General features: G+C 43.7%; 1 protein-coding gene and 1 long non-coding RNA gene across 7 annotated transcripts; one reads left to right on the top strand and one right to left on the bottom strand.

Moving 5' to 3' along the window:
* Positions 1-30,198: 30,198 nt before the first annotated feature.
* DCTD (dCMP deaminase) lies at positions 30,199-113,027 on the top strand. Of its 6 annotated transcripts, none has more exons than XM_058436915.1 (6): positions 30,199-30,215; positions 87,719-87,833; positions 88,237-88,372; positions 108,539-108,655; positions 110,008-110,104; positions 111,658-113,027. In XM_058436915.1, the coding sequence occupies exons 2-6, from the start codon at positions 87,726-87,728 to the stop codon at positions 111,734-111,736; spliced, it is 537 nt and encodes a 178-aa protein (XP_058292898.1). In that variant the 5' UTR covers positions 30,199-30,215; positions 87,719-87,725; the 3' UTR covers positions 111,737-113,027. The 6 variants fall into 6 exon arrangements, with proteins under 6 accessions (XP_058292898.1, XP_032004853.1, XP_032004855.1 ...); XM_032148962.2 differs by lacking the exon at positions 30,199-30,215 and adding an exon at positions 85,864-86,014; XM_032148964.2 differs by lacking the exon at positions 30,199-30,215 and adding an exon at positions 85,869-85,991.
* On the bottom strand, positions 110,072-111,747 carry LOC131383146 (uncharacterized). The gene is made up of 3 exons (XR_009212957.1): positions 111,615-111,747; positions 111,438-111,516; positions 110,072-110,216 (listed from the first exon to the last, which is right to left on the bottom strand). It is a non-coding gene; the product is annotated as an uncharacterized LOC131383146 (long non-coding RNA).
* Positions 113,028-144,179: the final 31,152 nt, after the last annotated feature.

The raw sequence follows: 144,179 nt of genomic DNA, 5'->3' as shown, positions 1-144,179 counted from the left end.
TCTTGGCACCTTTGTAAAAGAATTATTTGAACATAAATGTGCGGGTTTATTTCTGGGCTTTCTATTCAATTCCACTGGTCCATATTTCTGTCTTTATACCAATACTACACTGCTTTGATTATTGTAGCTTTGTATTAAGTTTTCAGATCAGGAAATGTGAGTCCTCCAGCTTTGTTCTTCTTTTTCAAGATTGTTTTGTCAGTTTGGGATCCCTTGAAATTTCATATGAATTTTAGGATGAGTTTTTCTATTTCTACAAAAAAATGGGATTTTGATAAAGATTGCATTGAGTCTGTAGATCGCTTTGGATAATGTTGCTATCTTAACAATATTAAATCTTTCAATTCATGAAAAAGGGATATGTTTCCGTTTACTTATGCCCTTAAAAATTTCTTTCATCAATATTTTGTAGTTTTCATTGTACAAATCTTTTACCATGTTGGTGAAGTTGATTCTCAAGTATTTCATTCTTTTTGATGCTATTGTAAATATAATTATTTTCATAATTTCCTTTTCAGATTGTTTATTGTCAGTGTATAAAAATGCAACTGATTTTTGCGTGTTGAAAAGTCAACATGCAAAAGACACGAAGGTGTCTTGCTACTTTGTTGAATTAATTGATTAGTTCAACTTTTTGTATGTGGAATCTTTAGAGTTTTCTACATATAAAATCATATCATCTGCAAAGATAATTTTACTTCTTTTCCAACTTGGATGCTTTTTATCTATTTTTCTTGAATGATTGCTCTGAGTAGAACTTCCAGTATTATGATGAATAGAAGTGGAGAAAGTAGACATCTATGCTTTGTTTCTAACCTTAAAGGAATAGCTTTTAATCTTTCACTATGAGTATGGTGTTCACTGTGGATTTTCATATGTAGCTTTTATTATTTGGAGGTACTTTTTCTCTATTCCAAGTTTGTAGAGTGTTTTTATCATTAAAGGGTGTTAAATTATGTCAAATACATGTTCTACATCAATTGAGATGATCATGTGTTTTTTGTTATTCATTCTGTTAATATGGTACACTACATTGATCATTTTTTTCCTCTGTCCCTTTTTTTTTAATTTTTAAATTTTATTTTAAGTTATGGGATGCATGTGCAGAACATACAGGTTTGTTACATAGGTAAATGTGTGCCATGGTGGTTTGCTGCACCTATCAACCCATCACCTAGGTGTTAAGCTCCGCATGCATTAGCTATTTATCCTGATGCTCTCCCTCCCCATGTGGCACTAAGAAGAATGTATATTCTGTTGTTTTGGGGTAGAGAGTTCTGTAGATATCTCTCAGGTCCACTTGATCCAGAGCTGAGTTCAAGTCCTGAATATCCTTGTTAATTTTCTGTCTCAATGATCTAATATTGACAGTGGGGTGTTAAAGTCTCCCCTTATTATTGCGTGGGAGTCTAAGTCTCTTTGTAGGTCTCTAAGAACTTGTTTTATGAATCTGGGTGCTCCTGTATTGGGTGCATATATATTTAGGATAGTAACTCTAATTGTTGAATTGTTCCTTTACCATTATATAATGTCCTTCTTCGTCTTTTTTAATATTTGTTGGTTTAAAGTCTGTTTTGTCAGAAACTAGAATTGCAGCCCCTGCTTTTTTCTGCTTTCCATTTGCTTGATAAGTTTTCCTCCATCCCTTTATTTTGAGCCTATGTGTGTATTTGCATTTGAGATAGGTCTCTTGAATACAGCACACTGATGGGTCTTGACTCTATCCAATTTGCCAGTCTGTGCCTTTTAATGGGACATTTAACCCATTTACATTTAAGGTTGATATTGTTATGTGTGAATTTGATCCTGTCATCATGATGCTGGTTGCTTATTTTGCACACTAGTTGATGCAGTTTCGTCATGGTGTCATTGATCTTTGTACTTCTGTGTGTGTGTGTGTGTGTGTGTGTTTTGCAGTTGCAAGATTTAATAGAATGAAAACAGAGTTTCCATACAAAGAGAGGGGACCCAAAGAGGGTAGCTGTTGACAGCTCAAATGCCTGTGTTTGTATCCCGATCATTGTCCCTCCTGCTGTGCTCTCAGGCTATAGATGATTGGCTATTTCTCTACCTCCTGTTTTTGCTTAATTAGCATTTTAGTGAGCTCTCTTTACTACCTGATTGGTCGGGTGTGAGCTAAGTTGCAAGCCCCATGTTTAAAGGTGGGTGCAGTCACCTTCCCAGCTAGGCTTAGGGATTCTTAGTTGGCCTAGGAAATCCAGCTAGTCCTGTCTCTCAGTACCCCCTCTCGACGGGAAAACCCAAGTGCTGTTGGAGAGGTTGGCTGATGACCGCTCTAACTGCTTCCTGCTAAGTTGGGGTGTAGTAGGGGTTGTGCAGTTGAGATTTCCTTGGGAGGGGTGCCTTCGATGTCAGTAATATTGGAGCAGGGGCCAGCAGGCCAGTCCAGGGGCCCACGGTAGATCTTAGTCATGGACTGCATCTGGGGCTCCATTTGAAGAATGATTTGTAGTTTTACAGCTTTGATTCTGGAAGAGACAAACTTAACAAAGAGGTTAAAGATACAGGGATTAAAATATATGGCCTGTAATGTAGGGGATTATTTCATTGGCACAATTCACAGGCCCTGACTATCTGCTTGATAGTTTTGAAAAGGCCTGGTCCAGTAAATAATAATTTGGCCATCTGATGGGTGCTATCAATGCCTAAGTGAAAGGTTTGGTGAAGGGTTTTAAGTAATTTCCATTGGTTAGCTGAAGGCAAAAGTATTTTTCCCTCTTCAGTGGCTAGCCATCCTGAGGGAGGAAACTATGTTCTTGTGAGGTTCCCCATTCTATTTCTCCTGCTGAGTACTGGGGCTTTGTTTCCAGGAGGGGATTACCCCATACTAGGGGTCCTTCTATAAGCATTTCTAATGGAGTGTCCTGCCTTGTGGCTCTTTTTGCTTTAATATCCACTTGGCGGTTCTCTTTTATTTCTCTTTCCTTTCTGATGACCCAAGCAGTGTAAGACTGCCACATCTTTAGGTTTCTGTACAGCCAATAATAATTTCCTAATGGCTTCCTGATGTTTGATAGGTGTTTCCTTGGAAGTTAGGAATTCCCTTTCTCTCCATATTGCCGCATGGGCATGGAGGACTAGGTAAGCATACTTAGAGTCTGTATTTATATTTACCCTTTTTCCTTCTCCTAATTCTATTGCCCTAGTGAGGGCTATTAGTTCTGCCAGCTGAGCACTAGTTCCTAGAGTGAGGGGATTACTTTCAAGTATTCCATAATCACTGACCACTGCATACCCTGCTTTTTGAAGTCCTTTTTCTACAAAGGAACTTCCATCAGTATACAAGTTGAGGTCAGGATCAGTCAAGGGAACCTCTAGAAGGTCCCCTAGAGCAGCATAGGTTTGAGCAATTGCTTGTTGACAGTTATGTTCTATCTTTTCTTCATTGTCTGGAAGAAATGTGGCTGGGTTAAGAGTTGCACAAGTGTGCAGTCGCAGCACTGGCCCTTCAAGTAATAGAGCCTGATATTTAAGTAAACAGTTGTCTGACAGCCACAAGTCTCCTTTAGCAGTGAGTATGCCATTCACATCATGAGATGTCCACACAATAAGATCCCTTCCCTGTATCATTTTAACTGCTTCAGATACTAAGACTGCTACTGCTGCCACTACCCATAAACAATGAGGCCAACCCTTTGCCACTACATCAATTTCCTTACTCAGGTATGCCACGGGTTGCAAGCTCATCCCTCAGACCTGTGTAAGGACTCCTACAGCTATTCCTGTTTTTCTGTGACATATAAAGAAAAGTCTTGCCTTGTTGGCAAGCTTAACACTGGGGCTTGGGTTAGGGCCTTCTTTAGAGCCTGGAAAGCCAATTGTGCTTCAGGTGTCCATCTTACTAAATGGGTATTGGCTTCCTGAGTTTCCTTAATTAGTGTATATAATGGCCTGGCTATTTCACCAAACCTGGGAATCCATATTCGGCAGAAGCCTGTTATGCCAAGGAACCCTCTTAGTTGCTTTAGGGTTTTGGGATGAGGATAAGCCAGTATAGGCTGGATACGCTCCTCACTGAGGGCCTTGGTGCCTTTGGATAATTTTAGCCCTAAGTATTTAACCTGCTGTGAGCAGAGCTGAGCCTTTGGTTTGGAAACCTTGTAGCCAGAGGTAAAGAGGAAAGTTAAGAGCGCTTGTGTGGCTTGATGGCACAAGGTTTCTCAACGGGTGACTAAAAGTAAATCATCCATGTACTGAAGGACAAGAGTGTCCGGGTATGAGAACTGGCTTAAGTCTTGGGCTAATGCCTGGCCAAATAGATGGAGGCTATCCCTGAACCCTTGGGGTAAAACAGTCCAGGTGAGTTGAGATGTTGGGTTTGAAGGATCTTCAAAGGCAAACAAGAATTGAGAGTCAGGATGTACAGGGATTCAGAAAAAGGCATCCTTAAGGTCCAGGACTGTAAACCACTCTGCTTCCTCTGGTATTTGGGAAAGCAGAGTGTAAGGGTTAGGTATAGCTGGGTATAGAGGGCCATGGCCTCATTGATAATCCTGAGATCTTGCACTAACCTCCACTGTCCGTTGGGTTTCTGTACTCCTAAAATTGGAGGATTGCAGGGGCTATTGCATGGTGTTACTAGGCCTTGGGCTTTTAGGTCCTTAACAATTTTTTTGAGTCCTTGTTTGGCCTCAGGTCTAAGGGGGTACTGCCTTTGGTAGGGAAAGGAGGTGGAATCCTTCAGTTTAACTTGAACAGGATGGGCATTCTTTGCTCCTCCATATTGTCCTTCTGTTGCCCAGACTTCAAGATTAATTTCTTCCTCAAGCCGGGGACAACAAATGGGTGTTCCTTCTCCTGTGTTCAGGTGTATAATGGCACATGCTTTTGCTACAATGTCTCTCCCTAACAAGGGAGTGGGGTTTTCAGGCATAATTAGAAAAGCATGTGAAAAGAGTAAAGTTCCCCAGTCACAACTTAGTGCTGGGAGAAGTATCTAGTGACTGGCTGTCCTAAGACCCCTTGGATAGTGACAGATCTGGAGGACAGTTGCCTGGGACAGGAGAGTAAGACTGAGAAGGCCGTGCCAGTGTCCAGCAGACAGTTAACTTCCTGGCCCTCAATGGTCAAGCATACCCGAGGCTCTGTGAGGGTGATGGCATGGGCTGGCGCTTGCCCTTGGCACCCTCAGTCCTGCTGCTGGATCATCTGACTTCTGACTCAGAGGACTTTCATCCCCTGGGGCAGTGGGCCTTCCAGTGATTCCCTTGACATAAGGGGCATGGACGAGGGGGTGGCTTATTTCTATTTGGACAATCTTTGTAAAAGTGTCCTTGTAGACTGCACTGGAAGCAAGCCCTATTAGGCATTCAATTTGCCCAGCTTTTTCAAACTTTTCCAGGGCCTCTAAAGTCCGCTTGCCTGAGGGCCATGACTAAAGCGGTGGCCTTTTTTTTTTTTTTATCCCGTTTGTCCCATTCCGCCTGCTCCTCCTGATGTCTGTTATAAAAAACCGAGGTTGCCAAGTTCAATAGGGTTTCTAGGTTTTGCTCCAGGCCTAAGGCAGACTTTTCAAGTTTCTTTCTAATGTCTGCAGCTGACTGAGCAATAAACTTATCCTTTAAGATTAGTTGGCCTTCAATAGAGTCAGGTGACAGGGAGGTATGCTTCCTCAATGCCTCCCTTAGTCTATCCAGAAAGGCGGTAGGATTTTCTTCCTTTCCCTGTGTCATAGTGGACATCACTGAATAATTCATAGGCTTCTTGCTAGTTTTCCTTAGTCCTTCTAGCACACAAATTAGCAAATATCTGTGGCACCAATCTCCATGTTCTGATTCTGTGTCCCAGTGAGGGTCTACACTGGGAACTGCCTGCTGGCCTGTGGGGAATCATTCTCTTTCCTCTGTTGACATCCTATCATTGACCTGACTGAGATACCAGAGATCACCAAACTCTCGGGCTGCAGTTATGGCGGCACTTCTCTCATTTGGGGTTAGTGTCTGATCTAGCAGTAACGTTATATCTCTTCATGTCAGATCAAAGGATTGTCCTAATCCTTGTAAAACATCAATATAGCCATCAGGGTTATCTGAGAATTTACCTAGGTCTATCTTAATTTGCTTCAAGTCTGAGAGAGAAAAAGATACCTGCACTCTGGCTGGGCCGAATTCTCCTCCTCCCACTGCTTGGAGGGGCATAATCGGGGAACATAGGCACTCTTCGGTTCATTGTTTACCCCTTTGTCTATCTCCTTTTGGACTGTTTGTGCTGAAGGGGGGTCCTTATTAGTTGGGGAAGGAGTTGGGGGGACGCTGGGGTAGGGAGGTAGACTCTGAGGGCTTCCTATAGGGCATAAATCACACTTTTTACATAATTGCGGGTTGTCTCTTAATGAAAAGAAAGTTCGTACATATGGCCCTTCACTCCATTTGCCTTCTCTTCTACAAAAGAGGTCTAGCTGTAAGATAGTGTTATAATATATACTTCCCTCTGGAGGCCAGCTTTCTCCCCCTTGAAGAGGATATCGTGGTCAGGCAGTACTGCAGAAGAATATAAGTAGTTTTTTTCTTAGCGTCTGAGGGTTAAACTGGTCCCAATTCCCTAGAATACATCTTAGGGGCATTTTTGCTTTGGGGGGAACATTTCCCATCTGAAAAAAGAACATAGGGATGCCAGCACCCCTAGTCATTTTCCGATGAGCATTAGTCCTAGAGCGTCCTCTAGGGTCCTAATGCTTATTCCTTTCCAGGGTGCGTAACCACCCATGGACCTCTGCTTATCGGATTAGTTACGCTCACCGATGTAGCAGTCCTGCATCCTTTTCCCGCCTTTCTTGGCCACAAAGAAAGGGGTCCAGGCTGCTGGATTCTAGTGGTCCTTTACCAGCATGCCCAACATTGCCATTGTGCTCAGGGGTGAATCCTGGAGCTGGGCTGGGTTCCTAATTATTTCATAACACTTAAGTGTTACGTTTTTGCAGTGGCTGGTACTGGTTTTTCCTTTCCATACTTAGTGCTTTCCTTCAGGAGCTCTTGCAAGGCAGGCCTGGTGGTGATGAATTCCCTCAGCATTTGCTTGTCTGAAAAGGGTTTTATTTCTCCTTCACTTATGAAGCTTAGTTTGACTGGATATGAAATTCTGGGTTGAAAATTCTTTTCTTTAAGAATGTTGAATATTGGTCCCCACTCTCTTCTGGCTTGTAGAATTTCTGGTGACAGGTCTGCTGTTGGTCTGATGAGCTTCCTTTTGTAGGTGACTTGGCCTTTCTCTCTGGCTGCCCTTACCATTTTTTCCTTCATTTCAACCTTGGAGAATCTGATGATTATTTGTCTTGGGGTTGATCTTCTCATGGAGTATCGTACCGGGGTTCTCTGTATTTCCTAAATTTGGTTGGCCTGTCTTGCTAGGTTGGGGAAGTTCTCCTGGATGATATCCTGAAGTGTGTTTTCCAGCTTGATTCCATTCTCCCTGTCTTTTTTCAGATACTCCAATCAGTCGTAGGTTTGGTCTTTTTACATAGTCCCATAGTTCTCAGAGGTTTTGTTTGTTCCTTTTCATTCTTTGTTCTCTAATCTTGTCTGCCTGCCTTATTTCAGCAAAATAGTCTGCAGGCTCTCATGTTCTTTCTTCTACTTGATCGATCCAACTATTAATACTTGTGTTTGCATCATGAGGTTCTCGTGCTGTGGTTTTCAGCTCTACCTGGTCATTTATGTTCCTCTATAAACTGGTTATTGTAGTTAGCAGCTCCTGTAAGCTTTTATCATGGTTCTTAGCTTCTTTGCATTGGGTTAGAACATGCTCATTTACCTCAGTGAAGTTTGTTATTACCCACCTTCCAAAGCCTACTTCTGTCAATTCATCCATCTCATCCTCCGTTGCAATCAGAGATCGCTGGAGAGGTGTTGCAATCATTTGGAGAAGAGGCACTCTGGCCTTTTGAGTTTTCAGCATTTTTCATTGATTCTTTCTCATCTTAATGAGTTTGTCTAGTTTCGATCTTTGAGGCTGCTGACCTTTGGATGAGGTTTTCGTGGGGACATTTTTGTTGATGCTGTTGTTGTTGCTTTCTGTTTGTTTTCCTTTCAATAGTCAGGTCCCTCTTCTATAGGGCTGCTGCAGTTTGCTGGGGGTTCACTTCAGGCCCTATTCTTCTGTGTCCCTCCTGCAGCCAAAGAGCCTGGAGAACAGCAAAGGCATGTGCCTGCTCCTTCCTCTGGGATCTCTGACCTTGAAGGGCACCAGCCTGATGCCAGTAGGACACTCCTGTATAAGGTGTCTAGTGACCCCTGTTGGGGGGGGTCTCACCCAGTTGAGGGGCATGGGATGCAGGACCCATTTAATGAAGCACTCTGACTGCCCCTTGGTGGATGGGGTGTGCTACACTGGGAGGAAACCACTCGTCTGGGCTGCCCAGATTCCTCAGAGCTAGCTGGGGGAAAGACTAAGTCTGCTGTGCATGTGCAGAAGAAAAGAAAGTACATTCTGTTGTTTTGGGGTCAAGAGTTCTGTAGATGTCCGTCCATTTGGTGAAATGTCAAGTTCCAGTCCTGAAAGTTTTTGTTAGTTTTCTGCCTTAATGATGTGTCTATTACTGTCAGTAGAGAGTTGAAGTGTCTAACTATTATTGTGTGGTTATCTAAGTCTCTTCACAGGTCCCTAAGAACTTGTTTTATGAATCTAGGTGCTCCTGTGTTGGGTGCATATATATTAAGGAGAGTTAACGCTTCTTTCTGAATTGAACCCTTTACCATTACATAATGCCCTTCCTTGTCTTTTTAAATCATTGTTGGTTTAAAGTAATATATAATCTCCTTCTCTATCTCTTGCAAATTTTTTAGATTTAAAGTCTATTCTATCTGATATTTATATAGACACTCCTGCTCTTTTTTGATTACTGTTTATATGGAATATCTTTTTTTCTTCCATCTTTTACTTTCAACCTATTCATGTCTTTGGATGTAATGTGAGTTTCTTATAGAGAGCATATAGTTGGCTTATGCATTTTTTATTCATTCTTCCAATCTCTGTCTTTTGATTGGAGAGTTTAATCCAGTTACACTTAATTACTGATAAGGAGGGACTTCTGTCATTTAGTTATTTGTTTTCTATATGCCTTATAGTTTGGGTTTTGTTTTGTTTTTTAGATAGGGTCTCACTCTATTACTCAGGCTGGAGTGCAGTGGTGTGATCTTGGCTCACTGCAGCCTTCATCTCCTAGGCTCAAACCTCCCACCTCAGCCCCCCAGGTAGCTGGGATTACAGGTGCAAACCACCAAGCCTGGCTAATTTTTGTATTTTTTGTAGAGACAGGGTTTCGTCATGTTGCCCAGACTCATCTTCAACTCGTGGGCTCAAGCTATCTGCCTGCCTCAGCCTCCCAAAGTGTTGGGATTACAGGCATGAGCCACCATGCCTGGCTAATATGTCTCATAGTTTTTTTGTCTCTCATTTCTTGCATTACTATCTTCTTCTGTGTTTAGTTGTTTGTTTGTTTGTTTTAAGATGGGGTCCTGCTCTGTCATCCAGGTTGGAGTGCTGTGTCATGATCTTGGTTCACTGCAGCCTTGACCTCCTGGGCTCAAGCAATCCTTCCACCTCAACCTCCTAAGTAACTGAGACCACAGGCATGCACCACCATGCCTGGATACTTTAAAAAAATTATTTGTAGAGGTATGTTCTTCCTGCATTGACCAGGCTGTTCTCAAACTCCTGTTCTCAAGCAATCCTTCCACTTGGCCTCCCAAAGTGCTGAGATTATAGGTGTGAGTCACCATGCTCAGCCAAGTTTATTTTTTTGTAGTGAAATATTTAAATTCCTTTCTCATTTTTGTATATAATCTATAGCGATTTTCTTTGTGGTTACCATGGGGATTACATTTCACATCCTAAAGTTATAACACTCTAATTTGAATTTATATCAGCTTAATTTCAGTAACATACAAAAACTACTCCTTTAACATTTCTGTCCCCATCCTATTTAATTGTGATGCCACAAACTACATCTTTATACATTGTGTACCCCAAAACATAAACTAGTAATTCTTTTAAATGCATTGGCCGGGCACAGTGGCTCATGCCTGTAATCCCAGCACTTTGGGAGGCCGAGGCGGGCGGATCACGAGGTCAGGAGATCGAGACCATCCTGGCTAACAAGGTGAAACCCCATCTCTACTAAAAATACAAAAAATTAGCCGGGCATGGTGGTGGGTGCCTGTAGTCCCAGCTACTCAGGAGGCTGAGATGGGAGAATGGCATGAACCCAGGAGGCGGAGCTTGCAGTGAGCCGTGATTGTGCCATTGCACTCCAGCCTGGGTGACAGAGTGAGACTCCGTCTCAAAAAAAAATGCATTATTTTCCTAAATTATAAAGAAAACAAAATGTGGAGTTATACAGCAAAGTTACAATAATACCAGCTGTTACACTATTAATTGTTTTATTAATATATGTATTTGTGTCTTAAATCATGTAGGAAATAAAAAGCAGAATTATAAACTGTTGTTATAATAACACTGGCTTTTAAAATTGCCCGTGTATTTATCCTTATTAAGATCTTTATTTCTTCTTATGGTTTTAAGTTGCTATATAGTGTCCTTTCATTTCACCTCATAGGACTTCCTAAGCATTTCTTCCAGGGAAGATCTAGGTAATAAACTCATTCAGCTCTTGTTCACTTGAGAACATCTTAATTTCTCCCTCTCTTTTGAAAGACAGTTTTGTTGTATGTAGGATTCTTGGTGGACAATTTTTTTTCTTTTAGTACTTTGAATATATTTGCCTATCGCCTTTTGGCCTTCAAAATTTCAGATGTTAAATCTGCTGATAATCTTACTGAGCATCCCTTTTATTTGATGTGTCACTTCTCCCTTGCTGCTTTCAGATTCTCTTTTCAAGACTTTGATTTACAGCTGACTTTTAAACAAAATGGGGGTTAGGGGTGCCAATCCCCTGTGCAGTCAAAAATCCATGCATAACTTTTGACTCTCCCAAAACGTAACTACTAATAACCTACAGTAACCCAGAAACCTTACCAATAACATAAATCGTTGATTAACAGATACTTTGTAGGTTATGTGTATTATATATTGTATTCTTACAACAAAGTAAGCTACAGAAAAGAAACTGTTATTAATTATAAGGAAGAGAAAATATATTTACCATTTATTAAGTTAAGGTGGGTCATCATAAAGGCCTTCATCCTTGTCATCTTCACACTGAGTAGGCTGAGAGGAGGAGAAAGTGGAAGAGTTGATCTTGCTGTCTCAGGGGTGGTGGAGGTGGAAGAGATGGAGGAAGTGAAAGGGGAGACAGGCACCTGTGATGTAACTTTTATTGAAAAAAATTTAATATATATAGGTGGATCCATGCAGTTCAAACTTGTGTTATTCAAGGGTCAGCTGTAATATGTTTTGGTGTGGGTCTCTTTGAATGTGTGTTACTCGGAGTTCATTGTGCCTCTTAAACGTTTAATTCATGGCTTTCATCAAATTTGGGAAGTTCTCTGCCATTATTTCTTCAGATATTCTCTTTGCCCCTTTCTCTCTCTCTTTTCCTTCTCTGATTCCCATAATGCATATATTGGTTCACTCAATGGTGTTCCCCAGGTCACTTCAGTTCTGTTTACTTTTCTCCAATTTTTTCCTTCTGCTTCGCAAACTCAATATTTTCCACTGTTCTATCTTCAAATTCACCGATTTTTTTTCCTGCCTAATTAAATGTGCCTTTGAATTCCTCTAGTGCAGGGGTGACCAATCTTTTGGCTTCCCTGGGTCACAGTGGAAGAAGAATTGTCTTGGGCCACACATAAAATACAGTAATACTAGTGATAGCTGATGAGCTAAAAAAATAATTTTTAAAAATCTCATAATGTTTTAAGAAAGTTTACAAATTTGTGTTAGGCTGCGTTCAAAGCCATCCTGGGCTGCATGAGGCCTGCAGGCTGTGGGTTGGACAAGCTCGTTCTAGTGAATTTTGCAGTTCAGTTATTGTACTTTTCAACTCCAGATTTTTTGGTTTCTTTTGGAGGTTTTCTACCTCTTTATTGATAATTTAAGTTTGTTCATATATGTTTTTCTTGACCTTCTTAACATCTTCCTTTAGTGCTTTGAACAGCTTTGAGATGGTTGTTTTAAAGCCTTCATATAACGTATCTGTTATCAGGTCTTTTAAAGGGACAGTTTCTCCTGATGTATCACTTTCCTCTGTGTGTGTCATACTTTTCCCATTTCTTTATTTGTCTTGTTATTTTTTATTGAAAACTACATATTTGAATATAATATTGTAATTCTGGAAATCAGATTTTCCCCTTGACCACGTTTGCTGGGTTTTTGTTACTGTTTTTGTTTTTTAAAGTGTTTTAAGCTGTCTCCATGCCAAAGATAAGCCTGAGGTAAAACTTAAGAGATTCTCAGGTCTCTCCTGAGCCTGTGCCTTTCCCTGGGCATGAATAGCCATTTTCTACAGTTTCCCATATACGCAGTTGCATTTGAATGTCCTAGTCTTTGATGTCTGGCTCCCAAAAGAAAACTGAAAAGCAAAATGAAGGGATAGGGGAGAATTTTGGCTCCTTAAATCCACTGGAAGTCACTTCAGCCAGAGGAGGGGTTTGCAGCAATGGAGGGCAGTGCAAAAACAATGCCTGTTACCTCTTTGTCTGCAGCTCCATGATCAGAAATAGCAATCAGTGATTAGAGCAATCAGTGATTAGAGCACAGATCCCTGATATTTGGAAGACAGGATGCTTTTTGTCTACCCTGGCTTCTATAAGCTGTGTGCAAGTTACTCTAGGAACACATGGGCAGTTGCCTGTCATAGTTCTGGAGGTGAAGGATGAGTAGCTACTACGGTGCTAAGAGCTGAAATTGGCCAAAATTAACATCAATTTACCATCCAAGGCCTCCCCTGGAAGTTTCAAGCCTTCAATAGACTCTAGAGTTCCAAAAGGGTTATATCAGACAGATACTATCAGGGCAATTGTTGTCTAGATGGGGAGCCAGATTCTTTGTGCTTCTTACTTTGCCATCTTCCCTTTCATTACTTTTTAAAGGTGAATAATATTCCACTGTATGTATTTTATATGTCACATTTTGTCTATCCATTCATCTGTGGATAGACATTTGTGTTGTTTCCATCTTTTTGCTGTTGTAAATAATGCTGCTATGAACCAATGGTGTATAAGTAGCTATTTGAGTCCCTGCTTTCAGTTATTTTGGGTACATACTCAGAAGTGTAATAGTTGGATCATATTGTAATTCTATGTTTAATTTTTTAAGGAACTGCCATATTCTCCCCACCCCCATTTTTGTACCTTAAACCTATATTGCTTTTTAATTGAGCATTACATTAAAATATTTTTTGAGAGTAAAGTGATTCTGTAGATTGAGTATTTAAAGTAGATTATACTTTTTACAGTGGCATTGACTGCCAAATCTAGTCTCTAAAAAATAGCTATCTGGATAGCCAGTTAGCAGGTGAGAGAAACCCAGTGAGCACTGTTTCTTGTGAGACAACCTATTTCAGTGAAATAATGTGAGTAGTCTTCAGTGTTAAACCATAGACAGTAAAAGAGTAGGTATCATTAACTTAGAGTGGCCACTCTCCAAGTGAAAAATGAAATTTGCAACCAAACAAGAAACCCTATGAATTCCTAATTCAGTTAATCAATACTTGATTTCTTGAGTCTTTGTAATAGTGGTAGTTCAAGGAGACAAGAGACCTGGATTCTCACCCTGATCTTTTATATATATATATAAAATATATTTTATGTATATATTTTATTATACTTTAAGTTCTAGGGTACTTTTAGGTGCTCTTACCACAAAAAAGGAACCTATATAAGATGATGGAATGTAGTAATCATTTCACTTGAAAGATTGTTTTACCAAGAACATAATTGTAGGTTGACAGATATTTTATTACAGCATGTCAAAAATATGGTTCCACTGTCTTTTGAGTTACATTGTTGATGCTGAGAAGTCATCAGTATAACTGCCATTCCTAACTAAGTAATTGATCTTTTCTCTCTGATTGCTTTTATTATATAGTCTTCTCTTTTTTTGTGGTGTTCTGCAGTTTGGATCTTCCTAGGTGTGCATTGTTTTAATTTATCCTCCTTGTCATCAGTTGGGTTGGTTGTATATGAGATTGATACATATATTCAACAATTTCTGGGAAATTCAGCTATTTGATATCATCTCTACCCTCTCTATCTTCTCCTTCTGGAGGTCTAGGCAGCTAAGTTGTACTTTCTCACACTAACCTCTGTCTCTTAATGCATTTTTCATATTTTTTAGCTATTGATCTCTTTGTGCTATATTCTGGTTATTTCTTTAAATCTATCTTCCAGATAATTAATTTTCTTTTCAGACATGTATTACCTTCTGTTTAACTTTCCGTTGAGTTTCTAGTTTCAGTGATTATATTTTATCTCTAAAAATTCTGCAGAGTTCTTTTCCAAAATAATCGATTATATGATCTAACATTTCTACCAGCAATGTTCAGTGCTCTGCATTCTCACCAACACTTGGTGTGGTCATATTTGTAACTTTAGCAATTTTAGTGGATATGTAACAATGCTTCATTGAGGCTTTAGTTTACATTTGCCTGATGACTAATGATATTGAGTATCTCTTTATGCAATTTATGGCTATTCCTATATCTTATCTTGTGAGTGTGTGACATTTTTGTCTACTTTTAAAAATTATTTAACCTTATTATTGAATTGTCGATGTCTTTATATATTTTGTATACAATTCTTGGTCAGATATATGTATTGTGAATATTTCTCCCAGTCTGTAGTTGTCTTTTCATTTTCTTAACTGTGTTTTTTTCTTTTCTTTTCTTTTTTCTTCTTCTTGTATTTTTTATTTTTACCAGAGCTTATATTTGATTAATTGTGTCTTTTAAAGTATGGAAATGTTTGTTCATAAAGTCCAACTTATCAACTTTTCTTTTGTGTTAAGTGCATTTCATGTTCTGTCTATAAAAGCTTTGCCTTTCCCAAGATTATGAAGGCTTTCTCCTGGAAAATTTATAATTTTAGCTTTTACAATTAGATATATAATTTATTTAAAGCTAGTTTTTGTGTATTGTGTGAAGTAAGGTTTAAAGTTTGTTTTGTTTTCCACATAGATAACTAGTTGTTCCAATATCATTTGTTAAAAGATTATCTTTTCTCCCATTTGATTACCTGGGCACTTTTGTCAAAGATTAGCTGATCTTTTTTACATGTGGGCTTATTTTTGGACTTTATGTCTATATATTGATACATGTCAATCCTTATATGGAAACTACACTGTCTTAATTACTGTAGCTTTATAGTAAACCTTGAGAGCAAATAGAGTAAGTCCTCCAAATTTGTTCTTTTTTTTTTTTTTCAAAATAGTTTTAACTCTTCTAGTTCTTTTCATTTCTCTCTATATTTTAGAACTAGCTTGGCAATTTATACAAAAAAAAAAGAGTTCTGGGATTTTGACTGGGACTGTGCTTATTCTATAGATCCATTTGGGGAGAATTAATACCTTAACATTATAAAATACATGAAAAAGATATATCTCTCTGTTTATCAAGATCTCTAATCTGTCACCCAGGCTGGAGTGCAGTAGTGTGATAGGTGGCTAGCCAATTATCCCAGCACCATTTATTGAAAAGGATGTCCTTTCTCCACTTTATATTCCGGTTTGCTTTGTTGACGATCAGTTGGCTGTATTTGGGTTTATTTCTGGGTTCTCTATTCTGTTCCATTGGTCTGTGTGCCTATTTTTATACCAGTACGATGCTGTTTTGGTGACTATGGCCTTATAGTATAGTTTGAAATCAGGTAGTGTGATGCTTCCAGATTTGTTCTTTTTGCTTAGTCTTGCTTTGGCTATGCGGGGTCTTTTTAAGTTCCATATGAATTTTAGAATTGTTCTTTATAATTCTATGAAGAATGATGGTGATATTTTGATGGGGATTGCTTTGAATTTGTGGATTGCTTTTGGCAGTATGGTCATTTTCACAATATTGATTCTTGCCCATCCATGAGCATGGGATGTATTTCCTTTTGTTTGTGTTATCTATGATTTCTTTCAGCAGTGTTTTGTAGTTTTCCTTGTAGAGGTCTTTCAACTCCTTGGTTAGGTATATGCCTAAGAATTTAATTTTTTGCAGCTATTGTAAAAGGGTTTGAGTTTGTGACTTGATTCTCCACTTGGTTGCTGTTGGTGTATAGAAGAGCTACTGATTTTTGTACCTTAATCTTTATCCAGAAACTTTGCTGAATTCTTTATCAGTTCTAGGAGCTTTCTGGAGGAGTTTTTAGGGTTTTCAAGGTAAATGATCATATCATCAGCTAACAGTGACAGTTTGACTTCCTCTTTACCGATTTGCATGCCCTTTATTTCTTTCTCTTGTCTGATTGCCCTGGTTAGGACTTTCAGTACTACATTGAAGAGGAGTGGTAAGAGTGAGCATCCTTGTCTTGTTTCACTTCTCAGAGGGAATGCTTTCAACTTTTCCCCATTCAGTATTATGTTGGCTGTGGGTTTGTCATAGATGGTTTTTATTACATTGAGGTATGTCCTTTGTATGCCGATTTTGCTGAGAGTTTTAATCATAAAGGAATGCTGGATTTTGTTGAACGCTTTTTCCGCATCTGTGGAGATGATCATGTGATTTTTGTTTTAAATTCTGTTTATGTGGTGTATCAAAAATTTATTGACTTGTGTATGTTAAACCATCCCTGTATCCTTGGTAGGAAACCCACTTGATCCTGGTGGATTATCTTTTTGATATGTTGTTGGATTTGATTAGATACTATTTTGTTAAGGACTTTAACATCTGTGTTCATCAGGGGTATCGGTCTGTAGTATTCTTTTTTGATTACATCCTTTCCTTGTTTTGGTTTTAGGGTGATGCTGGTTTCATGATTATGTCCTTTCCTCGTTTTGGTATTAGGGTGATGCTGGTTTCAGGGAGGGTTTCTCTACCTTGTGGAATAGTGGCAAAAGGATTGGTACCAATTCTTCTTTGAATGTCCAGTAGAATTATGCTGTGAATCCATCTGGTTCTGAACTTTTTCTTGTTGGTAATTTTTTAATTACCATTTCAAGCTCACTGCTTGTTATTGTTCTATTTGGGGTATCTAATTCTTCATGATTTAAGCTGAGAGGGTTGTATTTTTCCAGGAATTCATCCATCTCTTCTAGGTTTTCTAGTTTATGTGCATAAAGGTGCTCACAGTAACCTTGAATGCTCTTTTGTATTTCAGTGGTATCAGTTGTAAAATCTCCTATTTCATTTCTCAGTGAGGTTATTTGGATTTTCTCTTGTCTTTTCTTGGTTAATCTTGCTAATGGTCTATCAATTTTATTTATCTTTTCAAAGAACCAGCTTTTTGTTTCATTTATCTTTTGTATTTTGTTGTTGTTGTTGTTGTTGTTGTTGTTGTTTCAATTTCATTCAGTTCTGCTCTGATCTTGGTTATTTTCTTTCTTCTGCTAGGTTTGGGTTTGGTTTGTTCTTGTTTCTCTAGTTACTTGAGGCGTGACCTTAGAGTGTCAGTTTGTGCTCTTTCAGTCTTTTTGATGTAGGCATTTAGGACTACGAACTTTCCTCTTAGCACCACCTTTGCTGTATCCCAGAGATTTTGATAGCTTGTATCATTATTGTTGTTCAGTTTGAAGAATTTTTTAAATTTCCATATTGATTTTGTTTTTGACCCAATATTCATTCAGGAGCAGGTTTTTAAATTTCCATATATTTGCATGGTTTTGTAGGTTCCTTTTGGAGTTGATTTCCAGTTTTATTCCACTGTGGTCTGAGAGAGTGTTTAATATAATTGCAATTTTCTTAAATTTATTTAGGCTCATTTTGTGGCCTATCATATGGTCTATCTTGGAGAAAGTTCCATGTGCTGTTGAATAGAATGTGTATTCTGCGGTTATTGGATGAAATGTTCTGTATATATCTGTTAAGTCCATTTGTTCCAAGGTAAAATTTAAATCCATTGTTTCTTTGTTGACTTTCTGTCTTGATGACCTGTCTAGTGCTGTCAGTGGCATATTGAAGTCCCCCACTATTATTGTGTTGCTGTCTATCTCATTTCTTAGGTCTATTAGTAATTGTTTTATAAATTTGGGAGTGTTAGTGTTAGGTGCATATATGTTTAGGATTGTGATATTTTCCTGTTGGACAAGGCCTTTTACCATTATATAATGTCCCTCTTTGTCTCTTTTAACTGCTGTTGCTTTAAAGTTTGTTTTGTTTGATATAAGCATAGCTACCCCTACTCACTTTTGGTGTCCATTTGCATGAAATGCCTTTTTCCACCCCTTTACTTTATGTGAGTCCTTATGTGTTAGGTGAGTCTCATGAAGGCAGCAGATAGTTGGTTGGTGAGTTCTTATCCATTCTTCAGTTCTGTATCTTTTCTTTTTTTTTTTTTTTTTTTTGAGATGGAGTCTTGTTCTGTCACCCAGGATGGAATGCAGTGGCACAATTTCAGCTCACTGTAACTTTTGCCTCCTTGGTTCAAGCGATTCTTCTGCCTCAGCCTCCTGAGTAGCTGGAATTACAGGCATGTGTCACCATGCCTGGCTAATTATTGTATTTTTAGTAAAAACAGAGTTTTGCCATGTTGGCCTGGCCGATCTCAAACTCCTGACTTCAGGTGATCCGCCTGCCTTGTCCTCCCAAAGTGCTAGGATTACAGGCACAAGCCACTGTGCCCGGCTGGTTCTGTATCTTTTAAGTGGAGCATTTAGGCCATTTATATTCAATGTTAGTATTGAGATGTAAGGTACCATTTGATTCATCATGCAATTTGTTGCCTGTGTACCTTGGTTTTTTTGTTTTTCATTTTTGCTTTTTAAATTGTATTTTTGTTTTATAGGTTCTGTGTGGTTTATGCTTTAAAGAGGTTCTGTTTTGATGTGTTTCCAGGATTTGTTTAAAGATTTAGAGCTCCTTTTAGCAATTCGTATAGTGGTGGCTTGGTAGTGGTGAATTCTCTCAGCATTTGTTTGTCTGAAAAAGACTGTATCTTTCCTTCATATATGATGCTTAACTTCACTGGATCCAAAATTCTTGAGTAATAATTGTTTTGTTTGAGGAGGCTGAAGATAGGGCCCCAAAGACTTCCAGCTTGTAGGGTTTCTGCTGAGAAGTCTGCTGTTAATCTGAAAGGTTTTCCTTTATAGGTTACCTGGTGCTTTTGTCTCACAGCTCTAAAGATTCTTTCCTTCGTCTTAACTTTAGATATCCTGATGACAACGTGCCTAGGCAATGATCTTTTTGCAATGAATTTCCCAGGTGTTCTTTGTGCTTCTTGTATTTGGATGTCTAGGTCTCTAGTAAGACCAGGGAAGTTTCCCTCAATTATTCCCCCAAATATGTTTTCCAAACTTTTAGATTTCTCTTCTTCCTCAGGAACACCAATTATTCTTAGGTTTGGTTGTTTAATATAATCCCAGACTTCTTGGAGGATTTGCTCATATTTTCCTATTCTTTTTTCTTTGTCTTTGTTGGATTGGGTTAATTCAAAGACCTTGTCTTCAAGCTCTGAATTTCTTTCTTCTACTTGTTCAATTCTATTGCTGAGACTTTTCAGAGCATTTTGCATTTCTATAAGTGTGTCCAATGTTTCCTGAAGTTTTGATTGTTTTTTCTTTATGCTGTCTATTTCCTTGAGTATTTCTCCCTTCACTTATTGCATCATTTTTTGGATTTTCTTGCTTTGCCTTTCTCTGGTGCCTCCCCGATTAGCTGAATAACTAACCTCCTGAATTCTTTTTCAGGTAAATCAGGGATTTCTTCTTGGTTTGGATCCATTGCTGGTGAACTAGTGTGATTTTTTGGGGGGGGTATTAAAGAGCCTTGTTTTGTCATATTACCAGAGTTGGTCTTCTGGTTCCTTCTCATTTGGGTAGGCTCTGTCAGAGGGAAGGTCTAGGGCTGAAGGCTGTTGTTCAGATTCTTTTGTCCCACAGGGATTTTCCTTGATGTAGTACTCCCCGGCTTTTCCTATGGATGTGGCTTCCTGTGAGCCAAGCTGTAGTGATTATCTCTCTTCTGGGTCTAGCCACCCAGCAAGAGAGTCCTGTGATGTGAATAATCTATGAATCTCTCAGCTGTGAATACCAGCACCTGTTCTGGTGGAGGTTGTAGGAGGGTGAAATGGACTGTGTGAGGTTTCTTAACTTTGGTGGTTTAATGCTTTATTTTTGTGCTGGTTGGCCTCCTGCCAGGAGGTGGCGCTTTCCAGAGAGCATCAGCTGTGGTAGTATGGTGAGAAGCCGGTGGTGGGTGGGGCCCTAGAACTCCCAAGAGTCTATGCCCAGTATATGCCCTTTGTCTTCAGCTACCAGGGTGGGTAGGGAAGGCCCATCAGGTGGGGCCAGGGCTAGGTGGGTCTGAGCTCAGACTCTCACTGGGTGGGTCTTGCTGTAGCTGCTGTGGGGGTTGGGGGTGAGGTTCCCAGGTGATCCCAGGTCAATGGAGTTGTGTACCTAGGAGGATTATGGCTGCCTCTACTGAGTCATGCAGGATGTTAGGGAAGTGGAGGAAAGCTGGCAGTCACAGGCCTCACCCAGCTCCCATGTAATCTGAAGGGCCAGTCTCACTTCCACTATGCCCCCCTAACAGCCCCGAGTCTGTTTCTAGGTAGTGGGCGAGCAGGGCTGGAGAACTTGCCCCAGGTTACCTGCCTCCCAGCTGCGAAAGAAAAGGGCTTTGGTTCTTCCCCTGCCTTTGGAGTCTGCACACCGGATTTGCACCCTCCCCTGAGTTCTGGCCAGGGGGCTTCTCACCCAGTTCAAATTGTTACAAAGTGGTCGGGCGCGGTGGCTCACGCTTGTAATCCCAGCACTTTGGGAGGCCGAGGCGGGCAGATCACGAGGTCAGGAGATCGAGACCATCCTGACTAACATGGTGAAACCCTGTCTCTACTAAAAATACAAAAAAATTAGCTGGGCGTAGTGGTGCACGCCTGTAGTCCCAGCTACTCAGGAGGCTGAGGCAGGAAAATGGCCTGAACCCGGGAGGCGGAGCTTGCAGTGAGCACAGATCGTGCTGCTGCACTCCAGCCTGGGCGACTGAGCGAGACTCCGTCTCAAAAAAAAAAAAAAAAATTGTTACAAAGTTCAGCTGGAGACTTCCTTCTCCCTGTGGCATTTTCCCCCGTGCCTCTGGCCGCCATCCCGAAGGATCCCTGTGGTGCCAGGCAGGAATGGCCTGCTTGAGGACCCAGCGAGCTCCCAGGACCTTTCCCGCTGCTTCCTCTATCCCTGTATTTTGCTCAGCTCTGAATTGACTCAGCTCCAGGTAAGGTCAGAAACTTCTCCTGTGAACTAGACCTTCGTTTCCCCAATGGGGGTGTGTGTTTGGGGTGGAGGGTCTCCCTTTCTCACTTTCGCAGTTTGGGCACTCACAGTATTTGGGGCGCCTCCCGGTCCTGCAGGAGCAGCCTGCTTCCTTCAGAGGGTGTGTGGGTCCTCTCAGGATTGCTGGCTTGTTCTTGCAGTCATTCTGGAGCTAAAATTGATGATGCGAGTCTCCGCACGCTGCTCTGTCTGTCCGAGTTGGAGCTGCAATCTAGTCCTGCCTGCCATCCGCCATGATGATCTCTTTCTGACCAGGGGCATATTTAATGTCTTATTTCTATTAACGTTCTATTCATGATGATATATATTCTCTAAGATGATAAAAGCTTTCACTTTCTCTACAGCTATCCTCTCTTCTTCTTGAGCTCTCACCAGAATCACTATAACGTCTGTATTTCTACTAAAGTCTTTTCATGGCAAATTAGGCTTTTTCTAGCATGCACCTCAAAGTTCATTTAGCCTCTCCCATTATCCATTTCCAAAGTCACTTCCACATTTTTAGGTGTTTGTTGCAGTGGCACTCCATCTCTTGGTACTGAAATATGTATTATCATTATTATTATTATCAGCTTGGGCTGTCGTAACAGAACACCACAGACTGGATGGTTTAAATAACAGAAATTTATTTTCTCACAGTTCTGGAGAGTAGAAGTTCAAGAGCAAGGTGCCAGAAAATGTAATTTCTGGTGAGGGCTCTCTTGGCTTGCAGGGTGCTGCCTTCTCCTGTGTCCTTCTAGGGCCTTTCTTCTATGCATGTGTGGAGAAAGAGAGAGAGCTTTGGCGTTTCTTCCTCTTCTTGTAAGGACACTAGTGCTAATGGTTTAGGGCCTCAATCTTTTTTTTTTTTTTTGAGACAGTGTCTGGCTCTGTCACCCAGGCTGGAGTGCTATGGTGCGATCTCGGCTCACTGCAACCTCCGCCTTTGGGTTCAAGAGATTCTCCCGCCTCAGCCTCCCGAGTAGCTGGGATTACAGGCATGCATCACCATGCCTGGCTAATTTTTGTTTAGGGCCTCAATCTTATCACCTAATTTAATTATTTCCGTAAAGGCTCTATCTCCAAATACAATGGCACTGGGGATGAGGGCTTTCACGTCTGGATTTTGGGAGGACACAATTTGGCTCAAACAGTTTTCTGTCCTTTTCCATTTTTATTTTTGGCAATTTAACTATAGGTTTATCAACTTTGCTGATATTTTCAAAGAACTAGCTTTGGGATTTATTAATTTTCTCTATTGGATGTCAATTTCTATTTCATCAATTTATACTCTTATCTTTATTATTCCCTTTCCTCTACTTACTTTCATTTAATTTGCCTTCCACGGTGGTTCCCCCCGCCGCCATCCACAATTTTATTTTCCACAGTTTCAGTTACCCATGGTCAACTGTGGTCTAAAAATATTAAAGGGGAAATTCCAGAAGTGAACAATTCATGTGTTTTAAATTGTGTGCCATTCTGAGTCGCATGATGGAACCTCCTACTGTCCTGCTCTGTCCTGCCCGGGATGTGAATCATCCCTTTATTCAGTATATCTCAGCTTTATGTGCTGCCTGCCTGTTAGTCACTTGGTAGCTGTCTCAGTTGTCAGATTGGCAGATCACAGGAAGATGGATGAGTGTAGTACAATGACGTATTTTGAGAAAGAGAGAGAGACCACATTCACATAACTTGTATGACAGTACATTCCTATAATTGTTCTATTTTATTATTAGTTATTGCTGTTAATCTCTGACTGTGCCTAATTTATAAATTAAACTTTCTCATAGGTTTATATGTATAGGTAAAAACATCGTATGCATAGGATTTGGTATTATCCATGGTTTCAGGCATCTACTGCGGAAGGTGGGGGGATCATAAAATGTATCCCTTGTGGAGAAGAGGGGGCCACTATATTTCTAGCTTCTTATTGACTGATTTTTCTCCTGGTTTTCAGCCACTGTTTTCTGCTCTTGCATGTCTAGCAATTTTTTCTTGGATGCTGAAAGTTTTGAATAGTATGTTGTTCATGTCTTGGTTTTGCTAAATTTCTTTAAGATGTGTTGACATTTATTTTGGCATGGAAGTTAAGAAACTCACAGTTCATCTTCACCTTTTTGGGCTTCTCTCAGGCTTTTGCTGGGGTACATCAAAAATAGTCCTTGCTCTAGGCCTAGTTTAGCTCCGGATCTAAAGCATCATCTTACTAATGCCCTAAATGTTAGTGAGGTTTTTCCGCACTGGTTGGCATGGGGTTTTTGTTTTTTGTTTTTTGTTTTGAGACAATCTTGCTCTGTCGCCCAGGCTGGGGTGCAGTGGTGTAATGCAATCTTGCCTCATGCAACCTTTGCCTCGGGGCTCAAGCAATCCTCCCTGCTTAGCCTCCCAAGTAGCTGGGACTACACATGCATGCCACCACACCTGGCTAAGTTTTATATTTTCAGTAGAGATGGGATTTCACCATGTTGCCCAGACTGGTCTTGAACTCCTGGGCTCAAGTGATCCACAAATCTTGGCCTCCAAAAGCGCTGGGATTATAGGTATGAGCCACTGTGACTGGCTGGCATGTTTTGATTATCTCCCAGCCCAATGTGAGCTCTGAGAATTGTTTGGCTTACAGCTTCCCAGGAGACCCTTGCCAGGCCCATCCATGGACATATTAATATTCAGTAACAGACTCAAGGGAATCCCTCTGTTGATTTCTGTATCTCTTTATCTATACAGATCCTACCCCTCAGTATTCTGCCTGGCAAATTCCTGCTACTTGAGGCCCCCTTATCTCACTTAATGAAATCCCCATATATTGCTTGGATTCTCTCTCCCTGCAGCACAGTCCAAAAAATACCTCCAAGCAGAGAGCTGAGGTGGGCCTTACCCTGTTTTTCCCCTTTTTATCACATATCAAAGTCCTGTGAGCTCTCTTGTCCAGTGTCTAAGTCTGATAGAAAATTTGAATTTGATATGAAGTGTTTTATACCTTTGTTCAGTTTTCCAATTGTTGACAGTAGGAGGGCAAGGCCAGCACTGGTTACTCCAATAGAGTTAAAAATGGCAGCGTTGCAATAGCCTTTTAACTCATATCTCTGATTCTATCCTTGTAACTCTCCAATCTATTTTTTCACATACCTTCCAGAGTAATCTTTTGAAAACAGAAGTCAGATTGTGCCACTCTTTTGTTGAAGATTCTCAGCTGGTTTCCCACCTCTCTCAGAGTAAAGCCCTAAATGCCTGCCCTTGTCTAAGACTCGCCATTACTTGGCTCCAGGTTCCCTTCTTCATTCATTGCCATCTTCATTGCCTCCCTCCTTCCCCCGATTCATGCTGCGTCGGCCATTTTGATTTCCTTCTTGTTCCTTGAACACCCTAGCACATGCCTGCCTTCGAGCCTTTGCACTTCCTCTCCCCAGTGCTTGGGTCTCTGCCTGAATCTGCCTGACTCACCTGCTCTTCTTCAGCTCTCTACTCAGACGTCAACGCATCATAGAGTCTTCTCTGACCAGTCCATTGTAAACCACCTCAGCCCCTGCGCTTGATGTTCTATTCCCTCCCCTGCTTTATTTTTCTTCATAGCATTTCCAACCACCCAGGATATTACGTATTTGTTTACTCTGTTGTCTCCCCCAGCTAGAATACAAGTTCTGTGTGAGCAAGGACTTTTTCGTTCACTGCTATATCCTGAGTGACTAGAAAAGAGTGCCTAGCTCAGCACATATTTTCTGAGTAGTGCTTAAGTGAGCCAGGAGCAATAATAGAAATTCTATTTTCAACTCAGATCCTGAATCTGAGGTGACTAAACTCCCACAACGGGATTTCAACTGCCTTCCTATCACTGTAGCTTGCAGAGTAAAGCTGATTATTTCAAAGTGATCATTGGCAGAAGGAACGATTTGGCGGGGAGGGAGGAAGTAAGGGAAGGAAAGAGAGAGGAAGAGAGAAAGAGTAAGAGAGAGAGAGAGACAGACAGACAGACTGAGTTGCCAAGCCAAATAAACAGAAAACCCATTCCAGGATTTTCAGTGTGGAGGAACTAGAAGTTGATGATAGGACTTGACAGAGTCTCTTCAAAGTTGTACATATTGATGCTCAAATTAATAATACATGTACAATCTTCTTCTTTTTTTTTTTTTTAGACAGAGTCTTGCTCTGTCACCCAGGCTGGAGAGCAGTGGCGTGATCTCGGCTCACTGCAACCTCTGCCTCCCAGGTTCAAGAGATTCTACTACCTCAGCCTCCTGAGCAGCTGGGACCACCATGCCTGGCTAATTTTTTGTATTTTTCAGTAGAGACGGGATTTCACGGTGTTAGCCAGGATGGTCTCGATCTCCTGACCTCTCGATCCACCCGCCTCGGCCTCCGAAAGTGCTAGGATTACAGGTAAGAGCCACCTGCGCCCAGCCACAATCTTCTTTTTTTTAAGATGGGGTGCCTTGCTCTGTTGCTCAGGCTGGAGTGCAGTGGCACGCTCATACTTTACTGCAGCCTTGAACTCCTGGGCTCAAGTGATCCTCCTGCCTCAGCCTCCCAAAGTGCTGAGATTATAGGCATGAAACACCAAGCCCAGCCTCCAAGTTCTTACTACAAAGTCAGGGTAGGTTGTCTTATCAATTCTTTTCATAAACCTCATTAGGTGCCATGGTACAGAGCTCCTGTAGGATAAAGACCCCTTGCCTGAGAAGCTCCTGCCTGAGCATCCCCCTTAAGATTGCTATGTTCCAAGTGGAAAAGCTGGGAGCAGAATCAGCTAGAAAATTGTTCAGACTCGGCTTGTCTGGTGTTGGTCGGGAAGTGCTACATATTTACTTTGTTTTTAGTTTTCTCTTTTCAGGGTTAATTATTAATTTAATAATGGGTTTCTGGTGGGACTACTACCAGTAATGAAAAACATTTTTATAGTTCATGCATTTTCATGAACTTGCCTTTCACATATTCTGTTTCAGACCAGATCTAGGTCTTACAAGCACATTTTTTAGTGTTGATAGACTTCATAAAAATTGTTTCCTTTACAATTTTTTTCTGTCTTTAAAATAAAACCCAATAAAATGATGACACATGACTTTGCCAGTTATTCTCCACTTATTGTGAAAATTAGATTGCATTTGGTCTTTAGCCAGAATATATGTAAAATATGTTCTGTGATGAAATAGCATTTATTTTATTGTATTTATAGATCTTGGTTAGAGAAAAAAACTGGATGTATTGAGTGTTATACAGAAGAAAAATTATTAAATTATTACTTGCCAGGGTTCTTCTTTCCTACCTTTTCTGGAGGAAAATTTTCAATTCAGAATTTCTCTTATGGTCCTCAGAAGCTAGTAACTTATTGACTACAGAAAAGGCTTGTTTTAAACTTATATGCGGGAGAAATATCACCTCTTAAAAAGCCTCTAGTGTGATACATAATATACAACTTATGCAATAGCTGTAGGTAGATATAACACTAATTATAGAGATGCACAGAAATATATTTTGGGGCTTCTCCACACATCTTCAGAGATTTTTCTTCTGAGGCCCATTCCCAGGGCTTTTTGTTTAGACTAAAGGAAAGATGACTATGTGGCCTTCACTGACAGTCCTTGTGATTTATGAGTTTCAGTCTAAAGTTTAGTCTAAAAAGAAAATGTGCCTTATTCTCACCCGAGCATTTGAAAAGCCTCTGTGGCATTAAATATTTATAAGTTTTTGGAGATTGCAGAAATGTATTTGTAGATTATTGCGTGAAACATGTAAACTGAGGATTTGGTTTTACCTTCATAACTTTGACATAGTTGGTGCTACAGATATTTGATGGAATTCTACTGCCCATGATAATGAAATCATGATTCAAGGTTACAGTTTGTTTAGGGCACACAGGAAGAGGCAAGATGAATCTATGTTGTGCTTTTTTGATTTGCAGCCATAAAGTTCTGCCGTGAAACTATAAGATCAGACATTCGTTTATGTAAAAACGTGTGTCTAGCAGGAGCTAATCTCTTTCTAATGTACCTTATTCCACAGAAGATTAACATTAGGAAATACAGTTGCATGTGGCTTTATATTGGATTCTGACTATCTAAGCCATTTTTGTTCATAAACAAATAAAAAGGATTTTAAGACTTTAATGTAATTTCAGCAATCCTGGAAACTTTCTAGTAATAAGAATACATATTCAAAAGCACCCACCCTTCTTGCCAACGCTCAGATAGTTTAAAAATCGTCTTCCATGAGAATCCTATAGTGTTTCAAAATGCATCTAAGCGTATGCCAAATGCTAGTGTGAAAAGCGAAGGTACTTCCACTTCTTTCTCTCTTTTTCTCTCTCTCTTTCTTTCCCTCCCTCCCTTCCTCCCTTCCTTCCTTATTTCCTTCCTTCCTTCCTTTCTCTCTTTCTTTCTCTCTCTCTTGTTCTCTCTTTTCTTTCCTTCCCTCCCTCCCTCCTTCCTTCCTTTTTTCCCTGCCTCCCTCCGTTCCTTTTTTCCTTCCCTTTTTCCTTCCTTCATTCCTTTTTTCCTTCATTCCTTCCTTCCTTCATTTTTCCCTCCCTCCCTTCCTTTTTTCCTTCCCTTTTTCCTTCCTTCCTTCCCTTCTTCTTTCCTTCCTTCGTTCTTTCCTTCCTTCCTTCCTTCCTTCATTCCTTCCTTCCCTCCTTCTTTCCTTCTCTCCCTTCCCTTCCTCCCTCCCTACCTCCCCACTCCTTCCCTCCTTCCTTCCTTCCTTCCTTCCTTCCTTCCTTCCTTCCTTCCTTCCTTCCTTCAGGGGGATACAAAGTCTCACTCTGTCCTCAGGCTAGAGTGCAGTGGCACAACCATGGCTCACTGCAGTCTCGAACTCCTGGGCTCATGCTATCCTCCCACCTCAGCCTCCAGAGCAGCTGGGACTACAGGTACGTGCCACCATGCCTGGCTAATTTGTTTTTGTTTTTTTTTGAGACGGAGTCTGGCTCTGTTGCCCAGGCTGGAATGCAGTGGCGTGATCTCGGCTCACTGCAATCTCTGCCTCCTGGGTTCACGCCATTCTCCTGCCTCAGCCTCTCCGAGTAGCCAGGACTACAGGCGCCCGCCATCACGCCCTGCTAATTTTTTGTATTTTTAGTAGAGACGGGGTTTCACCGTTAGCCAGGATGGTCTCGATCTCCTGACCTCCTGACCCACCCGCCTCGGCCTCCCAAAGCGCTGGGATTACAGGCGTGAGCTGCCGCGCCCAGCCTGCCTGGCTAATTTTTTAAAAATTTATTGTTTATAGAGATGGGAGCTGGTTCTGTTGCCCAGACTAGTCTCAAATCCCTGGGCTCAAGCAATTCTCCTGCATCAGCCTCCCAAAGTGCTGGGATTACATATCTGAGCCACCACATTGGACCACTTCCACTTTTTTATGATAGAAGAAGGAGCATGAGGTCTTCTTGTCAATGGAGACTTGTCAAGAAGCCCTCCTGGTGCCACGGGAATTAGCTCAGTTAGCCTGTGCACATGGACTCAGTCTGCTTGCGGACATGCGGGATTAAATAAATATAACAGTAAAAGAAATACTGAGGTCTAGAATCAATATTTACTCATGGTATATTTGCTTGGGAAACTGATTTTAGCCTGTTGTCACAGTAAGAGTGGCAGTGCCCAGCACTCACTTCTATGGGAGACCAGACATAGGCTTGCCAAGATGAAGAAGGAGCCATCCCCTAGAAGGCATGTGTGGCAGGAGCGACGTTGAAGATTAAGTGTAGGAGCATGGCTGGGTGCCAGCTAGGAGGTCCTTTTCCTTGTCAGGTAGCAGCTGCAAATCCTCCTGGCTTCTGAGGTAAATATTCCTGCAAATTGATGAATATCAGGAGCCACAGCTTCAGAGGAAGGATTTATCTCTCTGAAGATGCACTGGAGGAGGGAATGCGGGGAGAACACAGAAGAGCAGCTCTCTTCCTTTGTGAGTCTAAAGATGACTCTGTTAGGACTGCACTTCCTGCTATAGTGCAGGACACAAAAATGTGGTGAGGCCAACAAGAAAGCAGTCTAATTTGCATTCGAGTCTGAGTTCAGAGCTTGTTTTCTGGGTTGGCAGGTGACTCTCCTCCACACGTCATTCAGCAACTCAAGCTGACAGGAATGATGGAAAGACAAGTCCACGGTTAGAGATTTTCTCTTAGGCAAGTGATATGGTTTTGCTGTGTTCCCATCCAAATCTCATCTTGAATTCCCATGTGTCGTGGGAGGGACTTGGTGAGAGGTAATTAAATCATGAAGGCAGGTCTTCCCATTGCCTTTCTCGTAATAGTGAGTAAGTCTCAGGAGATCTGATGGTTTTAAAAACAGGAGTCTCCCTGCACAAACTCTCTTCTCTTGTCTGCTGCCATGTGAGACATGCCTTTCACCTTCAGCCATGATTGTGAGGCCTCCTCAGCCACTTGGAACTATGAGTCCAATTAAACCTCTTTTTCTTCCCAGTCTCGGGTATGTCTTTATCAGCAGTGTGAAAATGGACTAATACAGCAAGAGAGGAGGAAATTTTACACATTATTAATATTATTTTGAGATAGGGTCTTGCTCTGTTGCCCAGGCTGGAATACAATGGCATGATCTCAGCTCACTGCAACCTTGACCTCCCAGACTCAAGTGATCCTCCCACCTCAGCCTCCTGAGTAGCTGGGACCACAGACATATGCCACCATGCCTGGCTAATTTTTATTTTTTTGTAGAGACAGGGTTTTGCCATGTTGGCCAGGCTGGTCTCAAACTCCTGGGCTCAAGTGATCCTCCCACCTCGACCTCCCAAAGAGCTGGGATTACAAGCATGAACCACCATGCCTGACCTACTCATTATTTTTTATCTCATTTCTTTTGCAAGAGTGTTGTCATTTGGGCACACCCAAATAAATGGAGTCATTCACTGAAGAGGGCTGAAAAATGCCATCATCACTTGGACAGTCTTTTGAGAAAGTCTGGACTACATCTTGGGTAAGTGTTTAGAAGGGTTTCATGTACTGCTGGCTCTGAAACAGTGAAGGGCCTGAGATGTTATCTTCCTTGTACAGTCACACAGACACACACATACACAAGACACCCACACAAGCAGAAACACTAGGCCTCTGGATCAGAGAAAATAAACACTTATTTATTTAGAGAACTTCTTAGTGCCAGTTCTTAGGAGATACATTCTAAAGTATTTTTAGACAAAAACGTCGTGATGTCTGCAATAAATATTTTGGCAACAGCTTTATAAGATACAATTCACCCATTTAAATTATACATTTCACATTCATTTAAATTCTACATTTTAAATTATACATTTTCATTCATTTAAATTATTTACTTTTTTTGCATGTTTACAGAATCATGCAATCAAGACAATGAATTGTAGAACATTTTCATCACCTCCAAAATAAACTTTATACCCTTTAACTATCACCTCTCAATCCTTACAGACCCCTCTAGCCCTAGGTAGCCATGAATTACTTTCAGTCTCTAGAGACATTCATATGCTAGACATTTTATATGAATGGAATCATACAATATGTCGTCTTTTATGACTGGCTTCTTTTACTTAGCATAATGTTTTCAAGGTCATCTACATTGTAGCATGTATCATTATGCCATTCCTTCTCACTGATAAGTCATATTCCATTGTATAGATATACTACATTTTGTTTCTTCATTCATCGATTGATGGACAGTTGGATTATTTTCACTTTTTGACTATGATGAATAATGCTGCTATTAACATTCTTGTTTGTGTTTATGAATGGTCATATGTTTTTATTTTTCCTAGGGGTAGAATTGCAGTTGAGTGTTTCTATCATGAAAGGTTGTTGGATTTTGTCAAATGCTCTTTCTGCATCTATTGAGTAATTGTGTGGTCTTTGCCCTTCATTCTATTGATTAAGTGTATTACATCAATTGATTTTTGAATGTTAAACTAACCTTGCATTCCTAAGACAAAACTCATTTAGTCATGGCGTATAACCCTTTTATATGTTGCTGAGTTCAGTTTGCTAATATTTTGTTGAGGATTTTTACATTTATATTCACAAGAGATGTTGGTCTGTAGTTTCATTTTCATGTGAAATTTTGTCTGGTTTGGTATCTGACCTCATAGAATGATTTAGGAAGTTTTCCCTACTTTTCTGTTCTTTTGGAAGAGTTTGGGAAGAATTGCTGTTAATTATTCCTTGAGTGTTTGGTAGAATTCACCAGTGAAGCACCTGGGCCTGAGCTTTTCTTTGTGGGAAGTTTTTAAAAAGTTTTATTACTAATTCAATCTTTTTACTTATTATACATGCCATTTGAATTCTTCTTGAGTCAATTTTACCAGAAATTTATCTATTTCATCTAAGTTATCTAACTTATTGAGATACAGTTGTTCATAGTATTCCCTTATAATTATTTTTATTTCTTTAAGGTTGGCAGTAATGTCCCCTCTTTCATTTCTGATTTTAGTAATTTGAGTCTTCTCTCTGTTTCCTGATTAATCTAGCTAAAGGCTTGTCAATTTTTTTGGTCTTTTCAGAGAACCAGCATTTGATTTTATTGATTTTCACTGTTTGTCTATTCTTCATTTCATTAATTTCCACTTGAATCTTCATGATTCCCTTCTTTCTGTTTGGTTTATGTTTGGGATGCTCTTCTTTTCCCAGTGTCTTAAGGTGGAAGGTTAAATTATTGACTTGAGATCTTTCTACTTTTTATACAGGCATTTACAACTATAAAGTTTCCTCTAAGTACAGTTTTAACTGTATCCATAAATTTTGATATGTTGTGTCTTCATTTCCATTCATCCCAAAGTGTTTCAAAATTGCCCTTGTGTTATGGGTTAAATTGTGTACCCCCTACGCCAAATGCCTATGTTGAAGTCTTAAGTCCCTGTATTCCTTATTAGGAAATAGGATCATTGCAGATGTAATTAGTTAAAATAAGGTCACAATGGAGTAGGGCGGGCCAGGCCTCCAATATGACTAGTGTGCTTATAACATGGAGAATTTTGGGCAGACGTGAATACAGGGAAAACGGTGATTGGAGTTATTTAGCCATAAGTCAAAAAACTACCAGAAGCTGGGCAAGAGACAGTCTTGGACAGTCTTTTGAGAAAGTCTGCACTATATCTTGGATCAATGTACAGAAGGGTTCTATGTACTATTGGCTCTGAAACAGTGAAGGGTCTGAGATGTTACCCTACTTGCACAGTCACAAAAACACAGGCGCACACACACACACACACACACGCACACATGCAGAAACACTAGACCTCTGGATCAGAGGAAATGCCTATTTATTTACTTACAGAACTTCTTAGTAGCAGTTCTTAGAAGGTACATTCTAAAGTATTTAGGTTAAAAATATCATGATGTCTGCAATACATTTTTTGTAATAGCTTTATAAGATGCAGTTCACCCATTTAAACTGGAATAGATCCTTCCTTAGCATCTTTAGAGGGAGAATGGCCTGGCTAACACCTTGATCTTGAACTTCCAGACTCCGGAACTGTGAGATAATAAGTTTTTTAACTACTCAGTTTGTAGCACTTTGTTATGACAGCTCTGACAAACTAATACATTCTCTGATTTTTCTTCAACACATTCATTTTTATATAGGAGTGTGTTGTTTAAGTCCATGTATTTGTGAGTTTCCCAAATTTCTCTCTGTCATTGTTTTCTAACTTGACTACATTTTAGTCTGACAACATACTCTTTTAATAGTTCTATTCATTTTAAATTTACTGAGGCTTGTTTTATAACCTAGCGTATGGTCTATTCTGGAGAATGAGAAGAATGTGTATTCTGCAGTTGTTGGTTGTAGTCTATAGATGAGCATTGATCTAGTTGGTTTATATTGTTGTTCAAGTAATCTATCTCCTTGTTTACCTTGTGCTTAGTTCTTTTTCTTTTCCTTTTTTTTTTTTTTTTTTTTTTTTTGAGATGGAGTTTCACCTTGTTGCCCAGGATGGAGTGCAATGGTGGCTCACTGCAACCTCTGCCTCCTGGGTTCAAGCGATTCTCCTGCCTCAGCTTCCTGAGTAGCTGGGATTACAGGTGTACACCACCATGCCCAGCTAATTTTTGTATTATTAGATGTAGAGACGTGATTTCACCATGCTGGCCAGGCTGGTCTTGAACCCCTGACCTCAGGTGATCCACCCACCTTGGCCTCCCAAAGTGCTGGGATTACAGGTGTGAGCCACCATGCCCAGCCTACCTTCTGCCTGCTTCTGTCCATTATTGAAAGTGGGGCATTGAAGACTCCAAATAGTATTATTCAATTGTCAATTTCTTCCTGTCTTAGTTCAAGCTGCTATAACAAAGTATTATAGACTGGATGACTTATAAACAACAGAAATTTATTTCTTACAGTTATGGAGGTTGGAAATAGAGATCAGGGACCAGCAGGTCAAGCTCTGGATAGGGGCCTTTCCAGACTGCAGACAGCTAACTTCTTGTTGTTTTCCTCAATGGCAGGAAAAGAGCAAACTAGCTCTCTGAATTGTCTTTTACTAGGGCTCAAATCCCATACATGAGGGTTCCACTCTCATTACCTAAGTTAGGGCCCAAAGGCCCCAGCTCCTAATACCATCACATTTTGGGATTTGGAGTTTCAGCATATGAGTTATGGGGGACACAAGCATTCAGTCCATAACAGCCTTCATTTCTGTCGGTTTTTGCTTTATGTATTTTGGGGCTCTCTTATTAGGTATATATGTTTGTAATTATTATATCTTCCTGATGGATTGACATTTTTATTATTGCAAAATGTTCCTCTTTATCTCTAATAGCATTTTCTGTTTTAAAGTCTATTTTGTCTGATATTAGTTCAGCCACTCCAGCTTTTTTATGGTTGCTCTTTAAATGGTTTTCTGTCTTTTACATATTTTTCTATTTGCGTATTTTCCCTATCTCTTTTAGTTTCAGTGTATTTGTATCTTTGAGTCTAAAGTGTGTTTCTTATAGACAACATATATTTGGATCTTTTAAAAAAAGTTTAGCCCAACAATTTCTGATTTTTGATTAGGTTGTTTAATTCATTTATATGTAATATTATTGATATCATTGGGTTTGTCTGCCATTTTACTTTTTGTTTTCTGTGTCTCATATCTTTTTTGTTCTTTATTTTCTTTATCCCTCCTTTACTGCTTTATTTTACAGTAAGCAAACATTTGCTTGTGTTATGATTTAATTCCTTTAATGACTTTTTTCACTATGTTTTTTAAGTTATTTTCTTAGTGATTGGTCTAGGCCTTCTGATATATTGGTTAACTAGTCAGAGTTACTTCAGATTCTACATGAGACTTACAGTAACTTAATTTCAATTAGATATATAAATGTCACTTCTGTATAGCTCCATTCTCTTTCCCACCCTTCTGTGCTATTATTGTTATACATATTGCATCTATAAATGTTACAAACCCAACAATACATTGCTATAATTATGTAATTATAACATTTAATTATATGTATTTAATTTTTTTGTTTTTATTTTAAATTTTATGTATTTTAAAGATGCTGAGAGAAGAAAGCAAGTATATATTCATAGCATCTGTTATATTAATCTACCAATTTACCATTTCTAGTTCTCTTCATTTGTTCTTGTGGATTTGAATGACCTGTCTGGTGTCAATTCTTGACTCCAATATTCCCACTCACATCTTCAGTGCTGTTGTTGGCAAATACAGAGACTCCTTAACTTATAATGGAGTTGTGTCCCAATAAACCCATTGTAAGTTGAAAATGAATTTTATACAATTAACCTACCAGACATCAAAGCCTGAAACATGTTCAGAACACCTACATTAGCCTATAGTTGGGCAAAATCATCCAACACAAAGCCTATTTTATAATAAACTGTTGAATAACTTATGTAATCTGTTAAATACTATACTGAAAGTGAAAAACAGAATGGTTACATAGGTGCCATCATAAAGTTGAAATATTGTGGCCAGCCCTGGTTGTTCACACCTGTAATCCCAGCACTTTGGGAGGCTGAGGTGGGTGCAGAAAAGCATTTGGTCAAGATCCATTATATGATTTTTAAAAATTTTAGCAAATTAGGAATTGAAATGAATCTCCTTGATTTGAGAAAGGGTATTTTAAAAATTGAAACAAACACCACGTTTAATGGCACAACATTAAGAGCTTTCCCTGTGAGACTGGGAAACAGACAAAAATGCCTATTATCACCTTTCCTATTCAACAGTGTTCTGTAGGTCTTAGCCAATGCAACAAGGGAAGATGAAAAAAATAGAAATACACAATTCGGAAAGGAAAATATGAAACTGTCATTATTTGCAGACAATGTGAGTTTTATATGTAGAATATCTACAAGAACGTACAGATATACTGTTAGAATTAATAAGTACATTCATTAATATTGGATCCAAGGTTAATTAAAAAATAAATTGTATTTTATATATCCCAAACCAATAAAACTAATTTATAAGTTATAATTTATAATATCATCAAAAAGGAAATATCTGGAAATATATCTAAAATGTTCAAGACATGCAAAAATCTATTGAAAATATTATGTCACTAAATTAAATTATTAATAATTAAACACAAATAAAAAACTAAATTAAAGGAAAACTAGACCTATAGATTTACTGTTTATTGATGTATTTTTTATAGATTATAAGACTCAATATTGTAAAATGTTAATTCTCCCCCAACTAACATAGATTCTAAACAATTTGAATTAAAAGCCCCACAATTTTCATTGCAATTTACAAGCTGACTCTAAAATGAATGTGGACATGCAAAAGACCAAAAATAGCCAAACCCAAGAATGAGAGGAAATTATTCTACCCTATAGAAAGACCTATAACGATACAGTAATTTTTAAAATTACAGTAATTGCACTAAGTGTGGGATTGGTACAAATGGATAAATAGACCAGTGGAATATAATAGAGAGTCTGGAAACAGAGCAACACATATACGGACACTTGAATTTTATAAATGCAGAGACCTGGTGGAAAAACAGTCATTTCAATAACGGGTGCTAAATTTATTGGTTATCTACTTTAAGAATAAAAGAAAACTTCACTCTTACTTTACGCTATACACAGAAATCAATTCTAGGTGGACTGTGCAATGTGAAAAGTAAAATGATAAAGCTTTTAGAAAATAACATAGGAGCATTTCTTCATGACCTGTGCGTAAGAAAATTTTTTTGGACAGAAAAGGCAATAACATTAAGTCAAAAGATTGATAAATTGGACAACCTAATAATAATTTCTGTTCATCAAAATATCTCATTGAGGGAGTTTTTAAAGCTAAAGAAAGGGAAAATATGTGGAATGCATATTACTAATGAAGAAATGGTTTCCAGAATTTACATAGAATTCCTGCAAATCAAAAAGGAAAAGGTAACACACTAGAAAAGTGGGCACAATTTTCTATTAGGCTATTCACAAAAGAAGATATTTAAGGGGCCAAAAATGTAGGAAAAGATATTCAACCTTATTAGTTTTCAGGGAAATGCAAATTAAACCACAATGGGATACAACCCACTGAAATGGCCAAACTTAAAAAGGCTGATGCTACCAAGGAATAGGAAGAGACATGAGCAACTATAATTCCCAAAAATGCCTGGTGGTAATGTAAATTGGTGCAACTTCTTTGTAAGACTGGCATTATCTATTAAAATTGAATATATGTATGTACTCTGTAACCAAACAATTGCACTCCTAGCTATGGAACCAACAGCAGCGCATACCCACGTGTGTCAAAAGACACGAACAATAATGTTCTTATAACATTAGTCAGCCAAAACTAGAAACAACCAAATCCTATCAAATATAGAATGGATACATAAATTGTGAGTGTGTTCACCTGGTTGTAATTCATCAAGCTGAACACCTTATGATTTTCTATATAGTGCACATTGCTATACTTCATGTGTACTTCATATGCTATACTTCAATTAAGTGGGGTGTTGCTTTTTTTTTAAACCCAGTCTGGGGAACTGAGCAGAGTTTCAGCTGAAAGACACAAATCAGTATCATTTCAGGTCAAGTGATCAAAGCCTCTACCAATTTCACTGCATGGAAACTTAAAAAAAAGTAAGACTTTTTTTTTTTTAAGAAGGAAACAAACTCTTTTAAAGTCTGACCCTGTATACTGAAAGCTATGAAATGATGACAAATGATGAGGTAGATCTTTGTCTATGCTCTAACATTCGGACATGATATATGATGATACTTCAATGATATTATCAGTGATAACTGGGAAATATCTCAGATGAGGTTTCTGACCTTCCTTACTCATTTCTTGAACTCTTGGTTACTTTTCATATTTGCAAATTACTGCTAAGCACATACTAGCATTAAGTACATCAGCATTCCTCAGAACAAATGTTGGAGTGAATACAAAACCTGTCCTCTTACCTAGAACATATGGTTTTAACAACAACAGTGATAATTTTTCATGTACCAGAGATGAACAGTTTGGCTTGTGTCTTTTTAATGAATTCAATCTGTTCTTAGTCCCAGGCTTGTAGTCTGCCTCTTTCTTTCTGAATGGCTCTCAAAAATGAAATGACAATCTGTAGATGTTTCCCTTTACCACCAAGGGTACTAATGTTTTGGAAGACATGGGAACAGATGAAAGTATTTGGTTCTGGGAATGGAAATTACAGATAGATAGATAGAATCCCATTACAATGAGCTTCATGGGCATTTTCTATTGAACAATTAGCCCTTGCCTAAGTGGAAAGGCTTTCCACCACATTCTGAAGGGAGCAAGGCAAAGTGGGATTTTATTTATTCCAGAAAAAAAATTTCATATTTCCAGCCTCTTTAAGTTTCAGATAGGTGTTTTCCTTTTCCAGACAAGACGCTTTTTCACATCTAAGGCTAAGGCTGTATGTGTGCGTGTGTGTGTGTGAGACAGAGAGAGAGAGAGAGAGAGGGAGAGAGAGAGTGCGTGTCTGTGTCTGTGTCTACACAATATGTATTCCTGAACCTGGGCCTGGAGTATAAATGTGAATATAAATTAGATATTTATTAGGGATTCTTGTTTACTTCATTACTTTGTTTAACAAAATGTTTTAAAAGTCCAATTAATTTAATCTAATGTTTAATATAGGAGAAGCTGCATGCCATAAGATTGCGTGACAAAGTGCTATAAATGATTTGAAGCAAGATTTTGTAAACACATGCACAATAAAAATCGCCAGGTGTCTCTTATTTTGTAGATGTTGTCATTAGTCAAAAGTAAGCAACATGCAAGTAAAAATACAAAAAAAGACATGTTATAAAATAGTCCAAAATATTGATGGCACACCTCCTTTTGTTGGATGCTCTCAGACCTTTCAGAATAAAACATACCGAAATACCACCAGTTATTCTGTGTTCCTCTGTTTACAAAGATTCTGGGCTTGGCCAAGCTTTGCTCAAGAGCCTTTTCCTAGGCCCATCTGTGCACTTCCTTGTAAAATCCAGTTTTAGAAAAAGAACCCTTCTAAGTAAAGTTAGCCAGAACCTCCCACCCTCCGTATCTGATCATCCTTGATATCTGATTGGGTTTCTCATCCTCCATCAGCCCCCAGATGATGTCTGATTGCCCTGGCTTGTCTTCTGCAAGAATCCTATTAGGTCAGGTTAGCCAGAATCCCCCTTACCCTGACATTTCCTCTTAGTAATTTTCTATCCACTGACCACCCCCCATCATTCCTTGGCTATAAGTTCACTTGCCCATGCTATGTTCAGAGTCGAGGCCAATTTCTCCCCACCATAGCAAGACTCCATTGTAGCGGTCCCAAGACGATCACAATGGTCCTGAATAAAGCCTGCCTTATGGCACTTTAAGAGGCATCATTGGTTAATTTTTCTTTAACACTATCACTAATTTTACTTAGTCCTTACAAGGCAATATACTACTACTCAGATACCCAAAGAACACATGATTTATTTTCTATCATTGATATAATCTTGTTCTCAAACTTCCAGTCTATGTGTGTAGGATGCTTGTGGGAGGAGGAGAAATGGCTTGCCAAGTAAAGCTCTCTCTTCTGGCTTGAATACTCTAGTCCAGGTAAATGTTCAGATGTTCCAAGGTTTTCCCCTTTTGCTTCTCCTCCCTAAGATAGTGTTTGGATATAGATGCTTAGTGAGGGCCGTCCTAGGGTGGTGAGGAGATGGGGGCTTCAGGTCCCCAAGCCCAGCTGCTTGTGCTGCCTTCTGGATGATTGCTGGCCTCATTGTTGATGTCTCTAGTTACCTGCTTCCTGTGCACAGATGGCACTCACTGGTGACACTTGTGGCTCATGAATTTGTGGTCTATTATTTTGGCTGACCAGGGCCAATGGACACCCCTCCCTTTCAGTCCTATCAGCTCTGGCTGGCATTACTGGCTGCTATGGCTCTTAATTGTGTCCTCTGGAAGGGAGGAAAAGAATTTTCTCTCTACCCTTTGTAGTTCTGAACTATAGTGCTTAGTTCATAATTCCTATAACAAAAGACAGATTAGCAAGATAAAAATGAACAGAGGTTTATTAACATGTGTACCTCATGTATACAGGGGGAAAAAAACAGAGAAATAAGTGAATCTCTAGACTGGCTCTCCGAGAAGGAGTCTAAACTTCAGACTTAAATGCTGTCCCTTGTGTGAAACAAAGAGATGGCCAAGAAAATCTCCTTAAACAAAGGCAAGGCTTGTTATGCAGATTTCAGGTGATGCCTTCACCACTGCTCAAGAGTCTCTGGAGATTTAACCATCCTTTCCTTCCTGGTGCAGAGAGGGAGCATCCCACCAAGTGTAGAGAGATCCTTTATAGATGTAAATTACTTTTACAGAAGGACAACTTTTCAGAGCTGACTTTATGTCTGCAGTTTCTCAAAATAACCAGCTCAAAATAATCAATGTGTCAAAGAGGTGTATTTTGGGGTGGCATATTCTGGTCTCCTCTAGTCATATTTTGGGGTAGTGGGTCCTGAGCATCATCATTCCATCTGCTCGCTTTCTTCCTTTTCTTTCTCTCTTTCTTCCCCCATCACCCCCTCCTTCCCTTCTTTCTCCTCATCCACTCATACTTATTGGGTACCCAGTATAAGCACACACTCTACTAGGCACAGGGAATCCATAAATAACCCTGAGGACTGAACTCTGACCTTTTTTCTCTTGTCCAAATTCCTATCTAAGGGGCCTGAGGAGTTAAGCCCTATAAACCATAAAATCTCATTAGTTTTTTTTCTTAAAAAGAACTTTTTTTCTATGGAAAAATCTGTATTTCAAATTCATTTTTACTATTAAATACAGAAATCTATCTTTCCGAATGAGGTTGCTTAGGTTCCAAATTATCCTAAAACCCAGCACCCAACTGATGTATTGAAAACTCCAGGCTTGGACGTGTGTGGTGGCTCACGCCTGTAATCTCAGCATATTTGGAGGCCAAGGTGAGTGGATCACTTGAGGCCAGGAGTCTGAGACCAACCTGGCCTCCATCTCTACTAAAAATACAAAAACCAGCCAGGTGTGGGGGACACATGACTGTAGTCCCAGCTAAATGGATTTTAAAAAGTTAACCTGGTATAATGTGGCTTACTTTCCAACCTAATTCTGGTATGCATCACATGACAGGAGCAGACCTCCTTATCTTAACTCAGGCATTCCTTTCTACTGACTTCAAGTCTTTAGGCAAAACTTAAATCTCTCAACCAGTTGTCAACAAAAGAATCCCTAAAACCCACCTACGGCTTGTAAGCCCCCACTTCGAGATGTCTCGCCTTTTTGGACTAAACCAATGTATCCCTTTTGTGTATCGATTTATGATCTTGTCTGCAATTCCTGTCTCCCAGAAATGTATAAAACCAAACTGTAACCTCACCACCTGGGCACATTTTCTCAGGAACTCTTGGAATTGTGTAGCCCCGGGCCGTGATCACTACTAATGGCTCAGAATAAACCTCTTAAAATATTTTGATAAAATTTGGTTTTTCCATCAGCCAAAACTAAGATGCCTGCTCCTTGGAGCTTACATTTTAATGATGGGAATCAGATAATGAGCAACAAGCAGAAATAAACAGATAGTATGTTAGAAGGCGATGAGTGCTATGAAAAAGAAAAAAAAATTGAAGCAGAGTAAGTGATATCGGGTGCCAAGATGCAGGGATGGGGCAGGAATAGTGTTCCATGAAGTAACTGGGACAGGCAGGAGCAGCCAGGTTTTGTGGGACCCAAAGCTTATACAATTTGAAGGGCCCTCCTCCTTAAAAAACACAAACTTGGGGCTGGGCGTGGTGGCTCACGCCTGTAATCCCAGCACTTTGGGAGGCCGAGGTGGGTGGATCACGAGGTCAGGAGATCAAGACCATCCTGGCTAACATGGTGAAACCCCATCTTTACTAAAAATACAAAAAATTAGCCAGGCATGGTGGCGGGCACCTGTGGTCCCAGCTACTCAGGAGGCTGAGGCAGGAGAATGGCATGAACCCGGGAGGAGGAGCTTGCAGTGAGCCGAGATCGCGCCACTGCACTCCAGCCTGGGCAACAGAGCAAGACTTCGTCTCAAAAAAAAAAAAAAAACAACACAAACTTAGAACACAAAATTAGTCCCTAAAGTTAATACTTGACAATAGGTGAAAGATTTATACCAGCTGAAGGGAAATCAGAGTTTTGAATATGTATTTAGAATTAGAAAAGATTGCAAGTAATTTCTGTAACAATGGCGTTACAGGTCCCTATGTTCTGATTAGGCAATTTCCCAGGAATGCTGACATAGAAATGCTTTCTAATCATAAACTGGCCTCACCTCTCCATGCTGTACAACTACCAGCAACTTCTAGCACACACAGGGACTGTGGGAATTATGTACCCCAAAACTGAAGCTTCACTAGCTTCCCAGATCAATGTGCCTTTGCAGCTGTGTCTCACTGAGAAGGGGTATTTGTCCAGGAGAGAGTTAGCCAAGCATGTAGATACCAGGAAGAAAAGTATCACAGAAAGAGGAAGCACATTCCACACATCCCATCCGGAGCCTCCATCTGTGCCATAGGGGCTGCTCCGTTCACAGGCACTTTAGCAAGTGTTGGGGTGGCAAGGGGAGAGGCTGGCTAGCATCAGTTGGCTGTGCCATACTCTCTGCCTCCTTGCTGAATGCCTGTTCTGCCATGCAATGCAAAGATCTTCACGTTTTGTGTCCTCTTCCCCAGGTCTATCTGTATGTATGTCTCTCCCCTAGACTTCCTGGTTCCCATTTTTCAAACTTGTTCTTTCCATGCCCTTAACAAACCAGCAAAAACCATTCTGAGAGTCCACGACCCAAAAGCTTGTGCCTAAGAGTCCATGCGTACGCTGACCTTGAACCATGTTCTTCTCGATACAAAGGTATCACTAGGTGCTGTGTCCAGTGCTTGGCCCAGTGGGAGGACTTTTTCCTCATCACCATCTTTCAGGGCCACCTTCGGGTAGATCTGTCAAGTAGCAGCAGCCTATTTTTAGCTGGGATCAACATACTCCACTGACCCATCTTTGAGCTAGGCCATTTTTTCTCTCTGTCCTCTGGCCATCAGTGTGAGACGAGGGAGGGATGCTGGTGCACATATTCTTTTCTTAGAGCTCTCATAAAAAGTGCCACAAACTGGATGGCTTAAAATAATAGAAATTTATTATCTCACAGTTCTAGAGGCTGAAAGTCTGAAATTAAGGTGTCAGCAGGGCCAAAGTCCCTCCAAAGGCTCTAGAAGAGAATGCTGTGCTTCCTCTAGTTTCTGGGGGCTTCATGTGTCTTGTGGCAGCATAACTCCCATTTCTGCCTCCTTCCCTACATGGCCTTTCTCTTCTTCTTCTTCTTTTTTTTTTATTTTTGAGACAGGGTCTTGCTCTGTCACCCATGCTGGAGTGCAGTGGCACGATCTTGGCTCACTGCAACCTCCGCCTTCCGGGTTCAAGCAATTCTTGTGCCTCAGCCTCCCGAGTAGCTGGGATTACAGGCCTGCACCACCACGCCTGGCTAACGTTTGTACTTTTAGTAGAGATGGGGTTTCTCTATGTTGGCCAGGCTGGCCTTGAATTCCTGGCCTCAAGTGATCCACCCACCTCGGCCTCCCAAAGTGCTGGGATTACAGGTGTAAGCCACTGTGCCCGGCCCCCACATGGCCTCCTTGTAAGGACACCATTCATTGGATTTAGGGCCACCCTAATCTAGTATGACCCAATCTTAACTAATTATATCTGCAAAGACCCTATTTCCAAATAAAGTCACAGTCGGAGGTGGATGTAGACATGAATTTGGAGGGATGCTGTTCAGTATAGCGCAGGAGAGTTAGGTAGCACTGGGCCTAGGTGGCTGGGTTTGACAGCTCACTTGTGGTCTCTGTACTGGCTCAAAACTGATCTCAAACACACTGCTCCCATCATACAGTGGAATCCTGCTGGAATCACCAACCATGTGTCTGGTGGTTTGCCGGCTCCTAAGAGGCAGTTCTGGTGTCAGCATCACTTGATGTCCCGTGTGAGACACTCAGTTTTCACCAGGGTCAGGGTCCTCTAACATGAAAGGTGCTGCTTTTCAAATGGTGTATACGTTCATCTAGCAGATGACACGGCCTTGCTTCAGGATTCTAGGGTTCTGTGCTATATCGCTTCTACAGGGAATTTCCAGAGACTTCATGTAACATCTTTATCTACTGTAGATACTTCCAGAACCAAGAGATCTTCCAGGACATGAGGCCCAAGCAGCAGGCCTGTTTGCCCCCTAGACTGAATCTGCTTCAGAGCCCTCTCTTGTTCTGGACCCCAGCCAAAACCAGCAGCACTGAGCCAGCCAATAAGTTGGTCATAGAGATGATCCCAAGCATGGAATATGCTGCTTCCCAAACCAAAGAGGCTTACTCAATATTGCACTTTTTTCTGCATGGGCTGAGAAATAAGGCGAGAGAACTTGTTTTTTACCTTGGAGAGGATATTACAACACGCGCTAGACGACTGGACTCCTAATAACTGCAGCATTGTGTGAGGCACCTGAATCTTTCTAGTCTCTCTGTCGTCCCCTGGAGCAGGTGTGTCCTACCAGGGCATCTAGGATATTTATCACTTCCAGCTTATCAGGTCTGATGAACACAATGTCATCAATAAAGTAGACCAGTGGGCTGTTCTATGTAACAGCAGAACTCTTCTGACTGTATTTTCAGAACTAACATAGCCCCGAGACAAGGCCATAAATGTGCACTGTTGTCCATCTCAAGTGATTGCAGTCTGCTTCTGATCCTACTTCCTGATGAGTGTGAGAAAAGAACACATTTGCAAAGACTGTGAAGGTCTGTTCTAGAGAAGACACTTCTGGATTAACAACTTCCATTGGGGCTATCACCTAATTATGTTTGTAGAAGTCTACTGTCATCTGTCATGAGCCATCTGGTTTTTACAGGGGCTAGACTGGTAATAAAATGGGGACGTAGGCCAGGCGTGGTGGCTCATGCCTGTAATCCCAACACTTTGGGAGGGGGAGGTAGGTGGATCACTTGAGCCCAGGAGTTCAAGACCAGCCTAGGCACCATGGCAAAACCCTGTCTCTACCAAGAAACAATACAAAAATTAGCTGGGCATGGGGGTGCGCACCTGTGGTCCCAGCTACTCAGGAGGTGGAGGTGGGAAGATCGCTTGAGCCCGGGAGGTCAAAGTTGCAGTGAGCAAAGATTGTGCTGCTGCACTCCAGCCCGGGCAACAGAGCTAGACCTTGTCTCAAAAAAAAAAATGGGGATGTAATGAAGACCACCACCCTTGTATCCTTTAAAGTCTCCGAAGATTGTCTTAATCTCTGCCATTCCACCTAATATTTTGTGCTATTGTTTCTGATTGGCCACCGCCAGCTATAAGTAGGATACTACTCCTCTTACTTCACAAGTCACAGAGTCAAGTGGGGATATTGCCAGTGGCTCAGTGTGCCTGCCCAGGTCATGGATTCTGGAACCAGGATGATGACTACCAAATGAGTGTGGGGGAGCCCCACTGTAAGATGGGCCTAGGCTAGAACCCCAGTTTTTCACCTTGTCTACATATGGTCCTATTAATGAGGGGGCATGATGACATTGGCATTGTTCGCTCAGCTGACCTCTACTTTTTCATCGGCCATTCTTTTTTTTTTTTTTTTTTTTTGAGGCAGAGTCTTGCTCTGTCACCCAGGCTGGAGTGCAGTGGCGCGATCTTGGCTCACAACAACCTCTGCCTCCCGGGTTCAAAAGATTCTCCTGCCTCAGCCTCCCGAGTAGCTGGGATTACAGGTGGCCGCCACTATATTCAGATAATTTTTTTGTATTTTTACTAGAGACAGGGTTTCACCATGTTGGTCAGGCTGGTCTCAAACTCCTGACATCAGGTGATCCACCCACCTTGGCCTCCCAAAGTGCTGGGATTACAGGTGTGAGCCACCACTCTGGGACTTCATCATCCATTCTCGATGCCTTTGATTGCATATGTCAAGAAATACCCTATTGGTTACACACGCACCCAGCTCCTAGGAATGCCATTGTGTATTAGCCCTATACTTAGGCCCCTGTGGGTAAGGGCAGTAGTATCATACACGGCCCTCAAAATCCTCTGTGCTCTGCCTAGTTGTATTACTGCATTCTCTCACTGCTATAAAGAACTACCTGAGACTGGGTAATTTATACAGAAAAGAGGTTTAATGGCTTTACAGGAAGCATGGTGCTGGCATGTGCTTGGCCTCTAGGGAAGCCTCGAGAAGCTTACAATCATGACAGAGGGTAAAGAAGGAGCAGGCACATCACATGGAAAGCAGGAGCAATAGAGGGAGAGAGTGGCAGGGGAGGTGCCACATACTTTTAAATGACCACATCTCACAAGAGCTCACTATCATGAAGACAGCACCATGAAGGATCTGCCCCCATGATCCAAACACCTCCCACCAGGCCTCACCTCCAGCATTCGGGATTACAGTTCAACTTGAGATTTGGTTGGGGAGAAATATCCAAACTATATCATAGGCTTATTCATATCGTATGTCTATTTCTTCTTTTGTGAGTTTTGGCATATCATGTTGATATGGACAGGAGACAGGGAAATAAATACTGGGTAGAAGAGGGCAGTTCCCCAGCAAAGGCCCTACCCCCAAGCCTGGAAACCTATGGCCCTAAATGGGAACAGGCGTTCCTTTTTTTGTACCCAAAATTTGCTTTTTGGCCCACCATGCCCACCTGTCCTGTACCCATATAAACCCCAAACCCAGGCTCCACTAGCAGATGAGCAGATGAGCAGACAAACAGAAGAGCAGAGGAGTGGAAGAGTGGCACAGCAGAGGAGAGAAGAGAAGGAACGTCTGAATTTTGAGAGGAAGTCAGCTGGGGATGGTCGGAGAGATTGACTATGGGACAGCCAAACTCCAGGGGAAAATCATCTTCCTGCTCCATCCTCTTTCCAGCTCCCCATCCACCCTGCTGAGAGCCATCTCCATCACCCAATACAATCCCCACATTCACTATCCTTCAAGTCCATGTGCGACCTGATTATTCCTGGATGCTGGACAAGAACCCAGGTACCAACAGGGCACTGAGCCAGTCAACACTTAAGCTGTCTGTGAATGGTAGAGCTAAAAGAGCACTGTATTATGCCCACTGGGCATGAGAATTGAAGACAGTCACCGCTAGATGCTACTGTGGGGCCAGAGCCCAAAAGCGTTTGCCCCAGTTCCTGCACCTGTCCATCTGTGTGCTCCCCCTCCCATAAGGGGTTTGAGTGCACATGCTGGCCAAACAGACAAGCCACAACCCTGTCACATGTCCTGTGAGGGAGGTCAGAGAACTCTTCCATTTCAGTATCTTTCAGGGAAATGGTCCATTTAATCTAAGTTATCAACTTTGTGAGCATAGAGTATTACCATAGGTAATAAAGAATGGTATTTCTTTATTACCATTTTAGTGTCCATGGATCTATAGTGATGTCCCCTCTTTTATTTTCAGTATTAGTAATTTGTGGCCTCTCTTGTTTTTGTTTAGCCTGTTTAGAAGCTTATCAATTTTATTAATCTTTTTAAAGAACAAGTTTGGTTTTGATTTTCTATATTGATTTTGTGTTTCCAATTTCATTGATTTCTGCTCTAATTTTTGTCACTTTATTATGCTTACTGTGGATTAAATTTGCTCTTCTTTTTCTTGTTTTCTAAGGCCAATGTTTAGATTATGATTTTAGATGTTTCTTTTTATCATTGTATGTGTTCAATGCTATACATTTTCCTCTAGGTACTACTTTGGCTATATTCCACAAATTTTGATAAGTTGTGTTTTCATTTTCATTTAGTTCAAAATATTTTAAAATTTCCCTTGAGATTTCTTTTTTGATCCATGTGTTAAAGTATGTTGCTAATTCTCTGAGTTTTGAAATTTTTCCAGCTATGTGTTTTTTTTTTTTTTCTTTTTGAGACAGGGTCTCACTCTGTCGCCCATGCTGAAGTACAGTGACAAAATCACAGCTCCTTGCAGCCTCAACATCCCAGGCTTAAGCGATTCTCCCACCTCAGGCTCCTGCATAGCAGCTGGGACTATAGGAGCCTGCCACCACACCCAGCTAATTTTTTTTTTTTTTTTTTGTAGAGATGGGGGTCTCGTGATGTTGCTCACGTTGGTCTCTAATTCCTGGGCTCAAGTGATCCTCCCACCTCAGCCTCCCAAAGTGCTGGGATTACACGCATGAGCCATGACATCTGGCCCCCAGCTATGTTTCTGCTATTGATTTCTTTCTCTTTTTTTTGAGATGGAGTCTCGCTGTGTCGCCAGGCTGGAGTGCAGTGGCGTGATCTCGGCTCACTGCAACCTCCGCCCTCTAGAGTTCAAGTGATTCTCCTGCCTCAGCCTCCTGAGTAGCTGAGACTACAGGTGTATACCATCATACCCGGCTAATTTTTGTATTTTTAGTAGAGACAGGGTTTTGCCATGTTGGCCAGGCTGGTCTTGAGCTCCTGACCTCAAGTGATCTGCCCACCTCAGCCTCCCAAAGTGCTGGGATTATAGGCATGAGCCACTGCACCCAGAAGCTATTGATTTGTAATTTAATTCCATCGTGATCTGAGAGCAGACATATGATTTCTATTCTTTTACATTTGTTAAGGTGTATTTAATGGCCCAGAATGTAGTGTATCTTGTTGAATTATCTATATCAGCTTCAGAAGAATGTATGTTCTGCTGCTGTTGAATGAAGTAGTCTACAGACATCAGTTATATCAAATTGATTGATGATGTTGAGTTCGATTATGTCTTTACTGATTTCTGCCTATTGTATCTGTTCATTTCTGATAGAGGAGTGTTGAAGTCCCCCACTGTAGTAGTGGATTTATTTGTTTCTCCTTGCAGTCCTATCATTTACTGGAAGCTCTGAGCCTCCAACGATTTGTCAATTGTAGCTTAGGTTTTTCTACCCCAGCACTGATTCCTGTGGAGGTTTCTGCTCAGGTGAGTTACGACTCTGTACCTGCTTGTTTGCCTGTCCAATTTTGGAGGCAGTGGTTTGCCTTGTGACCTCACTTTTCTTACAGATCTAAGAAGAGTTGCTGATTTTTCATTTTGTTCAGTTTTTTACTTGTTAGGATGAAATGGCACTTCCAAACATTTTACGTGCCAGAATGGAAGCTGGAAGCCTGACTGCTATTTCTTATCTAATATTCATTACTTATTTTATTTTTATTTTATGTATATTTTTTGAAACGGAGTCTTGCTCTGTCACCCAGGCTGGAGTGCAGTGGCATGATCTTGGCTCACTGCAACCTCAGTCTCCGGGGTTCAAGCAATTCTCCCTGCCTCCACCTCCCAAGTAGCTGGGATTACAGGCACCCACCACCACGCTCAGCTAATTTTTTGTATTTTTTAGTAGAGACGGGGTTTCACCATGTTGGCCAGGCTGGTCTCGAACTCCTGACCTCAGGTGATCCGCCCACCTCAGCCTCCCAAAGTGCTGGGATTACAGGTGTGAGCCACCATGCTCAGCCCATTACTTATTTAGTGGATACAAAAACTAGAAGGACTTTCTTATTTGTTGTTTTAACATAAAATACATATGATTTATATATAAGAAACATAAGATTTCTAATAAGAAACATAAGATTTCTAAGGACTTTTATAAGTTTGGGTACAATCCTTGCTTCACAATTCTGTTTTTTCCTGTAAAATTTTAAGTAATTCAACTGTGTGTCTCCTACTATGGGAATTTTCAGGATCTCAAGCCTCATGTTCAAACAGATAATACTGTAGCTTCTACATTATATATGTGGGTCTGTATGTCAGTGGCAATCATAGTGCAGTTTGAGTCCCCTAATGTATATTCCTGTTTTTTTCCCCAACCAACTTAGCTCAGAATTTCCACACATTCTTTTATTTTTTCACTTTTAATATTTTAAGTTCTTCTTTTACATCATCTCTTATAACTATGGCTTTCTATTTCCCACTGTCGTCACCCTAGTTGATATTTAGATTCTTGCAAAAGCCTCCTACCTGGCTGGGAATTGAACAATGAGAACACTTGGACACAGGAAGGGGAACATCACACACCGGGGCCTGTCATGGGGTGGGGGGAGGAGGGAGGGATAGCATTAGGAGATATACCTAATGTAAATGACGAGTTAATGGGTGCAGCACACCAACATGGCACATGTATACATATGTAACAAACCTGCATGTTGTGCACATGTACCCTAGAACTTAAAGTATAATAAAAAAAAATTTTAAAAAAAGGACAAAGAAACATCAAATGTAAAAGAATAAAGTGTTAGACAAATGGTAAAAAAAAAAAAAAAAAAAAGCCTACCTGGCATGTCTAATTTGAATATCTGCTCTTTCCAAGTTAACCTCTATATTGCTCTTAGATTGTTTTTTCTAAAATTCCCCTTTCGCAATGTCATTACCCTGGCCAAAATTTTCGGTGATGTGCAATGATCTCTAGTAGCAATCTCAAAACTTACTTGATTGTGTATATATCAATAAAAATATTTTGAGCATGTGCCCTAATCTATATGTTTTTAAAAATAAATTATACATATATACTCCTGTCTATCCATATTTTTAATATTAGTTAAGCTTAACTTTAAAAATAAAACTAATTATAAGTGAGAGTTATAATATTTTTTTCTTCATCCCAAAAGATCACGTAGTGTGATTCATTTTGGGTAATGGTGTATAGGCAGAATTTTTTTTAAATTTATTTATTTATTAAATTTTACTTTAAATTCTGGGATACATGTGCCGAATGTGCAGGTTTGTTACATAGATATACACGTGCCATGGTGATTTGCTGCACCGATAAACCCGTCATTTAGGTTTTAAGCCTCGCATGCATTAGGTATTTGTCCCAATGCTCTCCCTCCCCATGCTGCCCACCCCCTGAAGGCCCTGGTGTGTGATGCTCCCCTCCCTGTGTCCACGTGTTCTCATTGTTCAGCTCCCACTTATAAGTGAGAACATGCAGTGTTTGGTTTTCTGTTCCTGTGTTAGTTTTCTGAGAATTATGGCTTCCAGCCTCATCCATGTCCCTGCAAAGGACATGAACTCATTCTTTTTATGGCTGCAGAATGCTTTTTTTTTTTTTTTTTTAAGACGGAGTCTCTGTTTGTCGCCAGGCTGGAGTGCAGTGGCGTGATCTCAGCTCATTGCAACCTCCGCCGCCCAGGTTCAAGCAATTCTTCTTCCTCAGCCTCCCAAGTAGCTGGGACTACAGGCGGACACTACCACGCCCAGCTAATTTTTGTATTTTTAGTAGAGACGGGGTTTCACAATGTTGGCCAGGATGGTCTCAATCTCCTGACCTCGTGATCTGCCCGCCTCAGCCTCCCAAAGAGCTGGGATCACAGGCGTGAGCCACAGTGCCCAGCTAGAACACTTTTTTTTCTTTTTATTATTATTATTATTATTATACTTTAAGTTTTAGGGTACATGTGCACAATATGCAGGTTTGTTACATATGTATCCATGTGCCATGTTGGTGTGCTGCACCCATTAACTCGTCATTTAGCATTAGGTATACTTCCTAATGCTGTCCCTCCCCCCTCCCCCCACTCCACAACAGTCCCTGGAGTGTGATGTTCCCCTTCCTGTGTCCATGTGTTCTCATTGTTCAATTCCCACCTATGAGTGAGAACATGCGATGTTTGGTTTTTTGTCCTTGCGATAGTTTACTGAGAATGATAGTTTCCAGTTTCATCCATGTCCCTACAAAGGACGTGAACTCATCATTTTTTATGGCTGCATAGTATTCCACGGTGTATATGTGCCACATTTTCTTAATCCAGCCTATCGTTGTTGGACATTTGGGTTGGTTCCAAGTCTTTGCTATTGTGAATAGTGCCGCAATAAACATACGTGTGCATGTGTCCTTATAGAGAAGTGTCTGTTCATGTCCTTTGCCCACTTTTTGATGGGGTTGTTTTTTTCTTGTAAATTTGTTTGAGTTCATTGTAGATGCTGGATATTAGCCCTTTGTCAGATGAGTAGGTTGCAAAAATTTTCTCCCATTCTGTAGGTTGCCTGTTCACTCTGATGGCTTATTTTCACAGGTGTGGGACAAAGGACAGAACTCAAAGTCCCTCCGCTCACCTGAGACAAATGCATAGCTGATTGCTTCCTCTCCCCTATTGTTTACAGAAAAACGCAGATTCACCAAGCCAGACTAAGGCATAAGTAACTATTCCTCTACTCCTGTCTCACATGTAAATTGTACATACAGTAAAAGGGTGATCAAAGACTCAAAAGAAGGCAACCATTTGTCTCTTATCTACCTACAACCTGGAAGCCATCTCTGCAGACCATTTTAAAACGTCTTTTTTTTCTTCTGTGGCAATTAATCTTTGCTAAAATTGGTGCTGAGAAAAATGAATGTTTGATTATGGATCTCATCACCAATGCTAAACTTTGATATTAATGATTATAGCTTTTTGTTGTTGTTGTTTTGTTTTGTTTTTTGCTTTTTGTTGAGATGGAGTTTCGCTCTTGTTGCCCAGGCTAGAGTGCAATGGCACGATCTCGGCTCACTGCAACCTCCACCTCCTGGGTTCAAGAGATTCTCTTTCCTCAGCCTCCCGAGTTGCTGGGATTACAGGTGCCCACCACCAGGCCCGGCTAATTTAAAATTTTTTTTTTTTTTTTTCGAGACAGAGTCTTGCTCTGTCACCCAGGCTGGAGTGCAGTGGCGCAATCTCGGCTCACTGCAGGCTCTGCCCTCCGGGGTTCATGCCATTCTCCTGCCTCAGCCTCCTGCGTAGCTGGGACTACAGGTGCCCACCACCTCACCCAGCTAATTTTTTGTATTTTTAGTAGAGATAGGGTTTCACCATGTTAGCCAGGATGGTCTCGATCTCCTGACCTCGTGATCCACCCACCTCCGCCTCCCAAAGTTCTGGGATTACAGGCGTGAGCCACCACGCCCAGCCAAAAATATTTTTAGTAGAGAGGGAGTTTCACCACATTGGCCAGGCTGGTTTCGAACTCCTGACCTCAACTGATCTGCCCGCCTCAGCCTCCCAAAGTGCCAGGATTACAGACGTGAACAACCGTGCTCAAATGATATTAATGATCATACTTGAATGACCCATTTCACTGAAAGTCTTCTTCAATATACACTTTTAGTATCTATTTCCATTTAGTACATTGTTTTTAGCGCATATTATATGCTATGCTATGTGAATACAGAGATAAAGGCAGTTTCTACACTTAATAAATTCACAATCCAGTGAAGGACACGGGCAAGAAGATAAGTTAATATCATTACGTTATATTGTCTGATAGATGTATAAGCAGAATAGTAGGTCAGCACATAGAGGGATACCTAATCAGCATATCCTAATACTAACAGAGTAAGAACAGTCTTCCCAGATGAGATGATGGTTGAGCTGACTCTTTCAAGGACAGTAGGCACTAGCTAGACAAGCCAGTGGAAGAAGGGCATTCCAGAGAAAGAACGCAGTGTGTACAAAGCCAGACAGCTGTGAGGCAGTAGAGCAAGAATTGGAGGTTAAATGCCATTCATTAAAGGGGAGGGATTGAAGGATTTTGAGTAGTGACATGACAGTATTTGCATATTTAAAAAATCATTCTGAAAATAATTTAAGGAGTAGATTCACAACCTCCAAAAGACGGAAATAATTTTGGAATATTACTAGAAATGTTGACTCATCAACCAAGTCATTGAAAGTGAAGATGGGAAAAGGAAAAAAAATTAAAAGGTTGCGTGCAGTGCCTCATGCCTGTAATCTCAGCACTTTGGGAGGCTGAGGCAGGAGGGTCACTTGAGGACAGGAATTCAAGACAGCCTGGGCAACATAGTGAGATCCCACATCTACAAAAACAATTTTTTAATATTAGCTGGGCAAGGTGCCTCACAACTATCATCCCAGCTACTCAGGAGGCTGAGGCTGGAGAATTTTTGCTTGAGCCCAGGAGTTTGAGGCAGCAGTGAGCCATGAATGTGCCACTGTGCCCCAGCCTGGGCAATAGAGCAAGATCCTGTCTCTTTAAAAAAAAAAAAAAAAAACAGGTTATAGTATCCATAAGGCTTGAGCAGTTAACTTTAGGGCAAGGGATAGAGAGAAGTCTCAGGTAATCCCAGAGTTTTGGTTGGGAAAAGGATATCACCTGCTGATCAAGGGAATACAGAAGGAGGGACATTTGGGAATACAGAAGGAGGGACATTTGGGAATACAGAAGGAGGGACATTTGGGAACACAGAAGGAGGGACATTTGGGAACACAGAAGGAGGGACATTTGGGAATACAGAAAGACGGACAAGGGAATACGGAAGGAGGGACAAGGGAATACAGAAGGAGGGACATTGGGGAATACAGAAGGAGGGACATTGGGAAATACAGAAGGAGGGACATTTGGGAATACAGAAGGAGGAACATTTGGGAATACAGAAGGAGGGACTTTGGGGAATACAGAAGGAGGGACTTTGGGGAATACAGAAGGAGGGACATTGGGGAATACAGAAGGAGGGACTTTGGGGAATACAGAAGGAGGGACTTTGGGGAATACAGAAGGAGGGACATTGGGGAATACAGAAGGAGGGACATTGGGGAATGCAGAAGGAGGACAGTGTGAGTGTTGGGCATGTTGTGCTTGAGGTCCCTATGGGGCATGGGTAGAGATGTCCAGCGGGAAAATCCATACTTGATTTTGAAGTTCTCTTGGCTCAAAGTGGACATGCTGAAGTCATCACTGGCAGCTGAAGCTGTGATAGGATCCCAGAGAGACTGTTTAGAGAGAGGATAGGGCCAGGAAAAATATTTCAGCAGCGATTGGAGGAAGAGGAACCATCAAGGATAATGAAGTGGAGTAGCCACAGAGGCCAGAAGAAAACTAGGGAGCAGGTGTATCATGGAAGCCAGCGAAAGAAGAGTTTCAAGAAGGAAATAGACTCAACAGTGAATAAGAAGGCTGAGGAAGTTTGTACCTTAGTCACTCCTGTTGTCATTTTTGACCAATTTAAATTGTATTTATATTCTATTTATGTTACCTATTAAATTCAAAAATATGTATTTAATACATTACATAAAATATAGCCATATTGTATAGATATTACAGCTAACAATTATGGCCTTATCAAGGTACATCTCTCGTCTTGTATTCTTATGGTAATGCCAGAGGCATTCTTTCCAGTTGTGTTTGAAGCAAAGCCTGGAACCACATAAAGAAACTATTCCTGCAATTCCCCAGTATAAAAATGAAATTTTATTCGATAGAAATGAATTCTAATATACGACTGAGTGGGTCCTTTTGAGAGATACTTTATAATGCCATAATAAAACTACTTTGTACTCACAAGTTCAGCCGTTCAGGTTTTTATATTTGTCATAATGTCAGAAATTACCCTGAGGTGTCCAGAGAGTAGCAATACTTTGAATATGATGGAAACATATTCAGAGTTCTCAGCACTGCCACATAAACATTGAACCTAAATAATTGAATGAGAAAAATACATTTTAAAAGATTTATTCCATGAAAGAAGATCATGTACTCAGAGTTCTCCAGAGAGACAGAACCAATAGGATATATAGATAGATAGACAGACAAGAAGGCATTTATTAGGGGAATTGGCTCATGTGATTACGGAGGCTGAGAAGTCCCACGACAGACTGTCTACAAGCTGGAGACCCTGGGATGTCAGTAGCCCAGCTCTGAACCAGGAAGCTGATGGTGTAACTCTCAGTCTGAAGTTGAAGGCCTGAGAACAGGGAGTTGGTAGGGGAGGTTGCTGGTATAAGTCCTGGAGTCCAAAGACTGGAGAGCCTGGAGTTGTTCAAAGATAGGGGAAGAGTATCCCAGCTCCAGCAGATGGATCAACATATGTGTCTTTTCTCTGTTGTTATTCTCTATGGACCCTCAACGGGTTGGATGGTGCCTGCTCACACTGAGGGGGGGTCTTCCCCACCTGGTCCACTCAGACTCACATGCTAGTCTCCTCCGGAAACACTGTCACAGACACACCCAGAAATCATGCTTTACTGGCTCTCTGGGCATCCCTTAATCCAGTCAGTTTATACCTAACATTAACCATCACACAGCATTTTATAATACTCTCAAAAAGAACGCTGAATCTCACCGTGGGGTACTGGTCTTTTAGGACTAAAAGACAAGTTAGTTGAAATTCAGAAATGTGCTTGTTTGGTGTGGCATGCATGCATGTGTGTGCCTGGTCGTGTGTGTGTGTGTGTGTGTGTGTGCACGTGCGTGTGCCTGTTGGTTTTAAGGGATGTCTGCCCAATGACGTATCTAGAGTCTAGAGTGCCCAGAGAGATTTAAACATCTACCCAAAGAGATTTAAATTTTAGGAGGACGGTCTATTCAGTTCCCTTCTGGTTTCTAAAGGGGAGACAGTCGTATATCTCTTATATCTACACACGCAAACAAGATGTGAATGGAACAAAAATCAACCAATATGTTTTCTGTTAGAAAATAAATATAGGCTTCATATCTGTGAAAAGGTATTGTTTGTCATAAACCAACATCCACATGAAATGTAATATTCTCAAAACTTATTATTTTGAAAAATTCCAAAAGTACAGAAAAGTTGAAAGAGTAATGCATATACCTTTCATCTAGAATCACTAATTAGTAATATTTGGCCATATTTGTCTGTTCAGTGTATATGTGGTTACATGTGTGTATGTACTGTTTTCTTTGAACCATTTGAAAATAAACTGTAGCTATCAGGATACGTCTCTCCTAAGTACTCTGTAATCCTAAGAACAAGAACATCTCCATATCCACAGTACCATTAGCAAACCTAATAAATTTAAAACTGGTCTGCTCATATTCAGTTTTTCCCAGTTGTTCCCTTAATATCCAGGATCTAACCAACAGCCACATTGTGCATTTAGTTATCATATCTTTTTAGTCTTTTTGCATCTAGAACAATCTCTTACCCATTTTTTTGTGTTTTTGCTGTTTATGACATTGATATTTTAAAGAATCAGACCAGTTGTCTTGCAGAACATCCCACAATCTGAATTTGTGTGTTATTAGTTCCCTAGGCTGCTGTAACAACGTAGCACAGACTGCCTGGTTTAAAACAACAGTAAGATATTGTCTCACAGCTCTGGTGGCTCTAAGTCCAAAATCAAGGTGTTGGCAGGGCCACGCGCCCTCCAAATGCTGCAAGAGATAACCATTTCCATGCTTCCTCCAGCCCCCACTGGCTCCTGGCACCCTTGACTATGGGCAGCATAACTCTTCTCTGCCTCGGTCTTCACACCACTTTCTTAAAAGAACACCATTCATTGGATTTAGGGCCCACCCTACACTAGTGTGACCTGATCTCAACTACGTCTGCAAAGACCCTGTTTCCGTATAGGGTCACATTCTGAGATGCTGTGGGTTAGGACTTCAACATGGAGAGATTTTGGGCAGACACCAGACACAATTTGCTGAAGAACAGTGTGTTTCCTCGTGGTTTTGTTTGTTTGTTTGTTTGTTTGTTTTGAGACGGCGTCTTGCCCTGTCACTCAGGCTGAAGTGCAGTGGCGTGATCTCAGCTCACTGCAACCTCTGCCTCCCAGGTTCAAGCGATTCTTGTGTCTCAGCCTCCAAAGTAGCTGGGATTACAGGTGCCCACCACCACGCCCGGCTAACTTTTGTATTTTTAGAAGAGATGGGGTTCACCATTTGGCCAGGCTGGTCTCGAACTCCTGACCTCAGGTGATCCACCCGCCTCGGCCTCCCAAAGTGCTGGGAGTACAGGCATGAGCCACCATGCCTGGCCCCTCATGGTTGATTGAACTTGAGGATTTTCATGAAGAATATTTTGTAGGTGGTGCTGTGTACTTCCCATTACCTCAATTTGTCTGATTATTGGTGACGCTAAATTTGTTCACATAGTTAAGGTGGTGTCTGCCAGATTTCACCAGTTATCAATAGGTAATCTATGCGGGTGGGAACACGACTGAGCTGAAGATTCAAGCTCAAGTCACGATGCGGAAGCTGACCTAGAAACACTGGTAGGAGGTGGGAAAGGGACATAGGGAAGCACGGCCAGTGAGGGCTGGGGCGTCGAGCTGACCGTCACAGGGTGCTGCAGCTCAGTCCTGCTGGGACCACTGGGTCAGTGTAGACTGGAACGAGGACGCCCTGGCTCTGGCTGTGGACCACTGGAGTGGAACTTCTACCCTCCCCTGCCAGCAGACAGAGCTGGTTCTTGACCAGGGGAAGCCTTCAGAGCTTTGGGCTTGTGTGCTTCACAACGTCAGGGCTGAGGGCCATGGCCAGGCCGTTGGCAGCATCTGCTACAGTGACCTTGTAAGCTTCATTTGTGGCTGAATAGTACTCCATTGTGTATATGCACTAATATACATTTTCCTATCCATTCACCTGTTGACAGACACTTAGGTGGCTTCCAAATCCTGGCTATTGTGGATACTGCGGCAGTAAACACGGGAGTGCAGATATCTCTGGGCATGATGATTTCAATTTCTATGGATATGTACCCATATGTGAAATTGCTGGATCACGTGGTCATTCTATTTTTTGTTTTTTGAGAAACCAAATTGCTAAGAGAGTAAATTTCTAGTGTCTCACCACCAAAAAATAATAATAATAATGTCAGGTGATGGATATGTTAATTAGCTTGGTTTAATCATTTCACATTGTATACATGCATCAAAACATCACAGTGTACCCCGTAAATGTACATAGTATCTGTCAATTAAAAATGAAACACTGAGCCAGGCGCAGTGCCTCACACCTGTAATCCCAGCACTTTGGGAGGCTGAGGTGGGAGGATCACGAGGTCAGGAGTTCGAGACCAGCCTGGCCAACATAGTGAAACCCTGTCTCTACTAAAAATACAAAAATTAGCCCAGCGTGGTGGCGCACACCTGTAATCCCAGCTACTTGGAAGGCTAAAGCCGAAGAATCACTTAAACCTGGGAGGCAGAGCTTGCAGTGAGCCGAGATTGTGCCACTCTACTCCAGCCTGGGAGACAGAACAAGACTCCTTCTAAAAAAAAAAGAAACACACACACACACAATGAAACCCAGTCTCTACTAAAAATACAAAAAATTAGCTGGGCGTGGTAGCAGGCGCCTGTAATCCCAGCTACTCTGGAGGCTGAGGTGGGAGAATCTTGAATCCAGGAGGCAGAGGTTGCAGTGAGCCGAGATGGTGCCACTGCACTCCAGCCTGGGCACCAGAGTGAGACACCGTCTCACACACACACAAAAATAATAATAATAAATTAATTAATTAACTAAATTAATTTTAAAATGTTAAAAACACCTTAATTTACGAGCAAGTTATAGACCTCAGCTACTTTAACCATGCTTTCAGGAGTTTTGTCTGTATAATACCCTGCTTTGTCAATTGCAGCTCATTTTGGTTCCATATTTTTGTGATTTTGGGAACTGGAGTTAATAAGGGGTCCAATCCTCACATCCTACGGATTCTGCGTTGTCAATTACGTACGAGGGAACAAGGACGTGAAATGAAATTCCTGAGAATCCGAGAAGGAACGTTGAGGGCGAGGGCACGGTGCCCACAGCGGGCCTGGAGTGTGGCCTTGCCCTCCGCCCAGGTCGGCTGCAAATCTCTGCTGCCCCCTGGAGTCCACGCTGAGCACAACCCTCAGTGTCCTTGAAGTCTGAGTCCTGTCATGGACCGAGTTGTGTCTCCTTCCGCCAAAATTCACATGTTGAAGCCCTAACTTCCAATGGAACTGTATTTGGGGATAGGGCCTTTAAAGAGATAATTAAGGTAGAAGAAGGTCTTATGGTTAGGACTTAATCTAATATGACTGGTTTCCTTAAAAGAAGAAATTAAGACAAACAACAGAGACCTGGTCAGGACAGGGAGGAAAGGCAGCCGTCTGTCTGCAAGGCAAGCAGAGAGACCCCAGGAGAAACCAACCCTGCCAACACCTTGATCTTGGACTTCCAGCCTCCAGAACTGTGAGAAAATACGTCTGTTGTTGAAGCCACCGGTCTGTAGTATTTTGTTATGGTAACCCCAGCAAACCACTACAGGGCTGCTTTGAGCTCTTTCATTCTCTATTCTCTTTTTCTCATCTGTCTCTATATCACACTCTTTGAACTTTAAGAGAGAGATACTTTACCTCCTGCCTCTAAATCTCTCTTGCTGCCTGGGAGGTAATTTACTTCTAAACAGATCCAATTTTTCTTTGTCTTTCCAGTCTTTAAGAAAAGGGGGCAGGATTTAAATAATAAGTAGATCTTAAGTAACATTCTTTTCTTTACCTTGCATTATTTTCATACTCACCCTTTCCAAAGACTAGGTTCCTTTCTGGCTTGAGCTATGCAGCTGGCTCTCAGGTCAGCCTGCAGGACAGGAGGGCAGGAGGTGGGTGTGTTTGTAGCAGAAAGAACATGCTGTCACTGTGACTTCACTACAAACATTAGTCTTAAACAGTGCTTCTCAAATAGTCTGGGAGGGAGGACCTGAGATTTCCCCATGATCTGTACCAAATCTATATTTTTTGTCAAATAAGATCAAGTGGATTTCTAGAAAAAAAATGAAGACATACAAAATACAGGTCCCAGGTTTTTATTATTAGATTCAGTAGACAGAGAATTACCCTGTCCGATTGCTTTAATTGTTTCTAAACAGTTACTTTCAATTTCTGTACTTTTCACACACACTCAACATGCAGTGCAAAGACAGACGCTGGTCTATAGAGCACGCTTTCAAGACAGCTGCCCAAAGGATGGTGCCAGTGATTTCCGTGCTTTCTCATTGGCTTTTATAATCTCACTCAGAGTCAGCTGAGCTGTGTGTCTGGAAGAACTTCTCCCAGACTTTCTCTCTCTTTTTTCTGCCCCTCTGCCTTCCGGTTGGGGTTCATCCCACTGAACTTTCCTTCATGGTCAAGGCCGGGGAGAAGGTGGTTATTCCTGAGGGGACTTGGGGAGACCTGCAGTGTTCTAGAAGAGCAAGCTCAAGTTTCTCGGCTCCTCTGAGTGGAGCGGCTGGAAGACGGAGCGCTCTCTTGCTCTGTGACAGCCTCTGCCATATTTGACTCTTTTTTTTTTTTTTTTTTTTTGAGATGAAATTTTGCTCTTGTTGCCCAGGCTGGAGTGAAATGGCTCGATCTCGGCTCACCACAACCTCCGCCTCCTGGATTCAAACGATTCTCCTGCCTCAGTCTCCTGAGAGCTAGGATTACAGGCATGCACCACCACACCCTGCTAATTTTTTGCATTTTTAGTAGAGATGGGGTTTCTCCATGTTAGCCAGGCTGGTCTCGAACTCCTGACCTCAGGTCATCTGCCTGCCTCAGCCTCCCAAAGTGCTGGGATTACAGGCGTGAGCCACTGCACCTGGCCATATTTGACTCTTGATCACTCTCACTTTCCTGCAAGCTCTCCTTTGTCTCCCCCTTGATAGCAGTCTGTCCACGGGCAGCCAGCCTGGCAATATGTGAGAGGAAGCTGCAGTAACAGCTTTCTGGGTCCAGGAACTTCTCCACCGTCTGTTATGGTAAGTGGGAGCAGAGTGATGGGCAAAAATTCCGGGAATGGAATCATCTGGAACTCCTGAGGAAGTATGGAGCCAAGAGCTACATCGTTCACTGGAATAAACCTTCCCCAGGGAACTTATTGTCACATAGTGTGTTTAGTTCATTGTTCAATAATAAACAGAAGGTTGCAAGACAATAATCTTTAGGCTGGCATAGTAAGAGTGTGAATGGCTAAAGCCAGGCAGAATGGACCCTACTCAATTTCCCATCGCTACCTGGACAACAATCCTGCCCTGCCTCTCATCTATCTCATGACCAATACATACCATTTGGCACCTAATAAGGTCAGTTTTGTGAGGCTGGATTCCCCTGGAACTATTCCAACTGGTTTAGAATGAGCATAAGAGATCACCATGCCACCATTTTTTTTTTCCCATGCAAGTGCAGCCTACCTCAACAAGAAAACATCCTATCCAACCAGGGCACCTGGTTTCTAGAAGAGGTGGATGCATGTGCCACTTCTGTTTTCTTGGATGACCAAGAAGCACGGTACTCCCGGAGCAAAAGGGATCCTTTTGGATGACCAAGAAGCATGGCACTCCCGGAGCAAAAGGGATCCTTTTGTATGGTCAGGCTGTAACAGATGCGGGTGAGTCTGGTATGGGCCTAAGGAAGTAACTCTGACACTAGTTGATCCCAAAGAAATATTGTTCCATTATTTATCCTAACTCTTAACCTTGCCTAGAATATGCTGAAATGTTGAAAGATGGAAGCTTCGGTGTTATGAAGCCATGGGAAATGAACTGAGGGAAACTTGACTTTACTGATTTTTAGAAAGGGATAACTTAGAAGCAAGTATCTTGAGAAGGGATGGGATGCAGAGAACACATGGAGAGACTGGCCTTTGATAGAAAAGGAACTTGTTTTCTCAGTTGCTAAAGGAAAGAAAAAAAATCAACAATGTCAAGTGCAGATGAGTTTCTGAATCTGACAGTGGGAAGGTGAGGGCGGATCTGATGGCCCCTATTTTCTCAGCCAAGTATCAGGTAAAGTGGATGGAGGATGTGAGGAGGCCACTAGGAAGGGTAGAGAGTTTGAGAAGAGAGAAGAAATTGTCTTCTTGGAGCCAGGGGCAGTTATCTTACCAGCAAAAATGCACTGGGTTGCTGGGTTACAATGAAAGCCCATTTGGGGTGCAGGAGGATGAATTTTAAAGTGAAGCCAATTTGCTTAGTTGTATGAATCTGGCCAAAGTTCACCTGCTGGGTGCAGCTGAGGAGTGAGCACCTGGGTCTCTTTAGGCAAGCTTGATGCAGGGAGAGGGGGCGAGGTGGTTCTAATGACGGGCCATGGGGTCTAATCTGGAGAAAAAATGTGAAGGAAGGAAAGGGCTGACGGAGATCAAGAAATCGAGAATTTTATGGCATAATTAAAGGCGAAATATGGTAGAAGTACTTGATCAAGCGACGTAGAAGATAAGAGGTCACGGCTGGTATATGTAGTGTTCTGGAAGTGATGCAAGTTTGAGCGAGGCATGAGAATCATGCAGACTATGGCAGTCATGGAGCAGAGGAAGATGTATTCATTGGCCCTGGGAAGCCCAGGAACTGATTGGCAGGGCGTTGGGTGGGTCATCCAAGTAGATACTGAAGATGTCACAAAAGGTGATGAAGGACACCTGAGGGACAGAGGTCGGGTCCGGTTGGGGATATGTTGGTACTGACAGATGCTGTGAGTCTCAACGGAGAGAGGTGGGAGGTGATGGTCTGGAGTGGCAATAGTCACCTCCCCAAATAAGCTTTGGGACAGCCTGGTTTCAGTGAAGGTTAGGACATTGACCCAGCCTGCAGGAAGAGGCTGAAGCTGGAGGGCATGGCTTGCTGTCACTTCTGGAGCAGGGATTCCGGGGGGCATAGTGCATGATACACAGGTAATATGTTTGTTTTATATTATTAATAATGTTTTCATTGACCGAAAAAGAAATAAGTGCCCGTCAAAGAAAAATTGGGAAGTACAGGTAAGTATGGAGAAGACAATAAAAATCATCCATACTCTGACTCTTGGTGACGACAACTTTTAAATGTTTTGTGTTTTTCCTTCCAGTCTTGCCCCTACATATCTGCACACGTTGCCCAAATTACCCATGTGTGTAATGGGGTAAGCTAAGATGCAGTATAGATTAGAGATGGAGTACAGAGGCTCTGGAGTCAAATCGACATAAGTTCAAATCCTGGCTTTGTGATTTATTAGTCGTGTGAACTTAGCCAAGCTTCTTAAATCTCTGACTCAGTTGTTTATAAAATAGAGATAATAAGATAATTCGTTGTGTCATCAGTTAATATGTGGATGAAATGAGATGATGTATATATAGCAACTTACCACAGAATCTGGTACACAGTAAGTTCTCAACACATTTCTCTCTTTAACTTTTTTAAATGAACATTTCCCATATTATTAATAATTCTTAAAGTCCAGGATTCTTCCTATTTACTGAGTATCCATTGTATTGATGTACACTGTGTCTATCCCTTTTTGATGACAGCATAATACAGAAGTCCAGGCAGCCTCCAGAGTCAAAATGCCTGGGTTTGACTCCTGGCTTCGCCACTTACCCTGTGACTTTGCTGAGTTACTTAACTTCTATAATTTCAATTTTCTGATCTGTGAAATGGGGATAACTATATCCCTAGTGAGTTTTTGTGAGAATTACCTGATGTAACACATGCGAAGTGCTCAGTAAATCTTAGTGATGATGATGATGATGATGACGTTTGTGAATATTTACAGTGTTTCTGACATATGCCAGTTTGCATCACTGGTTTTTATAACTAAAAGTGTAAAGTTTACCAGAAAAAGAGGGGCTCTGGTTGACAAATAGACAAAATCTACTTCAAGATTCTAAAAGGTGCAAGTAAAATAAAACTTGTGTAATAACAATTAATATTTTTTTCTTTTCTTTTCTTTTCTTTTCTTTTTTTTTTTTAGTAAAACTGTTGAATCAAGAACAAGGCAAACCACTTCAGGAGGCCATGGAATTTGATTATAAAGTAATGAGACAGACTCCACAGTAACCAGCCGTATAATTTTAGAGTCACACCTAGAATGTTTCCTCTCTGCTAGAAATAGGGGGCTTTGGTGAGCCTGATTATGTCACTGATGTCAGCTGATGATGAATACATGTACACATAAATCTATGAATATTCCCTTTGGCTCCAAGCTTTCATACTAGTGATATGACCGAGCATATGTCAACTGGTTTTCTTGTGAACCCTAAACTCATTGTTTTCCCCAGATATAACCTTCTATTTGGTGACTCAAGCACTAATGAATTCAATACAATGTCTGTTATTGTCAGAGAAAATTCCTGGTACATTTTTAGTTATTATCTCAGCTGATGATACAGGTCTGAATTCAAAAATGGAATCCAAATTCTTTTGAAGCTGCACTTTGGGAGGCCGAGGCAGGTGGATCACCTGAGGTCAGGAGTTTGAGACCAGCCTGGCCAACATGGCGAAACCCCGTCTCTACTAAAATACAAAAATTAGCTGGGCATGGTGGCGGGTGCCTGTAATCCCAGCTACTCGGGAGGCTGAGGCAGGAGAATCGCTTGAACCTGGGAGGCGGAGGTTGCAGTGAGCCGAGATCGCGCCACTGCACTCCAGCCTGGGCAACAGAGAGAGACTCCGTCTCAAAACAAAAACAAAAACAAAAATTCTTTTGAAGCTGTGTGAGATCTATCTGTTCACTTTATCTCCTGCTTTGTGCATGAAACAATGAACATTGGTTATATTAATATAATACTTTCCCACATAAAAGAAAAATCACTCTTTTTTCAAACAAAATTTGTATATTAAAATTAAAGACCTGGGAGTATCAAAAATATTGGACGCTAGAACCTGGCCAAGAGCAATACAACAAAGATATTTAAAACTGCTGCCTGCTAAATGGGGAGGCGGGGAGGCTACGCTCCTTTCTCGCCCTTCCTTTGACAGATCTTTTGACGGAATCATCAGTGGAAAGGATTTCTGCTGCGTCTACATGAAGTGAGGAATTGGATTAGATTTTTCGCATCCTGTAGACCATGGTGTATAATAATCTAGAGTAATGAAAACATCATTTGTAATGATAGATTACAAGATGACCCTGTAATAGCTAAATTGAGATCAATTACCTCAACTCCAATAAGAGTACGTTTCCGGGTGGGAGGAGAGGAAAACAGGAGCAGAGTGTAACCGTGAGGAGAGCAGCTGTTGGTCATGGGGATGGAGCCTCAGAGGTCCAGGGCCCCAGGACCAACCTCACAGGCGGGTGACTGCCCAACTCTCCTTCATAGAAGAATCCTTTGGAGAGCGGAAATGCCCTCAGGACAACAGTTACTGCAGTTAGTACGTTTTGTTAACTCTCAGATCTATTTTTTTTTTATTTGTGAGTTTCTTTTTGCCCTTTTTTAAAATTTCAGTTCCATATTTTCTAATTTTACCTATTTCTTCTTTGGCTACTACTTGAGGCAGCCTTTACTCGCTTTGAACGTGGACTATGGACAACACCCGGCAGCTGTATTTGTCTTGTATATAAATGTTTCACAAATGTTCTGCCCCCATAATCCATGCGAGGCCTGAACCAGGCTATGTAGTGGGTGCCCAATAAACATGCATATGCTTCTCAGTGTACAGGACTTTCACCTCTTCTCTGAGCCTCTCTACAGTCTTGTGAAGAAGGCAGGGCAAGGCTGGGCATGGTGGCTCACACCTGTAATCTCAGCATTTCGGGAGGCAGAGGCAGGTGGATCATCTAAGGTCGGGAGTTCAAAACCAGCCTGGCCAACGTGGCGAAAACCCGTCTCTACTAAAAATATACAAATTAGCTGGGTTTGGTGGTGCACACCTGTCATCCCAGCTACTCGAGAGGCTGAGACAGGAGAATCGCTTGAACCTGGGAGGCGGAGGTTGCAGTGAGCCGAGATTGTTCACTGTACTCCAGCCTGGGCAACAGAGCGAGACTCCATCTAAAAAAAAAAGAAAAAAGAAAGAAAAAGAAAGCAGGGCAAGCATTAATGCCGTTTCCCAAGAGGAGAAAATGGCGCAGATATGAAGAAGCGAAACAAGTTCCCATCATTGTTAGGAGTAGAACTAGAATGTGACCCTTGTGACTTCCCTTTGCAGCTTCTCCTTGTTCTAAGGGAACCAACAGAGATCAGCAGGTACAGTAGTTGGAGCACACCATGCTTTCCCAGAAACCTCCAGGTCTTACTGGCTTCTGCTGAAAACAGTCACACCAAGAATAGGCTTTGAGTCCCCACAGCAGAGGTCCCTAACTGTGAGTTTCTAAATTCCTAGGATGTTGTTTATGGATGGGTGACACGTGACCCTCCAAAATCATGTGCCAACTGCGTGTGTGTGCATAATTCCAGGGACACTCCAGAGCTACCAGCAGATTCTCAAAAGGTCCCTCAAATGCTAAGAGCTATCACCTAGGTCAATCTTACACCTAAAGCTCCTGAGGCTTCTTCTAGTCTTTGCTCCAGGAAGAGATGCCGATGATGAGTGAAATTCCAGTATTTCAACTGCATGAGATGATTCTCTACACTGGAACTTTATTAGAATAAACACATGAGAAATTCCTAGTCTGTAGGAATGTGGAGGCCGTGCTTGGTGTCATCGGGGTATGCAGGAGTTACTTTGGGTAATGGATGAATCAGCTCTGAAAGAAAGAAGCTCAGTTCAGTCACTATCAGTGAGCCTCAAGTTTTGGCTTATGTAAGAAGCTCCTGGAGAGCTTGAGAAAGCTTCAGATTCCCAGGCCTCATCCCAGACCTACTGACTTGAAACCTCTGAGGATGGAAACTTGTCATCTGTATTTTAAATGACACCCTTGGGTAATCCCGCCAGTTGTCCACACTAGGAGAAAAAGTGCTGTAAAGGGTGCTATTTTTTCATGTCAGGAACATCTCTTCTTACATACCAAGAAGTTGAATTTTTTTTTTTTTTTTTGAGACGGAGTCTTGCTCTGTCGCCCAGGCTGAAGTGCAGTGGGCGATCTCGGCTCACTGCAACCTCTGCTTTTTGGGTTCAAGTGATTCTCGTGCCTCAGCCTCCCGAGTAGCTGGGACTACAGGCACGTGCCATCAAGCCTGGCTAATTTTTGTATTTTTAGTAGAGATGGGGTTTCACCATGTTGGCCAGGGTGGTCTCAAACTCCTGACCTTTGGTGATCTGCCCACTTCAGCCTCCCAAAGTGCTGGGATTACAGACATGAGCCACTGTGCCCGGCAGAAGTTTGAGGAATTTAAGAAATTATTATGAATTTAAGTAAAAACCACACAAGGGCATATGCACAGCATAAACAAATAGAGCAATGAATTATCACAAGAAAATACACGTGGGTAATCATCACCCATGTCAACAAACAGAACACAGCACACCCACTGCCACCACCTCACTCACTTCCCGATGGAGATTCCCTCCATTCTCTCTAGAAGTGCCCCTTGTTTTACCCATTTTTAAATTTTTAATAAATTGAGTCATACACTATTATTTTGTATTTGGTGGCAACAGGTTCTAGAAGCCACACCAGTTATTTTAACAGAGATAATTTAATACAATGAATTCCTAACTGGGTATTACAGAACAGAGAGAAAGAGACACTGAAGTATGGAGGTAGCAATGTCAGGGTGCAATTACCACCTCTAGGACTAGGGAGACAAAGGGAAGAAGTTGGAACTATTAAAATTGAGAAGAGCAAGAGGAGGGATGCTGTGGAGCCAGAGCCCAGACCTCCAAGGGGATGCAATGATGCTTTTTGTGTGTGTGATGGAGGAAAAACTGGAAAACAACCCATGCTCCAGGAAGGAGCCAGTCAGGCCTTCCTCACAGCCTTGAGGTCTCCCTCTGGTGCCCCCTATTGGTAGAACCTAGCAGAGAGACAGCTAGAAAAGCAGAAATGTGCTTTGCAGAGTCCTGGTCTCAGCATTGTCAAGCAGAGAATAAAAGGATGGGCTTGAAGCAGAAAGACAACAGTTAAATACCTGGCACAGTGTCCCTAGCTCAATGTGATCTTTGTGAGATTCGTCCATGTGACACGTACCAGTAGTTCACTTATTTTTATTGCTAAATAGTATTCTGTTGTATTAATACACCATAATTTATCACTTTATTGTTGATGAACATTTGGGTTGTTTCAGTTTCTTGACTATGATGAACAATAATAGAAAGATGTTTCTTGGTGCACATGTGTGCACGCTTCTGTGGGCCTATGTCTAGAAATGGAGGATGGGTCGCAGAGGATGCGTATATTAAACTTCACTAGATCAGGCCAGCTGTCCAAAGAGATTCTGCCAATGTGTACTCCCATCAGGAGTGTAGTAGACTTGTCAGCTCCTACTCATTCACATCAGCTCTTGATGTCATCAGTCTTAAATTCTAGCCATTCTAGCCAATCTGATAAGGATAGTGATATGTGATTGTAGTTTCAGTTTTCTTTTCCTGATGACTAATGACTCTGAGCACATTTCAAACACGTTTATCAGCCATTTTGTGCCCTCTTTTGTAAAGTGTCTGCTCAAGTTATCTTGCAAACTTTTCTGTAGGACTGTTTCTTACTGATTTGTAGGAATTCTTTATATATACTGAAGATGTCTTTTATCATTTCCATAAGATGCTCTTTCTTTGCTATAACTTAACTTTCCCATTCTCTCAATGAAAAAGAAAACTTCTTTTTTTTTTTTTTTTTTTTTTGTAGACGGAGTCCTGCTCTGTCGCCCAGGCTGGAGTGCAGTGGCACGATCTCGGCTCACTGCAACCTCTGCCTCTGGATTCAAATGATTCTCCTGCCTCAGCCTCCCCAAGTAGCAGGGACTACAGGCACACACCATGCCCAGCTAATTTTTGTATTTTTAGTAGAGATTGGGTTTTGCCATGTTGGCCAGGCTGGTCTCTAACTCCTGACCTCAGGTGATCCACCCACCTTGGCCTCCCAAAGTGCTGGGATTACAGGCGTGACCCACCACGCCTGGCCACAAAAGTTCTTAACTGTAGTCAAATCCAATGTATCATTTTTTCCTTAAGCGCTAACTTACATTAGTATTCTTTGTGTCTTATTTTAAAAACTCTTTTCCAAAGACAAGGTCATAAAAGTATTTTCTTAAATTTTCTTCTAGATCTGCACCATCCAATGCAGTAGCCACTGATTATATATGGCTGTTTAAATTTAAAGTGAAGCAAATTGAACTAAATTAAAAATGCAGTTTTTCAGTCACACTCGCCGCATTTCAAATGCTTTGTAGCCATATTGACTAGTGGCTCATGTATTAGACAGTGTAGAATTATAGAACACTTGTACCATCACAGAAAGTTCTATGAGACAGCACTGATCTAGAAATGTTATTGTTTACTTTTCATATTTGGGCCTGCAATCCAGCTGGAATTAATTTTCATGTGCGTGTTTAGTGGTAGGCAAGTTTTAATTTTTTCCATATGAATCTCCAATAAATCCAGCATTATTTCTTCTTTTCCCTCTGCTCTGCAGTGCTAACTCAGTAATTTATCAAGTCTCCATTTGTAAGTGGGCCTGTTTAGAGGTTCTCTATTCTGTCCCATTAGTCCATTTCTCTACCCTTGTGCCAAGAAGTACCAGATGGTCCTAATTACCATACCTTTAAGATGCATCTTACTATCTGGGAAAACAACTTTCCCCAACTTGTTCTTCTTCAGCTATGTCTTGGCTATTCGTGGACTTCTACACTTCTACATATATTTTTATTGTGTTTAAAAATTTTTTTAACTATTTGAGAGTAAGTTGCCCCATCACCCCTGAATACTTCAGTATATTTCTATAAACAAGGATATCCTCTTATATAACCAATGGCCAATCAGAGTCACGAAATTAACATGAATACATGACCACCATCTAGTCTTTAGATCTCATTCAACTCTTCTCAGTGGTCCCAAGGGTTCAATCTAGGATCACACATTGTGTGTAGTGCTATCTCTTTAGTCTCTGTCAATCTAGAACAGTTCCTCAGACTTTTCTTAAATATAATGTCCTTAACACTTTATGAAGATTACAGGCAGTTACTTTGTAGAATGTCCCTCAGTCTGGGTTTGTTGTTGTATGATCATTATTAGATTCAGGTTGTACGTCTTTGGTAGAAATATCACAGAGGTGACGCTGTGTTCATGCACCTTCTCTAGTGGCACAGGCTTTTGATCTGTGCTATTATCAGTCATACTAACTGTGGACACTTGATTAAGGTGGTGCCTGCCAGCTTCCCCATGGTAAAGATACAGTGGAGAATATTCCCACTTTGGAGTAAGTATTCTTGAAGATGGTATAATGAGATTCCCAGAATACCCTCTAGTTCTATACATTTTCAGTGTGTTCATTTTTTTCCTTTTATTTTTAGTTGGCATGTAGTTAATGCACATATTTATAGAATGGATAAAGAGTGATATTTTGGCCAGGCGCAGAGGCTCATGCCTGTAATCCCAGCACTTTGGGAGGCGAAGGTGGGTCCATCACCTGAGATCAGGAGTTCAAGGCCAGCCTGGCCAACATGGTGAAACCCCGTCTCTACTAAAAATACAAAATTAACCGAGCATGGTGGCGGGTGCCTGTAATCCCAGCTACTCTGGAGGCAGGAGAATTGCTTGAACCCGGGAAGCAGAGGTTGTAGTGAGCTGAGGTCATGCCATTGCACTCCAGCCAGGGAGACAAGAGCGAAACTCTATCTCAAAAGAAAAAAAGGATATTTTAATACATGTGTACAATACATAATATTCATTAATTAATTTATATATCAGTTTTAGGACTGATCACTTCTTATTTTAGTCAATGGACTGTAATTTGTTACTATTGTTATTTCTTCTGATGCTCAAATTGTCCCAGATTTGGTTGAATATAGAAAGAAATGTGGACGTAACTGTGGGTGCTGTATGTCTGCATGTGCACGTATTGTCAAGTTCTGTTGTCTGGGAGCTTTTGGGAGTAGGGACACTCCAATAGCAGCAAGCACCAAATTCCCGGCTCTGGTGGTCCCAATTTCTATGTCTGTGTCTGCTTGTCTGTGGATGTATATTGCAAACAATGAGCTCACATCCCTATTTTTCATGGCAATTCCATACCAGGGGGCTTGTTCTAATTTCCCCTTTACATATTTGTAAATCTCTTCTCTGACAGTGAGAAACCCGGCTCCCTTATTCTTTATTAATTAATTAGGTTAGATTAATCCTGCAGTAAATAGTAAGTCTCCTGCTGTCACTGTCAGCCCTCCTCCTCCTCCTTGCGCTTGTATTCCTTACTTCACTTGGGCACAGGGCTGGGCACCCCCTACGCCACCCGAACATCCTCCTCACCTCTTAGGCTGACAGCAATGCCAGGTCCCCACCTCCAGGAGCAGAGGCTGTCCTGGCCCGCAGTGGAGACAGGACAACCCCCGGACGTCTTCCTCCCCTGCCGCGGATCCTCCCCGGCTGCGCCAGGCTTCCTGCTGCATGGCCGCACCCCTCATCCCGCCTGGGCTTCGGCAGCCTGTGCCAAGCCCCCCAGGGCGGAGGCCTCCTCACCTCGTGCTGGGTGCTTGCCCACGAGGGTGCCCTCTTCCTCCCGTGCGCTCCGCGTCCTGCGCGATGGGCACACCCACCTCTCCCGCTCAGGCCCCCGTACCTGCGCTGGGACCGCCTGCTCCGCAAAGGCAGAGGCCCTCCTGCGCCAGCCTGGGCTGTGACCCTCCCGAGTGGCCCTCCCCTCACTCCTGCTGACACGCCGCTCTAGGCCCCCGCCCCTGCTCTGAGCCTCCCGCCCTGGGGGTGCCGCCTCACTCTGCTGGAGCTCCACAGTCCTGTCCATGCAACCCTGCTCATGCCACCCTCCATTGCTTTGGGGCTAAATTATGCAGAAACTAAGGAAGGAAAGGGGAAGAGAAAAAGGAAGAGTAAGAAAACGAAGAGCAATCAGTTTGTTCAAGTCCATAAAAACCCTGTTGGGATTTAGACTGGGATTGCACTGACTTTGAAATTCAACTGGGGAAGAGCTGACATGTTTACATCACTGAATCTTCCTCTCAGCCCAGAAACATGCCACAAATTCCCTCATTTATTTAGGCCTTCTTTAATTTTCTCAGTAATGCTTTTTAGTTTTTGGCATAGAGGTCTTGCACATCTTGTCTTAGATTTATTTTCCTAGGCAATTGATATACTTCTTGTTTATTTTATAGAATATCTTTATGTATTTTTTTGCTATTTATTACAGGCATCTAGAAAATTCAAATGATTTTTATGGATTGCCGGCAACATTGCTAAACTCATTAATGCTAATAATTTATCCATAGATTATGTTGATATTTTTACATACATAATCATTTCATTTTGAAAAGTTTTTAGCATTAGAATTTCTTAATTAAGTATTCAAATATGGAATGATACTCTTAAAGAATATCAGAATTGGGGGGGTCTTTAGAAAATACCTTGATTCATGGAGAAAATTCATGTGTATGTGCAAATACAGGAAACATTTTTTGCAGATAATTTGCAGGCAGGGGAGACTCGATCTCCTGAAGCTTCCCAGAAGGCATGGTCTCAGCTCGAGGGACCCATGACCCCAGGTTAACAATCTCTGCCAGCTACTTCTTTTGAGAGGTGAGGAAACCAAGGCTCATGAGGGAAGTGATAGAATCCATTGTCCCCAAATAATTGTGTGCACGAGTTAAAGGCCCAGGACACAGACTTAGGAGAACTCCTTTGTATAGCAATTCACCCAACAACTCAGTTTTACCTCTTCTTCTTCTTCTTTTTTTGATCATCCTAGTTTGTCCTATAACTCTTCTTTCCCTCATGTTTCACTCTCATATTTGAGTCATTATCTATGCTAGCTTCTTGTCCTGTAATTTATAAACTTCTCTTTTTTTGAGACGGGGTCTCACTCCGTCACCCAGGCTGGAGTGCGGTGGTGTGATGACGGCTCACTGTAGCCTCAACCTTCCAGGCTCAGGTGATCTTCCCACTTCAGCCTCTCAGGTAGCTGGGATTACAGGCGCACACCACCACTCCTGGCTAATTTTTCTATCTTTTATAGAGACAGGGTTTTTCCATGTTGTTCAGGCTGATCTTGAACTCCTGGGCTCAAGCAGGCTGCCGCCGCAGCCTCCTAAAGTGCTGTGTTTTTTTGTTTTGTTTTCTTTTGTTTTGAGGCAGGGTCTTGTTCTGTCACCCAGGTTGGAATGCAGAGACCCCATCATAGCTATCTACAGCCTTGAGCTCCTGGATCAAGTGATCCTCCACATTAGCCTCTTGAGTAACTGGGAGCACAGGCATGCACCTTCGCGCCCAGCGAGTTTTTCTTTTATCTTATTTTATTTTGTTGAGATAGCATCTCACTACGTTGCCCAGGCTGGTCTAGAACTCCAGGCCTCAAGGGATCCTCCTGCCTCAGCCTCTTGAGTAGCTGGGATTACAAGTGTAAGCCACCACACCTGCCACTTCCTATGCTTATTAGCATATCTCTGTAACACAGTCCTCAAGGCAACAGTAACTATGCTTAGGGCTTTGGTGGAACCATCCCTTTCCCCCTCAGTATGCCCCCGCTTGGTGGGGAACCATTCATTCATCACCTTTTGATGTGTTCTAAAGATCTGTTCTTGTTCAGTGCCCAGAGACTGCTGTCACTCCTGCTATGACAGGCACGAGGTAGCGACAGTGGGAAGCACAGGGTGGGGGAGCATCTGAGCTGGGGTCTCCACGCAGGTGTCTTGGCAGCACCTCAAACACCATCCTCCCCAAACAGAACTCTGGATTTCCTATTGGCTATCACCTTCATGCCCCGGCCAGTTTTTCATGTCTCAGAAAATGCCATCTCCACCCCACCCAGCTGCTCAAGCCTGGACTCTGGGAGTCGCTCGTAATTCCTCACTCTTCCAATTTCTGTACCTGATTTTTTCATTTTACCTACTAAAATGCACCCATTGATCTCCTTCTCCACTGCCACCTAGTCCAAACCGTCACCTAGTCCAAACCATCACACCTATCTTGTGGGATTCTGTAACAGCCCCTCACCAGTCCCTTCCACTCTGTCCTCCCTCCAGCAGCTAAGCTGCCTTTCACAAATGTGCATCAGATCATGCCACTCTGGTGTTTAAATGCCTGTGGCAGGTCTGTCCCACATTCAGAATAGCTCACTCTCATTGCCATGGTCTGAGCACTGCCCCCTCCAACTCCACGCTGTTTCTCCCCTTCTCACCCTCGGTTTCTGCCATGCTGGGTACCACTGTTTTGCTCCTGATACCAATAAAGCTCTCTGCACCCTTCGCGTCTTTACAAGGTGTTCCCTGGATAGATGGGAACTCTTCATTCTATTTCACGGCTCTTCTAACAAGCCATGAAAATGCATTAATTTGTTTTCTTGGCAACTATATCTGTCTCTACTCCCACCCACACGAATCTCCTTTAGGGCAGAGACCCTGTCTGTTTTTCTTCATCAGTGTATACCAAGGAATATTAGATGTTTAGCATGTATTTTTAGAGTGTGTAGTGGAATTATATTGTGGAATATTAATGTATATCTTTTTCCTGCAGTCTGTAGCACCCCTCTATCCCCCACACAAATATGCACCTTTGAAAAAATTCACACTGCCCTTTCCTAGTGAAACCTGGCTCTCAACAATCCAGACTGTCAGGGAGAGGCTGCTGGGGATGCAGACAGAAAGAAAAGTAGCTTTTAAGCTTTAAGAATCAAGATCCTGGCTTCAATGATAGATATGGAAGAATTCTCAAGCGTAAACTGACATTCTCTTCTACCAAAAAAAAAAAAAAAAAAAAAAAGGATAGGGGTGGACCAGGAACTTTATGTTGAGGGTAGAGTTGAGAGCTGGAGGGTCAGTGAGTGAGCTGGGCGTGGTGATTAAGTTTCCCACCCCTTCTACAATTCTGCACATAAAAGGGATCTGTGCTTTCTTCCTGGTGTGGTGCAGAAATGAGGGAGACCCCCCAGGACATAGCCAGTGTGGTGGAGCGGGGCAGCAGTGGGGTACACAGGGCTGCCTCCTGCAGCCGGGCAGAGAAGGCCAGAGGAGACAGTGGCCAGTGGGGTGTGGAAGTGGCAGCCAGGCCCAAAGGGACCTCTAGTTGGAATGAGGAAGACAGAGCCCCTGGAGGCCAAGGGGACTTTCCAGCTCAGTGGAGGCCGCGGAGACTGATGCCCACAATGGGAGACAAGCAGGGGCCTGTATCTGTGTGGGCAGATTCCAACCCAGGATGAAACTCCTTCCCTCCAAGGCTACAACATTACCCTCCAACCTACAAGTCAGAAGGGCATTTCCTTCCTTAGCAGAAGGAGGAAGGAGAGAAATGCTGAACTGACTGATCTCAAACCTGAAGTGTCCACATTTTCTTTCTTTTTTTTTTTTTTAACTTATAAAGAACAGAAATTTCTTTTCTGACAGTTCTAGAGACTGGGAAGTCCATGAATAGGTTTGGTGTCTGGTGAGGGCTGCTCTGCAATTTCGAGATGGTGCTTTGATGCTGCATATTTCAGAGGTGAGGAACGCCGTGTTCTCACAGCACAGCAGGGAGAAAGCCAAGGGACAAACTCCCTCCATCAAGCCCTTTTACAGGGGCAATGAACCCCATTAGTGAGGGCTCCATCCTCCTGACCAAGTCTATGTTTCTTATGCTAAATAGCCTAAGAGCTCATTGTAGAAATTGATCTAAATTCTAGAAAAGGCGGGTGTGGTGGCTCATGCCTGTGGTCCCAGCACTTTGGGAGGCCAAGGTGGGTGCATCGCTGGAGCCTAGGAGTTTAAGACTAGTCTGGGCAAAATGGTGAAACCTGTCTGTACTTAAAAAAAATACAAAAAATTAGCTGGGGATTGGGGACCTGGTCCTAGAAGCAATTCTTATTATATATATTTCCCTATTGCTGAATGTGATTGGATATATGCCTGCGAGCTTTTAAATTTGTGTTTCCATGAATTTCTCATGGATTTCCTAAATGATAGCAAGCCTTGTGAACTTGGGACCTGTGCCTTCCATCTGATTCGGAAATCTTTATAAAGTCCTAAATAGTAGTCTTCCTGGCACCGGTGTACATATTCCTTAGTGCCAGATTGGTTTCCCCTAGTGCTGTTTTCTGTCTGTCTTTGTCTTTGCTTGGCTCTTCCTAGAGAAGTACACATTAAATTTTCTTTTTCTAAAAAAAAAAAAAAAAAGTGCATTACTGTAGGGTGGATAGCAGGAGGAGGTCTGATGTCCACTGATGATTCCCAGTTCAACCTGGGCCACAGTCAGCTGTTTGGACTACTGAGACCACCACGTACTGACTTGCAAACTGGGATTCTGCTTCCTCATCACAGGACTCGGCAAACTTGGCAACTAGCTGTTGCCTTGGCTGGCACAGGCCACTGTGTTTGCACGGCCTCCCTGTCCATGTTTGCATGGCCCTTGAGCGAAGGATGGTTTTTACATTGTTAAATGATTGAAATGAAACCAAGAAAAGAACAATATTTTGAGGCATGTGAAAATTAGACGAAATTCACATTTCAGAGTCCATAAATAAAGTTTTATTGGCTATATCCACTCTCATTTGTTTATGTCCTTGACAGCTCTTTACAACAGCAGAATTGAGTAGATGCACAGACACTGCAGAGACGCAGAGACCGTGTGACCCTCGAAGCCTAAAATCATTACTCTCTGGCCCTTTACATGTAACGTTTGTAAACCGCTGCCTTATCTGGGGGCCAAAAACAAAGAGATCATGATTTCTACACCAGAAGGTTTTTGTGAGGATTGAATGACTACTAGTGATAAAATAAGAGACCATACCTGGAATGTGTGGGTGCTTCAGAAATGATTTCCTCCCACCAAGCTTAGCAGCTGGCCCTTATCACTTTCCCTAAACAGTTCCCTTTACAGCCAAGATGGCTTTGGGGCACAGCACAGAGCTTCTGCATGTCACACAGATGGACAGGATAAATGTACCTCACTGTCTACTCAGAAATACCCTTCATGAATGAAACTCCTAGAAATCTGCAAGGATGAATTTAAACCTAAATGCTTCCCCGTGAACTTGATAAACCTCTAATATCCAGTCTAGAAACCACACAGCTCAGTTTAATCATTTATAAGTGTTTTTTGTTTGTTTGTTTGTTTGTTTTTTGAGACGGAGTCTCGCTCTGTCCCCCAGGCTGGAGGGCAGTGGCGCGATCTCGGCTCACTGCAAGCTCCGCCTTCCGGGTTCATGCCATTCTCCTGCCTCAGCCTCCCGAGGCAGGCGCCCGCCACCACGCCCGGCTAATTTTTTGTATTTTTAGTAGAAACGGGGTTTCACCGTGTTAGCCAGGATGGTCTCGATCTCCTGAACTCGTGATCCACCCGCCTCGGCCTCCCAAAGTGCTGGGATTACAGGCGTGAGCCACCGCGCCTGGCCTATAAGTGTCTTATGGGTAGCAGCACAATAGTTGGGAAAGGCAAGTTGCTCATAAACTGTTCCCCCAGATCCAGGAGATGTAGATTGCAGTGGAAAGCGACTCTACCTTGCTTTCCAAGATTAATCTTTAAAAAAAAAAAAAAATTAAACTTTTTAGAGATAGGGTCTCGCTGTGTTGCCCAGGCTGGTCTCAAACTCCTGGGCTCAAGCTGTCCTCCCACTTCGGCCTCTGGAATAGCTGGGATTACAGGCTCGGCAACAGCCCTTTAATTCTAAATCCTCTCCCCAAGTGAGTCCCCTGCTTCAGATAATTTTATGTTCACATGGCCACTAGAGAGCACTTGGAGACTAACAAACTTTGCTCTGTGCGCCCAGGCCTCTGGTGCACCCTGGTCTCCTGAGGTGGAGGGGCTGTGTTCCGCTGCTGCGCCATCCAGCTACCAGCGGCGGCCTCCAAATGCCTGTCAAGGCTGATGGACGCATTTTGTGAAGCTTAGTGACCTGTGGTAGTGATAATGAAGTATTCTGAAGCTCAGATAACATTTTATTCTGTCACTATGGTTTTCTGCCTTTAGTGACATCACCTAATTTGTACTGCTTTGCCGCGTGTTTCTCAGGCAAGCATTTCAGCCACGGTCCCAGTTTCCTTATTGCCCCTACTCCCTCCTGTCAGATTGAATTTCTCTCAAAGAGAAAATATTGCTTGATATTGATTCCAGTGCACAAGATAATTTCAGGTTCTCACTCTATAGTTCATCCAGGGCCCTGTTTAAAATCTTGAAGAGGTTTTCCAAGGCTAAGAGGCACAGTTCAAAAGAACAGTTCTTAAATGTGTTTAAAAGACCCTTGGCTACATTTTCTGATGTTTCATCAGCAGCTTGTGCTGATACACTTTCCATTGTTATTACAACTGAACCATATCATAGGGAGTTGTACCAGCAGGACCATCAAGTTTTCTAAAAAGCTATAAAGCTTTCATGTTTTCTGGCCTATTTCTTACTGTGCTAAGAATGTTTAGCTTCTGCCGAGCCAAATGTGTACCTCCAAAGGCAGACGCAGTGAAAAACTCTTCAAGTATCTCAGTGACTGCTGCAATATCTGTATATACAGCAGGAGGATGATTCTGTTTGGACGGAGGAAGGGGCAGTTCTCTGTGGTGTGCCCTGTGAATGAACCACACCACCCTTCGGCGAGGCCCATCAGCACCGGGGTCTAGCTACAGATTTAGAAGGAGAATCCACGTTCCTGACCACTGCTTATGAGCACTCCCCAGAGCCATTCCATTCTGGTATCATTGTTTGCATCAAGGAGAAATCAAAGGCATCTGTTCTAGCCCTGACTCCTCAACAGGTGGAGGCATTTATAAGGAGAGGTTTTCAGGGCATTTCTTTGATGTTTTCACAAATCCTAAATAATTTCTCCCTCTTTTGAATGACACTTGACTTTCAAGTAAAGAATATGTCTGCATGTGAAATGTCTGTTCTGTCTAATAATAACCTGCTTAATGTGCCACTGAAGTCTCTAATCGAATTTGCCACCATTTTTATCAAATGAAGTTCTTTTCCTCTGTCCTGGCGCCTGGCTCCTAGAAGCTGGTTAGAACAGTGTCAGACTGTTACAAACAAAACGGATGGCTTCCTAAGGAAATTACACTCTAAAATGTAAACTCACTATCTCACTCTTTGCCGACACATGTCGTTTGTACTTTGCCATGAGAATAGCGAGGAAGTGAACAGGCTATTAACCAAGACTTTCAAGAAATATACTTCTCTAGGTTTCACAGGGAGCCATGAATACGAAAACTTAACGGAGCGGAAGGCAAGATAAGGAGTTTCCATGGGGGCATGTGCATTATTGAGTAGATATGGTTAGTTTTCAGCAGCAGACTTAGTTTTTAGCTATCAGTCACTAACCCAGACCAAGCCACCTTCTCCAGTCCTGGAGGGTGTACCACATGCTCTTGTTTCTTTACTTCATGTGATGCCTTACTGTGTGTGGGTAATATGATAGTCAAACTTTATCTGAAAGGCAATGTTATCCCTGGAATTTCAACATGGGTCGAATAGTACAAAGCAGAAAGATTATCTACATGTGCATGTATGCATGTTTCTTTGACTGAAATTCCATGGTTCTTGGGGGCTACAATTTTGTTAAGGACATAGGAACATTTAATATTTAGTGAATGCAAAGAAATGGCACTGACTCTGCCTTGTCTGGGCTTTGTTCCAGAAACCAATACAGATGGAGTCTTCTCCCTAGATAGTGCAGGGCTACGGTTAGGGCAACCTCTCATACTTAAGGCTGCAATGCTAGTAATTCTGCCTGAGCTCTCGCTCCATGTGCAGGCTCCCATTCCTTGCAGCGTGTATATCTCGCACTCCTTCCAAAACAGAAACTGGGGCATAAACACAACTGAATATTGTGCTAAGTGGAAGTAATAATAAAGGGAACAGGAATACCCCTGCCTTTATAACCTACTTCCTAGGTGGGAAGAAAGGGCTTTTTCAGGTAGAAGACACACACACACACACACACACACACACACACACACACACACAATCATATTCTGCTTTGGGACAGCTCTCTTTTATTGTTGTCTTACATCGCCACTTAACCACTGAATGTTGGGTAACCTGTTATGTAGTTTGATCTTCTCTCTGGCAAAGAGAGGGCGAAGACTGACTCGGCTTTCTTTATGCCCCTCGAAGGCTTGGCAGAGTGCCTTCCACAGAGAGGCTCAATAAACATTTGTGTTTTGATTCATGGACTGCAAAGCTGGACATGAGCAGTGTGGCATGAGGAAATCTCACCAGAGCAGCTGTGTGAATGGGAGCGAGCCAAGTCATCTTTCTGGGCCACTATTTCCTCATCTGTAAAAAGAAGGGGCTGGACTCAATGATTGCTAAGGTCACTTCCCAGCTCTGTAAATTCCATGCTTTTAAAAAAATGCTCGGATACTGAAAGAAGAACATCTTGTTGGGTTTGCAGACGAAAGAGCCCGGGGTGTATTTATGTTTGACCTCCTACCACATTCTGACTTTCCAATGAATCCGGGTTTACTCTTCACTGAAATGGCTCAGCTCCAGGAGCCCTTGGTGTGATTCTAACACTGTGTAGATATCGATTTTTCTTGCAGGTTAGTGGTTACTGTAACCACCACACTATTAAATCTCTCTCGTCCTCTTAGGGATGATTTCACGAGGGCCGTTCCACTCCCTTTGGTTGATATTTAACTCAATCCAGGGCTAATTTGAAGATAGCATTACTAGGATCAAAGTATCTTAAAATGCTTCATGGCTGAGAGCTCCCTACCTTGTATCATTTCAAGTTGTCTATCAAACACCGCAGCAGACAAAGGTTCGTCAGAAATGGGGCCTTTGGAGAACTCTGGCCTTGGTACTGCCGTGTTGCTCTCCGTCAGCTCCTGAATCAAAGCTTTGAATTGCTTACTGTGAACAGTGTCAACAGTCATTCACATAGGATAGGCTTCCTGCCTTATTTTGTTTGCTCCTGACTGTAGAAGATGACTTTTTTCCTCATGGCATTAACAGCAGATTTTTGTTGTGGTGGGATCACAGGTGTTATCCTCAACATATACATACATGGTGTGCCACAATACTAAAATATTAATTTGATTCTCGCCTTCTCCTTTTAGAAGTTTACACCCAATGAGCTTTCCAGTTAGCTGAGGGAAGGCGCAACACATCAGGCAGGTTATGATGGCCATTAACTACAATTACACAGGGACTTTCATTTACAATGGTTCTTAGGCATTCACCTTGCTACACCAGTTAAAATACACACTGCAAAATGAGTGGTGACTCTGACGTCAGTAAAGAATTCTATATCCAGAACCGTAATGCCTTGTTGATTACCCTTTAGGAGGTGCCTTGGTGACCCCAGAGTAGAGGGTGTAATTTAATGAAATCATTAACATTTCTATAAAGCCAACAATCGGATACATTCTCTTCAGGTTAGGCACTTTCACAGAACTAGCGTAAGTGACTGTTCCACATGAAGCATTATCTTTTCTTGTACAACACTGAAAGCTTACATGCTGCTTAACAAATGTGAATTTTAAAAAGTAAGAATGATTGGCACTTGGTAACTTACACAGAAATAGAAAGTGGTACGAGAAAATTGCCCATTTCTTTTAGATTTACATTTTATATGTTTTTTTTTCTTTTAAGAAGCAATAAGACATGTAATTTCCATCCACTTCAACCAGTTATGTATGAAAGAGGCTACAAGTTCAGCTCTGTAGAAGCAAAGCAAGTCATGGGGAGAGGCATCACACCAGCAAAGAGGAGACAGCCTTCCCCTCCGCCTTCAGCTCTGCTGTACGAGAGATGGCCATTTTCAGGCCAAGCCCCAAATCCTAGGACTGAGATCCATGCCTCCTTAAAATGATACTGTTCACTCTTGGTTCCCTGACCCACCAGCCCCAATGTCTCACTTATCAAATGTCTCTCCAGGTCTATGAACCGCAAGGAGAAAAAGGAGGCGGATAGGGAAGTAGAACCAGAGTTCACAGATAAAGACTTCTCTCTGTGAGTTAGATGCTCCAAACAATTTGGCATAGAACAATGATTTTCTATTAGCTCATTTATTTAGTCAACAAATATTTATTAATATAAAACAGCAAAACACCCAGCTTCGTGCATATGCCATGTTAACATTTCCTTACTGATCTTCATTGAAAAAAAAATTTTTTTTTTTTTTTAGATGGGGTCTCCCTCTGTCACTGAAGCTGGAGTGCAGTGGTGCAGTCATAGCTCACTATAGCCTCAACCTTCTAGGCTCAAGCAATCTTCCCTCCTCAGCCTCCTGAGCAACTGGGACTACAGGCATGCACCACCATGCTTGGCTAATTTAAAACTTTTTTTTTTTTTTTTTTGTAGAGACTGGGTCTTGCATAGCCCAGGCTGGTCTCAAATTCCTGGGCTCAAGCAATCCTCCCACCTTGGCCTCCACTTTTCTGGGATTACAGGAGTGAGTTCATTACAACGAACCCGGCCCTTCATTATAATTTTGAAGATGTATAATGACAAAGTAATTGGTGGCTTCAATTCATAACAGAAATGCTATTTAGGGATCCTGATTTTTTTTCTGATAGGAATGCTCTGACATGTCAATTTGCAGTCTGTATGCCCTTCATGGAACACAAACAACTGACCTCATGCTCTAACATACCTACGAAAATGTATATACAGGTTGAATATCCCTTCTCCAAAATGCTTAGGACCAGAAGTGTTTCAGGTTTCGGATTTTTTCAGATTTGGGAATATCTGCATATATATAATGAGGTGTCTTGGGGATAGGACCCAAATCTAAACACAATATATATTTATGTTTAATATATACCTTATATACATAGCCTAGAAGTAGTTTGACAGAATATTTTTAATAATTTTGTGCACCTATCACATGAGGTCAGGTGTGAGTTTCCTACTTGTGGGAGTGTCAGCAGTCAAAAAGTTTCAGATCTTAGAGCATTTTGGATTTTGAATTTTCAGGTTAGGGATGCTCAACCTGCACTGTATTGATAAGACCACATGTTTATTTTTTTCTAGAATTTTCATTGTGACTTTTTTGTGGTTTAGCAGACTTACAGTCATCCCTTACTTAAGATTTAAAGAGTTCTCTCTAGTTTGCATTTTAGCATGGAAACATAATTATTCCTCTGAAAACCAGTCAAAGTGGCACTCTGCCTCTAAGTGCAGTTGTTATGAAAAGAAGTTTTTGGTCCTGACTGACAACCACCAAATTAAGAACAACAGGCAGTTTATAACAACATTTACTATGTTCACTGGGCCAGCAATGAGGTTCATTTTCTTCTGTATTTATCTGGGGAGAGGGGAATGTGAGGGCAAGAACTGGCTTATAGTATCCATTATGGTATTTGCAGCCCTTAGCACATAGTAGGGAATTAATAAAAAATGAATATTGTTGATTTTACAGGGACTCCAAGAATGGAAGTAGCTTCTCAAGGTTACTCGGGTTGTAAGAAGTAGGAGTAGGGTTCAAAGTCTGGTCTGACTCCAAGGCCTGTGCTCTTTCTCTCATGACAAACTTGATGGACAGATTGGCCACCTTCCTGACTCCTTGCCTCTGTTTCCCCAGTTACAGGTCACATCCTTACCTTGGCAGGCAGAGGAGGTGGAAGGAGGGGCAGGTAGTATCTCGGTATGGCAGACATTTACAAATGCCATCAACCCCTCTTCTGAGGCAGCCCTGAAAGAATCTTACCTTGACTTCTGTTTTTAATCGGGATCCCCATAAACATAAGGGCCAAGACAGTAGTCCTTAGGAATGTGCTGATTGTGTTCAACCTATGTGAGGCCCTCAAGGAAGGCCAATCTAGATAGGGCTGAACACACACCTAACCTCTGTATCTGTAGTAGTGGAGAAAGATCCTCAATTATAAGCCCAAATACAAGGTATTAGCAAGAGAGATTTAACACCTACAGTCATACTTGGAGTTACAAGGTGTTAATGAGAAAGACATACCAGGGAATATATTTTTACCCCCGTTGGCCGCGTGGCTTCACTATTGGTGTAGAATATTTGAAACCTCAAGTTGTGAAACTCTGAACCAGGAGGGTTTCCTGTGTTATGAATGATGTCATCTTTAAGATGAGGGACTTTCGGTGAAATGCAGGAACATTCAGGGTGATGTGTTTTCAGCAAGCAGGAGCTTGAATTTATGGCAGAGGGGAGTGTGTGAGTTGACCAAAATGGAGAATGATGAGAAGTAACTAAATTATGTATGGCAGTCTTCACCGAGCAGAGGAAGGAAGCAAGCTTAATGATGTTGTGGTTGAAGGACCAGCAGCAATTGGTGATGTATGAGTTGTAGGTTGGTAAGAAGAGAAACGGATCTATGAAGACCCAAAGACTATAGATGAGTGTGACAAAGACCAAGCAGTGGATTTGGGAGGAGGAGGGAAACCAGGGGCTTGGATATATGACACACTTTAGCGGCAACAAGACAGCCACGTAAAGTCAGCTTGACATTAAAAATCATCACCTTAATCTATGTGGCTCTTTCAAGCCTGAGTCTTATCAAGGCAAAAAAAAAAAAAAAATCTATAACGATGAAGTATTTCTCCCTTTTGCTTTCCCGGCATCCACCAAGAGCAGTACATAATTTAATTATTGAATCTACAAGCTGGACCATGAGATGAAGAATGATGTGTCTGCTGTAGTGAGAAATTAGATAGAACCAACTGTTTACTCTCATCATTCTTCCTCTGTTAGGCTAAATTAATATAGTTAACAAGCTTTTGTTTGGAATAGCAGTTCGAATCTGGGATGTGCAGATCAGAACTGATGATTATTACAGTAGCTGTTATTTATGGAGTGCTGACAGTACCCTCAAGTCCCATGAGTGAAACGGAAAGGGGTTCTTCTGTCATTCTCTGTGCTAGAACCACAGTAAGGGGCTAGACGTCTGCACAGGGTAACCAAGTTCATGAAAACCAGATTTAGTTGCTTGGGGCATACGACTCCAGAAATGTCACTGACGGTCTTTCCTATTGCCCTGTTTTTCTCATCTTTGAAACAACTGCAACAAAATGTCCACAATATAAGCGGGCAAGCATTACCAGGAGGTAACATGTAGTTGGGGTGCATGTGCGGTGATACTGGAGCAAGGCGCGGCAGGCTTTACCAAACACCTGAGGCCCTTCCGCACAATTTGAGCAGAAACTGCAAGCCTGTCCCTGTCAGGCACAGCCAAATGCAAATCTAGCTTCGAGGCACAGCGCCCCCGCCGGACCCAGTTCCCTGCCCCATCCAGTGTGTGAAACTATGACCCAGCCATCGGCCAAGGTCCCCACGGGGACGCTGCGACACAGCGGGCTCACTCCAGAGACCCAAACCAGGTCTCCCCACCTCCCACCCCGCCAGTTCCACGGCACTAGATTCTTGGGGTCGTCTTTTAATCACAATCTCTATAGCCGTGTCTCTAAGCAGTTGATGGAACACGGATGGTGGGGAAAACCTCACCACCACCACCACCAAACCAAGCAGCCCCCGACGGTCGTGCAGTCAGGCCCGGGAGCGCCCAATTCGCGGCCACCCAGCGCCACGCGTGACCCGGGCAGCGGGGCGACCTCGGGGAGGTCTGGCACCCGGGAAGTAGTTTGTGCTCGGGCTCTGAACACCGCCGGCCGGACCGTGGGCTGCGTCACGGGGACCGGGAGGCGTACGGCGACGCGGAGCAGCGCCTTTGCGGCGTGCGACCCGCACCCGCCGTCCCTCCCTCCCCGCAGGGCTTCGGGCCCCCGGGCCGGCCGCCGTCCCGCGAACGCGCGGCGTCCGGGCCGCTGCCCCCTTCCGGCCCCGCGGCGGCCCCGCCTCCCCTCCCGACTTCCTTCCCTGAGCGCGGCGGCGGCGGCGGCGGGGACGAGCATCGGCCTGCGCGCGGAGCCGGCACCGGATGGTGGGCGGGGGCCAGCCGTGCGGGTACGCGGCCCGCGCGCCCCTAACCACCGCCGCGTGGCACCGTCCCGAGCGCGTGGCGCGGGGCGCCGGCTGCCGGGCGGGGGCCTGGGCCGGGGCCGCAGACGCTGAGGGCGCCTCGGCCGCGTTCAGCCTTTAGATCGGAGAATGCGGGCGGCTTGGGAGCGCTCGGGGTCCCCGCAGTCACTCCAGGGTCGATTTCTCGGCGGGCGCCGCGGCCTGTGCGAGGCCGGTCCACTCGGAGTGCCCCGGGAGGTGGTGCTGGGCGTCTGAACATCACATCCCTTCCTGCGCCCGCGTGTGGGGTGGGAATGCCGGGTGTAGGCCCTGGATCAGAGCTGACGGGGTTGCGAGCGGCGTGGGGTGTGCCTGGGACGGTGACCGGATGTGTCTTCCTGAATCGTTGTATTCGAGCTCCGGTTCCCTCTGTTTCTACAACTGGGCCTCAGTCCTCACAGGGCTCCAGTGGGTGTTCAGCCGCGCCAGGAGAAGGCGCCCAGGGGACTAACAGGACCCTTACCTCTCCTGCCCTTCCCTCGCCCCCCCATGGCTCCCCCTCCCTCCTATTTAGTAGGTACTTCTCTAGCACCCCACAGCGATGATGGATGCTGGCCCTAAAGCCAGGTGGGAAAGCAGGCTGATTCAGCACCTGTTTTTTCCTGTTAGGGGGGTTGCCAGGCCTCTCAGATTTGGGGCAACGTAATCAGTGGGTGACCATGGTTCCCAGCACCTACTCTCCACTGCATGCTAGTGTTAGGCACTGCAGCATATGCCTAAATAAAGTGTGGAGCCTGAAGCAGAAGTTTTGGGAGATGCTTGCCTTCCTGTAGACCACAATCCTCGCCTTTCTCACGATTTCTCCATGGTACCCACCCCGTTTTTCTGTTGTCTTCTTTCCTTGCCCTTGTTTCATTCCTTTTGAAAGCGACCACTTCCCCTGAAGTTCTAGGACCCCCTTCGTGGGCTCTCCCTGTTGTAGACAGCCTGTGCTTGCCCCTGGTAAACTACGTTCCAAAAACCTTGCTTTAGGAGTAGCACTTGACGTTTTTCATAGTTTCTTCTCATGTAATTCATTACTCACAGTTGATAACTTGTGTCCCTTCTGGAGTATTGAGGGGAAAGAGAAGGGAAAAATTATCTGGTTAATATCGGAGTTGGGAAGACTTCAGATGTTTTCTTTGAATCCATCTGGCATGGATAATAATCCTGTGTGGTTTAGGATACGTTACCTAAGTTCTCTGAGTCTGTGTAAGATGGGATGGCACCGTCTACCTTAGCTATGAGTAAGGCAAGTGACATGATGTGTATAAACTTTAACAATGTCTGGAATCTCTAGATCATCAATAAATATTTCTTTTTTCCACCCTCCTCCTGTGCTGACTCCGTTTTGTAAGGGAGACAGGTAAAGGACAGAACAATCTGTAGGCCAGCAATAAAAATCCTATGAGAAAGCAGTAAATAGATGAAATATTTGGGAACGTGAAGCTATAGATGCCAAATTCAAACTTCTGAAACAGGAAATTTCTTAAGTTTTTACTTAAGACCAGAGATTGTTTAGGGCTCATGTGCTGTGATTTCTGATTGATAAATGTAGCTGAAGTTGCCCATGTTTAGAGATTTAAAGGTTCAGTGTGGTTGAGTTGAACTGGAAAACAGACTTACTAAAATACTTCTCTCAACTTCTGTTTTGTCATGTTTTTCTTCCAGACCCAACATGAGTGAAGTTTCCTGCAAGAAACGGGATGACTATTTGGAATGGCCTGAGTATTTTATGGCTGTGGCCTTCTTATCAGCACAGAGAAGCAAAGATCCAAATTCCCAGGTAAATAAATTTCACAGGAGAATGCTTAGATACTCACAGGCAAAGAGATTACTGCACATGAGCAGAAAGGGGAGACTCAGTGGACGCCTATCAACTTAAAAGTGCAGGGTCGGTCTGCCTTTTGTGCTGCGTTTCTACAAGCTTAGTTCTTCCTATGAGACAGAAAATTGTCACATGCCATTGTTAACTGCCTCTTGTGCCCCTTCTGGGACTAGGGGTGCACTTTCCTTGGCTTGTGGGCGCTGCCACAAAAAAAACAGGCAAGGAGACCGACAGCTCTCAGCACCTGCAGCAGCTGTGCATCTGTTTTGAGTTCTGCAGTCCCCCTGGTTTTATTCCCTGCTTCGCCAGCGGCAGACCAGCCAGTTGTAGGCACCAAGCCTTTGGGCATGTTTCCTTCTAGGTCGGTGCCTGCATCGTGAATTCAGAAAACAAGATTGTCGGGATCGGGTACAATGGGATGCCAAATGGATGCAGTGATGACCTGTTGCCTTGGAGAAGGACAGCAAAGAATAAGCTGGACACCAAATACCCGTACGGTAGGGCAAGTTTTATGTCCCGTTCTGCTTAGTGACATAGCCTGGTGAGTGCCTAATTAAGAAAGTTGGTCAGAAGGCATCATCTCCCTTTTGTCATCAACAGCTGGAAAGAAGAATATCCTACTGCACTACCCCAATTTCCTGGCCTCGTCTCTTAAGTTCCAAAGAGAGCTACGGAGAGAAGCATGGTAGTGGCCACACAGGCTGGCCCTGAGATCCGGGGCTCTGCTGCCTGTGCTGAGCTTGGCAGGCTTCACTGGCAGCCTGCTGGCCTGCACAACACCAGAGCATTGATAGTCGGCTTCTCTGCAGAGGGTCACAGCCCCTTGCAGAGATAGCCGAGGGATGTGCATGGTGTCTCTGCGGGTTCTTTTTTTACTACTCGGAAGCAGGGTCGGCTAACCAGGGGCTGGCTCGGGCTTTGGTCTGATGAGAAGCAGGCTTCTTTCAGTCCATGTGCCTGATGAGAACATCTGGCTCAAGCTCACTGCCGGGAAGCAGGAATCAAACTGTAAACTAGACATCAGGAGATGGAGGATCCAGTTGCTTCCTCCAGTTACGGGGGATGCTGCAATTCACAGTAGGTTGTGGTCAGACCAAAAGCCAGAAGTGAGGCTGGGCGTGATGGCTCACGCCTGTAATCCCAGCACTTTGGGAGGCTGAGATGGGCAGATCACCTGAGGTCAGGAGTTCGAGACCAGCCTAGCCAACATGGTGAAACCCCATCTCTACTAAAAATACAAAAATTAGCTGGGCTTGGTGGCAGGTACCTGTAATCCCAGCTACTCAGGAGGCTGAGGAAGGAGAATCGCTTGAACTCGGGAGGTGGAGGTTGTAGTGAGCGAAGACTGCGCCACTGCACTCCAGCCTGGGCAACAGAGTAAGACTCTGTCTAAAAAAAAAGAAAAAAAAAAAAGAAAAAGCTAGAAGTGTAGAACTGTAAACCTTTGGCTTAACTGTCTGTGGATTTTCACCTTGAAATTAGGGAAGGCCCCTTCTTAGAGTTTGTTGCCTGTCTGAGCCCCGGGGAAAATTCCTTCAGAGATTGCCCGGGAGGGTCCAGCCATAGCTTTACTTTTCCTTGCATTCCTTGGAGAATATGCAACTGATGCTGGAAAAGAGGCAAATCATGCTGCGTATGCACGTTGCTGATTTTTTGTAAGGTTGGGCCCTGTATTTTATGTCTGAAAATGAACAGACTGGCGCTGTTGGAAGTGAAGGTAGAGTAGGGCCATCCAAATGGGAAAGATTGTGCCTTCAGGCCAAGGCGTGATGTGCGACCTTCTTCTTTATTGACTTTCCTGGTAGGTTTTCCTCTGGGTTTTTCTCTTGAAGAATTCCAAGTCTACATTTAGTCTAATTTATATATTTTTACTAATGTTCCTGGACCTCGATCATGTTAAATAAGCCCCATAAATTTCTTTCTAAATTGCCTAGGGGCAACTCTGCCATGTTTGAAAGAAAAAGGAAAGAGGTACCTGGAGGGAGAGGAGGAATTGAGCACTGCAAAGCAGTCTGGGTTTCCAGGGTGTGAAAAGTAGTTTAGGGATGAAGGGGACTGAATCGTCAGATCCTCGATTTAACTTCACCCCTCCCTGGTAGGAGTGGGAAGAGAGGATCGGAGTTGCGGGAGGGTAAGACTGTCTTCTCAGCCCAGCTTCAAAGCTGGTGGTAGTGGATGACTAATTAGAAAAATGCGCTGACTCAGAGAAACTTTGTCATCCTGATTTTGATTCTATAAGCTTTTGATGGTAAGAAAGAAGGGAAGTGATTAGTTGTTTTTAAGTCCATGCGAAGATAATTTTTCACAGTGCGGTTCAGTGTCCCATATAAAAATGGTGAAAGTGGAGTCTCGATGTTAAAGATCTGCATTGAACTGTGTGACGGCCACAGTCAATATTTCACCGAGTCTAGACGGTGAAATATTGGCCCTTGGGCTGGACTTTGATATGGGGGAATTCTGGGGGGATGGCAGTCCGTCATACTCAAGCTGGTGCAAAAGATACCCGTGGTTGGACAGTGCAGAGGGGTCCTGGGTGAGCACTGAGCGGGCCTCCCAATGGGGCCTGTGCCTTCTTCAGTCACCCGGAGCCCCCAGCAGATCTGTAAGCAGTGACCTAGAAGCCAAGGGCCATGCAGTACATTTGCACCTGCCCCACACCCCAGACTTCCCAGCTCTCCTGACTTCCCGTGTAGCTGATTTTGTTGGTTATGAGACACTGCCTTTTGTCCAAATTGAGGAGAGTACCTTTCAGAGCCCCTTTCTAGAAGGAATTTTTTTAAAAACCTACATAGGTATTTGTCCAACTTCACTGATTGTTTTTTATTGAATAGCTCCTGAGCTTCTGGGCAGTGGTTGTCTGTCTGCATTATTTTTTATTATCCATATGATACCTCTAGGTTTTCAAAGCTCTTTGCCCTTACTTATCAATTATTCATTTATATGTAGCTATGTTAGAATGTCGACAATTTTCTTTCACGAGAGTAAGCTTGTAATTTGATGTACCATAAAAGTTGTAGAAGGTATTAAATGGTTTTTAAAAGGCATTTAGTATTACTACCGCCATAATACAGTAAAGATGGGCTTTAAGTCTAAATGATGATGACTGGGTATAAACTGTACACTTGTTGTCTTCTCAAGGATTTTCAGGCCACAGAGAAGTAAATGTTTGGATTGCCTGGGATGTCACAGAAATGTTTGCTGATAATTGACTCAAATGCAAAGTCTTTTTTTTTTTTTTTGCTTTCGTTTTAAGATTTTCAAAATTAATTTAAAAAATAAGGGGATGCTGCCTGGAGTTGGATAGCTCAACCCATTCTTTCCTCATCTACATTAATGGTGACTGAGCTGCTGTAGCAGCAAGGTAAATTCACAGGTTATGTGTTAATCCCTGTAAAGGAGCTTTAGAGATTGTCTCGAGTTCTAGACAATGATTTTTAACTCTTTTGAATGTGCAGGACCCTCTTTTAAATGCTGAAAAACTTCCAAGACCCCTGCATAATGCTAAATTCTTGGTATCTTTTGAGTAAGAAACTCCACAATGACAAAAACTACTTGGCATCAGTAACATTTTTTGTTAATCTGAACTTTATTAATTGGATAGCATGTATGTATGTTTGGGAAAAGTTTGTGTGTGTCCTGGACATGGGATTTATCCAGCTGTGGCTATGCTTGGACCCCTTGCAATACCTTAGTAGTGTCTCAGGGTTCTAGGCCCACAGGGTCTAAGCCTCCTCCTTTCTTGTAAGTAACTTCTATAATGTCACACATGCAGGGTGACATCTCCTAATTCCAAGGTCAGTGCCCTTCCTGCTGCGTCCCTGTGTCTCTCCTGTGGGGCACATGAATTCAGCTGTACTGAAATGCCAATCATTGTCTCATTTTTTTTTTGCAGTTGATCAGACTGAGATTCCCATAAAATAACTCCTCAGAGATCAGGAGCTCGGGGAGGGGTGGCCTGTGCCTGGCATCATGCAGAAAGCCACGTGCGTGGCTCACTGTAACATTTCTTCAAAGGGGAGTGCAGTGGACTGAATGTGTCTCCCCCCAAATTCACATGTTGAAACCCTAATTCCAATGCGCTGATATTTGGAGGTGGGGCCTGGGGTGACGTAATTAGGCCATGAGGGTGGAGCTCTCCTGAATGGGGTTAGTGCCCTTCTAAAAGGGACCCCAGAGAGCTCAGTTACTCTTTTTCCATGTGCAAGGATAGGAGGAGACGATGGCTGTCTGCAACCCTGAAAGGAGACATTGCCAGAACCTAACCATGCTGGTGTCCTGACTTCCAGCCTCCAGAACCATGAGAAATAAATGTCCATTGTTTCTCAGCCACCCAGTCTCTGGGACTTTGTTATAGCAGCCCCAGGGGACTGTGACGGGGAGCTTGAGAACTGTGTAAATTTGAGTTTACCAAATAACATACAACTTAATACTGCTTTATTAATTCCGTAAGTCGGAAGTCATTAGTCCTGATTGACGCCTTGTGGGGAGGAGGGAAACACACACTACTTGTAACATAATAGGAAGATGGAGCTTTTCCTGGGCTGTGTCTCTAGAGAGGTATTTTTAAAGGGTATTTTTGTTCTTCCAGCCTTGGGATCAAAACTTCATAAAACTATTTTATTATAATGTAGTATTAATGTGAAAAATGAAAATTCCCTCTGCTAAAGAAGCTTTTTATTCCATCCTTTTCCTGAAAAATCCAAAAGATAATATGATGTCAGTAACATTAAGTGGCAGGAAGAAGGCAATGTTATTATACTAAGAATCTTTTCAGATGAATGACAATGAAAAAAGAGGAAGCAGCAGATTTATCTAATTTACAAGATTAAAAAACTTGGGAAGATTCTGATTTTCCTGAGGGGGTGGGTTGCTAAACCCATGCTGAAGTATTCAGTTGACATTTTTCGTTCCTTTTGCTTTGTGGAATTCGTTATAGTGAAGCACATTTAATCAAAATACCAATGTTATCAAATGGAGGTAAAATACTCTTGGTGATTCAGATATCACTCTTTCCTTGGGTTTTCATAACCAATTTTGATGATATAGTTTACAAATTAGAGAGTTGGAGAATTAACTTGTTCTCGTTGTTAAACTTAAGGGAATTTTTAGTAATGCTTGCCACACGTATCCAGCTGCCCAGCACTTGTGGCCTTGCTGATTTCTGCTGGCGAAGGGCTCTGGGTTTTGGTGAGTGCCTCTGTGCTTGGCCTCCTATCCCACCCAATGGACCAGGGAGCCAGGGTTGCTTGGCCTGCTGCATCTCACTGCACCAGGGAGGGAACCGTAGAGTCTCAGTGTCCCCAAGAGTCGGGGGTGGCCTCACTCTGAGTGCATTGGGCAGAAATGGAGATGTGGGGCCCTTACCCGAGTCAGTTCCTGTGTTTACAGGGATAGTCTAAAAAGGATGTAATGCTGGGAAGGAAAATGCTGAAAAACCTGGAATTAATTAAGGCGAAAGAGTTCAGCAGAGCATCTTAAACACCTTTACCAGTGTGGGGCAGTGCCTCTTTAAATTCTCTATTTAAATTTCATCTTTATTTTTCAGACTTAGCATATTGTTAAGCATGCATAGATGTCACTTTTGTGATTACTTAGCCATTTACTTTACCCCCTTGAACACTGACATTTTCCTGACTGCCATGCACGTGATATATTTCTTTGGCATCCGAAAGGTTAGTGTTGAGAAAGTAATTTATCAAGAAGTTAGGAGGCTGATCCTTCTTAAGATATGACTTCCTCACAACTTGTAAGAGCTTCTTAGTAATTAAGATCAAATTTGTTCTTTCAGTCCTGAAATTGAATGTCCTCTGGTTTTGTTAGTCAGCCCATGAATTTGATAACTTGCTGTTTCTTTTCCTGCAGGATTTAATTTCACTTATAGCTTCCTGTCGCTCCTCCCCTGCCCGGCCATCTAGTAGTTGTGGCCCGACAGCAGGTCTAATTAGGGACTTTTGTACAAAACTACTGTTATAATCAAGGAAAACCTTTGAACGATTGCATAGAAAAGAAATTAAGTAGATTATTTTTACGAATCAAGGGGCAAACTCAGCTGTGATTATGTGGGGTTTTAGATAAACAGAGGAACACACCAGTGTATATGTGAGTCTTCTCCCACCCACTAAAATCAACCGGCTCCATGTAAGCATGTTTTACTTTAAGATATAATTGTTTATAAACAGTTTTCGGAAAGGAATAAATAACGATATTTTAATATAATTTATTTTGATATTTATGTATTTTTATAGTTACAGAGTTAATTATTTTTAAAGTGCTAGAGTTTACTATTTTATTATGAATATCTACAAAAGACATATAGTAACAAAATAACTCCTTTTTTCGAAGAGCACATGTTAGGAAAAGCTGAAATGTTTGGGGATTGGACCCACCCATGAAAATACACATATCTGTCTCCTTTCTATAGAAAGTGATTTTTGAGTCAGTTCACCTCATAGAAGTTTGAAATAAAACTTAATCTAAAGTAGTGGTTCCAAGGTTCCCAGAAGTGGGTTGAAGTTTATCTTTGTACTATAATCTCTCAAGATATAAGGTTTGTTGAAAAATTAGTAGCCTTGATAAAATGTCAGGAGCACATGCAAACTAATTTAGAAAACAGCTATGTTAAGTATTTGAGCACATTAATGATCTGAATGCAAATGGATATTCCTTCTTTATTTCTTTTTCTTCGTCTTTTTTTTTTTTTTTTTTTTTGAGACAGTCTCGCTCTGTCACCCAGGCTGGAGTGCGGTGGCACAACCTCGGCTCACTGCAGCCTCCACCTCCAGGTTTCAAGCGATTCTCCTGCTTCAGTCTCGGAGTGGCTGTGATTACAGGCACGTGCCACCACGCTTGGCTACTTTTTGTATTTTTAGTAGAGATGGGGTTTCACCATGTTGGCCAGGCTGGTCTCAAACTCCTGACCTCAGGTGATCCACCCGCCTCGGCCTCCCAAAGTGCTGGGATTACAGGCTTGAGTCATGGCGCCCGACCACTTCTTTATTTCTTTAAGTTTGCTAAGTCTTTGCTTAGAAACACAGGGATCACTTTTCGGTGTGGTTACCTGAGAATGATTACTCTCATAGTCCTGATTCTGGTGATCTGTTCTATGTCAGTTGTGCTGATTTGACTGATCTTCTCTGAAATTGGCCTAAATGACTAAAGCTTTATTGTATTTTGAGTTTTTTTCATCCAGAATCTCCCTTCAGAAGCTTTGTTAATACTAGCTATATTAAAGTAGAATATGAATATATTGTTTGCTCCCAGAAATACACAAGAAAACCTAGTTCTTAGAGATTTTTGCAAATGTTTGTATTGCTTTTTACTTTTACTTTCTGAAGACTTTTTTTTATCTGCATAAGGATATGCATGTCTGTAATACACACATTAGCTAAGTAAAGCCTCATAGTGCTTAAAGCAACAATTGCCATATTCACACGAAAGAATCCTGGCGCCGCCTTAAGGAGCCAAGGGTTCCAGGTTTGGTATGTTTATGCCCAGTGACTGTGGGGTTGTTAGAGGCATCACCTGACATTTATTTCTCAATGTCTCTATGAAGTAAATGATCACTGAAGATTCTTCCAGTTCTCTTATTCCAAGGAAAAATATAAGTATTATAGCTTTGATGGCATTAGATTAGTATCTTTTTCTCAGCTTACGGAGTTCTGAAAGCGTTCTCGGTCAAATCAGAGCTGTAAAAAGCTGTTGGAGGCAATGCCACAGGGAGAATATGCATGTGTACATATGGATAAATTAATAGAAACAGGCGCCTTTCCCTCCCCCCTCTAGCGATTAAAGTCTGGCACAGTTCTAAGATGAATATAAACCATATGGAGATCGGATGTATGAATAGGAGAGGACAGTCAGACTGTAGGTTACTCCACAGACATGCAGATTAAAAGACATTGGATGAGAAAAGGTTGGATAACAGCAATAAGGAAAAAGATCCTAGCTGAGTGTGGAGTGCACGCCTGTAATCCCAGCACGTTGGGAAGCCGAGGCAGGTGGATTGTTCGAGTTCAAGAGTTCAAGACCAGCCTGGGCAACATGGCGAAATCCCGTCTCTACAGAAAATACAAAAATTAGCCGGGTATTGTGGCGTGCAGCTGTAGCCCCAGCTACCCCAGGGAGGCTGAGGTGGGAGGATCGCTTGAGCCCGGGAGGCCAAGGCAACAGTGAGCCAAGATTGCACCACTGAACTCCAGCCCGGACGACAGAGTGAGAGACCCTCTCTCAAAAAAATTAAGAAAAAGATCCTATGTCTAAGTGAAAGAAAATGTATGATTACATGGGACACGCTTAAAACTCTTTGAAAGAGACAAAAGGTTAAGACCGAATAGAAAGAAAGGACTTTAGAAATTCTTTAGAGAACAAGTCAGCGTGACAATATTTATTCAAACAGAGATACTTGCTTGACATTGGGAAATCCCGATGATAAATGCGGGATACTGGCGAAGGCAAGAGAGTTGCAATGCAAGGGAATGGACGCTCTCCTCTGCTGATGCTGTCTGAAGGGTTGGGGCCAACCAATTAGTGGAGGTGTAAATTTTCTCTGTGCTTCTTTCAAATGATAGATGCCATAGTAAATTTAAAATATTGAATATGATAACTGAGCATGAATTTTTTAATTCTGCAATTAAAAGACTTTGTTCAAAATGCCATTAATTTTGAGTTTAGGTGAATAAAGGGAAGCAGAATTCTGTCGTTTTTCCTTCTCCACGTGAGTTATCACTTTTTAGGAATTAAAATAAGTACTAATGAGTCACCTATTCTCTTACCAGTTTCAGTTGTCTGCTGGTGATGGGGATGTTTCTGGAGTCATCTTTCTTTCTTTTTAAAATCGTAACTCTATTTTATAATGCGTTGGAGTTTTTCAGACACCATCACATGTAGTCATTCAGCAGACACTTCTAGGGCATCTGTTATGTGTTTTACATGCCGGGCACTCTGCAGAGGTCAACAGAATGCCATGGGAGGGTCTGTGTTTTTGAAGAGTTTGCAGACTAATTGTGGAGGAGGTAGACATTAATGAAACAAACAGATGTGATTGAATGTTCCCTTCTGAGGCAGTCACTTTTTTTTTCTTTTTTAATGAGACAGGGACCAGACCCCGAATCTGCCAGCCCCTTGATCTTGGACTTCCCAGCCTCCAGAGCTGTGAGAAATACATTTCTGACGTTTAGAAGCTACAAATTTATGATATTTGTTAGAGCCGCCCATACAGACTAGGACAGGTTGTGTGTATGAACTGGATTGTTCTGGGGCAAGAGTGGCAACAGGGACTCACCAGCCGGGAGGTGACGCAGTCTACGATGCGAGGGCCTTGGAGGGGGTGGGTGCTGGGGCTGGAGAGGCTTGGCTGGAGATAGGGTATATTTTAGGGGCAGCATCAGGAAGATGGCATGATAAAGGGTGGAAGAGGTAGATTGACTCCCCCCAAACAGTTCTGGCTGCAGCAGCTAGACGGGCATACAGAGGAGGAGAAGCAAGATTTTGGGACGATCAAGGAAGATTTAGACACCTGAAGGCCGAGGTGCCCATGAGAGCTCCCCGCAAAGGGTCGGGTGGTCAGGTGGGTATATGAGTTGGGGATTAGTCCAGACTGGTTCCGTCAGTACAGGTGTGTCAGTGCCAGCGACCTGGGTGGCTGATCAAGGAAGCATGTGCAGAGGCAGGAGGAGTAGCTGTGGCTAAGCCCTGAGGGCTCCAGCGCTTAAGGTGGTTGGAGGAAGAAGGGCCCGTGAGAAGGAGCACACAGAGCAGTGTTTTAAGAAAGAAGGCCTCACTTTGGGAGGCTGAGGCGGGCGGATCATGAGGTCAAGAGAGCGAGACCATCCTGTCCAACATGGTGAAACCCCGTCTCTACTAGAAATACAAAAATTAGCTGAGCATGTTGGTGCACGCCTGTAGTCCCAGCTACTTGGGAGGCTGAGGCAGGAGAATTGCTTGAACCCGGGAGGCGGAGGTTGCAATGAGCCGAGATCACGCCATTGCACTCCAGCCTGGTGACAGAGTGAGACTTTGTCTAAAAAAACAAAGAAGGAGGGCATGGCAGCTGTATCGGAGGTTGCCAAGAGGCCTAAGATTAAAACGTGTTCATGGGGTTCAGCAACGTGGAGGTCAGAGATGCTATTGCCAAGTACAGATTCAGCCAAGTACAGTTTCAGCGGAGCAATAGGGTTGGAAGCCACGTTGGAGCCACTTGAAGGAGAACAGAGGGTGAGACAATGGGGACAGGTTTATTTAGATCGGGCTTTGGGATGTGTGGCCGAGAAGAGAGCAGAGCAGTGGGGTGGTGGCTGGAATGGAGATGACGCGGCGGGAAAGGATTGCATTGTTTGTAGGATGAGAGAATCTGGTTTTGGCTTTGGTTTTTGCTTTTCTGCAGCAGACATTTGTTTGCTGATGGGAATAGTCCAAGACAGAGAGAGTGAGATAGAGATTTCTGGAACAGAGTCAAGGTGTTCAAGGCTGTGAGGATTGGTCTCTCAGACACCCTGGTTGGTAATAAGAGGAAGGACTGAGGGGGGAGGTGGGAGGACAGCAGACACAGAGTCCTGGAGGGAAAGGCAGAGTGTGATCAGTTGCAGCATTCTGGTGGAGGAAGCAAGACCATCGGTTGAGAGAGCTGGGAGTTGGAGCTTGGATGCTGGGAGGAGAGAAGAGATGATTGTGTGGGGTGGGAGAGGAATGTCCTAGGAATGTAGGGCAGTGTCAGGAGCTCACGTCTTAGAATCGCTTACGCGAGTTGGGCGGTTGCTCCCCATTTCTACCTGCTGACACAGGCTGCCTGAGGCTGGCCAGGGAGAGCTGGAATTAATTAGAACACACATCCCAACTCCTCTTCCAGTGCCCAGTGCTCAGGCCCGTTTCCCCTCTAAACGCTATTAACACACAAAGGAGGCTTTTAAGCTCCGCGATGCATATTTGCATCACAGTACTATCAACGCTGATTAGTGCTCTGTTTCTCTCGGTGCTATTGTCACGCATTTTAGGCATCACGCGTGCATTTCACATGAACAATGGGAAGGGAGTTGGCATGGCCTACCGTGGATGCAGTACAGCTATTTCCACATCCTCCTCCTGACCTGATTGTGTGCCCTTAGCACATAGGGAGGCAGCGTAATTAGAGTTCTGAGGGCTTTATTACCAATAATGGCCTTACCACAGTCAGAAATCTCTTTAGCCCCGAGCACTACCATTGGGGCTAAGTGGCTCCCCTGGGCTCCGTGAGTTGTCACCCGCAGCTTTAGCAAGAGGCAATGACGAAGTGGGCAGGGATGGGGAGCAGAGTGGGAGAGAGGGAAAAAGAAATGGGTGTTCTCGCAGGCAGGCTGGATTGGGCAGGCCAGGACAGCCTGGTCTCAGGTGGGCACGTGTGGGAGAGGGTGGGAAGCACTCACGTGTGGCAAGTAGCTCGTCTGTGCTGTGCTCTTGACAGATGTTAGTCTTTCTAACAGTTCTTGGAGAGGGATTTTTCTCTCTATGTCTCAGGTCTGGAGGCTGAGGCTGAAGAAGATGCTTGACTGATAGGTTGGGGGCAGTGTGTGAGGACAGAGTAGGGAGGAAGCAGAGGAGACAGGCAGTACCTGGGGTCTCCAAGACTCCTGAGTGCATTGTCGCAGGAGCGGAGACAGAAGTTCTTGCCTCAGCCTTCAGGGCCCTGGGCTGTGGGCAGGCAGGTGGGCGCCCTGGGAGTGGAGGCTTCCCTCAGAGCCTGTAGGATGGGCTGCCTTTTATGTGAGTGACCCACCACTTTCTCCCCAGACCTTGGTAGAATTCCTTTGCGCTGTCATTTTCTTCTAGCAGAGCCCTCCTCTCTGGACACAGGGTTGAAACAGAACAGACCCCATACATTTTCCAGGCGTGCGGCGGGTTTCTGCACATCACCCCTGTTTCTCTTCTTTATTTTCACACACAGAATTACACTGTCATGCCTCTCAGGTGGAATCATGTGTCCCTCCGTGGCGGGAGGCTCAGTTACTTTATCTTCCGAGTAGAAAGGCCGCACTGTGCCTGGGGCTGGGCTGGGGGCAGGAGTGTCTCGATGCCAAGGACAGGTAGGCTGTCGGGTGCAGCGTGATGGGGGAGGCAGAAGCACTGTCACTTGTCCCTGATCAGGAAGACCCGGTTCCTGCCAGCCAGTGTCTTTCTCAGGAAACAGGTCCCGTTCTGAGTACTGGTGACAAAGGCCCCGTTTGCAGAGTTCTTTGGAGTTCACACAGCATTTTCCTACTATGTCCCTCACTTGCTGTTCGTGTGACCCTGTGAGATGGGAAGGGGCAGGTGTTGTTATTCCTGTTCGTAGCTGAGAGAGGCTGGAACTTGAACAGGGTATTACCTTTGTGTAGGCACATCCTAGTATTTAAATCCCTTTGTTCTGAAAAGACATTTGTAATCCAAATATATTTTTCTACAGAAACAATGTTACTTGAAGATTCTGTTCCCCTTGCACCTGCGAGCAGTGCCTGGAACCCCCGTTTCCTGGATTTTCTCAGCACTACTTCAGCAGTCCTACTGTGTTGCTTTAGCTTGCACTCGGGCCACTGCTGATTTCCATGCTGGGGCATCTGCAGCCCAGCTGGTGTGAGCTCTGCAGGGACCAGACCCGCCTCCATCCTGCAGCCCACACCCAGCCCTGTTAGCTCTCCACCCGGTGCAGGCCAGTTTGCAGCCAGAACTTACCAGAACATACCTGGGAAACTGTGGAAGTTTTAAACTGTTTTATTTTCTTGCTCCAGTCCTGTTACTAAGGGCTGCTCCCCTGGGTGAGGGACAGGCCTCTGTCTGAGCAGGCGTAGAGGGACGTAGGCTTTGGAGCAGTCCAGCAGGCTGGCAGGAGGAAGACAGGGCCTGAGACGGGAGAGGGGCAGGGCACAAGAGGGGCTTGTCTGGTGGAACTATCTTAGGGAAGTAGTATCTGTTGATTTCTATATGGTGCTCCCTTCCCCAGTTCCACCTTTGTTTCAAATCATTTGAAAACCCTGATAATGAGCCAGATTGCTACTTTACTAATAGGAACTTCATGCAGGAGAGATAAGATAGAGAGGTGACATTATTTGGGACCAAATTCTAGAAATCTTTGCTTTAGATTTTGGGGAAGCCATAATTGGGAACACTTTATAAGCTTTTGGGAGAGTGTACTTGGTGGGGGTTGAGGGGGCTTAATTGTCGTGGCTATGCTGTGGTTAAATTATTGACGTGAAGGATAGGTACTCCGGAGGCTGGCAGTGACATATGAGGCCCTGTCAGGATATCTTTCAATAATTAAGAAACAAGTAGTTGAAATTCCATTTTAGTTCTAGAAGCTGTGAAGCAGTTCCATAAATGGATCAGTTAGAGGAGCAAGTGTGTACCCCATCCCTCAGCAGAAGTTTCCATCAGGCATCTGTGGGCAGTGGGGGCCGGGGCGGGTGTGCCTGTGCTCCCAGAGACAACGTGTCCAGGTTTAGCAACTCTGATAACTACAGGACCCCAGAAGTAAAAACACTTCAGGAAGTAATGACAAAAAGCTTTGTCATCAGAATGAAAGTAGAAAATCCTTTAAATTACTGAGTTTTTTTTTAATGCACAGGTCAACCTTGAACTTGGGTATGCCATTTCATGTCACTTGTTAATTGCAGGGTGGGAACCCAGTAGAAATAATAGAGGGTGATGCTTCCCACCTTTTCATTCCAGAAGGCTGTGAGCAGACGCTTCTTGGCTCGAGTCCTGACCCTTGTCTAGTCAGTGAACAGAACTGTCCGTGCTCTGAATGGCTCAGGCTGGGGTGGCGGGGGAAGGCGTTGCAGGTCTGCTCTCAGTGGCAGCAGGCACTCCATGCCTGGACTTCTGACCCTGACCCTAGCGGGAGCCACCACACCAGGCTGCCACCTGTTCAGGTCAGCTTTGGCAGAACAACCCTCAGGTCTAAGGACATCATTTTCTTTAAGGAAAATCCTGTGTCACTAAAAATAAGGGACTTTTAGGCAACCTGGAGAGTTCAGAACTAGAACTAGAGTTCAGAACTAGATCAGAATCTTCATTTTCCTGACTCTAAATTTTCTCAGGCTCCAGTAGTTCCTGTCACGTCTCCATAGCAGATGAAGATCAGTTGAGGGTAGAATAACACTATCACTGCTAAATTATTTAGGCAGCAATTAGAATTTGTTCAGCATTATTTAGGGTTTTTAAACAAACCTATCTGAGTAACCTTATAATACTACTGTCTAAAATAGGTATTGTATCAGTCTTATATCAGATGAGGTGAAAGTCAAATCTATAAAATGCTGAACTTTTAAATCTAACCAAGGATGGAATATATCCTGTTAATTTGTCAAACTTCTAGGGAACCGCCTACATGAGACAGTAAGGATTAATCAAGCCCTAGTAAGAAAGAATTTGAAAAATACAGTTTTCTAATTATACAGTCTCTTCTCCATGGTCCAAGGTTAATGCAGTTCTGAATTCTGACAGTTGGTAATAGAAAAGAAAGAAAAAAAAACCCAAAGCATATGAATTGTCTTATAATTACCTGCAGCAGAGAGTCTCTTCTGGCAATCAAGACTTTCTAAGCATTAATCTGATATTTTCAACATTTGATTATTTTCCTTTTAAACAAGGTTGGGAATAACTGGAGGGTTGTGTGTCACTCTTTGTGCTTATCAAATATATATGTAGTGTTTGCAGATTTATTTTGCTTATTGCTTAGCTGTAGATGTGTAATTCTAGGTTGAACATTGTATCTTTTTTTTTTTTTTTACAATTTAGACTAACTTACGAATACTTCCTAGACACTGTGTCTTTGAAATACTTGGTCCTTATTCCTACTATGAATATAAAAACTAACAATTACTTCTTGGTTAGTTTTTGCACTCAGGTATATTTGTAGCTCTTGCTGCAGTTCATCCAGGCAACACAACAGAAATGTTCACACTAGGGAAAGGTAAATTTATTCCTTTGTTTATTGCTGTCAAATATCTGTGGAATGTTTATTGTACAGGTTGAGTGTGCCAGATCCGAAAATCCAAAATCTGAAACTTTTTTTTTTTTTTTTCTGAGATAGGGTCTTGCTCTGTTGCCCAGGCTGGAGTACAGTGGTGCAAACACAGCTCACTGCAGTCTTGACCTCCTGGGCTCAAGTGGTCCTCCCGCCTCAGCCTCTCAAGTAGCTGGGACTACAGGTGCATGCCACCATACCTGGCTAAGTTTTTTTATTTTTAGTAGAGATGAGCTGTTACCGTGTTGCCGAAGCTGTTCTTGAACTCTTGAGCTCAAATGGTCTCCCCTACTTGGCCTCCCAAAGTGCTGGGATTACAGGCATGAGCTACTGCACCTGGCCCAAAATCTGAAACCTTTTGCACACCAGCATGACACTTGAAGGAAATGCTTATGGAGCACTCTGGATTTCAAATGTTTGGATTTGGGATGCTCACCTGGTGAGTATAATGCAAACATTTTAAAATCTGAAATCTGAAACAATTCTGCTCCTAAGCATTTTGGATAAGAGACATTTAACCCATAGAGGAAAGGTACATGGAAACCCCAGACCACACAAAAGAAAAGGCCTGGGGAGAAGTTGGGCAATTACGGCTAGACAGCAGATTTCAGGGTTTTACAGATGGATCTGGTGTCTGAGAATCTATGAACAGATGGATTCTTAAAGTCAGTGACTGTCCGGGCATGGTGGCTCACGCCTGTCATCCCAGCACTTTTGGAGGCTGAGGCGGGTGGATCGCCTGAGGTCAGGAGTTCCAGACCAGCTTGGCCAACACAGTGAAACCCTGTCTGTACTAAAAATACAAGAATTAGCTGGGCATGGTGGCGAGTGCCTGTAATCCCAGCTACTTGGGAGGCTGAGGCAGGAGAATCATCGCTTGAAACTGGTAGGCGGAGGTTGCAGTGAGCTGAGATCATGTCATTGCACTCCAGCCTGGACAACAAGAGCAAAACTCCATCTAAAAAAAAAGGCAGTGACTATGGGAGAAAAATCAAAGAGCAATATTTTACCTTGGGAAGTGCCCACAAAGGCAGCAAAAATAAAAGGACCTACAGAAAAGTAAAGTAGAAAGAGAACACAAGTGTGTGGTGGTCCTGAGAGGTTTTAGAGTAGAGAGGAGTCCAAAGAGAGCAGGTGAATCCAAAGGTTCCAGGCCAGAAGAGACCTTGGGTTTTCATGATGACGAGACCCTCCAGTGGCCTGTGGAGCTGGCTCTCATCAGGTCGTCAGAGCCAACTGCACGCATTGCTTCCCAAGTCCACGTCATGTTGGGAGTGGGAGATTGGCTGTGTGAAAAAATGTCTACACAATGGAAATTGGCAGATATGTGGTGACCCAGCAAACACAGTTGACACCTGAAACATAATTTTTAGGGACAGTATTTAACCTTGTATGTGGGATCCATTCTGATCTCTATCCTTCCCTTCTTACCTACTTCATTAAAACAGAAGAAAAAGCTGGTGTAACTCACTGAAGTATTTCATGACCTGCAGTTTGAAAAACATTATTTTAGAGAAAACTGGAGATTATATATGCCTTACAAAGTCAGAAGACAATTATTTTAAAAATAAATTGTAGTAACAGTTGTAGATAGGATGATTTCATCTTGAAAGGAGGAAAACAAGAATCCTAAAAGGCTGACAAGATGACCTCTCTAGACTAAGGACTAAGCGTGCATGCTTACAGGAGAAGAAAAACGAGCAGAGAGAAGCGGGAGCCCTCAGAGATGGAGGGAGGGGCTGGGAGCATGGCCTTGTGTTTGCCTGGGGAGAGGAGGCCGTGTTTTGATAGTGAAGCTTGTTTTAGAGAAAGTCACCTGTTCTGGAGGATTGAGGAATGAAACTGGAAACCTTAGGAAAAAAGCAAAGACATCGGATGTACTTGGTATTTTTTAAATTGCTTTTATTTAGTTAGCTGGAAATGCACTTTCTCAGATCCACTGTCACTCCTGCAAATGACAAGAGCGCTCAGCCACCCTGTCGAAGGTCATCCAGCTTCCAAGCAGCAAATTGGACCTTGAGCCCTCGTGCTGCCCTTGTTGCAAAGCTCTTTGTCCACACTCCCTGGCAGAGGTGGAGAGTACAGAGGGGAGGATGCTTGGCCTGTGGTGGTCTGGCCAGCCAGGGCAGGCATGAGCTCGTCACAGGCCAGGGCAGGCATCAAGTGCTCTTTGTGGCCTGAAGTGGATTTGGCAGGTGCCTGTTATTTGATCAGTGTCGATGGCCAGTCGACACAAGTAAATGAGTCCCCAGACTTTACTCTGATCCGCCTGCTTTAAACAAATTGGAGGAAGTCATCAAGTTAGTTTCCCCAGTTTCCTCTCTGAGGACAGTCTGGGCGCCGAGGCCTGGCTGAGTCCTGTCTCGTCAGGACAGGCCCAAAAGGAGGTGCAGGGTGGCCTGGGGGACAGCGAGGGTCAGAGTTTCAGGGCTGTGGAGATCCTGGAGCTGATAGACGAGTGTCAGCCACAAAGGTGAAGCTGGATTTCAGGACCCCAACAGGCAGCAGCTGGGAGTTACGAAGTGGGCAGGGCTGGGTTGCGGCCTCAGGTGCTCCTCTGGGTTGGGGCTTCTCTCCTCAGCCCCGCAGGTGCTGAGGGGGTCTGGGGAAGGGTGCAGGAACCAGCAAGAGAGACCAGGGTGGGTTGATCCTACACCCTCCACTGAACACTTGAATTTCCTGTTTGTCAGTGTCCAGTTTTGCATATGTGGGATTTTGGATTGTTCCTTTTAGAGTCTCATGTGTACCCGACACACTATTGTTCCTATTGCCCGGTAGCTTTATATATATGTAAACATATATATATGGGTGCTAAATATTTATCGAATGAATAAAGGAGGAAATGCAGATTCCAATTATTGATGGTGACGTCAGGAAGTACTGAAAGTCCTCTTAAATTCAAATATCAGAAATATGCTCTCCCATCTAATAAATACTTTTTGATGGTGCTGGTATTAATATTCAGATATAATATGTATATTTAATATTTATTTTAATATTAATATTCAGATATATTTTTTTAAACAAGAAGCTTTACATTCTTCATCTTGTGATTTTTTTGGTTAAAAGAGAGGAAGTCTGTTTATAATCCTGTGCATTATTTCTATAAATTGCCCTCTGTACACAGGGATGTCAGATGCTGCCCAAGAGAATCTGTTTCATATGGTAATTTTCACTAATGAATCCAGACCTTACTGTTAAATTTTGCCCCAAACTGCCTGGGATGAAGTAGAGGAAGCTCATTGCAGTGAGCATGACAGTTCTTAGAGGACGCTATCATAGTGTTTCATAACAGATGCAGAGGGTCTGTAGTTCTAAATATTAATACCAGCACCATCAAAAAGTATTTATTAGAGCATATTTCTGATATTTGAATTTAAGAGGACTTTCAGTACTTCCCAATGTCACCATCAATAATTGGTATCTGCATTTCCTCCTTTATTCATTCGATAAATATTTAACACCCATTATGTTCATGGCATCACATTAGACTCTGGGGGAGTGACAAAGAACCTAGGCTGGGCTCTGCCCTCAAGGGGGAAATAAAAGAAACAATTACATGTAATTGTTTTTAACACCAAGCAGCGTGAAACCCAGCTCTGGAGCATCCTGGTCACAAGGGGAGAAGGGGTCACGGGAGCCCCTCCAAGGCCAGCGCACATGTGGCCATACCTTGCGCCTTCCCAAGCCTGGGCCCTCACCCCTTCTCTTGTCTTTCCTTGTCCTCCCATGCCGTCAGGGTTTATGGGACCTGCAAGTCTCGGGGCATGGCTGTGGTCACTCTGGCCAGCGAGGATTATTCTCTGTTGGGCTGTGGTCAATGAAACACAGCTTGTTTGCCTCTTTCGATTTTCCTGCAATGCCAGGAGAGATTGCTCAGTTTTAGGCAGGACTGAGACCTTCCTAAAACATGGAATTTGTAGACAAAAATGAATACTTCCTAATATATCCTGAGAGAGCTTTTGGTCAGCCTTATGCCTGCCACATTGCATTGCTGCTGGGGGACCCAGGCACACAGAGGTAGCTGCAGCTGCACCGGAACCCGGGAGGCTGGCTGAGGAGGGTGGCCAGGACTTCATCTCTCTGACCCAGAGTAGGTGCTCAGTAAATGATCATCGATGAAGCAAGTGAGTTGGGACTGAAATGTATGAGCGCCATAAGTTTAGGCCATTGTTCATTTAAGGCCTCAAAACTCCTGGAAGTGTGACGTGTAGAAGGTTGGCAGGCTGGAGAGGGTAGGGGAGAACTTGAAGATCCCCATATTTATATTCTAGGTGGCTTGTGTGATGTGGACCATGGCCGGATGCCATTCATTAACTCGTTTGACAAATCTTTTAGCACTTGTGTGCATAGCATGTGCTGGGAATACCAGGGGAGCCAGAAGGCAGTGCTTCCGGAACTTGTGTGCACATTGGAATCACCCGGGGAATTGCTTACAAATCCAAGCCCAAGCCACAGCCCAGGCCATCACACTCTGCAGGCATGGGGCACAGATCTTTGTATTTTGGAAGCGCCTAAGGGTGTTCTGATATCAGAGAGGTTTGCAAGTCACTGCTGTTAGGATTTATAATAGAGTTTTAGATAACACACCCAGGAAAATTCAGTAACGATACCAGACGGCCGTCCAGAAACCTCCTGGGCAGGATGAGGGAGTCAAACCCAGGTGTGTGCTGTGGGCACCACTCATTCCCACTCAAGGAGGATGTCCCCTGTGGATTAGGGAGTGGGAGCATCTAGGCAAACTGGACCTGGGGTGTGTGTTGGCTTTGCCAGGTTCAAGAGAGGGAGGAAGGGGATCCCCTTGACTCTGAACTCAGGTAGGTCTGGATGTGACCCGGGATCATGGGTGGAATACACTGGTCTATCAAGAGCTCAACTAGTCATTGCCATTTCAGTGGATGAATGTTTTTCTTATAAAAGACAAACTGGGCTGGGCATGGTGGCCCACATCTGTAATCCCACAGCTTTGGGAGGCCAAGATGGGAAGATCACTTACGGCCAGGATTTCAAGACCAGCCTGGGCAACATAGTGAGACTCCATCTCTACAAAAGATACAAAAAATTAGCTGGGCTTGGTGGCACATCTGTAGTCCCAGCTACTTAGGAGGCTGAGTTGGGAGGATCACTTGAGCCCAGGAGTTGGAGGCTGCAGTGAGATATGATCATGCCGCTGCACTCTGGGCAACAGAGCGAGACCCTGTCTGGCTGCTGGTGTTTTCCTTGTGCGTATGTGGGCTGAGCACGATGTGGTGAAGCAGATCCCTCAGGATGGACACACTCAGCTTCGTCACTTGTTGATTCTCTTGCTCTTAAAATCCCCTAGCCCTCTGAACGGCCACGGTGAGCTTCCCCGTGTGTGCGTGTCAGCACACCAGCGAGCCAGCTCAGGTGGACACTTTCATGCCCCAGGGTCTTGTGGAGCCGTGAAGTGGAGCTGCGCGTAGGGTGGGGAAGGCACTTGACCTCGGCCGTCCTGGCCGCTCTAGGTGCCTTCAGGCCTCACTGCTCAACAACAACCAGCCAGACCACGTGGGCCTCATTTGGTATTCTTAGTACTTGCCATTTCTAATCAATTTTTTTACTTGAGTCTGTTATATGTTATTTCAGAGGGGGGAATGGAATGTGTTAACACTTAGTAAATTCTTCATGAGCTGCAACCAAAGTTTTTCTTTCTTTCCCTTTCAACCCACAGTGTGCCATGCCGAGCTGAATGCCATCATGAACAAAAATTCGACCGATGTGAAAGGCTGTAGTATGTATGTCGCCTTGTTCCCTTGTAATGAATGTGCTAAGCTCATCATCCAGGCAGGTAGGAACCGGGTCTTTTCATTTGTCACATTTGCATTGCTGCCTGCTCGTCAGTAGCTCATTGCTGATGTGTTTGATCTTAAATTGCTATTGTTTAGATCTAAATTAATTGCACTATCAGCTTTGCAAGATACTTCCCGTGTTTTGTTTTCGAATGGTGCCAGGTATTCTAAGACTAATTGCATCCTCTGTGATTCTTAGCATGTTTTTAATTTAGTTTGCAACTTCTTAAACTGCAAGCTGCCAAAAACAACACAGGCATTGCATATAATTACTGTCAATTTACTATTCTCTGACGTATTGTGCATAGATTGGGGGGAGGGAGAGAAATGAACTTCTGTCAGAAACAAGGTCAGCTGGGAGTCTGTATATGAAATTATAATTTGTATCTAATACATGGTAGATATTTGAGGATCTCAACATACCCTGGCATATAAATGTCATAAGACCCAAATGGCACTACTTTCAGGTTTTCTTATGTACAGTTCCCAGAAATCTACACCATTGTATTCGGAATATTTCACCTTTTTCAAACTGTCACATCTAAGATTCAGCTACACTTTGTCTCCATAAAACTCTCGGCTGGAGATTTAAAGACTTATCATGTTTAGCCAGATGTGTGGTTTAAAGGGGCCGTTTATCACCAGCCCCGTGGATCTCAGAGCAGAAGCAGTCTGCTGGTACTGAGGAGTCGCGTGGGCTCCCTGGCTGTCGCCGTTGCCGTCGCCATTCCTGGGAAGCTCTCCTCGCGGTGCTCAGGTGTGGAGGTGATGGCTGAGCAGTCTGGGCCCCACGCTGCAGCCTCCTCTCCCTTCAGAGGCTGATGGAGCAGCGGCCTTCAGTGCGGGGCCCTTGGGATTCCTGGCTCCTGAGTTAGCGCTGCCTGCTGAGATCAGGACAAGAAAACAGATCAGCCTTCTGCAGAGCTGGTTTGAAGTGGTCTGCAAAGCCATGCTGGGAAGCACAGCGGTGCCCACCTCTGAATTTGCCAGCAACCCCCACTCCCTCCATTAGTCCTCCCACTAGTAAGAGAAGCTACCTTGTGAATACTACCTTGATTACCTGTAGTAAGGGAAATTGGTTAATCGGATCAAGCCTTGACTACTTGACATGTTTTCCCTTTGCATTTGTTTAAAAAAAAAATCCATAAAGACTGGAGGGAAGATTAGATATAATCCGCCCTCTGCTGTATGAGAAAGCGGCAGATATGTATTTCAGTGACTGGACACTGTCTGCAAGCACGCTCGGAAAAGGTCATTAATCATAGACTAAAAGCGCTCCAGCTGCTTCCGCCTGTCTTTTGCAGCATCTGTATGTGCGTATACTAAGGGAGCTCCCATTGCTACCGTACAGGTATAAGAGAAGTTATTTTCATGTCTGATAAATACCATGATAGTGATGAGGCAACTGCTGCGAGGCTCCTGTTTGATATGGCTGGGGTGACATTCCGGTAAGCAGGGAGAACGCGGGGCAGTGGGGAAGGGGTGGGGTGAAGGCTGATGAAGAGATGTATTTGACCTTGTCTCCTCCTTGTGATGTCTGACTTCCACACTTGGAGGTGTCTTTAGAAATGCAAGGGCATAAGAATTTAAAGACTATTATAGGGGTAGATATTTAAGAGCAGCAACAGGAAAATCTGAAGACCATTTGTTTAATGATTGTACTTTAATTTCAGTAACTTTCCGGGGTAATTAGACTAATTATTCAAGTAGTGAGAAGTTTAAACATCCACAAGTTTTATAATAGGAACGCCAAACCTTGGTAAATTTTGCAAATGTAACAACTTTGGCGTAGAAAATTTAGGATGAAAGTAGCCTGCCAGATTGAAACACTGGGGATTCTCTTTTTTTTTGAGACGGAGTCTCGCTCTGTCGCCAGGCTAGAGTGCAGTGGTGCGATCCCGGCTCACTGCAGCCTCCGCTTCCCAGGTTCAAGCAATTCTCCTGCCTTAGCCTCCCCTGCCACACCCAGCTACTTTTTTTGTACTTTCAGTAGAGATGGGGTTTCATCACGTTGGCCGGGATGATCTCGATCTGTTGACTTCATGAGCTGCCCACCTCAGCCTCCCAAAGTCCTGGGATTACAGGTGTGAGCCACCCGGGGATTCCTTTTACAGCAACATTTGCAGTGAGATTTGAAGTCTTACAGATTTTTATGATTGTCTTTGCTAAGAAATGGTTGTGAGCTATATTTTACTTGCAAGTAAGTTCAACTACCTTTAATTCATGGCAGAAAATTCCTTTGGGACTAAAGTTTTCCAGCGCTTCATGGTATTGGCGTTCAGCAGCTGGGGGACCATTGTCATAGGTGACGTGCCTGGCCCTTTGTGCTGGTCATTAGGGATACAACTCAACTGTGGTGCCTTCTGAGACTTTAAATTCAAATTATTTATATACTCTCTTGTTCAGTGATTCTTAAAAGAATTTGTTTTGTTCCCAAATATTTTCTTTTTAATTGTTGTAGAAGAAATGAGGAACGAGTGAAAAGTTAATGAGCAAAAAAAAAAAAAAAAAGTTGGTTTACGTTTGCATTTTTAGAATGTAATTTGAAAAGTTACTCCTCACTAAAGGTAGTCGTTTTTTGCTATGTATAAGCGGCAAAAGAAAATTTACTATTTGTTTGCATTAGAGCAACTCCAAGTTGACTGCAGAAATTTTTCTAGAAAATAAGATAAATCTGATGGGAAAACTAGTAATTGGATATCATGTTGTGCAGCTAACTTGTTCGAAATCCTTTGACTCCCCAATAATTCATGAACTCAGACAACTGAAAAACATACAAACCACAGCCCCCCATGCATCTTCTTTTGTCTTAGTCTTTTCCGCTCCGTGTTTCTCTCGTATGGTGCACTATAATTGGCTCCTATAGAGAGAAAATAGCAAGTGAATCCCAGGACATTTTTTTCTCTGCACAGAAAATATGAGTTAAGCCAAAGTAAACAAATTGCTTTAACTACTCACCAGATAATAATTGTATTTTGTTTTTGTTTTTGTTTATTTTTAGGAAATTCATACCGAAGTGCAGCAAGATTGTCATTGACTTTGATTCAATTAACAGCAGACCGAGTCAAAAGCTTCAGTGAGTTACATCTCATTAAATCTCCAGAAGATTGGGATTATCCTCTTCTAAGAAGTTGCTAATGCCTTTCATCTTGAAGTTACACATAACTTCTTACTAGCCAGTATGGCAAAAGTAGACATCTAAAGAATATAAAGCCTCAAATCTTCCTTACTGTCTCTTTTGTCACATGGAATCTACATGTGTTTGAACTGTTGATTTAGGGTTTAAAATAGGGGAGCCTGTGGTGGCCTGGTGCACAGTGCTAGAACGAGGGTGCTGGGATCCTGGTGGCTCTTAAGAGGAGCGTCAGCTGTCTGTCATCCGCTGCGATCCGGCAGCCTCTCTTCACTGCTACATGTGCTAGAAGGACAAATAAATAATTGTGGTTGTGTTCTTAGTGGGGACGAGCAGACACACTGATCTGAACATCTGGCCCAAGTGAAGCATGGCATATAGTGCCCTTGAAAGAAAATTAGGCCTCAAATGACAGTAGCATTGAAGTATTTGCTGCAGAGTTGAGGGAAACCCCCAGCCACCCTCCCGGAATCCGAGATAGGGGGGCACATCTGTCCTGACAGACGACGAGTGTAACTGAACCAGGAATCTTTCCTCCATCACTGCTCTCCCGCTGCACACAGGGTGGTGGCACATTATCCCTCTGCGGGGTGGGGATGCCTGTTGTTTTGGCTCAATTCAGGTTCGTTGGTCACACGGAGCTCTTCCATTTCTTTTCACTGAAAAATGAGTTGTTCCTAGAGGAGACAGCCTGTCTCTCCTTGTTGCCCCCAAAGCCCATGCCCTGCCATGGTGGCAGCTGGGGCTGTGGGTGGGAGGGATCCCCAACATGGATGTGTTGCCCCTCCTCTGCATGCCAACACGGTTCATGTACAAGGCCGCTCTGCAACTGGAGAGAAAATTAATTCCTATCCCGTGAGTGGATTGTGAGAAATTCCGCCCACGTGGAGACAGTTCATTGCAGCACTGTTGGTGTTTGGAGCTCTTCTGTGCCCTGGCTCCGTGCTTTCACCTACACAAACATCACCTTCCTGATCACTGCAGGGCGGGGAGCGTGTGGCTATGCCCCTTCTCTTTAATCTCATTTAATTTTTATTAAACATGCTCAGTACCTGTGTTGAGAAAAGGCTTTCTTTATCCTAAAGATTATTACCTTTTTAAAGTGCTCTTACATTTTCATGAGTTTTTATTTTGTCTCTGAGATTTTGTATTCCACATTCTAGGGTATTCTGTAATTTGGCTCCTTACCAATATTATTAAAATTTTATTAAAATCTACCCTACCAAAGTATGTACATTTTTATGTTATTATAATTATATGCTTAATTCTCCACTCCTGTCCTTTCTGTATTGTCTCTGAAGCACATTGCATATGTTTTAATGCTCAAAGAATAATTTGAGATGCCCAAGCTGTGTGCATTCCCCAGGGTTGATGGTTGGGGCTGCTTTATGGATCAGATTTATGTAAGATGCGAAGGCAGCCACTGGCCCTGCCCTCTCTCCTGTGTACCCTGCCCCTGGTCCCAGGTGTGGCCATCTATCTGGTAGGGCCCAGGCCTCCGCCCTCCCAGAAGGCTTCAGTCCCGAGTTCTGCCCTTTGCTGACTTCTCACCTTATCCTCTTTCCAAGTCTCTCTTCTCTTCTCTCCTAAATTTCCTTCTCTTTTCTCCTCCAAACTCCTCGCCCTCTGTTTGCTCCAAAATACATAAAACAAAAGGTATGTGAAAGAAAGAATCAGTAGACTTAAAGGTAGAAAATTAGAGATTTCTATATTGCCGCAAGTCACGAGTTGTGAGTCCTGTTAGGATGGAGTGTGTCATTTGCATCACATCACATTGATAAATATGTCTAGGGGCTGATAAGCCGGTAGCGCATCTAATTTATTTAATTTTGATACTATCTTATATCTTGTCCGGTTGTTACATTCAGTTTTAGTGAAAAAAAAATTGACTTTTTTCTTTTTCTCTCTTTGAGGGGGGGTTGACAGGAAGGGTCCTTGCTAAAAGGGGAGCCCTGGTATTGAGGTTAGTTGTGGGTGTTTATTTGGGGGCAGATGCTGTCGCTGGGGGTTTGTGATGCTTCCACCTGTGAACCGACCCTGGTTTCCTGGTGACTGGAGTGTAAGTGATTATGTCTTCGTTTCTAGGATCACTATAAGAATAGTAGAATTGTCCTATCCAGGGAATTCCGCAGATGTTCATGTTCCATTTAATAGAGGTTTGCTTTGAACTGGTGCCTTCGGGAGAAGCTTTCCAGAAGGAAGGAGTTATGTGCAGTCTTTTGCCTTGCAGCCATTACTAGATAATTGTGGTGAAGGGAGACTGTATCTGAGCCAGTGTTGCTGCCTGTCATGGCTAATAAATGACAATAAGGAAACCATCTTTCACTGAACCGTTGGTAGAAGGACTACATTTAAAAGGCAAAATTTGTGAGTGAAATGATAGGAACTCCATTTCCCTGACACATTTTGTGCTTTCTTCCCTTTTACTCTTTTAGCAGTCTGTCCTTAGAGACTTCTGAAGCCTAACAAGACCCAGCAGTGAAAGTGATCTAATGTATTAGCCATCTTTTCCTAAATTAAAAATGAAGCAAAATAAGAGAACAAGCATACAAGCTGAGCTCATGAATACAAATGCAGGTTTGCAAGCCTGGTGAGCTGCAGTTCCTGTGGCCCTGGTGTAATTTTTGATCTTCCAATGTCTGTATCTACCTGAGGATTAAAAATATTTAGGTTGTTGCAAAAGGGCCTGAGGAATGCAGGGAGGGAGTTTTCTCATTGGCGAGGCTGATAAGAAGTTTTAATATTTATAGTTCACTTGTTTTGTTGTTGTTAAAGTAAAGCCACTCTCAAAATGGTAGTTTCTACAAATCATTAGCCAGGAGGCCTGTCTAAAGCTCCAGGGAAGGACCAGAACTCAAGGTGGGGGTGCTTTGCAAGCTCTCTTGTCAGGGAACCACGATGACTAGAGTTATGGATTACCGGCTGCAGAGGTGTCGGCAAAATAACCCTGGGTCCAGGAGTCACGTTTAGAGCAGGGTGCCCCAGAATTCTTCTGGAGATACCTTTAGCTAGCTCGACTTTTATTTCCGAACTGTTGGAAGAATCTAAAGCCATTTCATCGTGAGGGTATATGAATCTCAAATAGTTACTGAGTACCTACCACGTATTGGGTTCTCTCATGGCTCTTGGGTGAGAGTTAGAACAGACTGGATAGCTAGATATTAGACAAGTTCCTTAGACGAAGCCCACATTTGCCACCCACATCCCTGAGCCACGCAGGCGCCACCTGCACTTTGTTTTCTCTGTGATTGGGTTGTCTATTATTTTGTGTCTGTATCCGTTGGAGTAAGACCCTGGGAAGAGGGCAGGACCAGACACGAAGTTCACAGGAGCTGGGTTCTTACCCTGATTCCAAGGCCGAAGACTTTAAAAAATTCTACAAGTCCTGGCTGGGTGTGGTGGCTTGCGCTTGTAATCCCAGCACTTTGGGAGGCCGAGGTAGGTGGATCACCTGAGGTCGGGAGTTCGAGACCAGCCTGACCAACATGGAGAAAACCTGTCTCTACTAAAAACACAAAATTAGCCAGGCGTGGTGGCGCATGCCTGTAATCCCAGCTACTCAGGAGGCTGAGGCAGGAGAATTGCTTGAACCCGGGAGGTGGAGGTTGCAGTGAGCCGAGATCGCGCCATTGCACTCCAGCCTGAGCAACAAGAGCGAAACTCCGACTCAAAAAAAAAAAAAAAAAAAATTCTACAAGTCCTTCATTAAATTAAAATGAGTTCAGTATTTCCTAAGAAAATCAGGGGAAGAAGGGTTCTCTGCTGATGAAAGAAAAGCATACCGTCTGCTCACCGCTCAGGTATGGAGCCCGAGGGTCTCAGGCCTGGGGCCTGAAGAAAGGTATTGCCCTTATTTTTGGTAGCCAACTGCCAAATCTCTTCTCTGGAGCCCCACTTTACAGCTTCGCTTGCCTTGCCATTCTTAGCCATTTTTAAGATCAGTTATATTAATTACACACGTGTTGTGCAGCCATCACCACCATCCATCTCCAGAGCTCTGCGTCTTGCAAAACTGAAACTCCACACCCATTACACAGTAACTCGGTCTTCCCCCTTCCCGGAAATGACATCCACCATTCTACTTTATGAATTTCACCACTCTCAGTACCTCATATAAGTGGAATCATACAGAATTTTCTCTTTTTGACTGGCTACTTAGCATCATGTCTTCAAGGTGCATCCAAGTTGTAGCCTGTGTCAGGATTTCCTTCCGTGTGAAGTCTGAAGAATCGCCCATTGTGTTCACATACCGCCATTTGTTTAGCCATTCACGCGCCAATGGACACTTGGGCCACTTCCATCTTCTGCAGCCATCCTTTCCCAAATGTGCAGTGTGCCTCTCCAACCGGGACCCGTCTGCCTCAGCCACCCAGCGGCCTTCCTCCCTGCACCAGTCACCTACCTTGAAGGATTTTTCTGTTTTAAAAATCAACATTTTTTTCTTTCTTTTTTTTGAAACAGGGTCTCACTCACTCTGTCGCTCAGGCTAGAGGGCAGTGGCGTCATCATATCTCGCTGCAGCCTCAACCTCCTGGGTTCAAGTAATCCTCCCACCTCAGCCTCCCAAGTAGCAGGAACCATGGACATGCATCCCCACACTAATTCCCTGGCCAATTGTTATTTATTTTTTATTTTTTGTAGAGACGGGGTCTCACTATGTTGCCCAAGCTGGTCTCAAACTCCTGGGCTCATGGGATCCTCCTGCTTTGGCCTCCCAAAGCGCTGGGATTGCAGGCGTGAGCCACCTTGCATGGCCTAAACCCAGCATTTCTAAGAGCCTCTTCCTGTGCTCCCTTTGACCATCCACAGTTTCCATGCATCTTTCGACACTGAGTTGGACACTGCCTTCTCTATAAAGTCTCCCCAGACCTTCCTGAGCTTGAAGTGACTTTTTCTTCTTTGAAATCCTGCAGCAGTTATTGTCAGCAACCGTCTTTCTGGCAATGAATCAGGTACTGTTTTATGATATCTCTTCTACTGTCTAGAACGGTTACTGAAACATTTCATTTAACTTTTCATATGTATCTTGTCCTGCTCTAACAAGTTGTAAACTCCACAGAGCGCATGTGGCATCCTGTGTATCTTGGTGCCTGGCTACCATTTCTCCCCACGTCTGCACAGGACCCTACGCAGAGGGGCTTCATAAACATTTTTAATATTTCCACGTGAAAGTTATGAACTGGATTGCACTTTAATTCAGCGAGGTAGCTGAGCAGGAGCCAGCCTCCTAAATTATTTTTTCCATGCTGATTTTTTTGTGAATGGCTTGAAAAAAATTGTCATTTGGAATGTAAGAGAAAGAAATCTTCCTGTTAGCAACCAGGGCTAATGGGCACATTTATCTTTGAGAGAGACAGGAGATTACTATTTAAATGTCTTATTTTTGACTTCTGCGTTTCAGTTACAGCATTCTTATATATGGGTCTGAATGAGGAATTTGGCAATAACAGACACTCCTGGCAGAACACCCAGAGATGATGTTTCCACTGAAACCCATCTGATTAGAGGATTTCTTCACCTTTCCAGGTCTTAAATCACTGTTGAATGCTTTCTGTTGTAGGAGTTCTTTATGTTAACTTTTGTTAATGAAAACTGTTAGAAACTTAAACATGCCATTTGGTCCAGGTTTTAAATGGGCATTCTGTTCTGGAATTGCCTCCTCTGTGGGGGTGGGCATGGTGTGCAGCCTTTTGATTTATTCTGCCTTTCCCCAACCTCTGAATAAGTAGGCATTAGTAATGCATGTAGCTGTAAGTAACAGGCCCCTGACTCTCAGTGACTAAACAAGTAGCATATTTTTCCTCACATAATAAGTACGGTGGTAAGCATTTGCTGGAGTTGGGTCAGCTGTTCCATGATGTCTGCAAAGATCTAGGCTTTTTTCTTTATTTGTATCTTTTGCTTTATGTCTTCAGGCTTGTTTTGTCAAAAACTTCAGGCATCCCATTCACACTAAATGCAAGAAGGAGATGGATGGTACAGTGGGGATGAGGCTTCTCTGCTCTTGGCTATCTCTTTGATCAGAAAAGCAGAAACTTTCTCAGAAGCCCCAGCAAATATTCTCTTCCATCCCTTTGGCCATAGCCAGTCACATGGCCACCCCTAGCTGCAAGGGAGGCTGACAGGGTCCTTGGCATTCCACATTCGATAGAGGAGGCTGCAGGGGAGAAGGAGGCTAGTAACTGCTGTCATTCATGCTGTTGGCCACAACATACCCCTTGCCTGGAAAATTGTATAACAGTTTAATTGTGTAATTTCTACTCAGTGGCTCTTCGCATCCTCGGTGTTAAAGTTGTTGTTGAGTTGAAAAATGATACTTGCTTCATAGGAATTTTGTGACCTTGACATTGACTTTCAAACTCCTGTGCAGGAAATCTTAGTTTCTTAACTGGTCACAGCTATGAAAGAGTAATATATATACATATGCACGCATACCACTTGAGGGTCAGTTACAACGTGGTCTCTGGCCCCTAAATACTCAGCATTTGTTTCCTGAGAATAGGGACATTTTCATATCCAGTATAGTTAAGTATAGTTATTGACAATAATATGTTTAACATTGTTGGAATATTTTAATTTATTATTCCTATCCCAATTTTGTCAGTTGACCCAATGCGTTTCTTTCTGGTGTTTTCTGTATGGGATACAGTCTAGAGTTTGGTATTGCATTTTGTTGTCATGTCTCGTTAGCCCCTTTAATCTGGAATATTCCCTGTGGTACTGCTTCTTCTGGAGCCTCTTTCTCCTGCTGCCTCATGCTAACATTTTTTTTAAACATTTTGGTCTCCGGGCCCCTTTACACTCTTAAAAATTACTGAGGACCCCAAAGAAACTTTTGTTTCATGGGTTATATTTATCAATATTTACATTAGAAACTAAAACTGAGAAATTTTAAAAATATTTTAATTCACTTAAAATACCAATAGTAAACCCTTTACATATTAACATAAATAACATACTTTTATGAAAAAATAACTGTTTTCTAGAACAACAAAAAAATGTTTAATGAAAAAAGCAGCATCGTGTTACATTTTTGCAATTGTTTTTCATGTCTGGCTTAATAGAAAACAGCTGGATTCTCATTTCTGTGTGTTTTCTATCTGTTGCAGTAAGTTGTTTTGGCTGAAATATGTGGAGAAAATCCAGCCAAACCCAGATGTGTAGTTGGAAAGGGGAGGCATCTTTTAATAGCATCTTCAGAAAATTGTGGATAGTCTTTGATACCGCACCACAATTTGATATATGAAAGTTTCTTAAAAGCTAGTTGCAATGTGAAATCTGAAATCATATTAATGAATATTTCATATTATCTTACATTAAAATCATTTGGTCTATCTTGTATTTTGAATTGATGTTTAACCCACGCATGATATTACTGGTCATTTGGAAACTACTAGTTCATTGAATTATGCAGATCTTTCAAGACTTGACACATTTCATTATACAACATCCCCAAATCACTTTTGTAAACATCACCACTAATTTGAGAAAAATCTCTCTCTTTAAGTACTGGGAAGCTGTCAAGTTCACAGTGACCGATAACAAGTTTTCCAAAATTCCGATTTTATCTTGAAAGCATGAATTTTATCATTTGATCACTTCATTTCCCTCAAAGTGATAGATAGGCTTACTTTGTTCATTTTCAAGAAAATGTCTGTCATGTCCCCAAATCTGAGTATCCACAGTCACTTTTTCTTTGAAGTAAAAATGGCATCCCATGAACAAAGGGGCTAGTTGAGCTTGCAACTCAAACACTCACATGGCGCTCTTCCTGAGGACAACGTGCAGAAGTGCTTCATGCACACTTCCCATCTCACCCAGAAAGTGTGAAAAAGATGACTCGTCAACTTGGAGGTTCCCTACAAGTAATACTTTTTCCTGCTGGCATCATTGAGGACATCTTAAGGGAAATGGTCTTTTTACTTCTCTGCCTTTGTTTTCTTCCCTGAGTGTGTGGTGGTGGAGAGTGCACGTGGGTGCCACTGCCTCTGATTCCTTCACCCTCACTTTTACTCACCACTGATTTGGTTGCATAGTGCAAATGTCCACACAGTGAAAAAAGGCAAAAAACATCTTAGTATTATAATGAAGATCATTTTGACAGTGTAGACCCCATGAAAGAATCCGTAGGCTCATGCTTTGAGGTGCCAGCTGCCTTAGATGACAGTACGGTTCTAGCCCGAAAGGCACTTTGGAAGTGTCTGTTCACTGAAGACTTTGCCCCTTCCTTTCTTCCTTCCTTCCTTCCTTCCTTCCTTCCTTCCTTCCTTCCTTCCTTCTCTTCTTTCTTTCTTTTTGACAGAGCTTTGCTTTTGTCGCCCAGGCTGGAGTGCAGTGGTATGATCTCGACTCCCCACAACCTCCACCTCCCGGGTCAAGCAATTCCCCTGCCTCAGCCTCCCGAGTAGCTAGGATTACAGGCGTGCACCACCAAGACTTTGCCCTTTTCTATGTCTGCATTTCTTGGCCCAGATGATATCACCTGCAGGGGGAAAAATTAGATTTTTTTTTTAAAGAATTGATCATGTTCTTTTTACCTGTATTTTTATCTCTAATATAGTGAATATGCAAGGTATGATTAATATCATTGCTTTAAGAGAAGAAAAAAATAGACAAACTCTTGATGTATACCAGGCTATCTTGGTTTGCTGCAGCTGATCAAATGAAACAGTTTGTTATGGTTTTACGAATGAGAATATCACAGACTCTCTTCTAATTTAAGGCGCCTGTGTTAAAATGTTAATAAGAGATGGTGAATTGAGTCAGGTCACAGCAGTATATTTCAAGAGGATGAAATATTCAGCCAAGGTCTCTCTGCAGTCCAGGCAGACAGCTGGAAAGGTGCGCTCTGAGTTCTGATTAAACTGTGTCCCCATACCAGGGGCTTCCTGTTTCTTGCATCCTTTACACTGAAAGGGGACAATAGTGCTTTCTAAGCTTAGCTGAGGCTGATTGGCCATCTTGGCGGTAGATCTTTTAATTACCTGCGGCAGCCCTAGAAGGGGTGATGAGCAACAGAGCAGTCAACACTTGAGCAGCACATGTTGGTGCTGATTAGCGCGGCTGGTTAGAGCCAGGACTAATGAGGCCGAGGTCACGGACTCGGCCCCGCCGCCCAGGTAGCCCGGCCACCCTCCAAACGGCCGCTCCGCCCGGTCAGCTGCCTCACAGATGCTCGCTGCCGTCTGGAAAGGGGCCAGGGAGGCTCGAGCCAGCAGCCAGCACGGGCTCTTTGTGTTTAAAACCAAACAAAATAAAAACAGGTTCTCTAATGTGCCACCCCCTGTGATCCTCTCTAGGAATATCAGACTTAATGATTTAAATTTAATTTGTTAGCCATTTGGTGGTTAATTTTTTTTTATAAAAAACCTAATGATTTATTAGCATTCTTATAATAAGAAACATTTAATATCTATTAATGAGAGCTCAAATGGATCAACTATCTAATTTCTTAATAAAATGAATCAGAAAAGTATTACTTAGAAGAAACTCCATACTGTGAGCGTGTTCTCTGCATGTTTTCCGACCTTGGTTCTCCCGTATTATTAGAGTCAGGAATGGAGAGAAATGAAGCTGATTTCAGCCTTTCCCCCGCAGCTCTGCCTTCCAAGAGGGAGAGGCTGAGCGGAGGGCACAGTGGACTTTTTATTTAATTTCCCAAATATCACAGACTCATAACGACTCTATGCTCCTCTCCTTTCTACTGTTTCCCTGGTGCCGTTGACAGAAACAGGCTGGCCCCAGGTCATACCTAGGACACAGAGGAAGGCGCACACTGGCATAAGATAAGTGCCTGATAAAAATACACATATAAATACATCCAGCCCTTTGCTACCGACTCTGAACATCAGTGCTCATGGGCACATTTTGATTAAGCAGCTACTACTGCCTTTAAAGGGGTGGGAGCAGGGAGGAGAGGGTTCTGAAAGGCTTATGAGAATCACAGGAAAAAGAGGTGAGGAGCAGCATGGCCACACGTGCCTCCCCACCACATGAAAAAGGGGAGCTCTTTACCAAACAGCAGCCGCAGATTGATGAGAAGCAGCATGGCCGAGCAGCTCTGAGTCACGGTGAGCGGCACAGAAGAGACCCGAGGTAGAGTGTGCCTCTCCTGCCCCAAAGCAACTTTGGCTAAACATTGTCTGTTGGGTCTTGAGTGGGGAGGAGCAAAGTGAACAGTCACTAAATCCACAGCAGGGCTAAGTCCAAGCAGCACATGCTGAGGCCTGGGCGCAGGCTCCAGGTTTGCTGGGTTTGCAGCCCCAGATGGGGGTCTCAAAGCCAGCACAGATCACAAGAGCAAGTCCAGCAGCTCCTCCAGGGAAGAGCAAAACGCTGCCTTGGAAACACATTTTAATTGATGAAAGGATTCTTTGTTTCAGCCACTGAGGGTAGTGCAAGTGAACTTCAGAGCACTCGAGGTGCTTTGGCCCAATTAGGAAGTCAGCCGGAGCCTCCCGTCACAGGCAGCCATGGTACCTGCTGTCTGATGTTTTGCCAACTTGCTTTAGTGTAATCACTCCGCTGCACCAGGATGTTTCAATTTAGACTCCTGCTCCGTCAGGACTCTGAAGACGCTCATTGTCTGGGAGTGGGCTTCCTGCCTGTTACCTCTCCCCTCCTGCCTCTCCTCTCTTGGACACGGCCGTGACATTGCTCACTGGCCAAGTGAGTTGTTACTGTCCCTCGGCTGCGGGTTGGCAGGTTTCCACTCTCGGAGGAGCAGCAGCAGGGTTTGCAGGCGAAGATCCTGGACTCTGTCAATGCAAGCCCGGCACTTTGGCACTGGCAGTGCTGGAGTTCTTTGTGAGTCATCTGTGTGGCCAGCATGGCACAGTCGTTGCTGGAGAATATTAGAGTTTAGAATCGTGTCTCCAGCATTGCTTTGTAGATAAGGACACGCAGTTAGGACTTAGGCAGGCTTGCACTGCTTTAGAGGTAGAAGTGGGCTGGGAACTCAGGTTCCCCAGCTTGGAGGCCGGTGCCCATACCAGGACACTGGGCCAAGTGACATGGGGTCTTGGGACAGCTCATGAAGCTGGGTGCTAAGGCAGACAAATGGGAGCCGTAGTCTGTGGCCCTCCACCACAGCTGGCTTTCCAGCCTCTCTGCTCCTGCTTTCTGATTCCTGATGCCCTGGCCTTGCCAGCCTGTTCTTCTTGAGCGTTCCTTTCCAGATCGGCAGCTGCACTTGCTATTTCTTCTTCCCAGGTGAGAATTCTCTCCACCAGCTCTTCCCAGTTTCCTCCTTCCTATCTCCAGCACCTCCACTCAGAGTCCGCTCCTCAGAGGGGCCCACCCTGGCCCACCCTGTCTACCTGCACCCCCAAGACCCCCACCTCCCAGGAACCATCAGGTCACCCAGTTTCTTTCTTTACATAACTCTTTTGTCTATTTGTCTTATTGTTTTCTGTTTGTGTCCCCCCAAAACAGCAGGGGCCAAGCCTGTTTTATTCCTGTTGACTCCCTAGTGCCTAGAACAGTGCCTGGCCCAGGGGTTTTGGGGTTTTTTTTGTTTGTTTTCTGAGATGGAGTCTCACTCTGTCACCCAGGCTGGAGTGCAGTGGCACGATCTCAGCTCACTGCAACCTCCACCTCCTAGGTTCAAGCCATTCTCCTGCCTCAGCCTCCTGAGTAGCTGGGACTACAGCCTCATGCCACCATGTCCGGCTAATTGTCTTTTTAGTAGAGACAAGGTTTCACCATGTTGGCCAGGCTAGTCTGGAAATCCTGACCTCAAGTGATCCACCCGCCTCGGCCTCTCAAAGTGCTGGGATTGCAGACGTGAGCCACCGTGCCCGGCCTCGTTATGTGTGTGGTCGTTTTTGTTTTGTTTTTGTTTTTGTTTTCTTACCACACACACACACATACAAAACAGCTGCCCTGGCCCCTAGAGTAGTGAATTTTCACCAGAAGCCACCTAAGGGGTGAATTTTCTGATCATTTTGGGCTCAGTTCTGAAGTTCCCTCAGTTCTGAAGTTCTGACTTTGACCCCCACCTCACTCTGAATCTACAATCATTCTCTCTCCAGTCATCCTGTCGCAGTCTGCTCAGCTGCCCATAACTAAATACAAGGGACTGGGCAGCTTAAACAATAGGCCTTTACTTCTCACTGTTCTGGAGGCTGGGAAGTCCGAGATCAGGTGCTGGCATGGCCAGGTTCTGGTGAGGGCTCTCTTCCCGGCTTGTGGACGGCCACCTTCTCACTGTGGGCTCACCTGGCGGTGAGTGGGGCCGGGAGCAAGCGCTCTGGTCTCTTCTTAGAAAGCTACTAATCCCATCGTAAGGGCGATACCCTCATGACCGCATCCAACCCTAATTACCTATAAAGGCCCTACCTCCAAAAACCCTCACATGGAGGGTTAAAGTTTTGACATACGAATTTGGGAGCGGGACACAGCTCAGTCCCTAGCACACCTTTCCCCTAACCCCAGAATTCAAAGGAGCACACATTCCTTCAGCTCCGTCCATTGTAGCCTCCATTCCTCCTGTGCTGTCTGAGCATCCTGGACTGTCTCGGGAACACCTGTCCTGTTTCCACCAGCTCCCTGGGATCTGCAGTGCAGACACCCCCCGAGAATGCCCATTCAGCTCCCCTGGGTCTTTAACCCAGGGCCCGGCCAGATGTCTTGCTCACATGTCGTAAACATGATTGCAACGTGGCTGTGCGTGGAACCCCGGCCCACTCTGGACCCTGAGCTCCAGAGACTCCAAGGCAGAGCTGCATTTCTATTATCACTTAGTAATTGGAGTTTTGCAGGCTTGGGATTACTGCTAATGGAAAGCAAATGGGCCAAGAATCAAGAAATAAGCACTTGAACAGCCAGCAGCACTCGGTAAAGCAAAGAGGCTATTACGCCACTTTATGTGGCTAGAGATCATCATTTGTAGAAAGATTTGCAAAAATCTTTCCAGCCCATGGAAACGATGACCACCAGGCCTTCTGGTGGCCCTGCCCTCCCCGCCTGGTGCAGCTAAGTGGCCGCCCAGGTAGGGAACCTCACCTGCAGCACAAATTACCACCCGAAGCCAGCCTCTCCCACTTGGCAGGAGCAAGGTTTGATCTTGCCTTCGCTGCCCGCTTTCTCGCTGGTACACAGAGCTCAGAGAAGCTCTTGGAACCAAAACCACTCGCACACACCCTGCCTCAGACTTCCTCGGCCTTCTCACCAGCCCCGGCCCAGAGAGCAGGCGGTGACAGGGCTGCCATGCGCTGCTGTGACTGAAAGCTCGGAACAGTGGCTCTTGACTCAAGGAGAGAGAAGAGGCTGTAAAGAGTGACGTTTCCCGGGGTTTGCTGACCCCTGGTCTCCAGGTTAGTCTTGCCCTTTCTCCTCTGTGGGGTTGTGTCACCATCATACATATACATGAGGGTCCTTCTCTCCATAGATCACGCCACTCCCTTCCCAGTGGCTAAAAGGCGATTTAATATGCAGAAGCTCTGCTAGAACAGCATTAGGTTATGACATGAGGAAATGGAAAAAAAACATCTAAGCCCAACTCTGCCCTTCAGCCGTCCTCCTGAGACAGCGTGCTGTTGTCGGCCAAGGACAGAGTGGGCATTGCTGGGGTTCTTGGGCTCAGCAAACAACAGGAAAACTGAGGCAACTTCAGCTGCTTCAGTCCCGGAGGTGGGGGGAGAGGGAAAGGCACGGAAACCCTCTTACCTTAGCCCCTCAGAAAGGTGCCTCCACTCATCGGTGACTCCCTCACTTAGCCATTAAATGTCACTACAGCCCGTTCGCACAGGGGAGAGAATCTACATCTAGCAGTAAAAAAAGGTGATGAAATGAAAGAAGTTGTGAAATGACATTTTTTTCCAGCAGGTTTGTCATATCTCCTGCATGGAGGAAAATTGCTTTCTGTAAATCTTGGTCCAACAGAACAAAACACCTATTTCTTTCCAGTTGTGGGGACAGCCATTCTCATCGGTATAATGAAGGTATTGTAAGCTGTGACTTTTACAAAGTCTGGGGGAAACCAATCTGCAATCTTGACAGATATGATCTTTCCAGATGCACTGTTCATTTACGGCGGCAAGAGAGCTCAATTAATTTATGAGGGAGGACGGCAGGATGCGACCCCTTGTGCGTAGTCTAGGTGGAACTGTCCCTGTGTGAATTTATGTTCTGGTAATTTAAAAAGATTTATATTAAGCTTTTCTTTCATTTTGAGAGTAGATTAAAATTCTAATGGAAACCATTTGTATGCATTTGTTGAATTGAATAGTATTTATGGCTGTGTAAAAAAAATGCTGCAAAATTCTGCCGATAATAAAGTCAGTGAAGCAAGAATAAGTGTAAAAACAGGAAGGAAATACGCGATAGAAACCGTACTGTATTATACAAGTATAATGAAGGAGGCAAGCCGAGCAGAACGGGGCAGGGATTAGGCCCCCAGATGGGATAGTTTTCCTTATTTAGTGTAAGGCTTTTATAGCCCTTTTATGACTTAAAACAAAATTTAAATTTTGAAACAGGCCAGGTCAGTCTGCACAGACCCCGTGGCCACATCACTGTCTCACATCATTCTTGAACTCCTGCCGGTGTCCAGGACAAACAGGCAGGAAAGAAAATCCAAGCGGCCTCTCAGAGAAAAGATGCTGATGGCGGGAAAAGAAGACGCATGAAACAGGAGGCGGGGGTCAGCGAGCAAGGCAAAAATCAGAGCTCCAGAGTGCAGTGCAGGTGGAAGAGAGGTAGCAAAACCAGGGAAGTCGCTGTGCTCGGGACCGTCCAGTGTGTCCCTGGCATCCCCAGTCATTGCCGTGGCCACCTGATCAGAACCTGTACAGAAACTGCCCCGTCTCCTCCACGGTGAGGGCCAAGTTGCATGTGCCACAGCCCTGTCGGTGACCTTTCTGCGGGCTGGGGAAGCAGAGACAACGGCCTGACAATCTGCAGGCACAGCCATCCGAGGGGACAGGGTCCATGCAACAGCCACCAGAGAAAACTCCTCACTGCCATCTTTGCAGAGGGAGAAAAGCAGAAAGCATCGTGGAGGCCCTTATCATGTTGGAAGGGCAGAGACATTTGGCATTCTGTCAAGGTCCATCTTAGAGGTGAGAGAGAGTTTCACCAGGAAACTCACATTCTCTCAGAACTAGCAGCCGTGATCGCATGTCGCAGTCAGGCAACGCCAAGCGTGATGGTTAACAGCGCTAAGAGAGGAGAAAATGGAAATTTCCCGAGAGCCCACTGCTCTGCTCCTGTGGTGGTGCTTTTCCCCCTCGTTGTAAGCACGTTCTTTACCAGAGCTGCACGGATGTCGTAAACTGCCTTACGATGCATTAGAGCAGAATCGTGCATTAGCAAATTTCACAGATGCAAAGTGGGATTTCTGTCAACGGAAGCCTGCATGGAAAATACGGAACAGCTTAAGAAAGTACTGTCTTCTCTCAAAATTGCACAGGAGCCTGAAATGCAGGTGTTCCGGCCTAGGCGTTTTCTGATGCAAATAACATCGCCACACGGCCAAGATACAGGCCCCTTTTTGCCCCATGAGCCTTACTGGCCTCAGAGTCCAGCCACTTCTATTTTGTTTCTTCATGTATCCTTGGCTTCTAGCGCAGTTCGTGGTACACAGTAGGCACTCAATACGTATTTGTTGAGCTAAGCAAATATGTCCTAGGCCCTGTGGAAGATACGATATGAGGAAGACAAGGTCCCTGCCAAAAAGGCACCAAGGGCCCAGGCTGGGGAGGGTAGTGCTGACATCAAGTAGGCCTTCAGCTCTGGCTCCAGCTTCATTCTAAGTGACTAGGAACAAATTCTCAAAACTTCTTTTCTATCAACTCTTCGTCACCCCCCATATCATAGCACAACTGTCTGTCATTTGATGGAGTTCCTGCGATAAGACAAGCACTAGAAGTTTACCGTATTTGTATCCTTATTGGATTCCCAAATTAATCCTAGAAAGCAAGTGACATGATTATTTTTAGTAGAGACAGGGTTTCACTTTGTTGGCCAGGCTAGTCTTGAACTCCTGACCTCAAGTGATCCACCCACCTCAGCCTCCCAAAGTGCTGGGATTAGGAAAATGAATACTTTCGCAAGCACAGTGACAGGAATGTCAAAGGAGGTAGGCGCCACACTCTGACGTCTCTTTATCAGGGAGGCCTTTTCTGACTCCCTCACATGAAGAGCAAACTCACTTCCCTTCTGCCAAAGCACTCAACATATATGACATCCCACATGGGGTAGGCTGAATCGTGGCCCTTAAAGTATGTCCATGTTCCAGTCATTGGAACATGTGAATATATTACCTTATGTGGCAAAATGGACTTTGCAGACATGATTAAGTTAAGGACCTTGAGATTTCAGGAAAATTATCTTGGATCATCACGGTAGGCCTGACGTAATCACAAGAGCCCTTACAAGAGAGAGGCAGGAGGCCAGAGCGGAGGGAGCTACGCTACGGAGCTGCTTTGCGGATGGAGGAAGGGGCCACTAAGACCTGAGAAAGTCAAGGAGACGGATTCTCACCCGGAGCCTCCGGGGGGAACCAGCCCTGCTCACGCCATCATTTCAGCCCTGCAAGACTTGTGGGCTTCTGACGTCAAGAACTGGGATAGAATGAATTTGTGATGCTTTAGGCCACTAGATCTGTGGTAATGTGTCACAGCAGAAATAGGAAACCAACACAACTTATCTCTACTTGTGTATATGTTTGTTATCCGTCTTCCTCTGCTGGAACATGAACTCCGTGACAAGCGGAGGCAAAGTCGGGGACTTTGTCTATTATGTTGACTGTGGCATCCTTAGTGCTCAGAACAGAGCTCAGAACAATAAATATTTGTTGAATGAGCAAAGATAGAGGGGGCAGTCGCAGGAAGGGGGCCTACTGCGTGGCTAAGGGCCCTGAGGTATGAAAGATCCGAGATGCTGGTGGATGTGGCTGCTTCGTGACCTGAACTGGGGAAGTGGTGGGGAGGTGGGAGATGTCGGGGAGCAGATGCTGGGGCAGCTTATGCTTTATTCCGCAAATGAAGGACTATTGATGTGTTTCATGTAGAGTAGAGTCATGATCGTATTTCCTGATTGCGTTTTGTTTTGTTTTGTTTTGTTTTGTTTTGTTTTGAGACAGAGTCTTGCTCTGTCGCCTAGGCTGGAGTGCAGTGGTGCGATCTTGGCTCACTGCAACCTCCGCCTCCTGGGTTCAAGCTTCCTGAGTAGCTGGGATTACAGGCGCATGCCACCATGCCCTGCTAATTTTTGTGTTTTTAGTAGAGACGGAGATTCACCACGTTAATCAGGCTGGTCTCAAACTCCTGACCTCGTGATCCACCCATCTCGACCTCCCAAAGTGCTGGGATTACAGTCATGAGCCACCGCGCCTGGCCTCCTGATTGCTTTTTAAGTAATTTTTTAAAAATAATTTTTCTCTTTATTATTAAACGTTAGAAATATATGGAAACATGGGCAAAAAGTAAAAATCACTCAAATCTCATTCCTAGAGTTAGTCACTATTAATATTTTGGCGTATGTGTATTTCTTCCTTCAACATTCAGATTATACTTTATATACATTTTTGAAACCAGCTTTTTTCTCTTAGTGTGAATTTCGCCATGTCATTAAATATTCTCCTAAAAACATGGTCTTTAGTAACTATATCGTATTCTATCATACAACCACAACTAAGTTCATTTAACCAATTCCCTCTAACTGGACAGTTCTTTTACTCCCCCAGTATTTTGTGATTTTAAGTAATAATAATAGCACCTGGCATATACTAAGCATTCCATATTTGTTGAATGAATGCATGTTTCAGAGAACATTTCAGACATAAACCTTTATATGTATGTCTAATTGCTTCTTCAGGAAAAAAATTCTTGCAAGTGAAAATGTTGGGGCAAAGGCTGTATTTTTTTTAATGGCTCTTGATACATATGGCCAAATTGCCTTTCCAAAAGGTTATAAAAATTATAACTCCACCCATGGTGTATGGGTGCTTAATTTTGCTGCCCCAAGGGTGGTATTGTAATTTTTCAAACCAGTATTTGCATTTTAGAAAAGTTTCCATGGGGACATGAAGGTAGTAGTTAGCGGGTCTTGTGAAGTCCAGGCAAACAATAGAAAGAACCTGAACTGTAGCATTGGAGGTTGTGTTAGAAAGAAGACAGATCCAAGCTGTACGGGATGTGACATCCTCAGGACTTGAATGCAGAAGGTTGAGAGAGATGTTGGAATGACCAACCCCGGCTTAATTAACCAGACCTTTATTGTAAGCTCATGGGGCAACCCACAGAATCAAAGCTAAGGCGTCAGGCTCCAGAAACACTGAGGCAGCATCATTTGGGATCCAAGAAGCAGAAAGGAATGGATGGTGTCTTTTCAGGACCCCACCAATTCCAGTCTTAGGTCTATATCCAATTCCAGTCTTCTTAGGTCTATATCCAATTCCAGTCTTAGGTCTATATCCAAGAGAAATGCAAACATGTGGCCACACAAAAGCTTCCCCATGAACGTTCACAGCAGCATTGTATGTAATAGCCAGCAGGTGGATACCCAGATGCCCATCAACTGATGAACGGATAAGTAAAATGTATATCCATACAATATTGTTTGGCAATAAAAAGAATGAAGTACTGATGCAGATGATACTATGTATACTTAACATCATGCTAAGTGAAAGAATCCAGTTACAAAAGACCATGCGTTGTATGATTTCATTTATATGAAATGTCCCAAATAGGCAAATCTGTAGACTCAGAAATAAGTTAGTGGCTGCCTGGAGGTGGGAGTGTGAGGGGGTAAGTTGGGAGGAGATGGGCAGTAAATGCCAATGCATATGAAATTTCTTTTTGGGGCGACAAAACTGTTCCAAAATTCATGGTTGTGATGGTTGCACCATTCTGTGAATATGTTAAAAGCATTGAATTGTACGCTTCAAATAGGTGAATTGTATGGTATGTGAGCTATATCTCAATAAAACTTATTATTTCTTAAAGAGAGAAACGTAGAAAATAACAACAAAATGAGATAATGATGAAAAGGAACGCGATAGACCATCTTCACTCCTTCTAGCAACCCCACTCTCTCACAGGGCAAAGGAAAAGCAAAGTGACAGCTTCCAAATGAAATCAGAGACATCTCCCAGCCCTAAATAAATAAACCCAGTACTTGCTTCACAGAGAGGGTGAGGACTGTGGATTCCATATGATAACAAAGCTTTATTTCCAGATAAAGTATGAATATGGAGATCAAAGGACAGCTGACCAGGGGCCAGTCCCAAAAAGGTTCGGAGAGGCTGGAGATCTTTGCTGGCAAAAGTATTAAAAGTAAAACAGCCAAACCAAAGGCTTCAGCTCTTGTGACATGGCAAAGAATAAACTCAAGAAGCTGAAATGGCAAAAAATAAACTCATCGGCACCAAGAGAACAGAAAGGAGATACACGCTGGCTCAGAGACATGGGTTGGGGCAGTGGAGCTGAGTGAACCCAGTGCCCATGAGGAGGGAGAATCGCTTGAACCCAGGAGGCAGAGGCTGCAGTGAGCCAAGATCACGCCACTGCATTCCAGCCTGGGCAACAGAGCGAGACCCTGACTCAAAAAAATTAAATAATAAAATAAAATAATCAAATAAAGGAGGGAGACAAAATACCATATGCAAGAAAGGAAATCTTTTAACGTGATTTAAACTTATAACAAAAAATTGGAGCTGTTACCACCTGTTACCATTGTTATCAATTACCATTGAAAATGGTAATCAAAAACCACTCTGAAAAGCATAGCCTGCTCTCTGAGGGGTGGTATGACTCGGACTTGTGAAAATTATTTTTATTTGAATGGAAAAAGAAGAATCAAAAAGACACCAAAGAGCCTTTTACATATTTTACCACGAATTCATAATTTTATAGGACAATAAGAAAACTGAATTAAGGCCAGATGTGGTGGCTCATGCCTGTAATCCTAGCACTTTGGGAGGCCGAGGTGGGAGGATCACTTGAGCCCAGGAGTTCAAGACCAGCCTGGGAAACATAGTGAGACCCTGTCTCTACAAAAACGTTTAAAAATTAGCCTGGCATGTGGTGTGCACCTGTAGTCCCAGCTACTTGGGAAGCACCTGTAGTCCCAGCTACTTGGGAAGCTGAGGCAAGAGGATCACTTGAGCTTCCAGTTATGCCACTGCACTCCAGCCTGGGCAACAGAGCAAGACCCTGTAGCTTAAAAAAAAAGGAAATAAAATAACTTATAATGACTGATTAAAAACTTATCATTGCTTGCTAATGGAGATAAAAAGCTGGCAAAATATTGATGCCTTAAATCTGGGGGAACTTTGCTTGCCTCCAGTCGACAGATCTGGGACCTCTGAACCTCCTGACTGTATCAGTGCCTGGGAGCTCTGAGCCTCTTTTTCCCTCCCCAAAACTCAGGGACCCTGGTTTCTGAACCCCAGGCCAGAGCCCCTGCTTAAGACAGGCTTATTGAGTAGATTTTCTGCTTTGTGGTGTTAGCAAATATTTAGATGCTCAGCAAGGTCTGGCTGATTCTAGACAAAAAATCCTAGAAGATTTCTGGCAGAAGAGAGAGGCGGGCAGCATCGCTACAGCATTTCAAGTTCAACCAAAGTCAGAAAGAGAGGAAGAAAGGCTAGCTTTGCTCCTGACAAGCACACAATTTTATTAGTTTTGCCGTTTTTTTCTCTTGAAAAGATACTTCTCACCGCCTTCCTTGGTGAGGAATCCCTCTGTTTTATTATGAAGGAAGGGAAGAGCACCATGCGGGTGGGCGTTTTTATCCTCATGCACTCCGGCAGGTCAGACATGATTTTATAGATGAGGGGACTGGGGCTGGTAAATGTTTATTAACTCTCCCTGGGCCCCCATAGTGAGCGAGCGCGGGGGTCATTGTCTTTGCATTGCTCCCCAGGGCTTCCTGAGAAAAATGGCTTCTTCTTGTTCCCTTGACCCCTCCCAAAGAAATGAGTTTTCCTTGTTCCCTCAAGCAGGGAAATGATGGGGATAAAATTAGCATTACTGTGTTTTAGTGGATAATTCATGCTGCTGGTCTCACTGAATCATGCTGATAGGTCCAGGCTGTCGACTTCCAGAGACTTTTGTTTAGGGCTCATTTGCTGGTGCAAGTTGAGGATAGAGTTGGGGTCAGTTCTCTCTGGTTATTCCAGATGCCAAATTGGGCAAAAGCGGAAGGGAGGCTATGCAGTGGGATTCAAACTCACATGTGCCACCCAAGGTCCTTGCTGAAATGCAACACCTTGTGGTACTTGAGATTTGGGGGGAAACCTGGGGCCCTGGGACTGCTTTTCTCCAGGGGCTCTTCTAGGACTTGAATCGTGGGTTAGAAGAAGCTGGAGAGCGAGCGGCTTGCCTAGGTTTGAGGCTGGTGCATTTGCTAAACACGGGAAATGCTGCCCCCTTCACCAAGACCCAGAGTGTAGCCAGCAGGTCTCTGGGAGAGCGTTTGCTGCCCTCAGCCTAACTCATGCCACTTCTCTAGTGTGGGCGGTGAGTCTTCACTCCCTGTAGATGCCGCAGCCTGCTATCACCATAAACAGATAGAAAGTTTCAGGAGTATGGGTTTAAAGCAGGGATTCTTAAAAAAATTTTTTCACCATGGACCCCTTTGGCAGTCTATGGACACTTTTTTAGAACAATGTTTTTAAGTGCATAGTATTGTATTAAATACCAGCCAGGCACGGTGGCTCACACCTGTAATACCAGCGCTTTGGGAGGCCGAGGTGGGACAATCAGTTGAGTCCAGAAGTTCAAGACCAGCCTGCAACACAGCAAGACCCTTGTCTTCACAAAAAAGTAAAATAAAATTTGGCCGGGCGCGGTGGCTCACGCCTGTAATCCCAGCACTTTGGGAGGCCGAGATGGGCAGATCAGGAGGTCAGGAGATTGAGACCATCCTAGCTAACATGGTGAAACCCCGTCTCTACTAAAAATACAAAAAAAAATTAGCCAGGCATGGTGGCGGGCACCTGTGGTCCTAGCTACTTGGGAGGCTGAGGCAGGAGAATGGCGTGAACTTGGGAGGCGGAGCTTGTAGTGAGCCGACATCGTGTCACTGCACTCCAGCCTGGGTGACAGAGCGAGAGTCCGTCACAAAAAAAAAAAAAAAGAAAATTAGCTGGACATGGTAATGTATTCCTGTAGTCCGAGCTACTCGGGAGGCTGAGGAGGGAGCCCAGGAGTTTGAGGTTACAGTGAGCTATGATGACATCATTGCAATCCAGCCTGGGCGACCGAGGGAAACGCTGTCTCTCAAAAGAACACAGAGGATTACAATGAAAACCAATTATATTGATATACAATTATCAATATTTAAAAAAACCCATTTGTGATAGAGTATATATGTGCTTTTTATTAATGTGTTACATAAGATCTCATGCAGGTTTAATAACCACCATAACATTGAAGTAGTGATAAGGGTAAATAATATTTCAAGATATTTGCAGCAACTGGTAATGGGATATGAAAATATCTGTGATTTCTACTGGGAACAAACCACAGGAACTGCTAATACTACTGTGGTTCAATGGCCACATTTATAATTAAAGGAGATGCTAAGTTTCAGCTAGAGGTTAGTGAAAATAAGAGGTAATTGTTTTTCTACCCAAGTCTAGGATCCCCCTGAATTCACAGATTCCTGAATTCCTGTAAAAAGAAAGCCTTGCTTTCTTCTCACAAGATGCATTTTAGAGAAATAACTAACTTGTTGTTCTTGTTGTTTTACATTTCTTCGCTCTTTTAATTTCCCACTTACTTTGATTTCTGTTGTTCATTCTCACTGCCGTCCCCAAATGCTTTTTTCAGGCTTCCTAAACCTCTCCTTTCCTTTTTAAAAGGTTCTCTCCTTTCCTTCTTAAAAAGGTTTTCACTTCTCTCTGTTCTGTAGACTCAACAACAAATCCAAAGAAACACCTTTAAAATATTGAACAGGCAGAAAACGGAGGTCTGGTGGGGCAGCAAATGTGCGCGTCCCACAATCTCTGTAAGGAGGGACCCTTCAATTCTGAGGTCTCTCCCTCATCCATCTTCCCGGCCTTTTCGGCTCTGCACTGCTGCTCCTCGGGAGATGGCAGGAGGCTGGGTTTCTCCCCAGTCTGGCACCCCTTGCCTGTGAATTCATGCAGTGGCCCCAATCTATTTTCCTGTATAGACCCTACAATAATTTTTGAAAAACTATGTATCACTTCATACATTTTTAGGTAAACAGGTCCAATTTTTTGTTATAAGTTTAAATCACGTTAAAAGATTTCCTTTCTTGCATATGGTATTTTGTCTGTCTCCTTTATTTTATTTTTTTGAGTCAGGGTCTCGCTCTGTTGCCCAGGCTGGAGTGCAGTGGCATGATCTCGGCTCACTGCAGCCTCTGCCTCCTGGGTTCAAGCAATTTTCCCGTCTCAGCCTCCCAAGTAGCTGGGACTACAGGCGCCCACCACTACACCTGGCTAAATTTTGTAGTTTTAGTAGAGACGGTGTCTCACCTGTTGGCCAGGCTAGTCTCGAATTCCTGATCTCAAGTGATCCACCTGCCTCAGCCTCCCAAAATGTTGGGATTACAGGCGTGAGCCACCGTGCCGGGCCTCAAGGGTCTTTCTGAAGCTCTCCTTGCCTTGACCTTAGAGAGTCCTCAAGAATACTGTATTCAGGAATTGTCTCTTTTTTGGTGTCCTAGAGGTGTTTGCACCCCAAGGCAATTCAGGATGGGTGAGAGGAAGGCCCTTCTTCTGTTCATAGAGAAGACTGTTGTGGAAAGGGGTGGGGAGGGGAAACGACACTGCAGAATGCTGGCACATTCTTGGCAGATCAATTTTAGGAAGTTGAGAACGTGGAAATTGATTTATTGATTCCTTTAAAGCAGGCTGTATCCACTAAAAAGGCTTCGTGGGCTTGGGTTTCATTGAAGACCCATGAAATTAGGGAAGGGGCTTATTCCCTTTGGGTGAACCTCTTCATATTAGGTCAATCGTGACCCAAGCATTGTGTACTTCTTCCATCACCAGGACATGCTGTGTGTCACACCCTGTGCCGGCTGGTGAGGGAAACACAGCCACAGTCCCTGCCCTCTCTGCGGAGCCCAGGAGAAGGGGCAGTGCTCTGGAGGGGAAGTGGGGGCACGGCCGCCAGGAGGAACTCAGCTCAGGCTGGCTCTGGGGTGTGGTCGAGGCAGAGGGAGGACTTCATGGAGAGGGTGACCTCTCTGAGGCCTGGAGGAGGCATGAATGAGCAAAGAAGGAGGCGGGTGGTGACTGCCAGAGGAGAGGAGGGAAGGGCTCTGCAGCCTGGAGGCTGGAAGGGAAACTTGCCCAAATCCGTCAATCCAGACAAAAAGCAGGAAACCATAAGGCAGTTTAGTCAATTGCCTGCATTGCAAAGAAACAGAAATATGAAGGCCACACACTAAAATCGGTGACTAGCCTTGAATTATGATGCAGACATCTTCGCCGAAGGCCAGGGCAGTGACTCCTCCTCACCAGACGTGCTATTCATTCCAGCATTTAATCACTGTTGATTAATTAAGCTTCCGAAGACGCATGAGTACGTGGTGGAATCATCTCCAGTTCAGAGAGGGGAAAGTTAGGGTTCAGCAATGCAATCAGCTCAGACGCGCTCCCACGCTGGAGTCAGGCAGCCTAGGACGCTGCCTCTCGGTGGGCATCGGTGGCCGCACCTCTGCGCTCCTCTCAGGTGCTGCTAACGTTACCAGGTGTGAGTGCAGCCACTTCTATGGAGAAAGGAAATGGTCTTGGCCAGGTGCTGCCACCACGGAGCGGGACCAGCCGCCTGCCCATCAGCGGGGCGGCTCGTCCTGGCACCTTTGTTCTCACATTTGCTTTTCTTTCCTGAACTTGGCACAGCAAAGCCAGTCCCCGGAGGAGAACTCCTTCCCAAGAGGAGGTTAAGTGTTTTGGCTTTGGTTTCCAATATGACTTGCTTGACTTTTTTTTCCACTTCACAGAGATAAGTGAAAATCCTACAGGTAGGATTCGCTCTGGCCAAAAAGACTGGCGTGCTCAGGCCTGGCAGAGGAGGCGGGGAGAGAGTGGGCCAGCGGCCAGTGACAGCCCGGGAGGCCTCCCACTAGAGCCACCGGTCAAGGACACAGGCACCCAGGGAAGGCTAGAGGTGGCAGGAAATGCTGCCCAGTGACCTGGAGGGCTGTGTGAGTGGAGGGTCTCCAGAGCCCCAGCAGCAGCAGTAGCTTTTGCCATTTTATCTGCTGCAGGCTGTCAGCTGGCACGCAGCGGGGCTCCACTTTAATTTCTGGTTTGCTAGAGCCTTTCGGAGGAAGGCGTGAGCTGAGAACTACCCAACTCCTGGTGGCTGTGCTAACTCGAGTGTGACAGTCAGAGCCACGCTCTGCCAGGACTCCGTCGTTGGCATGGGGGCCCTTGTGAGGAGGCATCCTGTGAGCCAGAAAGGTGCATTTTTCTCCACTTAGCTTCCAAGTTGTGGGGAAGCAGGCCGGTCTTCTGGGGATCATCCTGGCCCAGGCGGGCCCCCTGCAGGGCCCGAGGGTGACTGCAGACAGGCTGCAGAAGGTGTGAGCTCCAGGTGGGGCCGGGAGAGGAATGGCAGGCTCCCTCTTGCTTGCTTGCTTGCTTGCTTGCTTCTGGCTAATCACTGCGATGAGCTTGCAAATGGCTCTTTACACAGCGGCTCTCCAGGAGACAGGCAGGTTCTGGAACAAAATATGATGCCAAGCTCCCTTCTATCGATTCTTCCGGCTAAGTTTCAAAGCATTGACAAAAACATCCCATAGCACCTCCTGCAAAGTAGGTGCTCAGTAAGTATTCAGTGAACCATCAAGCAAATTAAAATAAATGACATATTAAAATAAATGACATGGTGGCATCAACATACTGATCTTGGACTTGATGTCCCAGAAAATAAGGGCTGTGGCTTTTGAATCTGCCTTGTGGAAAATTAGAAAAATTTTCTAATATTTTTGGTGATGATGATGATGAATCTAGTGCCTGAGTCCTGTGATCTGTAGAGTGGAATAGTGAAGCTTGAAAAGTGAGAGTTATGTGTATTCATCAGGAAAGGTGGGAAAGAAAGTTTGAAATCACAGCATCCTGGGAAACACCTGGCCATGCCTCCAGGGGAGTCTTTGATGCTCTTCCAGCAAACTCACCAATATAAGAGATCCCTGGGCCTGGGAGGCCCCCGGAGAGCACAGGAGCTTCTTTCTCGGTACCAATGGATCCCTTTCTATCAAAAAAGTAAGTGGGAGCACGTGTTTGTTACCTAGGGCTCCCTAACAAAGTACCGCAAACTGGGTGGCTTCCACAACAGAAATGTATGGCTCCGAGTTCCGCAGCCTGGAGGGTCAAGGTATCGGCGGGATTGGCTCCTCCTGGGGCTGTAAGAGCCTGCGCCGTGCCTCTCCCCAGGCTTCTGGAGATTCCCTGGCGATCTTCCGTGATCCTTGGCTTGGAGAAGCCTCACCCCAATCACTGTCTTTTTCTGTATATAGTGCTCTTCCTACATGTCTGTCTGTGTGCAAATTTGTTTTTTTAAAGAGAACACTGGTCATGTGGGATTAGGGCTCACCTCCCCCGCCCCCACAACCCTCCCAACCCCCACCCCCACCCCTGCCAGTATGATCTTATCTCAGCTTAACTAATTACACGTTCAACAACCCTGTATCCAAATAGGGGCACATTCTGAGGGACTGGGGGTTAGGATTTCAACATATGCATTTTGAGGGGACACCGGCCTGTAACAGAGAATTTCCACAGCTTTGAGAACGAGAGTGAGAGGATCGTCTGTTGGGTGATTGCACACGAGAGGTGATGAGGGAAAAGGAGGGAGACGGGAAACGAAGGACAGGAGCAATTGTGGGGAGGCTTGGTGGGCAGGAAGGAGCAAAAGCCCGCAGTATCCGACAGCGGGGTGTTTTGTTTTGTTTTGTTTTGTTTGGTTTTGTGTCTTGCTCTGTCGCCCAGGCTGGAGTGCAGTGGCGCCATATGGGTTCACTGCAAGCTCCTCCTCCCGGGTTCACGCCATTCTCCTGCCTCAGCCTTCTGAGTAGCTGGGACTACAGGCGCCTGCCACCAGGCCTGGCTACTTTTTTTTGTATTTTTAGTAGAGACAGGGTTTCACCGTGTTAGCCAGGATGGTCTCAATCTCCTGACCTCGTGATCCGCCCGCCTTGGCCTCCCAAAGTGCTGGGATTACAGGTGTGAGCCACCGCGCCCTGCTACAGCAGGGTTTTTTATGGGGCTGCTGGCCTCCACGGATTCATTCATTCATTCCTTCATTAGTGAGCCACTGCAGTTTGCTAGCACTGTATAGAATACACATAATACAATATATAATACGCATAATTTGGGGGAATGGGGTCCAGTCCCTCAATGAGCTTCTAATTTAGCTGAAAAATGGGAAGTGTAACACTGGAATAATGCAGTCATTCATTCCGCAGATGACATTGAATGTGTCTTGTGGACCAGGTGTCGACCCGCGAGGGGGCTTTTTGAAGCCAGGGGCTACTTCTTACTTATCTTCCTGTCCTCGGAGCCAGCCTATTGGCTGATTTGTTACAGTAACAGCAGACTGATCTGATTTGTTAAGGTGATAGTAGTTGCTCTAACAGATAAGCTCCAAAACCTCAGTGGCTTAACATGGTGGGTGTTAATTTCTCTCTCACATAAAGTTTCTGATCAGGAGCAGGGTGTGGCAATAGGGTGTATGCTCTGCTCCGTGCAGTCATTCAAGGCCTCAAGCTAACAGAGCCTCCACCATCTGCAATAGGTGGCTCCCAAGTTACCCTCAGTTTCAACTTCCAGCTGGCAGATGAGGGAAGGGCTACAGTCATGCTGTCCAACACAGTAGCCACTGGCTGCATGTTACTATTTAAACTTACACTGGAATTAAGTAAAATTAACAATTCTGTTCCTCGGTCTCATTATCCACATTTCAAGTGTGGCTTGTGGTTACCATATTGGACAGTGCAGATACAGAACATCGCTGACGTCATGGAAAGTTCTATTAGGCAGGACTGGTCCAAAGGATGGTGCATGGGAAATACAGGGGGATGGAGGGAAGGCCTGGAATAGGCACACACCACTTCCACTGTTCTAGTGTTCAGGGAATGCTTAGGAGGTAGGAACGTGAGGGAAGGAAGAATGTGACTGGAAGAAAAATGTCAATGGGTTGAAAGCAACTGAAAAAAAAATTACAAGATTTATAAATTGAGAAAAGGAAACCTTATAACTTTATTTATTTATTTACTTATTTATTTATTTATTTGAGACAGGGTCTCTCTCTGTCACCTAGGCTGGAGTGCAGTGATGCAATCTCGGCTCACTGCAACCTCCGCCTCCCAGGCTCAAGCAATTCTTGTGCCTCAGCCTCCTGAGTAGCTGGGATTACAGGTGTGCATCACCACACCCGGCTAACTTGTAGTTTTAAGAGAGATAGGGTTTCAACATTTTGGTCAGGCTGGTCTCAACCTCCTGGCCTCAAGTGATTCACCTACCTCGGACTCCCCGAGTGCTGGGATTACAGGTGTGAGCCACTGCACCTGGCTGGAAAAGGAAACCTTATTTCTTATAAATGGTTATAGCCTGCAAGATGGCCATTCTGCAGGCTGGAAAGCACAGCCTCTGGCCAAGGCCAGAGACAGGCACTTGGAGGGTGGAGGGGCTGGGGTAGGAGATTTGTGCTGAATGGGTTGGCTAAACAGACACAGTCAACAGATTACAGGAGGAGCTATTACTATTCATGAAGGTGGTCCCAACACATGTGTATTAAACAAACATGAATGTAACATACAACCCATGTTCACCTGGGGGTGGGGACGTAACATTTCAGTGTATTACAGTTAGGTCCTATGAACCCAAAGATCTTTTTAGGACATGAAGGCTCTCAGCGCACAGCCTCTGTCAACTGGAGAGAACAGTTCATAGTCACTTGGCGGTCTTGTTATCAGGAGAAAGCTATTGAAATCAGTCTCTTGTCCAATCAAAGCTGTAGTCATGGCTGGTGGAACAGGGCCTCAGTTAGTGTCTGGTGGCTGGTAAGCTGCAGTTGCTTCAACATTGCTTATCTCAAGTCCAGTGCTTGTTTAGCTGCTAGAGAAAAAGAAAAAGCTTATGGCAGTTAAATCATGGTTTATTCTTTTTTTCTGAGACAGAGTCTCCTGGTGATGCCCAGGCTGGAGTGCAATGGCGCGATCTCAGCTCACTGCAACCTCCACTTCCCAAGTTCAAGCGATTCTCCTACCTCAGCCTCCTGAGTAGCTGGGATTATAGGCACCCACCACCACACCCGGCTAATTTTAGTATTTTTAGTAGAGATGGGGTTTCACCACGTTGGTCAGGCTGGTCTTGAATTCCTGGCCCCAGGTGATCCTCCCGCCTCGGCCTCCCAAACTGCTGGGATTACAGGCGTGAGCCACCGTGCCCAGCCCAGAGCATGGTTTATTCTTTAAGTGTAGAGTTGCATGATTTAACCCTTACCTGGCATGGCCAGGTCTTGTTTCTAACTTGGTATCTTATTGCCATGGAGAGTCCATTGTGTCAGTCTTATGATCTCTATCATATGCCGGTCAGTTGTATCTAAAGTGTGAAAAAGAGGGAGTCCAATGAGGTGTGTTTAACCTCCCTTCTTGTCATGGCCAGGAACTCAGGTTTTATTAGTTTGTTTGTTTTGTTTTGTTTTGTTTTGTTTTGTTTTGTTTTGAGACGGAGTCTCGCTCTGTCACCCAGGCTGGAGTGCAGTGGCGCAATCTCGGCTCACTGCAAGCTCCGCCTCCCGGGTTCACGCCATTCTCCTGCCTCAGCCTCTCCTGAGTAGCTGGGACTACAGGCGCCTGCCACCATGCCTGGCTACTTTTTGTATTTTTAGTAGGGACAGGGTTTCACCATGTTGGTCAGGCTGGTCTTGAACTCCTGACCTTGTGATCCGCCCGCCTCAGCTTCCCAAAGTGCTGGGATTACAAGCGTGACCCACCGTGCCTGGGTCGGCACTCAGTTTTTAAGATTTCTTGGGGGTCCGCTTGACCAAGAGAAGGTTCAGTTGGTTGGAGAGCTTAGGGTTTAATTTTTAGTTTACAAAAGGAAGAGGAAGAGCATTCTAGACAGGGCCATAGTGAGGATAGGATCCCAGAGGCAGGAGGGCGCTGGCAGGGTTTAGAGTTCAGGTCGGAGGACAGCATTGCCCGGCGGGGAGCAGCGGGCTGACAAGCTGGTGGTAGGTCAGGTGATCCTGGTGCTGGCCTTCATCGCACAGCCTGCTTCTGAGACGCTTCTGCCCTATCTTCATTATCGGTAATGCTCTAAAATGTCCCAGAGCCTCCAGTTTGGGAAACGGTGGCCCAAGGCAGAGCAAAGCAGGAGTGCTGGGCACTGGCTGGCGGGTTGCTTCCTCGAAGCAGAAAACGTTTGCAATTTGGTGCTCCCTCTAAGGCTGAAGGAAGTGGGAAGGCCCCTTCTTCGGGCTCCTGCAAATGCCTCCATGTTGGCCAGGTTCCAAAGACAGGAGAAACAGAAGTCAGCGTAACCCAGTTAAGTTAAACAAATGCTTGATGAATACTAAGGCGCCTTCCAGTAATAACATGGATAAATGCTTTGAAGGACTGAATGCACGCCATTTTATGCAGATCCCGGAGGGAGACAGCACTCAGCGCACAGCCTCTGTCAACTGGACAGAACTAGTTCATAGTCACTCAGTGGTCTTCTTATCAGGAGAAAGTTATTGAAATCAGTCTCTTGTCAAAAGACAAAACCTTGGGGGTTATTGGGTGCCTAAAGCAGAATGTGAGAGCGGGCGCTTCTCTGAAATTGACAGAGAGAGCGAGTGTGGCGGCGATGAACCGAGAGGACATGGCATCGCCAGGGAGCAGCGGTCGGGCTGTGCACATGCAGCGGAGGTCAGGCCCGGTGATGCGGCGGCGTGCCGTGCTTTGCTGTCTGCATTTTAAGAGCAATACAGTAAAACTGCAGAAAATCAAAAGCAGAAACGAGCAAAGGTTACAAAGGAGTTGGAAGTTGTTTAACTTGTAAAAGGGCAATGTAAGAACTGTATAATACAGGCTTATTCTCAGGTGGGTGAGAGCCTGTGACAAGGAGAGTAGGAGTCCCTTCAACTCCACAGAGGACAGCAGAGGTGAAAGCGAGCCTCAACTCTTGATTGAAAGGATGAGTGAATGCTGTGTCCCTGAGGATGGCTAACATTTTAATTAATAACCATCTCTTATGGAGAGGGGAGGCTGTCCGCTACACAGAGGCAGGAGCCAGGACTGGCCAGCACAGTGCCTATTTTTGAGTCTGTAAGTTCTCAGATGTTCTCTCGAGATGCTCCCCGTTTTCATGACAAACATCTCGCACTAACCCACCGGCACCTGGGGCAGAATACCTCTCCTCTGCACCTGTTCCCTTTCGAGCAGCGGAGGCTCAGTTAGCATAACTCCTGGCCCCTCCCTGCCCCTTTTGCCCTTCAACCTTATGACTGGCTATTGAAAAATGTGGAGATTGGCCAGGAGCGGTGGCTCATGCCTGTAATCCCAGCACTTTGGGAGGCCCTAGACAGGCAGATCATGAGGTCAGGAGTTCGAGACCAGCCTGACTAAAATGGTAAAACCCCCTCTCTACTAAAAACACAAAAATTAGCCAGGTGCAGTGGTGCATGCCTGTAATCCCAGCTACTCAGGAGGCTGAGGCAGGAGAATCGCTTGTACCCAGGAGGTGGAGGTTGCAGTGAGCCGAGATCGCGCCACTGTACCCAAGCCTGGGTGGCAGAGTAAAAGAAAAATGTGGGGATTATGAACTGGATGTGTCTGCTCAGCGGTGCCCATCCTTCCTCCCTTGGGAGCACTGCCTGCAGGAGCTGCTGCTCTCTGCTGCTCCTCCAAGGGCACCTCTTCCCCTCCTCGGGGGTGGAGGACTGTCCGCTTCTGCGGCTGTTGTTAGGGAGTCTTTGGTTCTCATCCCGAGCCTTATCAATGAAGTGGATGCTATTTTAACCTCCATTGCCACTCCACTGTTTATTCCCAAAAGATTCCAAACTCAGGCAAGAAAGAGAGGTGCTGTCTAGGCCAGGAAGGGGGTGCCCTGCAGGACCCCAGCAGCCTAGCTGCAACATTGAGCTCCACACTTTTACACCCCAGAATCCATTCTCAATGCCTGTGCGCACTGTTGCAAAACAGAAATTGAATCATGCCACTTCTTGCTGAAAATCTCCCACTGGTTTCCATCGCAGCTGGAATCAGACTCCACTCCTCTCCATGACCCCAGGACCTGGCCTCTTGCTCTGCAGCGGCCACTCTCCCCTTGCATTCAGGCCTCCCGCTGCAGGGACACCAAGCGTGGCCAGGCTGTCAGGATGTTGCAGTAGTCTGGAACGTGCTTTGTTGTCATGCATACCTCTGCCTGCTGCCCCAGAGAGCCTCCTCAGCGCCTGCTCCTGACTGGC

Source organism: Hylobates moloch, unplaced genomic scaffold (genome assembly GCF_009828535.3).
Source record: "Hylobates moloch isolate HMO894 unplaced genomic scaffold, HMol_V3 SCAFFOLD_3, whole genome shotgun sequence".
Lineage (NCBI taxonomy): Eukaryota > Metazoa > Chordata > Mammalia > Primates > Hylobatidae > Hylobates > Hylobates moloch.
This window is presented reverse-complemented; position numbering and strand designations above follow the sequence as displayed.

Bases quoted from the DNA above. Each gene is read 5' to 3' on its own strand.
- DCTD (XM_032148962.2), top strand. From the start codon at position 85,989: ATGGTGGGCGGGGGCCAGCCGTGCGG. The intron at 88,373-108,538 runs GTAGGGCAAGTT...TTCAACCCACAG, and splicing joins GGACACCAAATACCCGTACG to TGTGCCATGCCGAGCTGAAT. The intron at 108,656-110,007 runs GTAGGAACCGGG...GCTACCGTACAG, and splicing joins TAAGCTCATCATCCAGGCAG to GTATAAGAGAAGTTATTTTC.